The sequence below is a fragment of the Neltuma alba genome, unplaced genomic scaffold, assembly GCF_004799145.2.
Source record: "Neltuma alba isolate B1F8T4 unplaced genomic scaffold, ASM479914v2 tig00002863_pilon, whole genome shotgun sequence".
Taxonomy (NCBI): Eukaryota; Viridiplantae; Streptophyta; class Magnoliopsida; order Fabales; family Fabaceae; genus Neltuma; species Neltuma alba.
Genome location: NW_021633048.1, coordinates 10727 through 147430, shown reverse-complemented (window position 1 = coordinate 147430; position 136704 = coordinate 10727). Strand labels below are relative to the sequence as shown.

Here is a 136704-nt window from a genome sequence, read left to right as displayed (position 1 = left end):
ACAGTTTAAAGTTTTTCTTGATCTATATTAAATATGCTGGAAGTGCTTTATAAATAAGATTAAAGGAGTAGAATGTTAATTACTAGGGTAATTAAGTCTGTGGGAGGACTGACATGATCATGAAATTAATTATGATTCGTGGAAAATGCTAAGGTTCAATTTTGCTAGACGTATGATATACACTGTGCCTTGCTCATCGTTCTTTTCTTTTTTCTTTTTTTAATTTCAAACTTTAAGTTCCTTGACTTTGTTCCATCCTTTCCTAATTTGCAGAAGATCAATCCTTGACTTTTTTTTTTGTTTTTAATCTTCTACGTTGTTTGCTTCCTTCTGTACGTAAATACATATGCTCACGCATTTGAATTTTTGTATGCATTATTTTTTTTATGAATTTTGTTGTATTTGGTCAGGGCCTGTTATTATTTTTTTCACAAAAAAGAGTATACAATACGTCGTGGTCTAAAACAGTAGTCAATTAATTATTTTTCTACAATATTGTTCCAGCTAGATGAAAGCAAAGTAGCATACAAATTCATTTTTTGCAAATGCGATGAAATCAAATCACTGGCCGCCCTGAAGAAATGGTGAATTGTTTTAATGTCTGGGTAATGAAGAATGATTAACTTGGAACACGAAAATATTTAGATTATTATGACCATAGTTGCGTGTATTCTGCACTAACCTCCCCCTTTATTAAATTCTCTACATGTCTTATTCATAATGACTATAACGATTGTTATATACGATAAGGGTATGATATGATCATCTTATACGTCATATAAAATGATGATGATATACTAATCTGTCATAAATGAGGGGGATTTTAAATATAGCAAACGTACACATTCACAATCACACTGAAGTTCAAAACGAAGACTTTATATTAAACTAGAACAATAACTAGATAAGTAATGTATTATTACTCATCAAGTTCAGGCCTTAGGCCTGAATCCTGAAGGTTATTTATTGGGTTAATGTCCAATTTTGTTAAGAAATTTTTCACATAAAAGTTAGGGGCATGCTAAAGATTTTGGTAGATCAATATTGCTTAATTAGAAAGTGTAAGAAAAGAGCAGTATTGTTTCTATTTGCTAAAAATATTAAAGATTAGCATTAGTTTTTAAATGGTTAGGACGATTTTACTTCTTCGTTTTTGGAATATTTTTAAAATGATACTGATTCAACAAAAACTCATAACTATACTCGGTTTCAAAAACTCTGGGGGTAAAATTAAACCTTAGCCTTCATTTATTTGGTTATCAGAAATTTCCACGAAGAGTTCTGATTTGGGACGTTCATAGACGGATCCATATGCTTTAGTTTCCGTGAGGCCCAGTCATGAACAGGACATAGTTAAAGCTTGAGCATACTTCCAAAGCAAAATGGACCGCCCAAATTTTGTAAAAGTTCCCTCTTAATCCCTATCTCATGGCCACACATTTTTTCGGTTAAAGAATGAGAAACTCACTATCAGGGTTTAGTAGAAGAGGTTAGTTTCTCCCAATATAACAAACCCAGGTTTGAATCTTCATTAGGAGAAGTACCCACGTTTAATGCCTGATAGTATCTTGAATAGAATTATCTCTAATATAAAAATACTTATATTTTAACGAAAACGTTTTTAGGAATAGATTTGATAAATACTGAACTCTCTGATAGAGTATTAAAACTTGAACTCACAATATAAAATTAATTCTAATAAATCGGGCTTAACTTCTTATAAACAATCTCGTTCAGTTAAATTGAGTCAGCTCAGTCACTTAAAATACTTACATTGTTCCATTCAAATAAATAATATTGTACGAATGAAAATGTATAAAAGAGGTCAAGCTGATGTCGTCCTAAAACCAGTGTGTAAGGACAGTTTTCTTCACACTTGGATGCACTGCGGAGATATTGACAATCCATCGTGGCAGTCTAGTTGGCCTCTCGAAGCAATTCTAATCACAAATTCTTGAAAATGAGATATGGGGATGATAAGTGGGACCCTAACTACCACAGATCCATGCCCACCACCTCACAAATCTCAATCTCTTCCCACTCTTAACATCTCCACAAACAAAATCAACACACTAACTCAGTACCAGACCAAGCTCAAAAATCTTCACAAAAAAAGGAAAAAGAAGAATCCCGAAGAAGAAGAAGAGAAGAAGCCATAACAATGGTTGCCGTAGCAGCAGCGACAGCATACTCACACTTGGTTTTCTCAAAATCCGCTTCTTCTTCTTCTTCTTCTTCTTTGTCCTCCTCTGTTTCTCCCACTCGTCTCTGCCCCTTGCAGTTATGCGTCTTCGACCCAAAATCAGATCTTTCTGCTTCAAATCACAGCAGCGGCAGGAAGAATCAAGTGGGTAGTGGCGGATTCAGATGTACGGCGGTGAGTCCGGTCCGGCGGCGGAGGCGACGGCGGGGACGAAGAAGAAGAGCGGGTATGAGATTGAGACGCTGACGGGGTGGCTGCTGAAGCAAGAGGTGGCAGGGGTGATTGACGCAGAGCTGACGATAGTGTTGTCGAGCATATCAATGGCATGCAAGCAAATAGCGTCTCTGGTTCAGAGAGCCAACATATCGAACCTCACAGGGATTCAGGGCGCCACAAATGTGCAAGGAGAAGATCAGAAGAAATTGGACGTCGTCTCCAACGAGGTTTGTGCTTTCGCCCTTCTGCAAAACAATCATATTCTTAAACATATATGTATATTCCGTTCGGGGAATCCAACGATGGTTCTCAGTTTTGGCCAACCCCGGCCATTAATCACTTAAATTTTTTTTCTTTATATTCTAATGAGTTCAATTGTTATTATTTATTTGTACTCATTTTTTCTCTATGATAGTGCAAACCAAATGAATAATCTGGCATTCTCATGTATAGATTCTTTTTGAAAGATAAACTTTAAAATTTTCTTATGTGTTTAACAAGACTGTTTTATCAATCACCAAAATATTGAACTGAGTAATGCAGAACGGGAAATTAGTGTGCTCATCATTAATTATCTTTGAGAATAAAGTCATAGGAACATAACAATTCAAGGATCGAATTCTCAGTTCACATGATACCATATTATACAATATAGATTAATTTAGGTTCTTTGAATATGTTAATGTTGATAATGATCAAAATTTCAGGTATTCTCGAATTGCCTGAGATCAAGTGGGAGGACAGGGATAATAGCATCAGAGGAAGAGGACGTGCCAGTGGCAGTGGAAGAGAGCTATTCAGGAAACTACATTGTCGTCTTCGATCCTCTCGATGGTTCTTCCAACATTGATGCTGCCGTCTCCACGGGCTCCATCTTCGGCATCTACAGCCCCAACGACGAGTGCCTCGCCGACATCGACGAAGACTCCACCGTTAGTTTCTTCCTTCCCAAGAAACCCAAAAACTCATCCATGCCTCAAATATTCTAAGTCTTTGATTTGCGTTTGATTTTTTGCAGCTGGGCACAGCAGAACAAAGATGCGTAGTGAACGTGTGCCAACCAGGTAGCAACCTGTTAGCAGCAGGATACTGCATGTACTCAAGCTCCATCATCTTCGTCCTCACACTGGGACAAGGAGTGTTTGGTTTTACGTTGGATCCCATGTACGGCGAATTTGTTCTAACACAAGAGAACATTCAGATCCCAAAAGCTGGCAAAATCTATGCCTTCAATGAAGGGAACTACCAGCTGTGGGATGACAAGTTGAAGAAGTACATAGACGATTTGAAGGACCCTGGTCCTTCAGGGAAACCCTATTCGGCAAGGTACATTGGCAGCTTGGTAGGAGACTTCCATAGGACTTTGCTATATGGAGGCATTTATGGGTATCCAAGAGACAAGAAGAGCAAGAATGGGAAGCTGAGGTTGCTCTATGAGTGTGCTCCTATGAGCTTCATTGTAGAGCAGGCTGGTGGCAAAGGTTCTGATGGCCACAAGAGAATACTTGACATTGAACCTCAGGAAGTAAGTTCCTTCTCGGGAGAATTACCTTACAGTTTCATTTAAGTAATTTAATCACTACAAAGTTTTAAAACAAGTAAGCAGTATGTAATAACAAGATCTAGTGTAGAAAATAACAAGTGTTCATGGCATACCCATAACTAAAAAAGACCTTTTAGTAATTAAGTTGGTTATGTGGGACTACATAGTAAACTTCCTTCCTTATTTTCTTTTGTTTCACTTTCACTTATTTTGGACGATTTTGCTGTTTTCTAGTAGGTAAACATAATGCAAGGATGTTCGTATTTACTTTTATTTTCCTTTTCTTGGAACAGGTCCATCAGCGCGTTCCGCTGTACATCGGGAGCAAAGAAGAGGTGGAGAAGGTGGAGAAGTATTTAGCTTAATTCATATATGTCTTGTTTATCATCATTATATGCTGAACCCAAACCTTGTAAAGCAATGTTCACTCAAAAAGTGTTTTTGAAGGATGAATTTACGTGTCTACCTTATTTCATTCTTTAATTGGTCCCCAGAAGGTCCAAGCTCGTCGTTTGTCTGATAAAATGATTCCAGATCTTTTATTTATTATTCCAGGCACAACTGTACATAAATTTCATCAGAACCATACAAATGGAATATCCAAAAAGCATCCCACCATAGAGTATCCATCATACATTTGTGCCTAGGGGGGTACTATAGTATACGAATCAAGTTGAATGTCACTGTCAACTGAAAAACTTTCATATGTTGTAATCAACTTTTTTTTGGTTTCAGAATAATGTAGGATTCATCCAAAAAATTGTGCGGTTATAATGGTACTCCTCCGGTTCTTAATATAAGACCCATTTAATTAATTTGATTAGATTAAAAAAGTTAGATAAGTTGGTTAATTATAAGAAAAGTGACACATTTTTCCTAAAACACCATAATCATCTTTCTTAATACCTCATCTCCCTCTTCTATTTGATTATGGTTGATGGAGTATCTATAAAGGTAGTTTAGAGAAAATTGATAAATATGAGAAATGGGTCTTATATTTAGGACCAAACCTAAAACATTGGGTCCTATATTAAGGACCGGAGGAGTATCATTTTTATTTTAAAAAAAGAAAGAAAAGAAAACTGAATCAATATATTTCTAACTCAAAAGTCTATGTACGTAGCAGTGAAACAGAAAGATTAACCCCCTCTCATTTATAATATTACCTTTATTCTCAATATAAGATCTTGTTTGACTTTTATTTTGGTTTTAAATATAATATCTCAATCTATTTTTTCTATTATATTTATGTATTTTTTTTCAAGGTAGTCTTTCTAATAATAATAATCCTAATTAATACACTTGATTAGCAATGATATTTTAGGAACGACCACACCTATTTATTACAAATAACTGACTTAACTTATTTTTTAATCTTCTCAACTTAACCAATTAGTTCTTGTAATTAAGACTGGAGGTAGTGCATTCTAATCTAATCAAATCAAACGAAAGAGTATTAGACTCGGACCTCTCAAAAACAAGAAAGTATCATTTTGAGGGCAACACCACCAATCGAAAAGTAATAAAAAGATGAAATGAGAAAAATTTTCAAAGAAATAGATGTGCTTATAGTCGCAGATTGTCTGGTAAATTATTAATATGATGTTTATTATAAAAGCAGAAAGGCTCTCTGTTTTTTTCCCCCTTTTAATGGAAACCAAACCAAGCATAAAAGTACATCACTTTCAAGAAATAATTTCGTACATCTATAAATACATCCACAAACCAAATAGACCCCACCGTAAACTGTTCTTTATAAGCTGAACTCATAGATTCTCTAACCGGATTTTGTCACAACTTCCAAGTATTCAAGCCTCAAAAAAATTGGAAATTCTAATTTATTTCATGATGTAATCACTCATGAATAAAATCTACAACTACAAATAATAGCTAGAAAAGAATGTTCTCAGAAGAATTTGGCTCATTTCACAAAAAATGTGAATCTTTTTTAAACGAGTTTAAAATCGTGAAATATACCTTAATCTTGAAGTATAACGCACGTCAACTTTTTAATTGTTAAAAATATATGAATAATAATGAATTTGCCTTTCATTATCAAGGGAGGCCTGATTGTCTTGATTCAGCCTGGAAGCAGATTCCTTTCACGGTTCAGCATTTCCTGGAGAATGCAAGGGAAAAACCAAACCAACATTTTGAATGAAGTTAAGGACTCCGCTGCTAAAACTTTTGAATATATAATACCAGAGTGTATATCAAATGCACTTCTTGTTTTTCTCATGATCCCTTCTTAACACACTGTATACAATAATTTATCAATTTCGGATAATCTAAACATACTGGTTGGCTAAGCATGGTTACCATCAAAATATAATTAATCTAAATTAGGCTAATCTCCTAAGCTGAGGTGGAAATGAATGAGTTGTCATGAACAAGAGCAACTGCAGGAAGCCATCCTTCGGAACAATGAACAAAAGAATATCCTGCAGCAAGCACAGGTGCCAAGTCAGTCTGAGTTATTCTTTACATCTTCAGTCTCTAGCAGGGTCCTCTTGATCCAGAAGCCGCTGGCGGTCTTTCACTGTAGGCAAAATGTAATGAGTTAATAATGTAATATGTAATAATGCAATATTGCAAATTTAACATAGAAAAATTAGAATATTCCAAAATTAGAAGTCATTCAAAAGTCACAGGACTTTTGAAGAAAGAAGTTACCAGGGCTTAATATTGTTATGCATTTTGTGACAGATTTCATTGCAGTCAAACAATCAGGACCTGCAGAAATGGAAGGTTGAGTAAACTCTAGCTCATATAAAAATCATTAAGACACAAATGAGTTTCATTTATTAGTACCTTGTGCGCTCATTTCCTTCTCTGATAGAACTGCCGCACTTGGAGATAATTCGGACGTGACTTGGTTAGTTTGATCACCTTCATTAGATGGCCTGTTTATATAATGAGAAAACATCAGATAGAAAACTTTGATCAACAATAAAAGAGAATCATAAATTCGAACAGAACAATACCCTGAAGCATTATCCTCGGACAGGTTTGATGTTGGGTCGCAAGAAAAGTCAATGCCTTCACAATGAAAGTCTAGTTCACCTAACATTTCAGTAAACGAGAAATCCATTCCCAATGCATCTAAGTTAGGAAAATCAATGTCAAACATGTCTATTTCTTTGTCAGACTCAGAAGTAGACATGTCATTAGATAATGGCTTGTCCAAACTCTCTGGCATATCAGAGCCATCAAAGTCCAACCTGCTCCTTACATGCTCCCTTTTACTCGTCTTCTCTGATTCCGGTTTAAGAGGAGAAATGCAATGGCGTCTTTCTATGTACGCCATCTGTTTTGCAGGACTGACCATTACTCTTTTGGTCGAAATTACAGTGCAACGTGTGGGTGTAATCTCCCGAGAAGCATGGCTTTTGTTGCGATTTGCAACTGAAGAAATCTCAGGCGGAGATACGTGTGTGTCGCTGTGAGAGGAATTTGCTCTGGGAGGCGTCTTTAGAATTGGCGAATTGGTGGGAATCGCATGTGAAGGCTCATTGAATAAGCATTTAGCAACAGTAGATCCTTGAACCTGTGTCCCATTCGGCATGCAATTGTCAGGTGATGACTGACCAGCACAAGAGGGCTGAGCAACTACTTGATCATTCGCAGCATTATCGGATTGGGGTAATGTGTTTGGACCTGAAAATGAAGTTAAAGCAGAAATGTATGAGTAAATTGAGATACTAGCATGTAGTAATATAATTCTTACATTCCGAGTCACGAGAAAGCTATACCTAGGCTTGGAATTTTCCGGACAGAAGATCTACCACGTGTTTTCTTTGCAGCTGAAGGGGCATCCACGGCTTTAGTATCCTTTCTCTTTCTGTCAGACGGATTCATCATATGTGTTGCCTCTGCTTGAGTGATGGTAGACTGAGGCCGGGTTTGTATATTCATTGTGCTTTGCATAGGAGTAGGAATACCTATTTAACAAGCAAAGAGGATCATAACTTAGCGAAATTTACACATCGCTGAACAAACAAAAGTATAAAACAATAAAGGAGCTGACATCCTTCAATTGCAACTGAATGTAAACGCTCTAGTAAACAAAATATATAGACTACAGCACAACCAAATCAGCAGGAGTTTCCCAGCAACCACTCCCCGCCTTTTTCCCCAAACAAGCTGTAGTTATATACAAAGTTTCCAACTCCTTGAAGAACCAAAATCTAGGTAACACAAGCACATGCTAATGAGTTGCCGTTAACTGTCATTAACGAAGTATGTCTAAAGAAAACACCAACTTTAGCGTACCCAACACTTCAGAAATGCAGTTCAACTGAAGAACTTGAGTCATAAACTGAGATTTCATTAATAATATCAACCATGTCTTCTAACACAAATAAAAAACATCAAATTTCCACCCGTAATTGAATATTGACCAGCCAGGAAATGTATATACATTAATTAACGAAAATGTCTGAATCATAGAACTTCTAAACAATCTCTATAATTATCGGTCGCAATAAATATCAATTACTAGGCATAGAATGGTACCGGAGGGAGATTTGTTAGTAATCTGAGGTTGAGGAGCCATAGATTTTGCGGCAGGTGCTGGGAGGTTTGGTGCTGGACCAGGAAGGTTCCCACTTGCATTATAAGCGGTCATCACATTCTGCATACCTTGCAATAACATCTGAACTCTGTATTTTTCTTGATCCATACGGACCCTTTCCTGGTCCAGTATGACTTTCTGCTCCTTCAAGCAGATATACTCGTCTAACATCTCTCCCAAACTCAACAGCGTCTTGGGTGCCTGGTACCACCAAAAAAAAAGAAAAGAAAAGAATCTCAATCAAGACCGGCTCCTCATGAAATTCCGATAACAACACGGGTATAGGGCACAAGAATATATAAATAACGCGCACGAGAACGCACATGAGATACAGATCTAAGAGAGAAGAAAACAGAAAAATTGGCAGAAGAAGCAAATGAGCCAACGTACCTCCTGCATTGGAGAATTGGCAATGAGAGATGAAGCTTCGTTTCTGAAAATGGAGCGAGTTTCAGAGTAATTGTTGTCGCATAAGTACCTGTCGACAATGAACGCGATCTGGATAGGAGTGACCTTCCCTTTTCCGAAGGCCTCGGGCTTTCTGGGTTTGGATTGCTTCCCCATTCTCGAGAGAATTGAGGCAGCAGCTGAGAAGAAAGTGGTGGTCAAAGAAGATAGAGATCGGAGAAAGAGGGAAAAGGGAAGGTATCAGGACTGTATTATGCATCTGGGCTGAGAATGGAACAAAATGTATTAGATGAGATTGAGAAGAAACGCGGGAGGTTTTTGAAATTTTTGGAACGAATGTGCGAAAGCTGAATTCTGTGTGTTTTGGGCGTTTTGGCGGCAAACAACTAAACGGACCGCAATTGTGAATTTACAATGCGCACTTTGCTAAGGTCAAAAATGTAATTTGGAAAACAAAGCGGGAGAAGCTTGCGCATAATTTTTTTTTCTTGGTCAGCTGTTATTTTCGCTTAGCAAGTCTCGTTTTTCCCTCCGCAAGAAAGTCAAGTTTTTTCGGATAAAATTTATACTTATATGATATTTAATATAATATCTAATTATTAAGTTAATTTTTATTTTATATAATATTTATTTTTCATATTTATATTTATCAGTTTTTTTTAAATTGTCTCGTGAATATTTTTCAATTACAATCAAATAAGTGAGGGATGAAAAATATTAAAGAAGATAATTATGTATTTTAAAAAAAACATGTCATATTTCTTATAATTAACTAACTTACCTAATTTTTTTAATCTAATCAAATTAGTTAAACAGATCCTATATTAAGAACTGGAAGGGTATTTTAGTTACTTAGTTTAAAATAGAGTTTTTAGCACTCACGTTTATTTAACTTATTAATAAGTAAAAATTTTTGTAGTTGACTATTAAATAACAAATTATTTATCTTATTTTAATTACTACATGGAGAAAAAGATTAAAATTTTTATCTATAAATAACATGTTATTTGCATCCTCAAATTAATCCTCCCACCCAAAATTTTTTTCCCATGTTGTCAATAGACAATGATGTAATTCATAAATGTAGGCCAGTCAAATAAGATTAAAAATATGGAAAATTAAAACAGCTCATTAATCCTTATCAATCCACCCACTGCGCTTGTTGTCTGCAGAAGATGAAGCAGGGGCTTCTGCTATGGAATCCTTGCTTCCATTCTCTTTCACCACCTTCTCTCCCTTCTCTCTCTTTCAACTTTCCTCAAGCCAGAAGCTTTTGCCTATCTATTTCCGCTTCGCTTGATTCTACCGATACTCAAGAGCTCACGGCTAGAGAGAGAAGGCGTCTTAGAAATGAGAGAAGAGAGAGCAAAACCACTACGAATTGGAGAGAAGAGGTGGAAGAGAGGCTCATCAAGAAGCCCAAGAAGAAGAAAACTTCTTGGACCGAGGAACTTAACCTCGATAACCTCGCTAAATTGGGTCCCCAATGGTGGGTTATTCGGGGATCTCGGGTCAGGGGTCAGGACACTGCCCAACTTCTAGCTCGCTCGTTGGCTCGGAACTTCCCTGATGTAGAGTTCAAGGTAACTTAGTGTCATACTTTGAAATGGATATGTTGTAGGCTACTTCCATCTCATGACCATTGCTTTTACTCTATTTTTGGCATGGATGAATTATAAAAATAAACATGTTTAGATTTTTGAATTGTTCAACTGAGAAATGTTATGGAACTGATCATATTAAGTGCTATAAATTCAAATTGTTGTTCTGGGTTTTTGGTTAAACCTGATTCCTCGTCTTCCATCCTAAATGAAGTATTTACTAAGAGCTGTGAAGCTGGTCCTTTTGTCGTCAGCTACCTCAAATTTAAGATCATATTATTCACTCTATTTGCTTATCTAAATGAATCACGAAGATTTAAAGGCCTTTTTTTTTTTTGTTGAATTGACAATACCAAACACCCTGCTAACGTGATGAGAAAATGAAATATACTGGACAATAATAATGAAGAGATGTTTCCTTTCTTTCCAGAATTCTGATACTGATACACATTTTGGGTTCGCTATTACTTCAGCATTCTTCTTCCGCTTAAGATGGATAAATTGAGATGCGAAATGGATAAATTGTAGGCTAGTTGAATTCCATCACCAATGCTTTTACACTTTTGCTCTGAATGAGTTATAAAGAACAGAAATTCCTAGCTTGTTGATTTCTAATTTAAGTGAGAACACTAACATTCCTTCCAGCTCATGGCAAAATGTATTAGCAGTAATGATTAAGAAATGCTGCTTCCTCTTTCTTCACAAAAACTTTGAAAGTTTTCCTTTTTTATTTTTTTATCTTTTTGGTTCTCGAGTAATCTTAAATTTTCTTCATAGGCTTTTAATGGATTAATTTGAGATGTGAATTGAGTAACTCCTAAGCTTGTTCAATTTTATGGTTGAGTGTATGATCCATGCTTTTAATCTATCGGGTTGCATGAGTAAGTGATAGAGAATTACAATTTATAGCTTATTGTTTTTCTGTTAAAGTAACTTATTTCAGATCAATATAGCCCTACCAGATAATGAGATGAAAACGGAAAATATACTGAGAAATAATAGCAAAGAACCGTTGCTTCGTCAAAAGAAAAAAGAAGAAAGGTTGACAAAGTTCATTTCTTGGGTTCTCAATTAACCTTTAGTTTTTTTCCTCCTTTTCTAGTTGAGTTGGTTTAAGATCTAAAGTAGGTATCTTGTACGTTAGTTTGATTATATGAATGAATTCAATGAATCATGAAATTATAGCAGAAAGGTTACCAAACACCTCTTCTAGCTGGTGAGATGTGAAAACAAAATATATGAGAAATATGACGTCAAGAAATGTTGTGTTGTTTTCTTTTTTTAATCTATTTTAATTTTTTTGAATTTTATGTTTGTTTTCAGCTCTATACTCCAGCTGTCCAAGTGAAAAGGAGATTAAAGAATGGTTCATACTCGGTTACACCAAAGCCCCTATTCCCAGGTTGTATCTTTTTGAGATGTGTTCTGAACAAAGAGCTGCACGACTTCATAAGAGAGTATGATGGTATCGGAGGCTTTCTTGGTTCTAAGGTTGGGAGCATGTAAGTATATGGTGTTTGTATTAAACTTATTGCTAAAAGTAATATTAAGGCAAATGAAATGGTTAATATCTTGTGCCTTTTATATTTTTGTTGCATAGTTAGATTAAAAGCTCTCATGCAAAAGAAGAGGCCAAGAAATAGCTTCAGATATACAAGTGTTTAACACTGGCTTTAATTTAAAATTGATAAGGGCTATCACAATCTAGAAAGTTATTGCCTAAAGTAATGAGTGGTGTCTCTATCTGTCCATCTGGTTTCACCTTAACAGGTTAAGATTTTTTGCTCCTTTTTGCCGAATTTTCTTATGGGTGACCCTTGATTGCCAGTTTAAGACGCCTTGTATCAAATGTCTGTTTGGTCCCACCACCACCACCGCCATGCTTATTCTAATAATATCTGCTTCCCTAACTGAGTCTAATTGAAAGCAATATTATTATTCACTTTGCAGAAAGAGGCAGATTAACAAGCCTAAGCCAGTATCTGCTGATGATATGGAAGCAGTCTATAGGCAGGCAAAAGAAGAGCAAGAAAAAGCTGACCGAGCATTTGAGGAAGGAGAGAAAAATGCAGTCCTGAAATCTGAGGTTCTCAAAACAGAATTAGAACGAGACAGTGATTTAAAATCGGACGCTGATTCTAAGCCAAAAAGGAAGTCAAGCAAAACTTCTGCTATGACCACTGAAAAATCATCTACTCCTAAGCGCGGTTCAACTGTTCGTGTTCTTTCTGGAACATTTGCAGGGTTCACAGGCACTCTTAAGAAGCTGAATCGCAAAAGCAAAATAGTGAGTTACCTTAACAAAATTGACCAAAAATAGATCGATATAATGAAAATGACGGACCAATATATAATTCTGAATAGCTGTAAAGGTTGTCCTACCGTGTAAATTATTTTTTGGGGGCGCGGGGTAAATTAGTGTGGGAAAGGCTCCCAATTATGTGAAATTTTAATTTCATGCCTTCATTTTTCTTCTATAAGCATGCAAACTAAAGCATCATTTTCTTGCAGGCAACTGTGGCTTTTACTCTATTTGGTAAGGAGAATAGTGTCGACATAGAAGCCAGTGAAATTGCTCCTGAGATAACCTGATGTTTGTAGGTTCTCTCAAATGGTATGCTTCACAATTTTGTATTTTCTTAGTGTCTAATATGACTCTTCTAAACCTTCATTTTACTTATAATTTAATGTCTAGATAGTAATGCAGCCATGATTCTTAGGCTAAGTAAAGATAGCAGCATTTCAATGAGGCAACAGATATTCAGTGAATAATTTTGCATGTAATTTTAAAAAAAAATGCTGACATCCAGCACTTGCTTTCAGCAGTTGTGAATGGCGTTTTAGTTTTAGATTTTTATTTTTGAATTGAAATTATTCTTGAGTGCTGAAGTGTGAATTATGACTCATATAAAAGTTAGGGAATTCACAGTCCGTTAAAAAGCTTAATTGTACACGGATGCAAGCAGTGGTTTATATCTTATCTAAGGTTTGGTGCTTCATAAGAAAAATTGAATGTTCCATGCTTAATTTCAATTTTATAACTCGACAGTGATATATAGAAATTCTATATGCCAGAGGCCCGAAGTTCATGGTGTTAGTTGAACTTTCCCGTTCATTCTACTGATATAAGCAATTTCATATAAAATAAACCCCCGAAAAAAGTGAAGTCGAAAAAGCTGATGGGTGGAAAAGTGAATTTTCTTGTGTAATGCAGTTCTCTACGTTAGCGTCTCATGGTTCCACATTATCGCCATTGGCTTTCCGTTCTTAAAAGGACGATGGTTTGTTGGTATTTTTCTTACAGACTCATCTGTAAGAGCCTTATTGAATAATCAATTGTTTGAAAGCCTTTCCCAATGATTAGAGTTCCTTAATATTAGTTTGAAAGGAAGTTTAAGGTAATAGTTGGAATGTGCTGCTGGGTGACTGATCTCTGGGTTGAAAAGGCTGTAATTCTCATTACAGAAGATGATAAATTGGTCATAGCTTGCGCTTACTCACACTCTACTCAAGCTGGCGAGCTGTCTTACACTCTTTGCTATGGGTTCTCCAAGGTGCAAAAGCCTAGCTCAAGGGCTTGTTTCTCAGCTTAAGAGTTAAGAGTGATAATTTCGCTTTTATGTGTAGGAGTTAGTTGAAGGTTTTGTTTTAGTCTTAAATATAATATGTTGATTTATTTTGTTCTTTAAATTTATATGTTTTTCCCAAAACTATTCCTGTTGATTATGTATATATGAGTAGTTTTTTAAAAATGATTTTATAAAATTTGATATAAATTTCGACTTGCACAAAATATTTTTTTTAAATGCTTTTAAATATAACTAAACACTTTCTAAATGAGGTTTTTATTTAGAAGTATGATTTTCAATACAAATAATTAAATGAGTTATTTAAGGAAAACTAACATTTTTTTCAAATAAATAACTAAATTTTTTTAATATTTTGTAAATTAGTTATTTCACTTCTACATTTGGGACAATAGGGAATATTCTCATTAGAATGCCAACTTAGCAGGGCCTCCACAGCCAAAGAAATTTCTCTGGAGTCTAATCCACTCAGCTATTTAAGTGTAGTAGTTCTCATGAGAAAGAATTAAAGAAAATGTTATCTGAATAGGGCTTTAGATTTTTCCCCTTTCCATTATGTTATCTGAATAGGGGATGCTCTGCCGTAGGTTGAGGAAGCTTCACATTTCCATTAAAAAGAAAAAAGGAACCCAAGATTCAAAAGCTGGTTCTATTATTGTTGTTATCATATCTTGGTGTACCTTTTTATCTTCTTGGGTTTAATGGGAGTAAAGTTGAATCAAGTTGTATTGGAGTCGTCACCCAAAAAGAAGAAAAAAGTTGAATATTATGGAAACTTTAAAGCATTAGCCTTCCCACTAAAATACAGCTGCCTCAGTAAGCAGTAGGGGTCCAATGCTTTTAAAATGCTAAGAGCTTCGGCTTTTGGGCAAAATTTCTTGTTCTTCTTTTCTACCCAAAAGAAATTCCTGTTTTGTGCTCCAACGCCTGTGTTACAGCCGACGCAAAAGATGAAGGAAAAGGTCCACAAGCCACCGCGGAAAGCGAAATAACCACGGTAAAAGCAATACGGTGAGGCCAGCCTTCTTTGAAATTACTTGTATGGCCAACTGGCCATGGTCTCCATGTTCTTCCTTTTTCTGGGTACTTCTATTTTGTCTACAGTGTAGTTTTTCATTGATAATAAATAATATTACTCTTCCGGTCCTTAATATAGGACCCAATTCTTGAGTTGGTTTTGGTCCTAAATATAATACCCATTTCTCATATTTATCAATTTTCTCTAAATTACCCCTATAGATACTCCCTCAATCATAATCAAGTAGAAGAGGGAGAGGAGGTATTAAGAAAGATGATTATAGTGTTTTAGGAAAAATGTGTCACTTTTCTTATAATTAACTAACTTACCTAATTTTCTTAATCTAATCAAATTAGTTAAATGGGTCTTATATTAAAGACTGGAAGAGTATTAATGAGGGTTCATAGGTGTACACAGACTATATTGCTCATTCATGTCCTATAATTAATTTATAGATATTAAAAAAATTAGTTATTTATAAAAAAAAATGTGTTGGTTTTTCTAAAATATCACATTTATTATTTGAATTAAAAGTTATCTCATAAATAAAACCCTTTTTAATATATATACACAACATGGTATTATGAACTCAAGTCCAAAACATTGAGGTTCAGAACATTGCAAGTCTCTTGACTTATAAATCATCTTGTAGGGCTTTCTTCTTGAGGATTCATAACATTAGAATAGTTTTGAAAAAAAAAAATTTGTAAGGCTCTTGACTTACAATTTACAGATGTAAATGTACTGGGTAACAAAAACGAAAGCAATGTTGGTCCCATGCTTGGCTGAAAAATAAAACCAAATGCTAGTACAGCGGATTTTTATAAATGATAAAACGTTCAGCTTGAGGGATGATAGGCTTTGACTGAGGTGGAAGTAGACAATGGACAAAATAGTTGCCTGTTGGAGGAGTTCACGAGAAAGGTAGAAAAAGATTAGTAGACAATATGGATAATGGGATTAGGATATTGAAGGTGAAGCATTGGATGGACATCCTCTTTCACGTGAAGCTTTGGCTATTACTCTGTCACTATCTTCAGTGGTCCATCTCTCATAAATTTTTATGGTTTTTGTGTTTGGGAACATTCATGTGCCCTCCACTTTGCATTCAATTCGATCACCAACTTCCTCCCAATATATGAAAAATACTCTCGCGGTCTTTAATATAAGACTTTTTTAACTAATTTGATTAGATTAAGAAAGTTAGGTAAATTAGTTAATTATAAGAAATATTATATGTTTTTCCTAAAACATCATAATCATCTTTCTTAATATCATTCCTCTTTCATTTACTTGATTATGATTAAGGGAGTATCCATAGAGGTAATTTAAAAAAAATTGATAAATATAATAAATATATCTTATATTTAAAATTAAAATTAACTTGATAATTAGGTTATATATTAAAGATTAGAAGAATATATAATATCTAACTTGAGAGGCACGTCATTCAGAATTTCTTGGGACTCTGCCCTCCCCCCCCCGGGGCCCCATCCACTGCTGCTTCTCGCACCTCTCTAAACATAATCCACAAACCAAAATGACTTTGAGATTCTCCATGTCCCAAAGGTTCTTTATATTGCAGAGATTTGTGCGAGTTCCACTTCCACGCCTTTTATGCCCCCTTTTTTTTTTCACTCTCTTTTCTGTGCAAAACTCCTCTTGCTATTTTTCATCAAGTCATATGACATCAATGTAAGAGCCTTTTTTAATTAAGTAGTTAAAAATTTAATATTTACTTCTTATGCGTGAAGCAAACCTAATAGGAATGCTTTATTTAGTCTCTATAATAAAAACAAGCATTAATAACAGATGTTGGTCTAAGTGGAAGGGACTTGAATACCTTAAATATCATGTCTTGGGTTCGATTCCTGGAACGGTGTATATGAAAAAAATATTATTGGGAGGAGCCCCCACTACAGTGCCTGACAGTGTGATTGGGTTCTACTCTACTGTGTGATTGTACTATATTAATAACTCAATGTGAATAAATTGTTAAATAAAAAGTCACGCTTAATAATTTTATCTAATTTATCCTTTCTATTAGGATCTCTAATCACCTTCTTTGTATATTTTTAACCCACTTCAAACTTCGTTTATTCTCTTTGGTATCTCAAAGAATATTAATCTCTACTATAGCCGAAGAATATTCCTTTTAATATCTCATCAAAAGTCTTTCTCTCTGTTTTTTTTTTTTTTGATAAAATACAAGAGCCTCCTAGACACAAGAATCTTGGCTCCAAAACCATAGAACTTTAAGCTGACTTTTGTTGGGGAGTGCTCCATTGCACCTGAATAAAATTGATTATGAGGGGAATCTTATAAACATTATAAAAATATATCTTCTTTAAAAAATTGCCGCCCATAATTCTAAATATATAGGTATATTTAATCAGCTTAAATTCTTCTTTTGACCAGGGAGCTTAAATTCTTTTCGAAATTTGTTTCAAGACTTTTGTAGGGTTTGATATCAATAATTAGTGAATTATAGAAGGTACAAAATCTCATTAATTGGCAATATTTACTGAGGCAGGGTGGTTGATGGTTTGATTAGCTTTTATGCAAATCTGGCTGATCTTACCAAGAAAACAAATTAAATGCTTGTTCTTCATACTAGCATTAATTCATTCTATATAGGTGCTTTAATTTCTATGATAAAAAGGACAATGTTCAATAGAGTATGACCCACAAGTTCTTAAAATCGAGATTTTAGTGGTATTTCTAACATTACCATTGCATCCTTTGTGCGCCACTTATTATAAGATTTAAATAATTAAATTATATAGTTTGAAAAATGTTAAAATTAATTAAAAATGATAAATATGTAAGAAATGTATTGTTTGAATATGTCATTATTTATAAGTGAATAAATGAGAGTAGTAATAATAAGAAAAATGATAAAAAAAATGTATGAAAAAAATTAATTAAATAAAATTGATAAAAATATATTTAATGTTTAAACAACGAGTTAAAAATAAATCTTAAAAAACCGATAAAAGGATTTAAAAATTTAAATATTGTAAGAAGGAAAGTAGCAATTAAAGTGCCTCAGTTTCCTATCAATTTTGTCGAGGGGAAAAATCTTTTTGGCGCCATGCTATGATTGATTTTATTATTCTCACATCACATGCTTGTTGCCAATTTTAGAATCAACCATAGATGTCTAGATTTATTTTAATATTTTACTGAATAAAGTTATAGAAATTCACTAATTCTTAATACCGCATTACTCACCAAGCCATTGATTTAATTTTGAGACAATAAAAAAAAACTGAAAATTTATAAATATCAAATAAATAATATCAATAAAAATTTGTTATTATTTGTAAATTCAGACTTGTTAACATCAAATAAAGTTGTGTTACCAAACCTGATTTGAGATTTGTAATTTTCAATTTTTTTCTGTTATTCTCTCTTTAATTTTTAATCCTAGATTAGCATCCAATATTTTTTTAAAAAAAAAGTGTAATTAAACTAAAATATTATTATTAATCTCAAATGGGATCGCACGGCAAAGAGGTCAAACCAGATTCTTGAAAAAGTCGAGCTTTTTATGGAGACTAGCCCCTCACATGTTCCTGCGTCGTCAGCTACCACTGAGCAAAAGTGAACCACGCCGTTGCAGAAAAGGGCACAAGTAAGTCATTCAATACAACGTCTTTCAATTTTCACCATTTCTTCTCCTTCTTCTTTCTTCACCTCACAATCCCAAAATAACCCCTTCTCACCTTTAATGCAAAATTGGAACCACCCATTTCATTTCAGCTCAATCTGAAACTGAAACCCACTATGGCCGCAATTTCCCCTTCCCTTCGCTTCACGGCACTTGCTTTTTCCCTTGTCTTCTTCCACCAAACCCTAGCTTCCCACCCAGTCTCTTCGTTTTCGTTTACGGATTTTCAACAGGACCCGGAATTCAAGTCTACTGTGGCCCTTTTTGGCAATGCGAAGATCGTGAAGGATCATGATGGCTCTGCGATTCAACTTTCTGGCACCGGACGAGTCATGTACGAGAAACCCATCGAGCTTTTGCAAGGTAAATCAAGAAAATTAGTTTCTTTCTCAACTTACTTTGCACTTTCCATGGCTGTGGAGGGAGAGAATGGTCTGGCTTTTGTTATAGCTTTCGGTGATGATAGCTTATCTGGGTTTTCTTCTGGATTGACAAATAGAAGCTTTCTGGGTAATACTCTTGAAGTAAGCATTTTAAGGGATGGTCACGATAGAAATGGTAGTTCAGTTATAGCCAAGATTAATGACACTGCTTCAACTGTGAAAATGGGTCTGAAAAGTGAGAGGAAACTTTATGTTTGGATTGATTATAGAGCAACTTCTTCCCGCTTAGAAGTCAGGTTGAGTCAATATGACAATTCAAGGCCATCTCATCCATTTCTCTGGCACAAAATCAACTTGTCAACCATCAAAGAGAAGAAGGAAATGTTTGTCGGCTTTAGCACAGTGAAGGAGAACTCGTCTGAAACCTGTTTTCTCCATTCATGGAACTTCACGTCAAGGCTATTCCCACATTGGATACACTCAGAGCCTCTGGATCCAAATGCTCTTGATAAGAAGAGTGAAGATCTGAGAGGAGAACCAAAGTGTGATTGCTTTTTCAGAGTTGTTTCTGCGATGCTGATTGGGGCTGGATTTGGAGGATTGATCGGTTTCATTGTGCTATTTTGGAACAGGATTAGGGATAAAAGACCAGTGGTGCCAGAGGAGTGTGTGGATAAGGAATTTGGATACAAGAAAGTGAACATAGTTGCAGACAAAAGTGCCATCAATGTTGGTGTGAAGAAGTAGGTGATCCTGTCTTTTCAAGTTGGATTCATTTGTCTACGTAAATTAGTCCTATAAACATTGGTGTATCTAAACTCTATGCTTAAGCTTTTCGGTGTAGTTACAAATGCAGAAGGACTAATTTATATAGAGGAATGTATTAAAAAAATTGATCCGTCTGCCACTTCTAAAACCAACTTGAACATCTGCTTTTGCTATATTTTAAGCTAATCTTTCGTGTTCCATCGCTTTGCTCTTCAATGTTGGAAAATAGGGAAACAGATCTCTATGTTCCTGTGCAGTTTTTCCCCTTTAATCCTATAAATTTAATTTTAATAGCTATTTTTCGTTATTTTGTCAGAGTTAATATCTTTTATTTTTTATTTATATATATGCTTTATGTGCAAATTTCATATAATATTTTGCAAAAAAAAAAGGAAAAAAAATCGAATAATAATTATTTAATGGAGTAATGTTGAGTAGTGTTTTTTTAATAGTTATTAAGCAATGGAGGATAATGGTTCAAAGGAATATTGGGAGTTCAGAATCCAAACTTAAAAGAATACAAACTAAAATAATTCTTGTGTGCCGGCCGTTTTTTTTTTTTTTTTTTTGATACACTGTGTGCCGGCCGGTTACCGTAGATGAAAAATTACAAAAGAGAACTTCATTCATTGCCCCTGGCCCAGCTCATTTAAGATTATGTCATAACCCAAAATATCTCTGAAATCGAATTCCCTAAAATTGACAACCTTACAAATCACGATATCCTAATATACATATCATGATTGCCACTTACTAGTGAGGGAAAAGAAAAGCAGATATTTTTCGAAGCGATGGTTACGGTTCCTTAAATAAAACGTGAACAAGCGGCACAATCGGGCATAATATCAATTAGTGCATTCCTCCATATCTTGTGACTATTTTTGACTGGGTATTGAAACGCACTCAGAACTGGAAATGTCTCTTTTCACAAGGAATCTATCCCAAATATCAATTAGTGCCCAAGAGAATTCGAACAATATAATGATTGCATTTGTTTAAACCATACTGGTCTTTCATACGCCTACTAAGTAGTGAATACTAACCAACAGCTACACAAGAACGGAGAGCAGATTAAAAGCAGAAACAAGTTTTTGAATATCATATGTAAGTAAAGCCACGAGCCAACCAGCCGGAACTATCAATGAACCGGCAACAGGAAGTTGCAGCAGCAGCACATAGACACCTTTAATCTTCCTTTTCTTGGCTTCATTCGTACTCTGCGAGTTCCTCCTCCTCCTCGTATTCCTCATCATCAGCAGTTGCATCCTGGTACTGCTGATACTCAGAAACAAGATCATTCATGTTACTCTCAGCCTCAGTAAACTCCATCTCGTCCATGCCTTCCCCAGTGTACCAATGCAAGAAAGCCTTTCTCCTGAACATGGCTGTGAACTGCTCGCTCACCCTTCTGAACATCTCCTGAATTGATGTCGAATTACCAATGAAGGTGGATGCCATCTTCAACCCAGTTGGGGGAATGTCACAGACGGTTGATTTCACGTTGTGTGGAATCCATTCCACAAAGTAGGAGGAGTTCTTGTTCTGGACATTGATCATTTGTTCATCAACCTCCTTTGTGCTCATCTTCCCTCTGAACATGGCTGAGGCAGTGAGGTAGCGTCCATGCCTTGGGTCAGCAGCACACATCATGTTCTTTGCATCCCACATTTGCTGGGTTAGCTCAGGAACACTAAGAGCTCTGTATTGCTGAGAACCTCTGGAGGTCAGAGGTGCGAAACCAACCATGAAGAAGTGAAGGCGAGGGAAGGGGATAAGGTTGACGGCCAACTTCCGGAGATCAGAGTTTAATTGACCAGGGAACCTTAAACAGCATGTCACTCCAGACATGGTTGCCGAAATCAAATGGTTCAGATCACCAACTGCTCAATAGAAAATTGCACGATTCAGTTCTGTATGATCATTAAATTAAATTTAACTAGGTAAGAATAAAAAACTGCAGAGAAAACTGTTAGTTATCATCTTCATTGTTGGAATAAAATATGTACTTAAGAGTTGTTGCATGGAGAAAATCTTACAGCTTGGTGTGGTGAGCTTCAGGGTGCGGAAGCAAATGTCATAAAGAGCTTCGTTGTCAAGTACCATGCACTCATCTGCGTTCTCAACTAGTTGGTGGACGGAGAGCGTAGCATTATAGGGCTCTACCACAGTGTCAGAGACCTTGGGAGAAGGGAAGACTGAGAAAGTAAGCATCATTCTGTCTGGGTATTCTTCTCTGATTTTTGAGATCAAGAGAGTACCCATTCCAGATCCAGTTCCTCCACCGAGTGAATGGCATACTTGGAATCCTGCAAACCGCATCAAATTCGAAGTTAACGTCAACGGATGAAAGGGTAAGGAAAATAGAACAGTAAATCAATTTCAAAGAGAAGATCGTCTCCGAAAACAGCTAGCAAATGGGGGATGATGACGGGTAAAAGTACGTTTGTAGCATCTCTTCGGCAAAAAAGAAAAACGACATATTCTGTAAGCAGTTTCGGTCAAACAGGGAAAACTATATATTCTATAAGCAGTTGCAGTTAATTTGCCATGGCTTCATTCCACAAAACATGGCATGAGATCTGGAAAAAAGAAGTTACAGTGACCATAAAACCACCAAAAAATCACAATTTGTTTGTTTAGAGAGGAACACTTAATTTTTTTAGCCATAGAACAGATCAAACATCTCTGACAGATCCACTGGAAGTTTTCACATTCTCTAAAGCAGAAAACATGCATACTAGCCATTTACAGTTCATTTATCAAGAAAGTAACGAACACTTATTCGTAAAACAGAAAGATGATCCATAAACTCCGAAAAGTCACGGTTTTAATTTTAAGTCAAGCGATAGATAGATACCAAAAAAAAACAAGGGGAGAAAAATCATGAAAAAAAAAATGAAATGTTGTACTCAAAACATACCCTGCAAACAGTCACAGTTCTCGGCTTCTTTTCGTACAACATCAAGAACGGCATCGATGAGTTCCGCGCCTTCAGTGTAGTGACCTTTTGCCCAGTTGTTTCCGGCACCAGACTGTCCAAAAACGAAGTTGTCGGGCCTGAAAATCTGTCCGTACGGTCCAGATCGGATACTATCCATAGTTCCTGGTTCGAGATCCATAAGCACACCTCTCGGCACGTACCTCCCGCAACTGGCCTCGTTGTAGTAGACATTAATCCTCTCGAGCTGCAGATCCGAGTCTCCATGGTACCTCCCGGTGGGATCGATGCCGTGCTCGGCACAGACGACTTCCCAGAACTTGGCACCGATTTGGTTACCACATTGACCACCTTGAATGTGAAGGATCTCACGCATCTTGTATCTGAAAGAGAAGGAAACGAGACGAAGTAGGGTTCAAGGTGTTTGCAGAAATGCCAAAAGACAGTGAGGGAGAGAGAGAGAGAGAGATTGAAGGGTTTGTGAGCGTGGGGACGAATGAAGATTCTTTTTTATAGAAAAGTGGTTGGCGTTGTGGTTGGAGCAACGGACCAACGGTTAGATCTTGAATGAGAAAGCATATGATTTGGCTTCGAGCGAGGTCTGAGCTGTAGAATTCTTGGTATTGGATATTTAGGGTTGTGATTGAGTAGCGCAACGGGCGGATTGAATGGACGGACGAGATTGCGTTATTTTGAAATTTGAATTTGAAATTTGAAAACACCTCCGTTGTTCTTCCTATTTTTGAATTTTGAGGCTGCTCATTTCCGGGGAAACCAAAAAAAAAAAAGAGGAGAATTCTCTTTCAATGAGCTGGTGGCGTTACTATCTAGACAATATTGCTGGATTTCAGAACATTTTTAACTTTTCCCTTACATGGAGATTTGTGAATGAAATCTTACTAATGGAAAATAAGTTATATATGCTATTTTTAATTTTTCCTTTTAGTTCAAAAATAGTTCTTTCTGTCATAGTACTATTTTATTTTATTGAAAAGCTCCAAATAAAAGTTAACTCAATTTGCTTATTTTTTTCCCTTGCTATTTGTTGAGTATGTAAGATATTTCAAAATTAGAAGAGAATTGTCATCTGTTTCTTTTCCATCGTTGTCGGTATGCATGCTTAAACATTTTAAAATTATCTGGCCATAAAAAAACTGTTTCAAAATTAGAAGAAAATTTTTATTATCTGCAGTGGATAATATCTTATGTGAGAATAAAATATTTACTTATTTAAGACAATTTTATGATGTTTTGATTATTTTCTTTTTTGCCAGCTATGTTTTAATATGGATATTGCAGTTGTTCTGCAAACCTCACACTTAAAAGGGAAATTGATATCATAACCATAAGAAATTAACGTTGCGTAATGATTCATTACAAAGCAATTAACGTTGTCGTTAGCATTGCCTATTATATTAGCAAGAAAATATATTTAAATACAAAACTTTCTAAATTGTGGTGGATCTTATGAATTTAATAAGTTGAATGGATTTTTTTTTCCCAAAGAACTGAATTTAAATTGATTGACTGGACCCCACATTTGTTTACCATCTCTAAAAAATGTGAAAGAAAGAGCATCAATCATAATTACTGAACAGAAACTTGCCCCAAGTTTAGGGCAACAATATTCATCGCGTCTAAATTCAATTAAAATTATCGATATCAATCTCACTTCGCTGTCCAAAAGAATATCTCGATTCATAAAAGGGGTTTCAAACCCTGCCGAGTCTAACACAAAAACAAGATATCTATAATTAATTTTAATGGCAATAACAATATCAAAATCTCTCAAAAATTCTCTTTGATAGGCAAATAAACCGCATTCCGTAATATTTTATGTACTTTTTAATAAAAATACATATACTTTTTTCGTATTAAAGACTGTATTACAGAATTATAAAATATCCAAAGAAATATGATTGTCTTCATACCAATAAAGTATCTGTATTCTGGTCCACATATATACCCATTCACACAATTCTCTCTCCTTTCCGCGGTTTCCATCAAAATTATTTTCTATGACCTTTATGGTTTGTTCAAGCCACTAGGGTAATTTTATTTACTCTAGGGTTGTTTGAGATCACAATTAAAATTATTTATAAACATATTTTACATAAATCGAAATAAAACTCTTTTTATATTTATCCCATATTTCGTAAATTACAATTGCTAAACAAACATTTATTGTCGAGGGATTGAATTTATCAATGAAGGAGGGTTTCAATCTTAGATGACAGAATCTCTATTCTTTTTTTGGGATCTTTAACCCTTCGAGAGATGTTTAGACCAAAAATATAACATCGATAGAAATGATGAATTTGGAAAATATACATACACGCATATGGAAGGCATTTTATGGCCTCAGGTGACAAAGAACAAATTCCAAGACCACTCACAATCCTATCAATGTGCAATATGATTAAATATAATAATAGACTATGCTTTCATAACTAAATATCCCACATCTCAAAGAGCCTTATGCTCCATTTGGTGCAATTGGATTAAGGCCGGGGGATTAGAAGTGAAAGTGGAACTATAAAATTGGACTGTTTGGTGTGTTGAAATCCATTTCTTCATGGAACTCATTTCTAACAAAACTCTTCCACATACTTACCTCGTATTTCGTAAATCATAATTGCTAAACAAACTTTTATTATTGAGTGATTGAATTTACCAATGAAGGAGGGTTTTGATCTTAGATGATAGAATCTCTTTTTTTTTTTGGGATCTTTAACCGTTCAAGAGATGTTTAGGCCAAGGACATGACCACAATAGAAATGATGAATTTGTAAAATATATATGTGTGTATATATATATACCCACACATACATACACGAGGCTTTTTATTGCCTCAAGTGATAAAGAACAAATTCCAATACCACTCTCGACCACTCAGAATCCTATCAGTGTGCAACATGATTAAATATAACAACAGACTATGATCTCATCACCAAATATCCCACATTTCAAGGGAGCCTTATGCTCCATTTGGTGCAATGGAATTGGGGCTAGGGAATTGGAAGTGGAAGTAGAACTATGAAATTAGGTTGTTCAGTGTGTTGAAGTCTACTTCCTTCTAGAACTCACTTCCAGGAAAAATGATGGACGTGGATTCCTTGGGTGTACCCAAAAACTGAGATAAGTTCCATGGAAGTGAAACTATATGACCATAATACCCTCATATATTTTATTAATTCACAGTTTTTCCCTCCTGCCCTACTTTATCTCTCCAATTTTGAGTCTCGACAGCCTGTATTTCTCTCTCTTCCTGCAATGGCCAAGTGCAGTAGTGGTAACAACAACGATGATGAAGTATTGTAACAGCAAGCTCTGTCACCCTATCCCATCTTATTCTGCCTCCATCGTTCCCTCCCTCTTTCCTCGTCCACATCTATCGCAAGCTTTGATCTGGACATCTGACAATAAAGAAGCTTGTAGATCTGAGTAGCTAACAAGGTGGAAGCCTTGATATGACAATGGAGAAGCTTTGATCGTGTTAAGCTTCGATTTCTCTAGATCATGTGTCAAAACTCCAAACTTTTGTCTTCTTCTCCTACTCCAAATCTTTAACCGAATGGTGGGCACTATAGTTAGAATCCCATAATTCGCGATTCGAATCATGCAATTCGAGACAAAAGAGACAATAAAAGATTCAAATCTCCCATTGTATCTTTTTGTGGCCTAAATTATACAATTCACACCAAAATCATGCACTTGAGGTAGTGTTGAATTGCACTGGATCTGATTCAACCCATTAAAAAAACCTTTTTTATGTATACTTTTTCTGATTATTTTGTTATTTATAGGAGGCAATTTGCTGTACAAATACTCTCTAACGTACTTATCCCTTCCAACTCATCAAATATCAATCAAAACCCTAATTATTTATTCCCTAATTGATTTTGGGGGCTCCGTCATTGAAATTTGATATGTAGTTGCTTTTTTTTTTTTTTAATTTCTTATGAGCTGTATTAAAACCTAATATCTACGAACTTTTGATATTCTCTTCTATAAAATTACTTATATGTCATTTTTAATAATTGTTTAAGAGTTTTACAATCCACTATACATTTCAATTCAAGATCCAAAAAATTTGCTTTCCGATTCACAATTCATACTTTGATTTGATAACCTTTTCTAAAAAAGACACAATACACTGCACAATCCCGACCCAAAATGGCATTCTCAAACAGTGTGGTGATTTCTTGTTCCTAGTTTGATTTCTTTTCTGAAAGAGAACATAACAGCAAGAGAGCTATTTGAAGAAGGATATGACAAGTCAACAGATTGTACAGCAAATTAGCACTCTCAAAACACCCTCCTCCGAGAGACTGCCATCCTTGTTCTTGGATGAAAGAGATTTTGTTCTTTTGAGATCTTGTTCTTTTTTCAGATTGTAGTTTTGAATTGATATGTGATTTTTCAGCTTTCTATTTTTCAGATTGTGATATGTTGATGCTTTTGGATGGATTCTTCGATTTTGGTTTGCTGCGTTCTTTTCCATTCACTGTGATTCAAGTTGATTATTTTGTACTCTTCCTTATATTGCCAATTCGATCTTGCCAATAAAGGATTACCCGATAGTAGTTTGGGTAGACTAGCCGTGGATGCCAGGGAGGGCGGAGAGTTTTTTTTTTTTTTTTTGGTAAAAGGTATTTTAGTAACTTCATATTAAAAATACATATTTGATTAAAAATTATATCCCACCTCCATCATCTTACCAAAAGTGTTTTAAAACCCACTTCCCTTCCCATTTCCACTTCTACTTGCACTTCTATTTCCACTTCCACTTCCATAAAAAACTCTTCCATCACACCAAACGTGGCATTAAAGAAAATATAATGATGATGAAATGGTTATGCCTCATTTGGTATCATGAAAGCTTTTAATGGAAGTGGAAGTGAAATTGGAATTAGATGTGGAAGTGGAATTAGAAGTGGGTCTTAAAATGTGTTTGGTATGACAATAGAAGTGGAGTATTATTCTAATTTAATACTTGTATTTATAATATAAAAAGACTAATATGCCCTTATCAAAAAATAAAATACCAACCCTAACCCAGATATCAAACCCATTGTTCAGTCACCAGAAGCCATGGCAACCATCCAAAAAGGCAACCATCGTCGAAAAATTAGAAAACACAATCAAATACAATGTATTCTAGTTTAGAAATAACCAATCTCAATAATGATCAAACCCAAAACAAAAGATTTAAAAAGAATCATACAAACCCAACCTATTTATCAAAGATGCAAAGATGGAAGATGAGAGAAGCAAAAACAAAAGACAAGAGTAGGAGGGTCTGTGGATCATGAGCGAAGGCAAAAGAGGGAGGGTTGACCGATCGAGACTCGGGGTTGGAATCATGAACGACAAAGAGAAGGGGGGATCACCACTGCCACACAAGAGGCTGAGGGTCATCGCTGTCGCACAAGAGGCAGAAGGTCACTAGTCAAGCACCATGCTTTCCAAGCTTGCTAAAAATGGTGAAATTTGTCAGAACGATGAAGCACAAACCTAATGAAGATAAGTGTGGAATCACACTTGGTGAATGTTATCGGCCGTTGGTGATGGTTGTGGTGGTCAAGTGCTACCACCGGTCCAATACTGTCGTTGTCGGTGAGTCCCTAATGAGTGCCATTGCCAATAGCCGTGGTTGGGCCAACGAAAGCCGGAGGGAGGCTTGAAGGTTAGGGATGAGATATGACCTTAATTCCAAGGAAGTGGTTTGAGTTCTATAAAGGGGGCGATAGAAGTGAGTTCCAACAATTTTGTTGGAAGTGACTTCCATGGAGAACCGGATTCCTACTACCAAATGCACCAAAGACAGTTCCAATTCCAATTCCAATTCCTTGAAGGGTAAGTTTGAGTTCTGCAGGGGAGCAATGGAAATGAGTTCCAATGATTTTGTTGGAAATGCCTTCCATGGAGAACTAGATTCCTACCACCAAACGCACCAAAAACACAGTTCCAATTCCAATTCCACTTCCCCAGCCTTAGTTCCATTGTACAAAACGTGGCAATAGAGTTCATGCTCTGAAGGGTAAGACAGGGCTCATGGGTTCCAAACCTCAACTTGAAGTTTCTATCTCTTTACACTTACCCAGCAACCAATGTCAACTACAGTGATGATATTCATCACTGAAGGAGCAAGTCTATACATAGTTTTGCATCTGTTTTACGATTCATATTTTACTTTTCTTTAATTTCTTATATCTATACATGGTTTCCAAAGGATTGAGAAATTAAATTCCTCCACATTTATAGCAACCCTAAAGGAAAACAAACATGCAGGTAGGAGTAGAAAATGATAAGATGCGACTGATAATGATAAAGCCTTATAATAAGTTCAGCTCATTTTACCACTGAAATGCAACTCGATTTTTGCATGATACACACAAAAGAGCATAGACTTTCGGTCTGGCTCTTCAATTCATCCAGTGAACAACTTCACAATTATGGTGATAATATTCAATAGTATAAGGGGAAGTCTCAGGAACTGACAGGCATGTATAAGCCCTATAATCTGCCCTTTGAGGGTACTTCTCCTGGCTCCTGTTAGTTCTGCTATTGTCCATCCTCTGGGAGCAAGAAAACGTTCTTCATTCAGTATTGCCAATGCATTTGCAAAGAGTAGAAACCCTTCTAACAAGGTCCAAAAACCCATTTTCTGCCAAAATATGAACCATCAAAGGATTCTTTATGCACAAAATAGATACAGCCTTTACCAACAACTAAATATAGATTTTGAAGTGGCAAACACATGCTTAATCAAGGCAAAACAAAGGATTAGGAGAGAGAGAGAGAGAGAGAGAGAGAGAGAGAGAATTTGAATATTTGATCATGGAGCTACCACCAATCATCGGTGGGGTCATTAAGGATGGATACTAAGAATCTGCCAGGTCTAAGATCCATCAATGTTTAGTGCCAAGGCTCAATGAACAGAGACCTCTAAAACAAAGTTGAATTAAAGAAGTTTTTATTGATCGCTCATGTAATCTCCATATGGTTGTGGCAGGATTACTGAGTGGGTTTTTCTTTTTCCAATCCTTTCTTCTTGCTTTTCTTTTTAGGCATGGAAGGGAGGTGAAAAGAAGGTAGTGAGTAGATTCTGTTTCTCAACGATCTTTCAAGCCCCTCAGAGATTACATATTACTTGTCTATATATCGGCGCGCTGAGTTACATTGTGAGTAGTAGCCATGGCAATATATGCCAGCAAAGAAGCAACAATGCTGACAAAGATATCACATGACATGACCATAAGGTATAGAGGGTCAAATGTAGTTTGAAGTATTGTGTCATATTTGGTGGGGGTAATGGATGCTCCGAAGTTTTTGATCCAGAATTTCTCCAACGTTGCCTTTGAAAGAAAAAGAGAATATTTTATGTTTTACCAAAAAAAAAAAAAAACCATAAAATGGTTTTATGTTTTACAAAAAACAATATCATAAAATGGTGAAAGTATAAAAGGGGAAACTTTATAGAAATTCAGAGGTCTCAACTTCAACTTCAGAGGATTCATTCGCTTTGATAGGAGGTTCTGATACGATGGGTGCTTCACAGCAGGGAAGGCGTGAAGCTTAGGTATCCAAAAGGAAATCTAGAAGCTTCAACAGGGAATCCTAATTCAAAATCGATTTCTCCAGTTTGAACAATTTAGTTCATTTCTTGCCCCGGCTCATGGTAGGCAAAAATCACAGATTTTTTTTGTTTTTAATCGGATGCAATTTGCAGTCAGTTTTGTCAGCAAGAACAACTTGGAAATCTTCTCATCCGAAACAAATCAATTATTGAAGCTATTAACACCAGGAGCACAAATTTATACAAATTTACCCTAAACAACAAAGCCACATATTCAATCTCGCATCAAGAAAAGTCAATCGAAAAAATAAACCACGTAATTACAAATTTTGCGGGCCCAATGACAAGATCGCCAAAGGATGGCTCAAAGCAGGTTCAAAGGAACAGAACAAGAGAAGACTTCAGTTCTTACCGGAGAAAACGAAACAGTTCAGAAACGGCAAGCTCCAGTTCAGAACGAAAGACCCCGTCGCGAAGTTTAGAAATTTCGAGAAGATCTTTGGAATTGCAAGTCCTCCTTTACTCGACTGCACCAGGATCAGACGGTACAGAATGACTTTACCAACGCATCTGTTAGGTAATATCCTTTGGATGTTATGCCCGCGTGGCACTCCTTCGGTCATTTTCAGCATGTTTAAAACTTTAAAAGGAAAATTGTAACAAAGTGCGACGTAAGAAAATTAAATACAAAACAGTCTCTTAAAATTATTAAATTATTCTGAAATCTTAAAAGATATCGTTGCAAGAAAATTTATTTATTTAATTACTAAATTGTCTTTTTTTTTAGTTTACATTAACAACTGAAAGAGTAGTGGTTGACAATTAAAAGTGTCTGTGTGGCGCAGTGGCATGGTAGCCATCTGATGGTGGCCTTTAACAGGGTTCGATTCCTGTCCACGAGCTTTGCTTGCGTACTCCAAAAAAAAAACAACAATCTAGTAATTAAACAAAAATTTTTTTACAATAAGGTCTCTAAGGACTTCAAAATAATTTGGTAATTTTAAAGGACCTTTTCGTATTTAATTCCCTTAGGTGGGATCTTATTGCAATTTTTCTAACTTGAAATTGCATATATATGGACGGTAAGCAATCTCATATAAGAAAAGGAATATAATTTTGAATTTTAAGAAACATATTTATTTGAAAGATTTTAATCTTAACGTTCCCTATCCAACAAAAATTACTCTCAAAATAATTTGAGAATACTCTGAATTATATTAAAAAAAATGCATATTATCTCAAATAAAAACTTTAAACTGTAATAATTCTGTATTAAAATACACTAAATTTTTAATTTTCTTTTTATTTAATATATATTTTTTAAAAAAATTAACAATCCATACTATAATAAATGACAAAATAGTATATCCATGTTAAAAGTTTGATAATGTAACTTTCAAATGAGATTAAAAAATTAAAAAAATATTTCTAAAATTTTAAAATCCTAAATTAAGAAAACTGTAAAAATACATCATCATTTATTTTTTAAATATTGTCAATTATTATTAAAATATACCAATGAGACTAATTTATAATTTTAAAATTTATAAGTATTTTTTGGGGAGGAACTCCCTTAAAAAATCCCCCTTCCCTATGATAAATAGTTCTAGAGCAATATTATCAAGAGTTTTCTAAATTGACTAATTAAGGCGTTTGCTATGTGTGTATATATTTGATACCGCAGGAAGTAAAAGCAAAGCCAAGCTACTCAATGGTCCCATTTGATACAAAACATTGAAAATAAAAGATAAAAACTAGGATTATGATTAAAAAAATTTATTAAAAAAATATTTAATATGAGCAATTATTTATTATATAAGATTAGGTAAATCCATGGAGGTAAGATTAAAAAATACCACTTCCCCTCATAGTATTCTTCACTCTCGTATATGTGCTTGTATAATTCTGTATAACAAGCAATATTTCATTTTAAATACTCTTCTAATAATTTTTCTCAACATCAGTTCCAATCCAGGTATCTTGACCGGGAGACAACGTAAAAGCAGCAGCATCAGTACGAGTGAGATGAAGGCCAGCAGGCAAACTCAAGGCCCTCTTCGCTGGCGCATCAGCATCTTGGCTTCTGTCTCTGTCAACATATCTCAACCCCACCTCCCATTCTCGTCGGAGCAAGGCGTTCCCTTCGGCGATCAGGTCCCTGTGACTATGCAGATCATTGGCTCCTTCGCAAATCAGTCGTAGAGCTTCTCTGAAGTCGCCCCACAGGAAAACTTAGCGGTCGCCACTCTCCCAAGCTCGGCGCATACCCATTATACAAGCCCAGAGTTGTGCAACCAGGGGACTACCACCTGGGAAATGTTCAACATGAAGGCTTCAATGGGGGCACAACTAGTATCTTTAATCACCCCGCCGCATCCTGAGATGGCACTTCCATGAGCATACGCTCCGTCGACATAAACCTCCACTCCACCAGCAGGCAAGTTCGTGCATTCATCCCCTCTCCACGGAGGGTGACTCCAGTGAGTTTCGCAGCAGCCGAACGAAAGCTAGCTACAGCCGCCCTCGCCTTGGGAAGGATAGGTTATATTCTTTTCCATATAAAGACAAATAACTGTTTTTGTCACAATTTTTATTGCCTTTTAAATTTTGTATTCCAAAAGTAGGGGAGAAGCCTCCTAGAAATTTAACAATGGTAGAAGAGGTTGGAAGATGAGGTGAGTTGGGTCAAAGTGAGGCAGCTTGACTGGTTTGTATGCATGTATTGCTTCCGACACTTGATATAAAAATTAGTTGAATAATTTAAATAGATTAAAAAATTAATTAAATTAATTATTTATAATAAATAAGTGTTTTTATATCTAAAATATCCTTGTTAATTATGTGTATTAGTTTGAATTATCATTTCATGAAACATTTATGGGACTATCTTAAAAAAATCGATAAATATCAAATATGAGAGAATTAAAATGATATCTTATATTTAGAACTAAAATAAATGTTAAACAAACTCTTATATTAACAACCGAGATAACATAGCATAGACATATTTTATCCCCACCGAAGCATATTAAGAGCAAAAGAACTTGGCCCGAAAAAACGTGTCAAGAACTATAATTGATTTCACTCGAAAGAAAAACATGTTATTATAAATTTGAGAGTGTGATGTTTTAATGATATTTCCCTATATTGTGCTAAATATTAAAAAACCACTCATAGTTTCAGAACTTGTAAATGTCCGAGAATGACAATTGAAAATCATATTAAAACAAATCTATAAATCCCATTTCATTATATATGTTGATATGTTGATTACATACGAGTATATTGATATATTCAATTTACACTATGAGAAAGTTGGCTTGTTATAGCCAACATATACCTACGTATAACTTTAAAAAGTTAAATGATTTTGACCCATGACTAAAATTGTCTGAAAATTACAGTGTTAAAAATCTCATGGTACTTATAGTGCGAATAATTTTTCAAGGAGCCTTTTATTTGCTTTGACAATTAAGTAAAGCCATCCCTAAACTTTCAATTTTTTAAAATCACAACTTTTTCAATGCACGAAGGAATAATAATGGTACACAGGCATCACCATCTAACAAAGAATATACTATTAACAATATATCTGTGGAAACGTGTGAAGCTAAACTTCTACTCTGGACTGGTATCAAATGTTACATTCAAATATCAAATGATGCTCCATGTGGCAGCTTATGATCAAAGAAAGAATCAATGAATGAATGAATCAGTGGTATAACTCTCAGATCAATTGGCGTATATTCTGTCCAATCTCAATCAATCTCCCAGTATAAACTAACTCGACTGGCCTTTAAATATAGACAACCTTCTATTCCCTCCTGCATTGCTTGGCCCCCTTTTGACCTTCTCAAGGTACTTGCCTAAACAAAAGCTTCTCTTTTAGTGGCATGAGAACCCCAAAAGCTCCATCGTCATTCACAGCAGTTATCATCAACCAGGCTGTGAAATGAAGCATGTTTCCCACCACAACCCAAATGAGCTACCTCTTAGGCAGTGACATCATAAATTCATAATTCATAATCTACCACGAACACAGGCGTATGGGATGGTCATACCGGCAAAGATACTATCTTTGTGACTCAGCAGCAAGATTTACTCTGTGGTCAAGTTTCAGGCTTGTGATGAATTCCCGAGACTTGTTACAGATACAACCAGGAAAGGGGTTGGCATAAAAATTTTCCTCCATCCTAGGTGAGTCTCCTGCCTGCCGAAGGTAAGGTGCACCAAGCCGATTGGAATGCAAACTTTTAACCTTGGAAGAAAATTCTTCCCAAGACATGGCACCCTCATCAAGTTGATCAATCAATCTAACAAAATTCACTCTGAAATAGATTTAAAGAAACAAAATTAAAACAACAAAAGAAATCAGTGCATCACATTTACACCATGCCAGCCAAAACTTAGAAAGAAAAAGAAATGATAGATTACGGTTTGTCGGGCATGGTTTGGGTCAAGATAAGTATGTCCCCCTATCATGTGAATCTTGAAATGATAAACAATGTAAGTGCAACACTTTCCTTCATCTGAATATTAACGCGATTACTTTGATTTAATGTAATACTGGATCGAAGCACCTGGTGCTCAAATCATGCGTGGGCAATATGATTTTGGACCAAACCATTGAACACTAAACCGTATACCCAAATCATGACGATAATCTGATTTCATATCTAACCTGTCAGGATTAATTGTTTTCCTGAATCCTTCAAACATCCTATGGCCTTGCACTGCCTTGGCCATATTTCCATCGTAAGTGTAAACGAAGACATCACTCTCCAGGGCCACAATGTAGTCCAAGGCAGCAAGGCGATTCTGATATGGCTTGAAGGGTTTTAACTCTTCTTCAGTTGCAAGGGTGGAGTGAGTGAACACATTAGGATACTCTGCACTTAAGTCAGACAAGCTATTGCGACCATATATAGGCCCTGCAACTATGTAGATCGTTGTGGTGGAAGGGTAACCCATGGCCTTGAGAAAGATAGCTGCCTCTCTAGGGGACATAGGGCAACCCCCTTCTAGTCTTCGTTGAACACTATCAATATCTTTTTCCTTCCAATGCTGAACTTCATACCTCATTACTCTAAGTTCCTCATCCTCCTCAGCAGTGAGGTTGTGACTGCAGCCGGTAAAAGATAGCATATCTTTCTCATATCTATTTTGAATAACAAAAAAGAAGGAAAGAAAACGTTAGTTAATGTATTACACAGGTGTAATAACTAACAAATAACAAGAAAAAAAAAAGATTACTATAATATAATACCTTAAATGAAGGGCAATATATGGTTCATCGTAGATTTTTAGCCTATCAATCAAAGTCCTCCCAAGCTCCTCAATCTCTGGCGCGTACCTAAGGGCTTCATAGTTGGCACGGCATCTAAGCTTTTGAAGAGAGGAAGCAAGGCCATTGTTGACTATTCGGGAATCTGTGTGGGTAAAATGAATGACCTTGTGTCGCTTTAATAGTGGGAGAATCTCACCTCTGTAGTAACTAGCCTGCAAATTAAACACATATGATCAAGGACGCTACTCCACTAAGACGATTGTTTGAATCTAGTTATGCATTCAAATTATATTTCACACCTTTGACCAAGAAATAGGAGCCTTCACAACAGGTTTTATAGTTGCATGCTTGACTGGCAGATACTCAACTATCTCAACGTCAGGTTTTAAAACTTGGATAAAGTGCTTCCAGTCAAAAATATCTTTAAAGCCACTGAAAAATATTAGGCGCGTTACATTTTTGGAGAAAATGATGATACCCGAAGTTTACTTGCAAGCACCACATTATCAAATAGGCTACTGACCTCGGATCAGTCCAAAAGGAATTATGATCAAGAGATGGAAGGACAAGGGTGGCATTCAAAATCTTTGCCACTGCAACCATATCGCAAATCTGTAAAGCCGATGAAGCTTCTAAGAATTAGACGAGAAAATATCATTGAGGAAAAAAATCATCCAAAGGAATGGGAAGATTACTCCTGTTCTCATTTGATTCAATCCGCCATTGGCATGAAGGACAAGAAAGCCATTTGTTTCTGTGTCTGAAGAGCACAAAAGTGGAAATAGAAGTCAGCCGAATTTTCATTTAGGATTTAGCGCAATCACGCTTGAGAAAAATCAAGAGTATTTATACAAACCAGTCCTATTCTTGGATCGAGAAATGCATTTATAATAGTTGTCGCTGTTGGGCTTCATCCATATCTCTGGAGTCTATTAAAAATAACAACAACAAAAAAAAAAGGTAAAGGAAAGAATCATGCCATGAGTCCAAATCAATCTAAAAATTGGTCAAGTGGATTAAGTGGACCCAACTTAGGGACACCCTGTAACATTTTTATATCCCTCCGTCATATTCTAGCAGGAGCAGGTTGTTAATTACCAAGAACGACATTAAAAGTCAAGAAATTAAAGAACGTCCAAATATTATCAATCAAATCAACACGCATGGGCTGGCATGTGAGAGAATGGAAGAAGTAACAGGAAGCAGCCTCAACACGTTACTGTATGGTCAGAGCCATCTTGCGAGAGCCTGATATTCAAGGGGCATTTTTTCCGCCATTCTTTCAGTCAACGAATTGAAAAGGCAAAACTCAATACCGATTTTGCTCAGAACGTTACAGCGAAGCATAACCAGCGTTTATGATCCAAACTCACACTCCAAAAAGCAGAAATTACCGATGAATCCAAAGTCTGACCCCACCCCTCCAAAAAAAAGTAAATCCAAAGAAAGCTAGACAGCTAATCAAACCTCGAATTAAAAACGAAAAAGAAAAAGAAGCAATTTGAAAAGTTGAGCTCCATCACTAAAATTTAGCTTTTTAGTCTCCCCTTAATTGCACAGGGTCACCCCAAAGCAACAAAACAACAACCAAAAAAAAAGAATGAAAAAAAAAAAAAAGAGGTTGGTCCTCCTGTTTCCGATAGTTATTTAGCCCTTCAAAGTGACAAAATCAAGCATCTCACTTCTTTTCATCAAGTGACTCTTTAAAAGGACTATTCATGATGAGCTGATTATTTTTAAAGATTCAGTTTTCAATAAACTACAAAAAACCAAAGTTAAATACCTAAAATTTAGAGCCTGGATTCTGAGTTTTATCAGGACATGAAAGATCCATATGGAACTTTCTTTCTTTTCGGAGGAAAGCGATAGATTCCTAGTAACAACGCACTGATTGAAACGACAAGGAAAATTCACTTACAGACACCCTCTCAAGAACTCGCTTGGGCATGGAGGGCTCCGTTCGGGCCTCGGTGAGAACTCTCTGCGCCGATGCCCAATCCTCTTTGAATCTCTGCAAGATCAAATGGCCATGCCCTATACTCCTCCCTTTAACCTCCATTAGACCACCAATTAACAACACCTTCACAATAAGAGGCATAACTACCATGAAAATAAAAATCCCCAGAATCTTACGACCCCTGTTCCTTATGGATCTCATCGACTGAACCACCGAGGCAACCCAGAGGAAAAAGCGCTCAATGCGAATGACGAAGGAATCGGAAATGAAGAAGAGTATCCGCATGCGCAGCAGGAGAAAGCGAATCACGGGGTGAAGCTGGTTGTTATGATGGTGGTGGGACCCAGACGAAGAAGCAGGAACAGAAGCATTAGAGCCGTTGGTGTCGTCTTGCTCGACCTCGCCCAAATCTGAAAAGGCAGTTTGTTTCTCAGCGTCCATATTGTCTGCGACTCGTCGTCTGGTGGTGGTGGGCCCCGACATCCTTGGGCTGGTGTTGCAGGAGCCAGTGAGGCCGCCAGACGACATCGCCGGTGCCGGAAAGTTATCAATAGACAGCAATCAAATTCTAAATGAAAACTTTAGAAAAGATCGAAAATTCCGCGAAAGAAAAAGTCCCAAGAATTTTCTTCAATTTTGGCCGTGGAAGAGAGAAAATGAAGGGATTGGAGAGACGTCGTTGAAGGTTGGAGGGAGGGCTCGTCTGTGCAAATGGGTGTGTTGGTTTGAGAAGGTGAGAAGGAGAGACTCCGAAATCGAAGGCGAGCAACGGAGTGTGCTATGCGCCATTCTTCGATCTCGGATTGCTCGTATTCTTATGTATGCCTTTGCGCCACCTTCTCTCATCGGAACATGATTTTCTTCGTAATGACGTATTTGTCCCTGTTTAATTTCTTGGCCTCCAGTTTAATTGCTTGATCAAAAATATTCTCGCCGATTTAAAATATAAAATAAATTTTATTTATTTATATTTATTAAGAAATTAGTTAAAATCAATTTAAAATAATAAATATATAAGACGTGTATTCTTTTAAATATACCTTTATTAATAAAGAAAATAAGTAAAAGAAGCAATAAATGAATTAAAGATGAAACATAATATATGAAGGTAAAATTAAAAAAAAAATTCATTAAATATTTCGACAAAAGTAAATATTATGTTATAAAAAATCAAGTTCTTCTAAAAATGTTTAGCTTATATTTTGAATCAAAAGGAGCAAGTAGGTAGTGATGCGTGTGTATATATTCTCATATAGGGCTTCAAAAATAAAGTACATTATTTATGACTAATTTTTTAACAGGGTATAAATTTCACATATAAAGGAGGTTGCTTGATGGGAAAATTTACCTTTTTTGGTTTTCATTCATCACAAAACTTAAACTCAAAACTACAAATTTATCCCCGGGGCAATGTACTGAGTGGTAATTTAAGGGGTAAAAGCATGTTAAAGGACCTATTTCAAGCCTGACTCGGAATATTTAGTAAAGAAGCCAGACTAGATCTAAGACTTATTTTTAAGCCTGTTTAGATAAATATGCTGGTTATTTTCACAAAGTCTGGCCTATAACCAGATAGGTCAGCCTGTTTAGAAATATATACATATATTGATAATAAACATTTACCATTTGTGAATCATTCTTTAACATATTTAATCATATGATACTTACTCTAAAAAAAAGCTTGTGTTTTAATATTTTTTTAATATTTTGAAGCTATTGTTTTCTGTTAAAAAAATGCTTGATATGGACACCCTTCCAGCCGTCTTCCTTGCACTCCAAAAAGTAACGATATTGTTAGTTAAGCCTCAAGGTATTCACTGTTACAGTTTTTGCTGTGAGCACATAATTGGACTTGCCCCTTTGAGTAATGAATAGGTTATTATCCTTGAAATTACTTGAAAGACAAGATAATTAATTAGTGCCTAATCAATCAACCCAACTTCATAAGCCAAGTTCAATGACATGGTTAATATTTTTAACCGGATTAGATGGTTTTTGTTTGTCCAATTGGAATTAGGGCTTGTTTGACGTGACAATTGGAATATTTAAAAGTAACTTTTTAATCGGGATTTACTAAATATGAAATAAGTTTATAAGAAAAGTTTTGTATACATAAAAAAACTTATAAATGCTTGTAACAGTTCCAACCAAGCACTTAGGACTCATTTGAAATTGCCATAGGATCGGTTAAAAACAACTGTTCAATTATGATTTACAAAATACAAAATAAGTATGTGAGGAGAGTCTTGTCTCAACTCACGTAAAAATAATTATAAGCACTTATCACATGTAGATCCGACAGACCTTTAATGTTGTTTGGAAAAGAAAACAAAAGGAAAAAAAAGTCATACAAGACCATGTGATATTTTTAAGCGCTACTTAGATAGTCGATGTTTAGTTTAAGTTATCTAAATTGCTTTTGTTTGATAGAGTTTCTAGACCATTCAAATCAAAATTTAAATATCTATAACAGCGATTGTTTTTGTCCAATGTTTTTTTTTTCCCCTCCGGTGATGTAACTTTGTATATCTTTTAAAAGGATATCGTCATAAACTATCAATCAAATTGTGTTAATGAAAAACCGTGTTATTTTATGAACTAAAACTAGTTTAGTCAAATATGATTTGAGGGTAGAAAACTGAATCCCGTGAAAGACAAAACCTAAAACCACGTTGCTCAAAGTAAAAGAGATGACTTTAATTAGTACGATCAGCCTATTGCTGAAACTCCCTAAATATTGCTTGTAGCTAGAAGTTAACTAGATTCATTGAAATATGTTTACTTTATACCAGTCGAAAAGATTACATTAAAAAAAAAATCATACAAATGCTTTGACGTATAATTTCATTTCCGAAAAATAAAAATAAAAATTACTCGGTGTATATGTAGCTTCTTTGCATGTGAGCTAGCCTTAGTTCAGGTCCTGTTTGCCATCACGATTGAAATCACTTATAAGTACGTTTTATGTAAGTAGAGACAAAACTCTTCTTATATGATTATCTCGTATTCCGTAAATTACAATTAAAAAACTATTTATAAGCTATTCTAAATAAGCTCTCAGACTATCGTCTTGGGCAAAATAAAAATAAATCAATGTTTTATATTAAGAGCGTGTGAGTGGAAGTCACGCATAAAAATATTCAGTTAGGCTTAATTGTCATTTATCGATCTAATAGCTTAACATATCTGTTGACCCCAGTATTGACCTTAACATTTGGGGAAATATTATAAAATTATGTGATGGAAAAACAAAAGGAATGATACAATACGGTTGTCTAAAGTTCAAATAAACCATGAGCTCAAAACACTGTGAGGTTGATTATATTTCTAAGAAGATGACCGCTATATATAGTAAGAAACCTGAATATCTAATTAAGGCTTTTTTATTTTATGATACAGTTATACAATAATACTAGTAAGTTTATATGTTGATTAATTGGTCATTTGATTGTCAAAATGCCACTTCATCCACAAAATCTATTCGATGATCAGTATTGCATTTAAGATTAAGTATGAAAAAAGGCATTGAACATTCGGCTATCTACGTAATTATGGGAATTAGGGAATAAGGAGATGTGGGAAAAGTATATGAAGTGTGTTTAATTAGGAAAAACTACTCATGGATTCTATGTTTAAAAAAATTAGATATAAAAAGTTAAATTTACATATAACAGATCCTTAAAAAAAATTATATTCATTAGTTTAATTTACATATTTATAAGTAAAATTTAACAATTTATATTTACAAGTCAAACGTGTATATTTAAAAGTCCAGTTGCGTCATTTACAAGTTAAACTTGTAAAGATTAAATTATTTGAAACTTTGTTGTATTTAATTTTTTTATTTGGGGCCAATGGATAATTTTTTGTCTGATATATATTATATTGGACTTCTTGAATAGTATCTACTAATTAACATGAAGAAAGGTCGTAGGTTTATTTGATTACAAATAAAAATTGTACTCAATATTCGTGTTCAATATATAGTTTTGATTTGATTAAAAATAGAAGTTCTGCTTAATACTATCTCCTAGTGAATCTCATCGGAGGTACTAATTAATATTGAGTGATTATTACAAGGGAAGGTGTGAATAGACCTTGCAAATTCAAATACCAAGCCTAATAAGAGAAGGAAGAACAAAAACTAAGGATCAATGGCTGATACTGCTCTGTTCCTATTTATGAGACAAAGTGAGAAGATATTTTTTGGTCCTATTTATAGGCTAATGAGAGAAATTTTTTATATGGATATACAATTTTACCCTTCATTTATTATTATGTTGATTTTGTTTGAATAAGGAATAGTATATACTACCTCGTCCCTTATTATGAGATCGTTTTAACTAAATTGCGCCATTTAAGAAAATAGTTAAAATTAGTTAAAAGCAATTAATACGTAACAAATTCAGTTTTTTTCCAAATATACCCCTATATATAAATGGATAAATGTGAGAGAGTAATAGTAAGATAAATGAAGAAAGAGAATGTTTTAAATACATTAAATTAGGGATAAAACAGGTAATACTACATTAAATGCTCAGACAAATTCAAAGAGGATATTATAAAAAGGGACAAATCCATTCAAAAAATTGGATCTTATAATAAGGGATGGAGGGAGTATTAAACAAGGATAAAATTGAAAAGTTATTAAATTTTAAATAAGAGTTAATAAAATTTTAAATTTTTTTGATCTGTATGAAATATGTTAGAAGTAACTTATAAATAAGACTAGAAGAGTAATTAACTTCAAGCAATTAGAATTTGTCCCTCAAATTTAATAAGAAAAAAGAAGAAGGAAGAATTGCATATAGGGACAGCAATGGAATTTCATGCAAAACCGTGGCTGTGAATACAAGGGATGATAACATGGGGCATTACATGAGCGTAAGAGAAGAGGACAATGCAATCTTCGTTGTCTGACTCTCCTTTTTATGGTGACTTTCTGACTAACATTCCAAACATGACAACCGAGTGAGGACACGTGTCATTTTCTAGGGAACAGCTTTCGAATCTCCGTACGAGTTCGCCGTCTTTTCCCTCTGTCGGTTTCCCGGCCCCATCCGGCCTATTTTTCTACCCGACCGTTGTGGTTCATCATGATCCTTTGGTGATTCTTGAGCCGTTGGATTCAGTACCTGGGGGATTAAAGCAACGGACAAGATGTGAGAGAGCATGAGAACCCATATGTGAGGGAGGTAGTGTAATTTTGTTAAATGGGTGAGGTGGCAAAAGGAGGAGGAGGTAGGGGCTGCTGACAAGCAACGATGAAGAGGAAAATCGGGCTATGATGATTATTAGCACGTTCTGTGTTCCGCGGCTTCTCTTCCGTGTTAAGGATAACAAATATACTGCGCCTCCCCTCTCATTAATGTAAAATATAATTTAAAATATTTTATATGTTTATTAATTTTTTAAAAATTAATTCCATTAATATTCTGTCAACAATAATTAAGAAGAGATGGATGGAGGAAATTAAAAAAAATATTTTAAAAAGAAGACATCACATTAACTAATTTAACTAATATTCTTAATTTACTCAAATTAGTTAATTATGCCTTACATTAAGGACCAGGAAAGTATTAGCTTCATACTAAATTTAAAAAAATTAAAGATTAAATTTGATGCTAAATATAAAATTTTAATTCACTTAACTAATTTTTTTAATATTTATAAATTAGTTATCTAGAGATAATAATACTAAACAAGAAATCATGCAAGGAAAAAAACCATTTACCATTCTAGTAATTTACAATTGGTCAAGGAGTTATTTACAAATGAAATACCCAAACTTACAACTAAGATAACATGATTAACAAGAGAAATATAACCATTTTCAATTAGAGCAAATACAATAATGTCTTTTCATTCATCAATGTTAATTTCGTTTCATTTTTTGGGATTGATATTTCTTAATTTCTTTAGGGGCTAATTGAAATTTTTAGGACAGCACATAGATTCTTTTCTGTACCATGGACTCCAACCTAGCGCGCGCATGTATAGGATTTTTTTTTTTTAAAGCATATATGGCTAAATATATCTTCAATTAAAGAGCAAATACCTGCAAAATATAAGTTTTAGTTAGCTAACTTCATAAGAACCTGAAATGGAGTTAAATGTAGGTTAATTAGTTAAAATTATAAAAAAAAATTACAACATTTTTAGAATTAGTAGATAGCAGAACTACAAAATGTTAATAGATTTTATAAATCACGGTTAATTAAATCTATGAAAAAACCATAGGCAATTCTATCTTTTAAAATAAGGCCAACATGATCCCGTGTTTTTGGTGTTCCAGTAGTTTTGATTAAATGTGTTGGGGGGATCTGGGACAAAACAAAGTGGATTTGTCAATTAAGAGATCCCAATTATTGATTACGCCATAATTAAAGTTCGTGAGCTTTCCTTCCATGAATTTCAGAATTTGCAATACGTACGCGGCATATCCCCCCTTTGATTTTTAATTAAATTATTTAAATCTTATTCTCTCAAAATACCCCTCCCTGCTAGATCATCACTCCCTCCTAAAACTCATACAAAAAGACTTGATACAAAATATAAGTTATTTATAAGGAATTAATATTTATTTATTAATTTTGTTCCTATAATTAATGTTTAAATATTACTCTTTGTATTTTTTTTCTCTTTATGACCTCATTTAATACAGGTAAAGTTGAAAAAAAAATTTCAATTTAAAATGCAATTAATGAATTAACTGCTATATTTTTGATATTGATAAACTGGTTATAATGACTTATACTACCTCTAGTCTTTAATACAAGATCCTGTTTGACTTTTATTTTGATCTTAAATATAAGACTCCAATCCACTGTCTCTCATATTTATAGATTTTTTTCCCAAAGTAACCCTTCTAATAATGATAGCTCTAGTCAATACACTTGATTAGTAAGGATATTTTAGGAAAACAACACCTATTTAGGACAAATAACTAACTCAACTTACTTCTTTAATCTCCTCAAATTAGTTAACTAGCTTTTATAATTAGGACCGGAGGTAGTATTGTGGATTAGAGGGAGTACTTAACTTTGTACCTATTTTTGAATAATAAAATAAATGTTAAGTTAATAAATAAGAAAATACAATCTGCTTGTTGAATCATATAAGACGAGGGTTGCCAGCAAAACCAGAGCATTATAGCAACCTTCCATCATAATGCTCAGCCTCTCCCTAACCGTGTGCCTGTTTAGGATTCATCATTAAGATTCTCCCTGCCGCTCCATAATTCTACGCGGCGCTTTATTAAAAGCAAACTAATAAAATAAATCCAAATTTCGCCTTTTTAATAATTATCAATCTCTTTTTTGAAGGCACAACACTTAAATGAGCTCTCATTGTCAAACTGTAAAATTGACTAAATCAAAATTTAAACGTTACAAATTCGTTAAATTGTAATTATGCTTCTAATCACAATAGAGGATCCTCTCCCCCATTCACGAGGCGTAATTTGGGCCAAAACTGAAACTACGAGAAGTTCAAATGAAATAAAATACTCCTCCGGTCCTAAATGTAAGACCCTTATTATAAGGGTCTATAAGGGTCTTACATTTAGGACCAGAGGAGTATAAATTATTTTAACACTACGGAGTTGAGTTTCACTTGGTGTCGTGCTCCATCTACAAACCTTGAACCGAGAAATTTGTTCCTGTATTGTTAAGAACAATCAGAAAAGAAACACACTCAAATCTGGAGAAAGCAAAAACATAGGCCAAAATGCTTATGGGATGAGGATTTTCCAGATCACAACTTCAGCCACTCCAAGCAAGGACATAAACCCCAACAAAATCTAGCAGGGTAATCGTCCTTCATGTACACCTCCCTGGTCTGCCCTATGATATAGAAGCTGAAAGATCTCCGCCCGTGAGCCATGGTGACCCTAGTCACCGGGACAACCGAGATGGTGTGCCTCTCACAGATGACCCTTGCAGTAACAGGTACAGCAGCTCTTTCTGCAATGACTTCGGAGGAGAACTTGTTGAGGAAGAAAGAATCAGCAAAGAAGGCTGGAGTGCATTGCTGTGCCTGAGTATTGCACAACTGAACCCCTTTGGATCTGTGGAAAACCTCCTCTGGAACTGATGCTGCCCCACTGTTTGCATTTACTTTTCGAGTTGATAGTGTTTTCCTGAAACATATAAATGTGCTCTCAATTTGAATTGTCACAAAAAAGAAGGGCATCACATGAGGACGGTAATTGTAGAAACAAAAATTGCACATTACTGAACAGGGAAGCTTGTGAACTTTCCAAAGCTTGATCTTGAATTACCATATTTCTCATCACATATTTCATTCATATATAAAAGGTTAGAACTGTCAATACTCATACAAAAAACCACGATGCAGGAATCAGTTCCAAATTATTTAAACTCAACCCGTCAAATTAAGAAACTTATTTTACCGTTCATGTGGTTCATACTTCCAAAAATAAGCCTCTGAAAAAAATATCCCAGTACTTAATAGAGCAACTCTTCCAGATGACGAATTAGAATTCAGAGTAAATTATACATAGTTCCTTTGATTTTTGTTAGAATTACACAGACTCCATTTCTCCTGAAGAAAATAATTCATGGTGTTGAGCCTTGTTCATCATGAAGCAGAGGTTCATGACTCGATGATGGTCTGGTTTGAAAAATTTCAGAATTAGGCAAGCATGATTGCACATAGGCAAAGTGACTTACCATTTAACAACTGCCACACTGCGTGCCAGGAGAGAGCCACTTCCTTTGCAAGTCACACATCTGATTAGTCCACGAGATCCGCAAGTTGAGCAGGGAATCTTTCCCTTACCATTGCATTTAACACATCTGCATGAAAACTTAAATGTACGTGAATCACATATATAAACAGATGCCTTGATAGAAACTAGTGCATCCTTGAAATCTAAGCTTGAATTAAAAATGAAAATTCTCAATCTTGTGCCTTGTTAAGTTCTTGCCACAGCATATGTGAGCAAACTACAGTTTTACTAGACTATCCATGCTATGAATAACAAGCTGGACTTCAAGCATCAATCATCAAAGAAAAAGAACGGTATTATGGCTTCAATTAATAACTAATCTACACTTGAGCAATTGAACCACTCACACTGTATCAGATCCATCTTTATGAGCAATCAAACCCCTTCCATGACAAGCAAGGCAGTCGGTCATCTGATTTTCTTTATAATATCCAGGTTCTTGGTCTGCATTACATACAGAGCAGACAATACTACCCCGTCCTTCACAAGCTGCAAGTATTTTCCACGATTTTGTAAAAACAGACAAAAAGAAAATGTTAGAAACTAAATACGCTTTCAATTGTGAAAACTGAAGAGCAAATCCAGAATCCTAACCAGTGCATTTCTCAATAACTTCAGAATGAGGAATCTTTTCCCGCACTTCTTTGTATGCCACAAACAGAACAGGAAACTGAGACCTTAAATCCAATTCCCATACACCAAGTTCAGGCCCACTATGCTTTCCATCTATGCTGCCACCAGTGTATAGCTCAGTCTCTTTTATGGTCTCTCTTTCCTCAGTAAAAGTATCTAAAGTGCCCACATAAACATTGCAGTCTTCCACAGAATGAATTTTCCATGTTCGAGCAGGACGGCTACCCCAACAATAGCGGTGACCAACATAATCAATAAGCAATCCTCGGATCTCTACTTCATCCAAGACTCCCCTAAAATTAGATAATTTATTTTAACAAGATTGCGTGTCAACAATGAAATGTTATGCTAAAACAGACATAGATATTATGATGATTTACCAATATATATTTATATACAGCTTTGATAACAAAAACATTCTAGTAATCCAATGATCCCAAGACATGATTAAACAGTGAAATCCACTAATGTCTTTCTCACATAAGTCAAACCCATGTGATATTTCATATAAACAATGGCCCCATTTATAAGTTGCCTCAACCTCTAAAATTAGATTATTTTTACACAATTTACTAAACCTAAGCAGATTAGTTCCTCCACGCTGCATACATGACAAATTATCACTTGCTCGTGATTCTATGGGTAGTGCATAATATGAAAGTACGTACAGCCAAACCAAAATCATTGATTTCACAATTTCAAGCAGCCAAGATAATTCGGTTCTTTGGAGACCAGCATCTAACTGAATCAATCAAACCAAGTGTCAGTCTACCCCTTATTTCCTGATATCAATCTAGCCACCTTATCCAGATATCACTGAGTTTATTATGGAACTCATTTAACCCTTTTATGATTTTATCAAAATTCAAAAACACAAAACCCTATCTATACTTCTTTTAGCCTTGAGTTAAACCACTCAAAAACACAAAACCCGATCAAATCTTGGTCTACAGTATAGATTCTGCAACGCGCAATAACAGCAATACTTTTTCCCTTTTTTTCTTAAATAAATGAACTCTGCAGTGTTTGGCCATCTTTCTGCGTCACTATTGGAAACAATGATCACAAAGAATATTCCTTGACAATGCATTCCATTTACTGAGATGATGTTGATTGGATTTCCTATGGCATGTCGAACTTCAGAACGAATTGTAATTACCACTGAAAAATCAACATCCGAACTATACTGCTTCAAGAGTTAAACCATTAGTGCGTTTCATCAACAATTTGTAAATAAGCATTTTATTGATCCATGGTTTACATCATATTTTTATCATATGATTTTAATTTCAGCAGTTATAGAGAGAAATCAAGAATACAATCATGACTTCAATTCTTTTTTGGGAGCAAATGCACAAAATTATAAAGCTTGATATACAAACTAATCTTAACAGGAACACTCATAGAGGTGGGGATATGTTTACAGTTCCCACATCAGTCATACCTCTGGTATTCCGCCCTGCTTCCACCGTAATCTCCTGCATATCCTCCTTGGGGAACAATAGCTTGCTCTGCAACGTAGCGTTGTATTTAACATCCAGGCAATCCTTAAATAAACTTAAAGCAAGAAAACTTAAAAAGTTGTAGTCCATCTTTGCCTTATAATTACAGCAGATGTTGGGCAAGAAAAATAAACGTTCACATGTTTCTACAAGGATTGTTAATTTGAAACCGATAATTGCTCCTATCTTCACCCTATTTAAGGGGAAAAAAACCGTGACCCAGGACATCCATGAAAATCAGAAGAATTGACACCAGACACCCGTATCTGACATGAATGTTGTGAAACTTCAAATTAACAGGATCTTGTTGTGTCAATATGTGGTACTTTGGACCTTAAATTCATAAAACTAAACGCAATTCAAATGAATATTGGAAGTAACAAGACCACCCACCTGGAGGATAGGGCTCAGGCGAGCTAACCAAAGCGCCATGAATGGAGGGCGGATAGTAATTGGAAGAAGCAGCGGCAGCAGAGCGAATTTCATCGACACTCACCTCAGTGCCGGCCAATGATGAAGCAGTAGGAATCACAGAACCCGTTCTTCCCGCATACTGATACGCGCTCCACTTTCCGCTCTCTCTGTCGGACGATTGACTTCTTGTTTCTGTCAAATCCGATCACAACCAAAAGAACCCAAAATGAAGAACACGAGAAACATTGAAAATCATCAATTAAAATTGAAACTTGCCGGCATTAATTTTATACCCGATAACAGAGGCTGCTCCATATTGATAATGATCAGCTCTGCGAGAAATTAGACACAGCGATTATTGGGTACGAAACATTTTTATCTAAGGTATTTGCCTTTGCCACTAAGGAAGTTGAATTGCCGATAAGTCAAATAGAGATATATAATCTGCCCTGTCTCCTGCAACCGAACGGTCTAAACCAAACCAAATATTAACATGTAAGGAGGAGTGGGGTCCGCGATATTAAAAACGCGGGTTCTTGTCCTTAGCTAAAACGAAGAAACCGAAAACCGCACAAAGCTGGAGAACCGCTGAAGAACTATAGGTTGCAAGAGGGACCTGTTGATCAGAACCTGAAAGTGTATGACCTCATAGTTGAGAGAGGAGAATGGAACCTGCAATCATTGGAAGGAAAAATTCCAGGGGAAATAATTGACAGAATTAGACAGCTACAAGCCCCCACAGAGGAGGATGGCAAAAATATTGTAAGATGGAAATGGACTAAAGATGGAGACCATACCACTACCTCTGCATATAAGTGGCTACAGCAAAGCGATGGAAGTCAGTATTAGAAGTTGCGGCAGAAAATGTGGAAATTACAAGTACCTGAAAGAGTCAAGCTTTTCATGTGGCAGACAAAACACAAGAGACTTCCAACTCGATGGGATGGAGGACAAGGTTACTGTACTGTTTGTAATCTGGAGGGAGAATCTCATATACATGTGTTGCGAGATTGTCGAGTTGCTAAGAATCTGCGGAAAAGACTAGTGGCTGAGACAAGGAGAATTTTTTGCCTGTGGATCGGACGATTGATTGGATCAGAATCTGACTAGGACCGCGAAAAAGCAGGAAGAGATAAATTGGCAGGAGTTATTTGCGACTGGCTGGTGGCATCTCTGGAAATGGTGATGTAGATTGGAGAATGCCGTGGAATCCACCAGAAGTAGGGAAACAATATTTGGAAAACTTCAGGAAAAAAATGGACGCCAGAGCAACTAAGGGAGCAGGAAAGAGGTTATCTTTGCAGGAAGGAAACCTCCCCATGGGGAATGGTGCAAATTAAACACTGACGGATCGAAAGAAGGGGGAGGAAGAGCTAATTAGAGGTAATTGTGGTGAACGGTTGTGTGGTTATGCTTGGAAGCTGAATGTCAAAGATGTGGAAAGCACTGAAGTATGGGGCATCATAGAAGGCGCAAGATTATGCTGGAACATTGGTTTACGTAAAATTGAAGTGGAATGTGACGCAAAGCCAGTGGTGGATGATATTACCAGTGGAGGATTAATTCAGGGGAATCAATTACAGTCCAGATTGCAGGTGCTGTTTACTCATATCTACAGAGAGAGTAATAGATGTGCTGATAAGCTAGTTTCAATGAGTAGACAAATGAATATGTGGATTTATAACAAATTTGTGCAGATTTGAAGGAGAGCTTTAAACACCTCTAGATAATCTTCGAAGGTCAAATAAATATTCGAGCAAAGGTATTGGTTGAGAAAACTTAAGAGAGTGGAGTGGGAGAGGATTAGAGGAGATTTCAAATTCTGACTACCATTTACAGACATTTAATGTATCTTCCAACGAACATTTATTTTCTAATATCAAACTTCCCACTTTCCTCTGCCGCTTGCTTAGCTCCAAGCTTCCAACATACTAGTAATGATATTCGGATCAAACCATCTTAGTCATAAGGCAAGAAGAAGGAAAACATATTTGCAACATTTTTCCTGGTGACAAAGATAGGTTAGTTTGGTTTCGGGCAAAGGGAGTAGAAGCTATTAGTGGTAAAAATTTCAGAACTTCTAGAGGGGAGAGAGAAAGATTTCTATGTGCATCTATTGGTTAAAATGATATTCTGGCTCTATTTATAAATCACTTCTAACATGTTTCACACAAACTAAAAAAAATTTTAAATTTTATTAATTTTTATTTAGAATTCAATAACTTTTCAACTTTAACCCTATCTAATATATATTATATCTCATGTAAACAAAGTCAATACAATAATAAATAGAGGATAAAATTATATATTTATAAAAAAAATTTCTCTCAGTGCTTTATAAATAGGATAAAAAAATATTTTATTTCTCTATTCTATAAATAAGACCAAAAGAATAACTTCCTATGATCATGTGTAGGTCTTTCAATTTTTCAATGCCCAGAAGCTCGTTGTGTTCGAATGCTTGACCAATATAAATGCATACATACTGGAATGTTGCGTTGGCGAAAGAGCTCTAAGAACATATCAGATTTAGATGAATGATTGACGTCACGTAATATATGCAGGATTACTTTCCCATGCATGCGTAGTATGCATTGCTGGAAGCTTGAGAAATGACTGCGACTCAATAAATGAAAATATTTTAGTGTCTACTATTAAATCTATTTTATGTTTGGCCATATTATATACTACTTCCAATTTTAATTATAAGACCTCGTTTATAGTCTACAAACAAGATTTTAGGATTAGGACAGGAGGCAATAGTATTTTATTATTTCTCACTCAAGCTACTATCAGTTAGTCATATTAACTCTTTTGGCCAAATGGAGACTCATGTAACTATTCACTTTCTTGGAATGTGACCAATTTAACATCAGCTGTTCTACTGAGACTAATATTTTTTCACTCATCAAGTTCATAATAACTGGCACAGATTTTAAATATTCAAAATACATTACAAACGCCCTAGAATGCCCCTTATACAGAGACAAAAATGTTCAGGCCGTGGCTTCTTCCTTCGGCTTCTTCAGGAGGTGGAAAAGCCCATTTGTCAATGCAGCTTTGGATGTCAAAGATGCTCCCAACAGATTCAGAGCCTAAACCAAGTGAAATAATTCAAGTCACAGTTACATCTTCAAGAGTTAATGGAAGTGAAATTGATAAGTTTTGCTTTATCTCTGTACATGTTCTTCTAAGATTACTCAATAAACAATCATTTTTTCCAGAGATCAGTTAAGGGGTAGATTTTTACCTCATTCGGACCAATTTTCACCTCATGCTGCTCCAAATCATTCAGAGGGGTATTCAATTTTTGCAGAAACGAAATGCTTGAAGCACAAGTCAATGGCGTGACTTGAAGATCATCCGTTACAGCAAAAAGTGCTGGTCTCTTCACAAATCCCACAGTAAGTCCTGTCCTTTCATCCGCACATCTAGGGTCAACCATAGATATTTCAGATGCGTCCGCTATCTGGTGGCGCTCCTTTGAAATTACCCCATTTTTGTTCGCATAACACATCATATTTCGGATCACACCAGTACCATACCAGTAAGTAGGAGTTTTTTCTTCCTGGAGCATTAATGGCTGCCTTATACAACCATATTGAGGAGCCACCTTCAGATCCAGTAAAGGAGTGTATGGAGAGCTATAATTGTTACTCCAACTTGTGTACCATGTGCTCAGACCCTTGACACTATTGTAAAGATTATGCATAGATCCCAGTTTAAAATCATTGCCTCCTAAAATCTTGAGAATAGCCCCAAGAGGCATGGCGAGGAAGCTGAATAGAAAATCAGCGAAATCTCCCTCTGCTTCAGCATAGAGGATTTTGTTCCTCGACTTGCTCGACGTTACCTTCAGCATTAATGAGGAATCATTCCCATGCACACCGAAAAAGGACATGGTGGGGTTAGATGCCCGTCCGAACTGTGATGGAGCTAGTATCGGTCTGAAAGAGGACACAGGGTCAGATCCACCATCTTCCCAAGTCAAGAATACGTCACTGAGAGGAGATTTCGAGATCAAGGCCCGCTTCATCAAGTCCATAATCTAAAACATACACTTGTATGTATTAATCATCAAATTCAATCAAGTTACTTTGAAGCCTGGTTAGAAACTTTACATACCTGGTTTAAGCCAACGTTTGGGGCGACTTCGGTGAGCTTAGTGAGGTCTGTATGGCCACGTTGGACAAGATAATGAACAGTGTTTCCTGGAAAGTTCTCAAGAACCCTTAAATCATCAAAGATCAAATACATAGTGTCCCCTCTAACAAAAACACCATCTTCTCCTTTGGAATTATTTTCCTCCCCCTCCAACTTCATCTCCTTGTCCATCAGTTTCCCACATGAGCAGCTTACTCCCGCAAAAGTACTCAGCAGTGTCCGGTTACCCCCTCCACAGGAGCCACACATCATATACTTGGTGGGCTCTGTGTCATCCACGTTAAATTTTAGTTTCTGGCAAAGCTTTTCGCACGGGTTACGCGGCCACAACAACATTTTCTTGCAGGTTCCATTCCAAAAAACCTGTTCACGCACAAATTTCGATTCATTCATAGAATTTTGTTCTCTTAAAAAATGGGACATTCAATCGCAATATTTTACGCACCTGAGTGTCGAAATTTTGGACACTTTGGTAGAGGTTGTTAATGCAGCCCACCTCTATTGGTTGTTGCTTTTGCTTGTTGGAAAGAAGCCGAATGATGGTTCCCAAAGGAAGGGTTAAGAAACTGAGGAGAGCGTTCACGAAATCTCCACTTGCTTCGGCCACAACCACTCTGTTTCTTTCTCTGTCCACGAGAAGTCTCAAAGGAGATGATGGGTCTTGCATGGAAGCCATAGTTCAGTGACAAGCGTGAAATCAGATATAGGAAGTTCTGATTTCTCACAAAGGATTTTGCTTTGACGATGCAATTAGCTAGCTGTACCCAAAGGCATTGTGATTAATAGTGCTGGGAAAATGTCAAGAGAAAAAGGAAATGACGAAGCAGCTTCGTGGAGACAAGTTTTTCTGGCGTTTTGCCATGGGGGAGATAAGTTAAAAGACTCAGGTCTGGTACGAATTTGTGAAACAGTGAGCTTCATCAGCTTCATGCTTGTGAGAAGTGACATGAAGGCGCGCGGGATGATCCTTCATTTCTAAGGAACTTGGTTTTTGTCCTTTTCTTACGCATCATCTGCCCAAAACATGGCCGAAAAATGCTTGCAAAATTACAAATTATTCTTTCTTTTTACCTTCATTCATCCCTCGGCAGACAAAAAAATGTTGGGTACGAAATTTATTTTCTATTAATTATATTTTCTCTATATCTTTTAAGTATATTGCATATTTCCCCATTCGTAGAAAAACAGACGCTATTTACCTATGCATTTGTGAAATTTGTAAAATAAAAATGAGTTTTCTGACTAATTTTTGTTTGTATAATATATTCTTCAACCTTGTAGTACACTCAAGTAAAAACTTCATATCGAAAAATCATTATACCATTTTAAATAATCAGACTAGTTTCAGTGCTCATCATCTTAATGAGCACCCTAAACTCATCAGGTCTAGATCGTCTATAGTTAATTTGAAAGATTCAAATTTAAAATCTTTAATTATTTATTTTTAAATAGAAAATAATATTTAAAAAAAATGATAGTTAAGAGATTATTTCTATTTTAAATTCTATACATATTAAAATAATTAGTTTAGACAAATAAAAAATAAAAAAAAATCAAATCTTGACCATCCAAATGAGATATAAACAATTCAAATCTGATAAGTTTAGGGTGTTTATCAAAAAGTGACGAGCAACAAAACTAGTTTCTTTAAAATCAATTAAAAGAAAAAGAAATAAAGAGATTCAAATATTCAATGGAGCCCCAAAGTTTCCTGATCTTTCATCTTTTTGTTTTCTGTACACCACTATGTTTTGTAAAGAGTGTCAGAAAGTATAATATTTCACATAGAATTTCAGAAACAGTCACAACTTCAAAGAATCCAAGTTCATATACTCAAAAATAATAATTGAACCGACTGATTTTGTTCTTGCATTTCAAACTCTCTGCTTCTTGCCTTTATTTCTCACACACAAACACATGAGCACACACGCACACACACACATATATGCATAGTTCTGGCCAAAAAAGAAAAAATGCGTGTATAATTTTGTGAAGCAAGCTGTAATAAGTAACAAATTTTCTTGAGGTCAGGTTGTTTCTACCAGAACAAGATTCTAGGAAATATCTGTTAGAAATTAAATTCCTAGCAGAACAATGTTTTTTTACCTCTTAAGAAAAATAAATACTTGTATCAACTTCTCGTCATAAAAACAGGGCATTTCTATCCGGTTATTCAAGCCCCTGTAGCCAAGGCTGGAGTGATTTTTTGTGAAGTGAACCTTTTTGGTAAAGCGAATTTTGGATTATAAATTGCTTAGCCGATAATGTTTCTTACCAAATTTTTTTCAACCATTTAAGTTTACAAAAACTGGAACGGATTTAAACACAAACATATCATATGTTTCAGAATTTCTAGTATGTCCCTTCTCTTAGCTTTAACCAGACACAAGATGTTCAGGTTGTGGCTTCTTCCTTCTGTTTCTTCACCAGGTAAAAAAGCCCATTCGTCAATGCAGCTTTGGATGTCAATGATGCTCCCAACAGATTCAGTGCCTGAGTCATGTCAAATATCACAGTCATGAACCAGTCTTTAATTCACCTAATAAACCAGTCTTTCAATAAATCATAAATCAGTCAAGAGTGGATACCTCAGTCTTGTGAATTGTCACCTTATGCTCTTCCAAATCGTTCAGAGGGACCTTCAATTTCTGCAGAAACGAAATGCTTGAAGTAGACGTCAATGGCGTGACTTGAAGATCATCCATCACGGCTAAAAGTGTTGGTCTGCTCACAAATCCCACAGCTTCTTTCCTTCCATCAGCAGATCTTGGGTCAAAAAGTTCCACTCTTGATGCGCAGTGTATCTTTTCCCTGTGATTCGAAATCAGTCCATTTCTGTTTCCATGATATATGTTATTTCGAACAATACCTGTGCCATAATAGTAACAAGGGCTTTCTTCTTCATGGACGTCCAATCTCTGCTTTTTACAGCCATATTGAGAAGCCACCTTCAGATCCAGTAATGGAGAGAATGGAGAGTGCGGAGAGCGATAACGTCCAAACCATGAAGGATTCAGACCCTTGACACTTTTATACAGATTATGCATAGATCCCAGATTGACATTGCCATCTAAAAGTTTGAGAGTAGATCCAAGAGGCATGGTGAGGAAGCTGAATAGAAAATCAGCGAAATCTTCCTCAGCCTCCGCAAACAGGATCTTGTTCTTTGACTTGCTCACTGTTATCTTCAGATTACATGAAGACTGAGTCTTCTTCACATTTTCTGAAGCTAGTCTAGGCGTGAAAGAGGACACTAGCTTGGATCCAGCAGCTTTCAAGAATACGTCAGTAAGAGGAGATGTGGAGACCAAGGCATGCTTCAACAACTCCATAATCTAAAACACACACAGGTTTATCTATAAGTACATCGATCATCAAGTTCACAGTTCAGCTAGAGATAGGAATAAAGACTGGTCTAGCCCTACAAGGCCGTCTTGTAGGGCTAACGGGCTTAAAAAGACTGGCTTTATAGGACTAAAATTTTAAAAATATCCCAATTTGTTAGGTCAGGCCCTTAAGCTAACGGCTTTAAGGCCAGCCTGAGAGCTTTCGGCCTGTTTAAGAAAAAAATACTATTTTTCATATTCCTCACATTTTTTATCAAAAAAATAAAAATAAACCAATTAAATTATTAATAAAAGACATGAATATGAATAAAATTAAGTCACAAATACAAAATATCATCATATATAAATATTCATCAACATCGAAGAACATCTAAAACATTTATTAACAAGATAACAATATCTAAAAGTTTCATCTATAGTGTAAATATGTAATAAACAAATACTATCATTAATCTTTTAAAACTTCATCATCACTATAATCAATTACCCTTCTTTATAAGTATACTTTTCTTTCATAACAAAAATATCCAGGTTTTCTTCTTTATAGAAATTTCACTTTTAAATTTTATAGTCTAACTATTATTTTACTTTAGTTTGAGAAATATTGTTGTTGAAACTCATAAATTTCTAATTCAAATTATAGAATCACAAGTTATATAAGTATAAAAATACTCTCTTATCAAGTATATAATTTAAAAATATCAACACATATAATATAAATCAAATCATTATTAAAATCCAAATCAACCCATTTTTTAAAAATTTAATTGGACAAATTATTAGCTAAAACTAAATAAATCAAACAATTCTATGAAATTTAATTTTAAAATGATAATAATAACTAAATATTTAAAATATCATTAATAATATAAAAATTAATAATATTAATTACACAAAACACTTTTTAAAAAAAATAAAAAAAATTATAAAAAGGCTTAAATAGGGTAACCCTTGGCCCTGCAGGGCCGGCCCTTTTAAGCCCTCGGCTCTACAGGATTTTCCATTTTAAGAAAAAATTTTCAAACCCGACCCTTATAATTTTCGGGTCTAAACATCGAGCTGGCCTATTTTTCCGGCTCTAAGTTCAACCAAGTTATTTTATCTATCTATATTTATACACAAACAATTCAATTACATAATTAAAATTTTATCTCTATTTTGATGTCAAACCAATCAGTATCAAAGTCACATTGAATGTGGGTTGAGCACGGCAGGACCACGTTGAGCAGTAACACTTTGCTACCGAGCATCTAACCCAACTGCGCAGCTATGCGTGTTCCTTAAATAAGAGTAATAATTTAATCTCTTCATTAATACAAACACAGTGAAGGCGACATAGTTACCTGGCTTAAGCCGACGCTTGGAGAGATTTCAGTGAGCTTGGTGAAGTCACTGTAGCCGAGTTGGACAAGTTGGTGAATAGTGTTACATGCAGAATTCTGAAGAACCGTTAGATCATCAAAGATCAAATACATCCTCTCGCCTCTAACAAAAACACCTCCTTTGGGATTATTATCTTCCTCCTCCACCACTTTCATCTCTTGGTCCATCAGTTTCCCACATGAGCAACTCGCTCCTGCAAAAGTACTTAGCCATTTATCACTAAGCTCTCTACAGGAACCACACATCAAATACTTGGTGGGATCTGTGTCGTCCACATTGAATCGTAGTTTCTGGCAAAGCTTCTCGCACGGATTACGTGGACATAGCAACATTTTCTTGCAGATTCCATTCCAAAAAACCTATTCATACACAAATCTTGCTTCATTCATTAAATTTGTATTCTTTTATAAAATCGGACATTCAATCGTAATGTTGTTACTGCACGTACCTCTGTGTTGAAATTTTGGACACTTTGGTAGAGGTTGTTGATGCAACCAACCTCTGCTGATGATCGATGGGTTTGCTTGTTGGACAGAAGGCGAATGATGGTTCCCAACGGAAGGGTTAAGAAACTGAGGAGAGCGTCAATGAAATCTCCACTTGCTTCGGCCACAACCACTTTGTTTATTTGTCTGTCTACGAAAAGTCTCAAATGAGATGATGACGGACCTTGCACGGAAGCCATAGTTCAGTCGCAAGCGAGAAATCTGATATGGGAAATTCTGATCTCACAAATGGAACTAATGAGCTCAGTCCAAAGGCGGTTGTGATTAATATTTAATAGCGCTGGGAAAATGGAAAAAAGAGAAACGAAAGGAAGAAGCAGCTTCCTGGGGACTAGCTTTTCTGTTGCTTTTTTCCATGGGGGAAAACAATTAAAAGGTGCCAGTCTTGTACGAACGGTTTGAAACAGTTTGCTTTAGGGTGTGTTTGGGTGACACCCCAAACCATGGTTTGGGGACCCAAACCATGGTTTGGGAAATAAATCACCCAAACACCCCCTTCAAAAACCAAAACCATGGTTTTGACTCCAAAACCATGGTTTTGGAAAAAGCAAAATTTTTTTGCTTTTGGAGAAAAAAGGGAGAGTGTGAGGGCCTATATGATATGTATCTTGTTATTTTTTTTATAAACATATTTTTTATAAATATATTTAATCTTATATTTTATAAATATATACACATTAATTATTTATTAATTATATTATCTTATGTATTATTAATTATGTTGGTAAAAAACATATTATTAACAATTTTATTTCTTCAAATTAAAATATATCATAAAATCTATTTTTTCTGTAATTATCATATTAACTTATGTCTTTTTTTTAGTAATTTGTATATATAAAAAGTGCTTCTGATAACAACTATCCAAACACTCTCACTTCTCAGAATCACTTTTTTACAGAATCTATTCTTTACAGAATCTATTTTCTCCAGAATCTATTCTCCAGAATCACTTTTCCAAACCACGGTTTGGTTTCATCCAAACACACCTCTATTTTTCACAGAATCTATTCTCCCCAGAATCTATTTTCCAGAATCACTTTTTCAAACCACGGTTTAGTTTCATCCAAGCTTGCTTTCCGATCGCTTTCGATGGTAAATGCGCAGTGACATGGAGCTTGCAATAACTGCGTTTGATTTACGCATTGACTTGACTTCAAAATTCTCCCGCAAAGTCATCCCGCGGGATGATCCTTCGCTTGCAAGGAACACCAGTTTACCATTTGTGCATCCATGCATACCCAAAAAAAAAAAAAACCTGTGTGCGAAATTTGTTTCATTAAAAAATATATTTTATTTTTTTTTTTTGCCAGAAAAAAATATATTTTCTTGCTACTTTTTAAATTGCTTAAATATGAAATTCCAAATTTATAATTTTTCTTTCAAAATATCCTTATTGATTGTAAAGAGTTTCTATCAAGACTAATTCCAATACATATAATTAAAAAAGACAATTTAAGAAAATCAAATATATTTTGTTACAAATAACCAACTCACTTTATTTTATTAATGTTTTTAAATTAATTATCTAGCTCACCTTATACTTATCCTATTTTTGGGGGGCCTTGCAGCAGTCTTAATGATGTTTGCCTTGGAATGTCTTTTTATCCTTACTTTTGGTGTGATCGGATGAAACATGCATGGTTCACTGATATTTTTATACATGACTCTTATAAATCTGAACAACAATGACTGTAATCAAGCTTTAGTTAGCTGCTTTACCGTGTTGGCATGTTTGAAAGATAAGCGGCAATACAATGTTTGAACACGGTACAAGTATACTTCCTGATGCCCACAAAGGTTACTCCCGTCACTAAAGAATTGCTGAGTTGATTTATAGCCTATAAGATTGTGAGTTCAAATCCCGTTATTAATGTAAAGATTTTATTGATAAGTGATCTGTAAGTACTTTTATAGTGCTCCAGCCTAGTGAGTCCTCGAAATCTAAGTCATATAAACTTTCATTGTACCACTTGGTTTTTATTTATAAGTCACTTATAGGAAAAAAGTTTGCTCATAAATATAAATCACTTGTAGGGTAATTAATGAGCTCTTCTTAAATTTATCTTTGTTGACTTAATAAATGCAAAAAGAGATAAAGTAAATAGGTGAGAAAAATATAAAACATATTTTTAATATCCTTTCTTTAATAAAGGCAACTATAGAAAAAAATTATTAATTTAATGTATTTTTTAGTTTATGAACTTGAGATATAAGTGACTTACAAATACTAACATAGTGGTATAAGAGAAAACAAAAAAAAGTACAATTCCTGATGTTTTCTCTTGGGTGATCACTGCAGCTAACTAGCAAGTGGCAACAGTCTCTCTGATTTTTGGATTCTTAAGCAGAAAATGCTTTGAAGCTAAACGTGGATGGGTGTTTTGATGCTGTTTCAGATAAAGGTGGATCTGGATTTGTTTCAACAAAGCACCAGGCTCTGTGGTGTACCTGTCTTGGGCAGGACTATATGTCCAGCTTGGGCTGCTAATGTTTTTTTTCTTTTGGGCCAAAGCTTTTAATGGTTTGGGAGCTCATTCGTTTGTGTTAAAATTTATCAACTTTTTGTAGAAAACAATTTATTAACTTTTTTTCACCAAAAAAATTATTAACTTTTCACTTTTATTCATATTTAATTAACATTTTTTAAGAAAATAACAGTTTACAAAAATAATAAAGTAGAAAGGAAACTGTACATTCATATAATGAATTTAATAAGATAAAATAGGGGAAAAAACTCTCTCTGCATTTTATACTGATCTCAGTTCACATTTTGGATATTTGATGGGTCGGTGAGAAGCATTAATGCTAACCCACTGGTAAAAGCAAAATGAGTGAACTTCTCCTTAAAAGGCCGTTTACTCTTAAAAGTCAGATTGTAAAAACGATATTCCAAATGCATTCCAAATCCAAAAAGCTCCTTATGTTATTTGGGAAGTTAGTTTGGGCCTCCAAACTTGATCTCAAATACACCCTTAATAGTTCATCTGTCATAAAAATAGACATTTCTATCCGATTATTCATGCCCCTGTAGCCAATTTTGGTAAAGCAAATTGTGGGTCATAAGTTGCTTAGCTGATCATGTTAACTTTCAAATTCTTTTTCACTCATTAAGTATTACAAAAACTGGCACAGATTTAAACTTCTACAGATGTTTCAGAATTTCTAGTATGCCCCTTCTCCGAGGGTGTGTTTGGTATGAGGGGTTTGAAGGGAAAGGATTTTAATCATTTTCCCTTGTTTGGCAACACACAAATTTTAGGAGGGGTTTAAAATTTTCCCTCCCCTCCCCTCCTCAACCCCCCCTCCAAAATTAGGAGGATTTGGATGGAAAAGGATAATATTTTGTCATGTTGTGACCATTATGCCCATATTTTATCATGTGATGACTATTATGCCCATATATTAAATAAAATAAGGATGAAATTGTCCATATTAAAATATTTTTTCCTCCCCTCTCCTCATGAATCAAACAAGGTAATATTAAAACTCCTCCCCTCCCCTCTTTTTTAATAAATCCAAACAAGGTAATATTAAAATCTTTTCGCTCTCCTCCCCTCCCCTTTCCTCTATTAAAATTTTTCCCCTTCCTTTCCTTTCATTGAGCCAAACAAACCCTTAGCTTTAAGCAGACATAAGATGCTCCGGTTGTGGCTTCTTCCTTCGGCTTCTTCAACATGTAGAAAAGCCCATTCGTCAATGATGCTCTGTAATTGGATCTAAGAATAATATGGTTTGGGATCTTGAGATAGCATAGAATGGGCCAGAAGAAGTGACTATTGGGCATGAGTTAACGGGCTTATTGATTTGGGCTTAGATGAAAGGAGTGGAGACGTGGCAAGGTGGGGTTTGGAGTAGAGTTGGTAATACGGGCTGGACCGCGGGCTCGGGTGGCATTTTGCCAACCTGCCAAGGTGCAGGCTATTCCAGCCCGCACCGGCGGGCTAGCCCGCTTTTTTTTTATATTTTTTTTTTTTTTTATTTTATATAATTTCTAATATATTATACAATATAATTGGAGGATTTTAACCCCCAAATTTTATATTTACATCTTTTCATTCAGTAATTGCATATGTAATATATACATAAAAGATCTACTTAATTAATTTGGATAAAAAAATAGTCAAATTAATTATTTAGAAAAAAATATGTGTTAGTTTTTCTAAAATATCTTCTCAAATTATAAATTAATCCTCACATTATTTATTACAACTCATTACTCAAGTTTAAAATTCCAAATCCAATTTTAATATTTAAACTAAGCTCAAACCTATACAAATAATAATATTTTTTTTTAAAAAAAGTTAGGCGGGCCAGCCAAAGTGCAGGCTACTTCAGCCTGCACCGTTTTTGGCCCGCACCGCTACGGGCTGGCCCGTATCTGCACCGCCAGCCTGCATTCCCAGCTCTAGTTTGGAGGGTGTGAAGATTATTGTAGTGATTCTTCTTTGTCGTTCTCCTCTCTTCCCTCTGGCCATTGTCCTTGTGACTATGGAGTTTCTCTTGTTCTACTCCCTTCATGTAGCTTTTGCAGCGGAACCAATTTCAATGCTCATTATTTTGATGAGTACTATAAGCTCATCAAATTTGGATCGTTTATTTATTCAAAACAGTTATTTTAATATGTATATAATCTAAAATAGTGATAATATTTTAACTATCATTCTTTCAAAAAATAATTTTTTCTATTTAAAAATAATTAATTAAAGAAGTTAAATTTGGACCATCTAAATAAGATATAGATGGCTTAAATTTGATGAGCTTATGATGCTCATCAAAGTGATGAGTACCGAAACTAGTTCCGTAACGGAACTTTTCATCTTATCTGTAATGCATCTGGTTCTTCTTCATCTTTTTGTATTATAATTGCAAGACTGGTTATAAATATACGTGAGTGGTCATATCACGCTCCCAACAGATTCAGTGCCTGAGTCATTTCAAATAATTCATGTCGCAGTCATGAAAATTCTTATACTTCTCCATTTTCTTTATCTGCCCAATAAATCAAGTCTTTTCAGAAATAGGTCAAGAATGGACTTTTACCTCAGTTTCGTGAATTGTCACCTTATGCTCTTCCATATCATCAGAGAAACCTTCAATTTCTGCAGAAACAAGTTTCACGCTAGTCGAAATCACTCCATTAATGTTTAAATAGCCATAACAGTAGTAGTAACAAGGGCTTTCATTTTCACAGACATCTAATACATGGTGGGCTCTGTGTCATATATCCACGTTGAATCTCAGTTTCTTGCAACGCTTCTCGCACGAATTACGTGGACATAGCAACATTTTCTTGCCGATTCCATACCAAAAAACCTATTCATACGCAAATCTTGCTTCGTTCATTAAATTGGAATTCTTCTATAAAATCGGACATTCAATCGTAATGTTATTATTGCACGTGCCTCTGTGTTGAAATTTTGGACACTTCGGTAGAGGTTGTTGATGCAACCAAGCTCTGCGGATCGATGGGTTTGCTTGTTGGAAAGAAGGCGAATGGTTGTTCCCAAAGGAAGGGTTAAGAAATAGAGGGCAGCGCCAATGAAATCTCCACTTGCTTCGCCCACTGCCACTTTGTTTCTTTCTCCACGAAAAGTCTGAAAGGGGAAGCCATAGTTCAGTCACAAGCTACCTGATCTCACAATAATGGAAGTAATGATGAACTGAGTCCAAAAGGGGTTGTGATTAGTAGTGCAGGGAAAAATGGGAAAAGAGAAAGGAAACGAATAAGCACCTTCCTGAATCAATTAGTTAGACAACTTTCCTCTTTCTTTCCACATTCATGAATCTACCTAATGATATCATATTCATTAAACGGATAATTGTAAAGAATATCAAAAGGTACATTGGTTTTTAATTCAAATATATAATCTTGAACAAATGTGCAATTAGTTAATAATTAATAACGGTTGTAATTATCTGATGGCTCTTCATATTTTTTTGATATTTTTATGTAAGATTATGATATGATTATATTGTTCGTTCCATCTTCCCCAAGCAATGCTCAAGACATGCTATTCATCGTCAAGTAGAGCCTTCAGGTTTACAAGAACCTTCACCAAAACAGTTGGCGTCGTTCACCTCACAAAATCCTGCAGCAGAATCTGTTATTCCAACAGGAGATATTGGGTTAAGAAGTTTCGTATCCATGTATGTCGTTCTTTGAAATAGAAACAAAAATGTATTATGATATCCAATATATATCATATGCAAGCATAGTTCTAGCCAAAAGAATATATGTGCATAGTCAAAATTTTGAAAAATGTTGCCGTTAAGTTTAATCAATCCAACCATTAAGAAATGCGCGGTATGATGGTTTCCCTTTCCTAGTTTTGTGGAGCAAGCAGTAATAAGTAACAATTCTCTTGAAGTCAGGTCGTTTCTACCCAGAAAAAGATTCTTGCAATTTTCTGTTAGAAATTAAGGTCCTAGCAGAACAATGGTTTGTAATCGTCAGAAGAAAAATAAATAGTATCAACTTCGCATGTCATAAAAACAGGGCATTTCTATCCGGTTATTCAAGCCCCTGTTACCAAGGTTGGAGTGAATTTTTGCGAAGTAAACCTTTTGATAAAGCGAATTTTGGGTTATAAATTGCTTAGTTGATAATGTTACCTCTAAGGGTCCGCTTGGATCAGTGATTAAAAAAGTAGTTTATTGTCAATTTAGCTTGTAGAGAAGTGAAGTTGGATAAAGACCAAATTAGATAAGCTGAATTGTATTTAGATTAGAGTTCAGAAAAGTTAATTTGTAAAAGTGAGATTGATAAAAAATTGTTTGAATTATGGTTGAGTAAAAGTAAGTTTAGTTGTAAAATGACCAAAATGGGTATGGGTTTTAATAAACAATGAAACATGATTAAAACAAATCTATTCACATAATACAATAAAATTAAAATAATTTAATATAAAGAAGTCAAATTTAATGAGTTATAAAAAATATTTTAAATATAAAGTGAAACATCATAAAAAAATAAATTTACATAATAAAATGACTTTAAGTGATTTTAATACGAAGAAATAAATTTAGCGGCTGAAATATTTTTAAAATATCAGAGATATCATAAAAAATTATTGGGATTATAAAATGAAACATGATTTTAATGGATAAAATATTTTAAATTTAAATTCATGATAGAAAGAGAATAAAAATAATACTACTCCAGTTCTAAATATAAAATCCTTTTTGTAGTGTAAATTACACTAGAAAAGGGGTCCTATATATTTAGGACCAAAAGAGTAATAAAATATTAGATGGAGGAGAGGAGATGAGAGCCTTTCGAATCTGAATCTTGAGAGCATGAGAAAAAGAGAATAAAAATAATGCAAGGGAGAGAGAGAGAAAAATTGAGAGTTTCTGACATGGTTATTTGAGGGCACAGGAGAAGCACGGTGAGGGCAGAGGAAAAACTACCTATGTTGGCTTATACAAATCGTGGGATTGAGGGCAACTTTTGGGCATAACTAAGATAGCCCAATAACTTAAACAAACATACTCTTAATTTTTAATCAGGCTTATGGTAGGCTATAAGTTACTTATTGGCTTTTGAACGCCCAGCCAAACAGACAGTAACCAAATTCTTTTCACTTATTTAAGTTTACAAACACTGGCACGGATTTAAACATGAACATATCATATATTTCAGAATTTCTAGTATGCCTCTTCTCTTAGCTTTAACCAACTACAAAGCGTTCAGATTGTGGGTTCTTCCTTCTGCTTCTTCACCAGGTAGAAAAGCCCATTCGTCAATGCAGCTTTGGATGTCAATGATGCTCCCAACAGATTCAGTGCCTGAGTCATGTCAAATATCACAGTCATGAACCAGTGTTTAATTTACCAAATAAACCAGTCTTTCAATAAATCGGTCAAAGAGCAAATACCTCAGTCTTGTGAATTGTCACCTCATGCTGTTCCAAATCGTTCAGAGGGACCTTCAATTTCTGCAGAAAGGAAATGCTTGAAGTAGACGCCAATGACTTGAGCTGAAGATCATCCGTCACGGCTAAAAGTGCTGGTCTCCTCACAAATCCCACAGCTTCTTTCCTTCCATCAGCACATCTTGGGTCAAAAAGTTCCACTTTTGATGCATTCTTTATCTTTCCCCGGTCATTTGAAATCACTTCATTATGGCTTCCATAGGTTGCGTTATTTCGACCAATACCTATGCCATAATAGTAACAAGGGCTTTCTTCTTCATGGACATCTAATCTCTGCTTTTTACAGCCATATTGAGAAGCCACCTTCAGATCCAATAATGGAGAGAACGGATCCAGATCCTTGACACTTTTATACAGATTATGCATAGATCCCAGATTGACATTGCCGTCTAAAAGTTTGAGAGTAGATCCAAGAGGCATGGTGAGGAAGCTGAATAGAAAATCAGCGAAAACTTCCTCAGCCTCAGCAAACAGGATCTTGTTCTTTGACTTGCTCACCATTATCTTCAGATTACATGAAGACCGAGTCTTCTTCACATTTTGTGAAGCTGGTCTAGGCGTGAAAGAGGACACTGGTTTGGATCCACCAGCTTCTTTAGCCACGAATACGTCAGTAAGAGGAGATGTGGAGACCAAGGCACGCTTCAACAACTTCATAATCTAAAACACACAGGTTTATCTATTAGTACATCAATCATCAAGTTCAACCAAGTTATTTTATCCATCTATATCTATCCACAGACAAACACACACATTTATAAGATTTATTTATTACGTTTGTATACTATATGTAGAGTTTTTCAATTACATAATTAAAATTTTATCTCTATTTTGATGTCAAACCAATCAGTATCGAAGTCACATTGGATTTGAGTTGAGCAGGGCAGGACCACGTTGAGCAGTAACACTTTACTGTCGAGCATTTAACCCAACTGCGCAGCTATGCGTGTTCCTTAAATAAGAGTAACAATTTAATCCATTCATTAATACAAACACACTGAAGGCGACATAGTTACCTGCTTTAAGCAGATTTCTGGCGAGATTTCAGTGAGCTTGGTGAGGTCAGTGTAGCCGAGTTTGCGAAGTTGGTGAATAGCGTTACATGCAGAATTCTGAAGAACCGTTAGATCATCAAAGATTAAATACATACTCTCGCCTCTAACAAAAACACCTCCTTTGGGATTATTATCTTCCTCCCCCACCACTTTCGTCTCTTGCTCCATCAGTTTCCCACATGAGCACCTCGCTCCTGAAAAAGTACTTAGCCATTTATCACTACCCTGTCTACAGGAACCACACATCAAATACTTAGTGGGCTCCGTATCGTCCACATTGAATCTTAGTTTCTGGCAAAGCTTCTCGCACGGATTACGTGGACATAGCAACATTTTCTTGCAGATTCCATTCCAAAAAACCTATTCATACACAAATCTTGCTTCATTCATTAAATTTGTTTTCTCTTATAAAATCGGACATTCAATCGTAATGTTATTATTGCACGTACCTCTGTGTCGAAATTTTGGACACTTTGGTAGAGGTTGTTGATGCAACCAACCTCTGCTGATGATCGACGGGTTTGCTTGTTGGACAGAAGGCGAATGATGGTTCCCAGTGGAAGCGTTAAGAAACTGAGGAGAGCGTCAATGAAGTCTGCACTTGCTTCGGCCACAACCACTTTGTTTTTCTTTTTGTCTACGAAAAGTCTCAAACGAGATGATGATGGGGCTTGCACGGGAGCCATAGTTCAGTCACGAGCGAGCAATCTGATCGGGGAAATTCTGACCTCACAAATGGAACTAATGAGCTCAGTCCGAAGGCTGTCGTATTTAATAATGCTGGCAAAAAGGAAAAAGAGAAACGAAAGGAAGAAGCAGCTTCCTGGCGGCCAAGGGTCTGTCCATTTCCTATAGGGTCCATTTCGCTCCACTTCCCTCAAACGACGTCGTTCTCTTGACGTCCGCACTTGGCGAAAAAACACCGTCCTTCTCTCTGACTGTAAACACGCAACCGTCTCACAGAAACACACAAGCATTCAGCCACTGAAGTGCAAATAGAAACTTTTTCCAAACAACTCAAAAGAAAAAGCAAAACAGCCCGGTTCTCACTGCAAGCTGAGACAAGAAGAGGAATTTCCTCAGATCCCCTCCATCGTAGTCTATATATAGCATGGAGGGTTGGGTGATTTTAATGTTTAATCCTACAAAGACAAGAGAGAAGGTAGATTGTGGTGTACATTGGACATCAAGTATATTGTGGTGTACATTGGACAAGAGAGAAGGTAGATTGTGGTGTACATTGAAGACTTGAGATGTGCTTTCTTGTGGATTTTAAGTCAAGTCAAGATAGAACATCCCAAGTACATCAAATTCAGTTGGAGTCCCTAACTGGTTCCCTGCTGATATTCTGCAGAATCGGACACCATGCCCAACTGTTTTTGTTTTTTTATTTGTTCTCTGTCTGCATTTGCGTGGCGGGGAGGAAGGAGGGGAGAGAGAGGGACTGTGTTTAGAGTGAGGAGGATGCTGTGTTATTTTTCCCAAGTGCAGGCTGTAAGTGACAAGCAAAGAACGATGTCGTTTGAGGGAAGTGGAGCGAAATGGACGCTATGGGAAATGGAGAGACCCTTTGCCGCCTTCCTGGGGACTAGCTTTTCTGTTGCTTATGAAATTTTTTTTTTAAATAGATTTGTTTTTTTTTATAAGATTTTTTTTTGAGTTTATCTGAGTATTTAATATATTATTATCTATTTTACTCCTAATTTAATGTATTTAATACATTTTTTTCTTCATTTATCTTATTATTACTCTATTATATTTATCTATTTTTATATAAGAGTATATTTGGGAAAAAAATAACATTTACTACATATTAATTACTTTTAACTAATTTTAACTGTTTTCTTAAACCATGTAATTTAGTCAAAAGAATCTTATAATAAGGAACGGAAGGAGTAGTCTACAAACGAGATCTTATAATTAGGATCGGAGGTAATATATATTATTCCTCGTGTAAATAAAGTTAACATAATAATAAATAAAATGTAAAATTATACATTCATAAAAAAAAATTTCTCTTAGTGCTTCATAAATAGGATCAAAAAATATTTTTTCTTTCTATCTTATAAATAAAACTAAAAGAATAATAATTATTTTATTTAAATATTCTTACTAAATTATGTGTATTTGATACAATGGATGGTAACATCTTTGTGCGAATAAAATAGTTAATGCATCAAGTAATCAATCAAACTCTCACGCCATCAAGTATGGTGCGTATATTTCGAATTTTTATTGGGAGAAGTGCCTATATTTAGTACCTGATAGTACCTCGAATATAATTACCTTACAAAAATGCGGCCAGGCTGTCACACTCACGTGAAGGGTATGACTTACAAGGTTCAGAAATGAGAATGTTAGGTGAGCCTGAAGCAACCCACTAGTCCACTTCCTGTGTTTTTAAAATGAAAAAATTACACTCAGGTCTTATAGAAGATAAGTATGCCTCTTCTCTTAGGTTTAACCAGCTACAAAGCGTTCAGATGGTGGCTTCTTCCTTCTGCTTCTTCACCAGGTAGAAAAGCCCATTCGTCAATGCAGCTTTGGATGTCAATGATGCTCCCAACAGATTCAGTGCCTGAGTCATGTCAAATATCACAGTCATGAACCAGTTTTTGATTTACCAAATAAACCAGTCTTCCAATAAATCGGTCAAAGAGTGCATACCTCAGTCTTGTGAATTGTCACCTTGTGCTCTTCCAAATCGTTTAGAGTGACCTTCAATTTCTGCAGAAACGAAATGCTCGAAGTAGACGTCAATGCCGTGACTTGAAGATCATCCATCACGGCTAAAAAGTGCTGGCCTCCTCACAAATCCCACAGCTTCTTTCCTTCCATCAGCACATCTTGGGTCAAAAAGTTCCATTCTTGATGCAGGGTGTATCTTTTCCCTGTGTTTCGAAATCACTCGATTGTTTACATAATCCATGTTTTCTAGATCAATACCATAATAGTAACAAGGGCTTTCTTCTTCATGGACGTCCAATATCTGCTTTTTAAAGCCATATTGAGAAGCCACCTTCAGATCCAATAATGGAGAGAGCGGAGAGTGTGGATAGCGATAACGTCCAAACCATGAAGGATTCAGACCCTTGACACTTTTATACAGATTATGCATAGATCCCAGATCGACATTGCCATCTAAAAGTTTGAGAGTAGATCCAAGAGGCATGGTGAGGAAGCTGAATAGAAAATCAGCGAAATCTTCCTCAGCCTCAGCAAACATGATCTTGTTCTTTGACTTGCTCACTGTTATCTTGAGATTATATTAAGACTGAGTGTTGTTCACATTTTCTGAAGCTAGTCTAGGCGTGAAAGAGGAGATGTGGAGACCAAGGCACGCTTCAACAACTCCATAATCTAAAACACACACAGGTTTATAAGTACATCGATCATCAAGTTCAACCAAGTTATTTTATCTCTCTATATCTATACACAAACAAACACACGTACACATTTATAAGATTTATTTATTACGTTTGTTTACTAAACGTAGAGTCTTTCAATTACATATTAAAATTTTATCTCTATTTGATGTCAAACCAATCAGTATCAAAGTCACATTGAATTTGAGTTGAGCAAGGCAGGCCCACGTTGAGCAGTAACACTTTGCTAACGAGCATTTAACCCAACTGCGCAGCTATGCGTGTTCCTTAAATAAGAGTAATAATATAATCTCTTCATTAATATAAACACAGTGAAGGCGACATAGTTACCTGGTTTAAGCCGACGTTTGGAGAGATTTCAGTGAGCTTGGTGAAGTCATTTATTAAATTTGTATTCTTTTATAAAGTCGGACATTCAATCGTAATGTTATTGTTGCACGTACATCTGTGCTGAAATTTTGGACACTTTGGTAGAGGTTGTTGATGCAGCCAACCTCTGCTGATGATCGATGGGATTGCTTGTTGGACAGAAGGCGAATGATGGTTCCCAATGGAAGCGTTAAGAAACTGAGGAGAGCGTCAATGAAATCTCCACTTGCTTCGGCCACAACCACTTTGTTTCTTTGTCTGTCTACGAAAAGTCTCAAATGAGATGATGATGATGGGCCTTGCACGGAAGCCATAGTTCAGTCACAAGCGAGAAATCTGATACGGGAAATTCTGATCTCACAAATGGAACTAATGAGCTCAGTCCAAAGGCGGTCGTATTTAATAGTGCTGGCAAAATAGGAAAAGAGAAAGGAAACGAATAAGCTCCTTCCTGAATCAATTAGTTAGACAACTTTCCTCTTTCTTTCCACATTCATGAATCTATCTAATGATATCATATTCATTAAACGGATAATTGTAAAGAATATCAAAAGGTACATTGGTTTTTAATTCAAATATATAATCTTGAACAAATGTGCAATTAGTTAATAATGAATAATGGTTGTAATTATTTGATGGCTCTTCATATTTTTTTTGATATTTTATGTAAGATTATGACATGATTATATTGTTCGTTCCATCTTCCCCAAGCAATGCTCAAGACATGCTATTCATCGTCAAGTAGAACCTTCAGGTTTACAAGAACCTTCACCAAAACAGTTGGTGTCGTTCACCTCACAAAATCCTGCAGCAGAATCTGTTATTCCAACAGGAGATATTGGGTTAAGAAGTTTCGTATCCACGTATGTCGTTCTTTGAAATAGAAACAAAAATATACTATGATATTCAAATATATCATATGCAAGCAAAGTTCTAGCCAAAAGAATATATGTGCATAATTAAAATTTTGAAAAATGTTGCAGGCAAGTTTAATCAATCCAACCATTAAGAAATGCGCGGTATGATGGTTTCCCTTTCCTAGTTTTGCGGAGCAAGCTGTAATAAGTAACAATTCTCTTGAAGTCAGGTCGTTTCTACCCAGAACAAGATTCTTGCAATTTTCTGTTAGAAATTAAGGTCCTAGCAGAACAATGGTTTGTAATCGTCAGAAGAAAAATAAGTACTCGTATCAACTTCGCATGTCATGAGAACAGGGCATTTCTATCCGGTTATTCAAGCCTCTGTTGCCAAGGTTCGAGTGAATTTTTGCAGAGTAAACCTTTTGGTAAAGCGAATTTTGGGTTATAAATTGCTTAACGGATGATGTTACCTTTGAAGATTCGCTTGGATAAGCGATTGGAAAAGTAACTTATTGTCAATTTGACTTATGAAAAAGTGAAGTTGGGTAAAAACTAAATTGGATAAGCTAAATTGTATTTGAATTAGAGTTCATAAAAGTTAGTTTGCAAAAGTGAGATTGGTAAAAGATTGTTTGGATTATAGTTGAGTAAAAATAAGTTTAGTTATAAAATGACCAAAATGGATATGAGTTTTAATAAACAATAAAATATGATTAAAAAAATCTATTCACATAATACAATAAAATTAAAATAATTTAATATGAAGAAGTCAAATTCAATGAGTTATAAAAAATATTTTAAATAAAAAGTGAAACATCATAAAAAAAAATTACATAATATAATGAATTTAAGTTATTTTAATATGAAGAAATAAAATTTAGTAACTGAAATATATTTTAAAATATTAGAGATATCATAAAAAATTATTGGGATTATAAAGTGAAACATAATTTTAATGGATAAAATATTTTTAAATTTAAATTCATGATAGGAAGAGAATAAAAATAACACTACCCCTTTTGTAGTGTAATTCACACTACAAAAAAGATCTTATATTTAAGGCCGGATGAGTAATATAATATTAGGTGCGGAGGAGAGTAGATGAGAGCCTTTCGAATCTGAATCTTGAGAGCATGAGAAAAAGAGAATAAAAATAATGCAAGGGAGAGAGAGAGAAAAATTGAGAGTTTCTGGCATGGTTATTTGAGGGCACAGGAGAAGCACGGTGAGGGCAGAGGAAAAACTACCTATGTTGGCTTATACAAATCGTGGGATTGAGGGCAACTTTTGGGCATAACTAAGATAGCCCAATACCTTAAACAAACATACTCTTAATTTTTAATCAGGCTTATGGTAGGCAATAAGTTACTTATTGGCTTTTGAACGCCCAGCCAAACAGACAGTAACCAAATTCTTTTCACTTATTTAAGTTTACAAACACTGGCACGGATTTAAACATGAACATATAATATATTTCAGAATTTCTAGTATGCCTCTTCTCTTAGCTTTAACCAGCTACAAAGCGTTCAGATTGTGGGTTCTTCCTTCTGCTTCTTCACCAGGTAGAAAAGCCCATTCGTCAATGCAGCTTTGGATGTCAATGATGCTCCCAACAGATTCAGTGCCTGAGTCATGTCAAATATCACAGTCATGAACCAGTGTTTAATTTACCAAATAAACCAGTCTTTCAATAAATCGGTCAAAGAGTGCATACCTCAGTCTTGTGAATTGTCACCTTGTGCTCTTCCAAATCGTTTAGAGGGACCTTCAATTTCTGCAGAAACGAAATGCTCGAAGTAGACGTCAATGCCGTGACTTGAAGATCATCCATCACGGCTAAAAGTGCTGGCCTCCTCACAAATCCCACCGCTTCTTTCCTTCCATCAGCACATCTTGGGTCAAAAAGTTCCATTCTTGATGCAGGTTGTATCTTTTCCTTGTGTTTCGAAATCACTCGATTGTTTACATAATAGTAACAAGGGCTTTCTTCATGGACGTCCAATATCTGCTTTTTAAAGCCATATTGAGAAGCCACCTTCAGATCCAATAATGGAGAGAACGGAGAGTGTGGATAGCGATAACGTCCAAACCATGAAGGATTCAGAGCCTTGACACTTTTATATAGACCATGCATAGATCCCAAATTGACATTGCCATCTAAAAGTTTGAGAGTAGATCCAAGAGGCATGGTGAGGAAGCCGAATAGAAAATCAGCGAAATCTTCGTCAGCCTCAGCAAACAGGATCTTGTTCTTTGACTTGCTCACTGTTATCTTGAGATTACATGAAGACTGAGTCTTCTTCACATTTTGTGAAGCTGGTCTAGGCGTGAAAGAGGACATAGGCTTGGATCTAGCAGCTTCTGGAGTCAAGAATACGTCAGTAAGAGGTGATGTGGAGACCAAGGCACGCCTCAACAACTCAATAATCTAAAATACACACAAGTTTATGTATAAGTACATCGATCATCAAGTTCAACCAAGTCATTTTATCTATCTATATCTATACCCAAACAAACACACACATTTATAAGATTTATTTGTTACGTTTGTTTACTAGATGCAGAGTATTTCGATTACATAATTAAAATTTTATCTCTATTTTGATGTCAAACCAATCAGTATCAAAGTCACATTAAATTTGAGTTGAGCAGGGCAGGACCACGTTGAGCAGTAACACTTTGCTAACGAGCATTTAACCCAACTGCACAGTTATGCGTGTTCCTTAAATAAGAGTAATAATGTAATCTCTTCATTAATACAAACACAGTGATTGCGACATAGTTACCTGGTTTAAGCCGACGGTTGGGGAGATTTCAGTGAGCTTGGTGAAGTCACTGTAGCCGAGTTGGACAAGTTGGTGAATAGTGTTACATGCAGAATTCTGAAGAACCGTTAGATCATCAAAGATCAAATACATACTCTCGCCTCTAACAAAAACACCTCCTTTGGGATTATTATCTTCCTCCTCCACCACTTTCGTCCCTTGGTCCATCAGTTTCCCACATGAGCAACCCACTCCTGAAAAAGTACTTAGCCATTTATCACTACCCTGTCTACAGGAACCACACATCAAATACTTAGTGGGCTCCGTATCGTCCACATTGAATCTTAGTTTCTGGCAAAGCTTCTCGCACGGATTACGTGGACATAGCAACATTTTCTTGCAGATTCCATTCCAAAAAACCTGTTCATACACAAATCTTGCTTCATTCATTAAATTTGTATTCTTCTATAAAATCGGACATTCAACCGTAGTGTTATTATTGCACGTACCTCCGTGTCGAAATTTTGGACACTTTGGTAGAGGTTGTTGATGCAGCCAACATATGCTGATGATCGATGGGTTTGCTTGTTGGACAGAAGGCGAATGATGGTTCCCAATGGAAGCGTTAAGAAACTGAGGAGAGCGTCAATGAAATCTCCACTTGCTTCGGCCACAACCACTTTGTTGCTTTGTCTATCTACGAAAAGTCTCAAATGAGATGATGATGGGCCTTGCACGGAAGCCATAGTTCAGTCACAAGCGAGAAATCTGATATGGGAAATTCTGATCTCACAAATGGAACTAATGAACTCAGTCCAAAGGCGGTTGTGATTAATAGTGCTGGGAAAATGGAAAAAGAGAAAGGAAAGGAAGAAGCAGCTTCCTAGGGACTAGCTTTTCTGTTGTTTTTTCCATGGGGGAAAACAATTAAAAGGTCCCAGTCTTGTACGAACGGTTTGAAACAGTTTGCTTTAGCTTGCTTTCCGACTCGCTTTCGGTGGAAAATGCGCAGTGACATGGAGCTTGCAATAAGTGCGTTTGATCTATCCATTGACTTGACTTCAAATTTCTTCTGCAAGTCATCCCGCGGGATGATCCTTCGCCTGCAAGGAACACCAGTTTACCATTTGTGCATCCGTGCATGCCCCAACCGGGAAAAAAAAAAAAAAACACTGTCTACGAAATTTGTTTCATTAAAAAATATATTTTCTTTTTTTATTTTTCCAGCCAAAAAAAATATTTTCTTGCTACTTTTTAAATTGTTTAAATATGAAATTCCAAATTTATAATTTTTCTTTCAAAATATCATTATTGATTGTAAGGAGTTTCTATCAAGAATAATTCTAATGCATATGATTAAGGAAAGTAATTTAGGAAAATCAAACGTATATTTGTTACAACTAACTAACTTAACTTATTTTATTGATATTTTTAAATTAATTATCTAGCTCACCTTATACTTATCCTATTTTTTGGGGGCCTTGCAACAGTCTTAATGATGTTTGCCTTGGAATGTTTTGTTATCCTTACTTTTGGTGTGATCGGATGAGACATGCATGGTTCACTGATATTTTTATACATGACTCTTTAAATCTAAACAACAATGACTGTAATCAAGCTTTAGTTAGTTGCTTTACCTTGTTGGCATGTTTGAAAGATAAGCGGCAATAAAATGTTTGAACACAGTATAAGTATAATTCCTGATGCCCAGCCACAAAGGTTACCCCCGCCATCAAATAATTGCTGAGTTAATTTATAACCTATAAGATTGTGAGTTCAAATCCCGTTATTAATGTGAAGATTTTATTAGTAGGTGATCTATAAGTACCTTTATAGTGTTCCGGCTTAGTGAGTCATCGAGACCCAAGTTATATAAACTTTCATTGTACCACTTGGTTTTTATTTATAAGTCACTTACAGGAAAAAATTTGCTTCTAAATATAAGTCATTTGTAGTGTAATTAATGAGCTCTTCTTAAATTTATCCTTGTTAACTTAATAAATGCGAAAAAAGATAAAGTAAATAGGTGAGAATATATAAAACATATTTTTAATATCCTTTCTTTAATAAAGGCAAGTGTGGAAAAAATTATCAATTTAATGCATTTTTTAGTTTATGAGCTTGAGATATAAGTAACTTATAAATAGTAACATAGTGGTATAAGAGAAAACGAAAAAAAAAAAAAAGTACAATTCCTGATGTTTTCTCTTGGGTGATCACTGCAGCTAACTAGCAAGTGGCAACAGTCTCTGATTTTTGGATTCTTAAGCTGAAAATGCTTTCAAGCTAAACGTGGATGGGTGTTTTGATGCTGTTTCAGATAAAGGTTGATTTGGATTTATTTTAATAAAGCACCAGGCTCTATGGTGTCCGTGTCTTGGGAAGGACTATTTGTCCAGATTGGGCTGCTAATGTCTTTTTTCATTTGGGCCAAGCTTTTAATGGTTTGGGAGCTGATTCGTTTGTGTTAAAATTTATTAACTTTTAACTAACGGCGACTGGGTCTAGCAGAAAGAATTAATCATCACAATGTGATGAATCAAGATTCGAATCTCTGTTAGGAGAAGTGTCCACATTTAGTGCTCGACAGTATCTATGCTCTAGCAAAATAAAATAAAATTTATTAACTTTTTTTCACAAAAAAATTATTAACTTTTCTATTTTATTCATATTTAATTAAATTTTTTAAAGAAAATAACAGTTTACAAAAATGAAGAAGTAGAAAAGAAATTGTACATTCATACATGAATTTAATAAGATAAAATAGGGGGAAAAACACGCTCTCTGCCTTGTATACTAATATCAGTTTACATTTTGTTTTCATGTAATAATATTTTCAATCCTTAATATAAGAGTTAGTTGACTAATTTGAGTAGATTAAAAAATTAGTTATACTAGTTATTTGTAATAAATAAATATTTTTTTATTAAAATATTCTTACTAATTAAGTGTATTTGTTAGAACTATTATTATTACAAAGACTATTTTGAAAGAAAAATAAATAAATATGAGAGACAAAATGGATTGTGACTTTATATTTAGAATTAAAATAAAAGCTAAACGAACTCTTATATTAAGAATAGAAGGTATTATAACATAACTAGATCTTTGCTGCTTTAAATTCTCATCTGATGCTTGCTTTTTTATGCCTCGATTATCATTCTGTTGAGGAGCAAGTTGTAATAAGTAAAAACTCCCTTGAAAGCTTGTATTTCACAATTCGCATCAAATTCTGAACGGGTTTGCATGATTTTCACCAGCTTCCAATTGCAAGGACCTAAGTCTTTCTTACACTCGAGCTTGTCCATGAACATCCTCAACTATTGAAAATTTTGATTCTTAAAAGCTTACAGGAAACTGCTTTTGTATGTTTTTCTTGTTAAAATAAAACATTATTTTGACGTATGTGTTTTTCTTGTCATTTAGATATGACTATATATTCATACAATGCATGATGATTTCCATGAATGAAATCACTTACCTAAAGGAAACTACATATAAAAGATTTAATTCATGGCCATCATCATGCATTGTATGAATCGTCACATATAATAGCAAGAAAAAAAACATATGCGTCAAAATAATGTTTTATTCTAATGCAGGAATAAGTCAGGGAGAATAATAATTAGCCTATGGTTGTTTGATGGATACAATTCATTGTACTCTCCCTCCTAAAACACATGAATTAAGAAAAAATAATTTGATAGCTAAAGATTTCAATTGTTTTTTTTATTTTAACTTTCTTTAATATTCTTTCAGTCTTAATATAAGACCTATTTAACTAATTTGATTAGATTAAGAAAGTTAGGTAAGTTAGTTAATTGTAAAAAATATAACATGTTTTTTCTAAAACACCATAATCATCTTCCTTAATATGCACTTTCTCTCTTCTATTTGATTATGGCTGTGAGAGTATTTATAACGGTAATTTAGAAAAAACTAATAAATATGAGAAATAGGTCTTATATTTAGGACCAAAATTAACTCAACAATTAGGTCTTATATTAAAGAACGAAGAAGTATTATGAACTATTAATTATTTGTTAGGTCAGAGGTAAGTAATTTTGATATGTGTTAGGACTGTTCGGTTCAACTGATATCAAGCACCTGTCTTGACTTAAATAACATGTTACTAGTTCAATCTTTTGTGAATATAATAAATGCATGAGTTCATTTTCATGAGTGAAAGATAACATAAAAAGAAAATAATTTTGAGATACTTTTAGAAATATTTCAGGTAAAAAATATTAGTTACATGTACAATTGTATAAAATATTTGATATATTGAAAGATAGGATTTTATAAACAGTGCCTAATATTTAAAACAGAGGGAATATGTATCATATCTGTTATGATTTTAAATGTATATGAGTCAATTGATTCACATAATTAAGAAAGTCAATTAAGTTAGTTAATTGTGATTAATTTATCAATTTTTTATGATAAATTTTTTCTTAAATATCCCTCCCATTAATTCAGTCTAGTATTTTACAGCTAAAAAATTGCATAATAAATAAGGATGTTTTAAAATAAATTAGTTAAAAAGGAAGATAAAAAAGACTGGCATCTTATAGATAAGATCCAAATAAATTTCACTACTAACCTACAAGAGTATATAATTTTGTTTCTGGTGAATGGACAAAGGAAAAGCAGCTTTGGGTAGGCTGCCGGCAGCCAAATGCAAAGGGTTAAGAGTCGTCCCTTGTGATCATGCCCAGGCCGGCCATTCCTTTGTCTACCTTCTATGTCGGACACATCTGATTAGCCTCCCTCTTTATCCTTTCCTCTTGCTTAACCGTAACACTGCCAAGTTAACTTAACTGTACTATTTCAACGTGAGTTCTAGGATTGGCCCTTTTCTTGCTTGGAACCCAAGCCACAAATATACATAGCCTCAACTCTCAATAACTTGGTGCTGACTTAAAGATTTCAATAATTTTTTAGCTGAAATCCTTTCTACTCCTCTCAAATCTTTTGAGTGTCCTATTGGCTGAAACCTTTTCTACTCCTCTCAAATCTTTCCATTGATTAAGCAACACTACACAAGTTAATGGAAATGTATTTCTAGGTTGGACCTTTTTCAATGTACACAATCTCAACTCTCAAGTAGTTAAGATATCAATAATTTTTATCTAAGAACTTATATATCTATTCGGCCGTTCCTCTGAGATCTTGAGTTTGCTACTGGCCGATTCATGAATATTAAAATAGCATATTTTAATTGTCAATTTTGTCACCTTGAAGAAATGCACATGATACATTAAAAACACCGTATACTTCAGTTTTCCGTGCCCACTATGTTCGTATCAGCTTGATAAATGATAACGTCTCAACAGAGAATTTTGCTGTCACGTTATAAAAACCTGCGACATTTTCTATCTCTCTTCCCCCCTTCTCCGCTCCTCTCGAGAAACTATATGATAACTACATCCCCATGTCTGAAAATAATCCTCGCTAGCTCAAAAACGTGCATCGAATAAATGCTTGTTTTGCATCCAATTCCGATCTCTGAAATTATGGCTGACCCACAAATTTTCACATCTCTGTGACCGATTTCCTCCTCTTCTTTCCATTCATTTGCAATCACTCGCTCTCAGCCATAACTTCTCACCATTACTTTGCTTTTACACCTTCTTCTTCCTCTTCTTCTCTCCTCTGAGGAATTCCCAGTAAGGGGAAAAAAATAAGATAGCTTCTTCTCTGTCCTCAGTTCTAACCATTAATTGCGTTGTCACATTCAATTTCGAAACTTCAAATATATTTTTGTACCTCATCTGAGGAACTCCCATATTAGAAAGATAGAAACTTGAAATGACCCAGATGGAGATGTCCAGCGAGATTCCATGGCCAACGATTGGGGCAGTGATATCTTGGTACGGTTCAAACATTGGCGTCCTTCTTTTGAACAAATACTTGCTCAGCAATTACGGGTTCGCGTACCCTGTTTTCCTCACTCTGTGCCACATGACGGCGTGCTCGTTCTTCAGCTATGTTGCTGTTTACGTGATTAACGTTGTCCCGTTTCAGAGCATAAAATCGACGAACCAGATGGTGAAAATTTGTGGGCTGAGTGTCGTTTTCTGCTTCTCCGTCGTCTGCGGAAACATCTCGCTCAAGTACATCCCGGTGTCGTTTAATCAGGCTATTGGAGCAACCACTCCCTTTTTCACAGCTGTTTTTGCTTATCTGGTGGACAGGAAAAGGGAAGCTTGGGTTACTTACGCCACTCTCGTGCCTGTCGTTGCAGGGGTCGTCATAGCCACTGGGGTAATAAAATTTTCATCCTTCTTTTGGATTTTGAATCATTCCATTACAAGTCATATTGAGTTTTGTCAAATCCTTCTCACTTTGCTGTAGGGAGAACCAAGTTTTCATCTTTTTGGATTTCTGATATGTGTTTCGGCAACTTCTGCAAGAGCATTTAAATCAGTGCTTCAAGGCGTTTTGTTATCTTCAGAGGGGTAGGCATCTTCCCTTTGATCTCCTCTGTTTTGTTCGAGAAACTGAAGCAGTACCAGAAATATATTATATAAGGTCTTGTTCTGATAAATTCAGGGAAAAGCTGAATTCCATGAATCTGCTGATGTACATGGCACCAGTGGCAATGCTGGTTTTGCTTCCAGCAGCACTATTAATGGAGCAAGATGTGATTTGGATCACAATGAATTTGGCTAGAAACGACATCAGAATCGTGTGGCTTCTGCTCTTCAGTTCTTCCCTCGCTTATTTTGTCAACTTGACCAATTTCTTGGTCACCAAATATACCAGTGCTCTGACTCTTCAGGTGTGTGTGTCACCAATCATTCAAATCTCAAGAACTAAAAAAAATTATGGGAAATTTTGATCATTCAGCAGAATTTTCCCAAAAATTACTGTTATATCTTGTCCCTGTGAGTGTAATCTTGTTTGATATGTTATTGGCAGGTTTTAGGAAATGCAAAGGGGGCGGTGGCCGTGGTGGTATCAATATTAGTATTTAAGAATCCAATTTCAATTGTAGGAATGATGGGCTATGCTCTCACTGTGATTGGCGTGGTTCTTTACAGTGAAACCAAGAAGAGGTATAGCTGAAACTTGCACCATCACAAACACAGTTGTTGATTCACTCCAAAAATCCAAACTACCCTCCAGTTTTGTTGTATCAGCTTAGAGCAGCCTTGTTATACATATTATCTTTAGGTTAAACCATCTTATAATTCTGATCGTTTTATCCCATTTTCAATTTTTTTTTTTTGGTATACTAAAGTTTTAGGTAAGTTGGGTCCTAGGAATTTATCAGGGTCAGAGTATGCCTCTAGGCTCAGAGAGCGTTTACAGAGGTATTTACATATTACCTACCAACAAGGTCCTCACATCCCATTTTCAATTTTATTATTATATAAGTGTGCATTTGGAAAAGTGTTGAAAACCCAGAGGAACTAAGGTGGGAAATCACAGTTTGGACGACCAATTTGCCTTGTGTAATGTTTGGGTTCACATGAATGTCGATCAATAAATATTTCATCAACCTTGATACCACCATAAAACCAATTTGCCTTGGTGCCATGACAACTTTTTTTTTTTTGGGGTGAGAAATATAATATATTAATTATATGTAATTTTTTTACACAGTTATATGCGATCATAATGTTGAATAAATATGATTCATGCCAATCCATCTAAAATTGGTTACCAAGGCGCGTGAAAGACTAAAACAATATTGTAGTTTTTTTACACTTTCAAATAAAATTTGAATTTGGTATTTATCTGGATATAGATGGATGAAGTGATGTGCTTATCTATGCAAAACATACAGCTTGGTTAGATAATCATATGGTCCTTACTATAAAACCTAATTGTTAAGTAAATTTTGATCTTAAATATAACGCCTATTTCTCATAGTTATTAATTTTTTTCAAATTACTCCTATTGATACTGCGTAAATCATAATCAAGTAAGTGAAAGAGAAAAAATATCAAGAAAAATGATTATGATATTTTAGAAAAAATATGTCATATTTTTTATAATTAACTAACCTACTTAACTTTTTTAATCTAATCAAATTAGTTAAATAGGTTTTATATTAAAAAGCGGATGATTACTTCAAAATTTCAATTTCTTGTTAAAATCATTATACTTAAATTCACTATTAAAATATCATTCTTAAGTATTGGAGATATTAAAGATAAATATTACAAAATAAAAACAAATGAGTATTGAAGAAAAACAACTTCTATTTTTTAAATTCCAACCAAAGACCTTGATCTTTTTCTGAAAATTACAAAACTTATAATCCTTAAATATAATTAATATTTTGATAAGGTTCTTAAATGGTTTTAATTGTAATTAATGTCATTTGCCTCCCCCACACCCCCCCCCAAAAAAAGTACAAAGGAAGACAAAACTCAAAAGCCTCACGATTAAACATTTGAATTTATAAGGCTATTAGACAAGTCAAGTCTTATTAAAATCCTGCATTCTAATGATGGCTCTAACATATTGTGTCATGTTGTATCTGTTGAAAAGCTACTAGAATAAAATTCCTGAGCTATAAAGCCTGATCATAAGACCATGAAAGAACTACATGAGACTTCACATGTTAATGCCTTGGCAAGTGAACTTAATTAAGCTACTTGAGAAAATAAACCTGAAAATAATACTGCAAATGCTAAGCTGAATCTTACTTAAAAAGTAAAAGCAAAAACTGAAAGTAACAACATGAGTAGCCTCAATTTGGGAGAGACAACTATTTCACTACCTATTACTTGGTTGTCTCTTAAACAAAGTGCTAATCTTCAGATATTTGCGTGTTTTGGATAGAAGCCTCACAAAACCCTTGTTGAATATCACTAACCCACATTCCCTACGTAATTTCATCATCTAAAGAATATGCAGTGTGTTTTCTATGATCCGCTTCTCAAGGTTGTTCTGTTGCTGAAGGAAGTTGCCTATAAGTCTCTAATTCTCCATGGTTATTGTGCCACTCAGCTCCTTTAGCATGCCAATCATCAAAAACCATCTTCATTTGTTTAAATAGGCCTTGGACTTGCTTGGAGTTGTGGACTATAAGCACCTTTAAGCATGTTCGTGTAAGTCAAAACAATTCTTTTCACATACTTATCTCATGTTTCGTAAATTACAATAATTTTTTTTTGCATAAACTATTTTAAATAAACCATTTGTTATTTTAAAATAATACTGTTGACCCACCACAAGCCATCATTATTTGAAGCCGCGGATTAGAGGATATGAACTTTAACTAATGCTTTCGAGCCTTAATATAAGAGCTAAATAATTAATTTGTGAATATTTAGAAAATTAGTTAAGTTAGTTATTTATAACAAATGTGTCTTGATTTCTCTAAATTATTCTATTTAATCATATGCATTGCAATTATTTCTTGTTTGGAAGACTCCTCAACATGTATAATAGACATGTTTTGAGCAAAATATTATAAATTTAAGAGGTAAAATGAATTGAGGTCTAAAGTTAATACTTTTTTAGTTCTTAATATAGGGCCTAATTGTTAAGTTAAGTTTGGTTTTAAATATAAGACTTGTTTCTCATATTTATCAATTTTTCCTAAATTACCCTTATGAGTATTCTCTCAACTATAATCAAGTAAGGAAGAGAGGATATTAGGAAAGATGATTATGGTATTTTAGAAAAACTATGTCATATTTTTTTTAATTAATCAACTTACCTAACTTTCTTAATCTAATCAAATTAGTTAAATAAGTCTTCTATTAAGGACCAGAGGAGTATAATTTTTGGTTTATTAAATTTGTCTTCATTTTAGTTTTGGTCCTTCTTATATCATATATTTTAGTTTCTCAAAATTTTTTTTCATTCAAAATATTTATCTCTATAATTTAATAAAAATTTGTATTATTTTATTTTTTGAGGGATCAAAATAAATCTCTTGCCTGACTTTTTTTTTGACCAGCAATCTCTTGCCTGACTTTTATACCTAGCATTGAAGGTAAATCACAAGCCTCTCAGCATTGATGAGTGATTTAATTTGCACCTTTAAATTGTTGACACGTAAGACGCCAAGTCATTTCTCTAATGACCAGGTTTGCTTTCAAAGGACTCAAGGAAGTGGACGCAAGGGAAAATGCGTTCCTACTTCTCACCATCCCTTTTTCTTCGCGCTCCTTTCAAGGGGGCTTCTCAATTCCAAATCCTTTTGTCCCATCACCTTTTTTTTTCCTAATCACTCAAAAAAAAAAAAAAAGAGCTAATGGGGCAGCTGAAATGGTATAATTTTAAAAAATATTTAATTTCCCATAAATATTATCTAACCATTATCATTATTAAGTATAACTTATATGTTGTATGAAGTAAATATGATAAACAAATTAGGTTCGACTTACTGAAAAGTATTTTTTTTAATATTTATTCTGATCTCTATCAAAAATAAAATCCGTTATTAATGCCCCCTAATATAATTATGATAGGCCCACCGTCTCACTGACTACTCAGACGGTGAAATGCCAAATTCATACGCAGGCCACGAGCTTCATATATTTAAAAATGGGCCAGGCCGCCAGAGGGAGGGACCCCCATTGCGCAGCCTTCGGTTTTGACTCAAATCATTTCGCGAGAGATGCCAATTTGCGCCAAAACCCCCTTTGTTTTTTCGTCATCATGTTAATTGCCTTCTTAGTCTGAAGTCATTTTTCTTTCGTCTTGTGCTCTCTCTCAATAATGTCTATGGAGAATATGTTCCATTCTTCCTCTTGGTTTTGATTCCTTCTTTGTTTTTCTCGCCACTTTAGTACTCATCGCCCTGTAACCTTATCAGTTCTCAACTCTGAGAAGCCATGGTGGCTGATGGCAAGTCCAAATCAAATATCTCCTTCGCCGGCACCTTCGTCAGCAGTGCTTTCGCAGCATGTTTCGCCGAGGTAGTTCAATTTTTCATGGCTATTGCTCTTTCTTGAGTATCTGCTGCCTGGACGCTCCTTTTTCTGGGAAGCTTCGTGATGATCGCCTGCTAAATCCATCGCTTCTTTTTATTTGTTTATTTTTTGTAGCAATTGTGTGAATGATAAGTGTATGGTTCTAAATGCTAATGCCACTCCCTTCTTGTTTGCTCCGTAAATTTCCAGTTGCTCAGTGATCCAACTTTTGTGTGTTACTTTTTCCTACACTGTCTCATAAAATTCATTCACATTTTCAGCTATTTCAAATTCATAATTCATCCAAATATGGAAAGGTCCAACCATGTTCAGTACTTCAACAGATTTGGATTTTCCAAAGTTATAAGCTCTTCTGCTGTGAGAGAGAGAAAGAAAAGAGAGATTGGGTGAAATATACGAAGTGAATCTCATAAACATTCTCGCTCTTTTGTATCATCGTCTATTCCACTTCAAAGACACTTTGATCTTAGAAGATTCGAATTAGAAATGCTACAATATAAACTCGTACTCAACTTCCTGTGGCTGTTTGTTTGTCAAGGCTAAATGAAACAGTTATTTCCTCTTGCATAGTATTACAAAGGTCTATGCAGCACTTTCCTTGATAAAATATGCGGAAATTGTCCATAGTGCTTTTCTGTGGAGATTGATGTTGCTCTCATTTGTACTTCTGTTGTTCATTCAGAATCCTGTTGCTCAAATTTATTAAGGTATTTTATAAAATTTAAAATAGGCATGCACTATCCCTTTAGACACCGCCAAAGTTAGGCTCCAGCTTCAAAAACAAGCTATAGCTGGTGACGCAGTGACCTTACCTAAATATAAGGGCTTGCTTGGGACAGTTGCGACCATTGCAAGGGAAGAAGGTGCTTCAGCACTGTGGAAGGGCATTGTGCCAGGACTACATCGTCAGTGTTTGTTTGGAGGGTTAAGAATTGGGTTATATGAGCCTGTGAGTTCTGAATTTCTGGTGCTAAAATGAATTATTGTTCATGTTTGTTTATGGCATCTGATTGTCCACGAGGGATTTTTTTTTTTTTTTTAAAGGTTAAGAATTTCTACGTGGGAAGTGACTTTGTTGGAGATGTTCCATTATCAAAGAAAATTCTTGCTGCCCTTACAACTGGTAAGGCCCAATTCTAGGTTCTATGGGAATATAAACGAATTTGTTTGCTTATCTTTGAATTGCTGGCATTCTCTTGTCAAGAATACGCATGCTCGTCATTTTTTCTTTTCCTTTCTTTCTTGGCAAGGAATTGTAAGTATTCTGAGAGGGTCATCTTCAATGGAAAAAATTACATCAAACAAAATGCTCTGTTTATGTAGTAATTTGGATAGATAATAGAGTGAGCTTCGTACAGTATTATCTAATATTTTATTAGCAAATGAGTTTCATTTTGTTTGATTTGAACTCTTTTTATTGAAGTGAAAACGAATGGTGTTGCATTTTAAGAGTATACAAGAATTTCTCTTCTGTTGGCAGGAATGGACATTTTTATCGTGCCAATAACCCTAATTGAGTTCTCTTTCCCTTTTCATTTGCCACATGAACAGGTGCTGTGGGAATTACCATAGCTAATCCAACTGATCTTGTGAAAGTTCGACTTCAGGCTGAAGGAAAATTACCTCCTGGTGTACCAAGGCGCTACTCTGGATCACTGAATGCGTATTCTACGATTGTGAGACAGGTGTGTGGTTATAACTTGATATCACTGATGATTCCTTTGTAGTTCATAAACCGATATACAACACACAGGAAGGAGTTGGAGCTCTTTGGACAGGGATTGGCCCCAATATAGCAAGAAATGCTATCATCAACGCTGCTGAACTAGCCAGCTATGATCAAGTGAAACAGGTGATGAAAAAGATAGTTGAATCATTTTGCTTTTTTGGATCAAACTCTTCTTTTTATGTTTCATCCCTTCTTATTTTTAACATATTTCTATATCTGATTAGACTGACTTTGCTGCAGAGCATTTTGAAAATCCCAGGTTTTACCGACAATGTTGTAACTCATCTCCTTGCTGGTCTAGGGGCAGGGTTTTTCGCTGTCTGTATTGGCTCTCCAGTTGATGTGGTAATTTATCATTTCCACCCATGAATATTTATTGCTGATTTGTTAACTCTAATTATAAATTTTAGCTATTTTTGGAGCTTAATAAGTATTGCTTGTCTCTGGGTGATATTTCTGATGTCTATTTTAGGATTTGGGTTCAACAAGAGGCAATAAGAGTCTCTGTATTTTGAGTTTTAATTGCATATTTATTAAAAATATTTATTAAGTAAATCTTTTATGATTAGATAAAAATGGCTGCAAAATTTAGAGAAAGAAAAATTAGCTAGATATCACTTAGAAACCTTCTGGACATGCAACAAACAAAATAAAGGAATGGACATCTAAGGTGAACTGACTTTCAAATAGTTGGATAAAATGGATTTTTACCATCTCCCATTGAATCCAAATTCTCATTTTGCGGACTTGCCACAAAGTTTCCCTTTTTCATTCTTTCCTCATTTGGTTGATAAAAATTCAAGAGCCTTGTGCTTGTGGAACCCTATTAGTCCAGTAATTCATATTCCTTTTGGTGCATATGCAGGTTAAATCCAGGATGATGGGAGATTCTACTTACAAGAGCACTCTTGATTGTTTCGTGAAAACTTTGAAGAACGACGTATGACTTGCCTTTTACAGATACAACGTTCCTCTTTTTTTGAGCACCGTGAAGTTGGTCCCGCTTTGCTTTTGTGATAAACACCTTCTATATGTCAATCCATAAGACAATGCCTGACAGCATTTAGCCATATGCACAAGCTTTGTATTTCGTTACTCAAGGACCAGCCTTGTTATTGTGTATTTGGATATCATTAATCTGATCTGATATAGGTTATGGAATCTATTGTTGTGCAGGGACCTTTTGCCTTCTATAAGGGGTTCATCCCAAATTTTGGACGGCTGGGATCCTGGAATGTGATCATGTTTCTAACCTTAGAACAGGTAGGGCGCATACTTAGCCTATTAAGAGGAAAGGACACACGATATGATGATGTTTTTCAATTGATTAATAAATTTCACTTCGGTTATCATTCTAACTGTGGTGTTGATGGACTTATTTCAACTAGTTATTCAATATTGCTGTCGGGTAATCTTAGTTCTGGTTATGGAATTATTTAGCATTATATTTTACATGCTTGCATGCTGACTCATACGCTCCTCTCATGACAGGCTAAAAAGGTCGTCAGAAGTATAGAGTCATCCTGAGTTCATGCAAATACCAGTAGGACGATTACTGGGCATTGTCTGCAAATGCAATGCAATCTGTTGAGAAAATAATATATCCTCTTCCCCTCATTTTCTGAAATAGGGGATATCGTTGAACAAAAACAACAGTATTGATAGGCTGTTCAATATGGCTATACAGCTCCCAGTCAGATTTATTGCTTGTTGAAGCTTGCTTCATCTTGCCCCACGTTTTACGTCTGAGAGGTTGTCAGCTGCGTTTTAGTGATGATTTTAATTAGACTTAAGAATATACAAATATAATAATGAATGATACATAGTTGTACGAAGAAAAGATTATATTGTTATACTTTGAAGAACAACGTTTAAAAAGGTTGTAGAGCCCCCCAAAAAAAAAACTTTTTTAAAAAATTTACAATAAAATTATATGAACAATACACTTAATCTTATTACATTTATGTACATTTTTATATTTTTATTATTATATTTTTCAGTTAGCATGATAAATGATTGTTATCAAGAAATATATTAATTTTTTTTGGCAAATAAACACAAAAGAATCATTTTAGCAACAGAGAACACTTGTGTATTTAATCTTATATATTTAATATACATTTATTCAATTACTTCAGCAACAATTAATATTTATTCTGATAGTAGAGTTTCTACGAGTATTTAGTTTGTGTTGATGCTTTTGTTATATAAAAAAAAACCCAATTAACCACTGGCCTCTTGCCCAAGTGGTGTGATGTGTGTTGGGTGTGTGTATGTGGATTCGAGCCTGCTCTCTTGTATCTTTAACAAAAAAACCCAATTAAATCAAAATAAGTGGATTTTAAAATTTTAATGATATTACTAACAGAAATTTATTATAAAATAAATAATATATAAAAATATTCACATATCTTGATTTAATTAGAAAGAAACACTTTAAGTATATACGTTTTTTTTAGCAATTATATTCCCTGATTTATTTTCTCTTCAAAATTTATAAACACATTATAATTTTATTGCAATAAACAAAATATAACATATATTTTTTTAAATGAAAATATAATAAATTCAGTTAAAAATATAACAACGAGAACATATGAAATCACCGGACTTCGGCGGGCATTCGCAGGCGGAAAGCTTTGCCCCACGGTGACCGAATGGCTTTGCAATGAAAAAGCTGAGACTTCAAGCTCGTGGGTGAAGCCGCTGTGCCTCTCACTGTGCTCCTAGTTAGTTTCTTCAACTCTTACCGTCCAATCTGCAATTCTGAAAATTTATCGCTCCCCTTTTATGCTAGGGCTTCAACTCTTATTCTTCAATCTGCAATCCGAAAAATTAACGCTTCATCGGCTTGTTTTCTAGTTCTCATGACCTAAAATTTTAAATTTTTACAGTTAAGAGTTGTTCTCGTTCATCTTCGGTTTTATTCTGGAGTGGTGCTCAAATGCATCTGCGTTATGATTTCCTATACGTCTCTGACGTTGATATTTCATTGCTTTGCTTTTATTGATTTGCTCTCTGTTTAATTTGGGTTTCGAGGGAAACTCTTTGGGTGGATGATGAGGACCAAAATAAATTCCTCAGGTCCTATATTTAGGACCGGAGGAAGTATATTTGGTCCTTAATAGTGTAATCCTTCTGTAAGTTTTTGTTAAATTGATTCTTAAATAGTGATTAAGTTGTTATCGTTATTTTTAACATTAGAAGAATTTGTCTTGGACAGAGCACATGTAGCCAACCGCACTTGGTGGGATAAGGCTTTTGTTCTTCTTGTTGTTGTTTGATTAATGATTAGTGCCTGAGCATAAATGGTCACTCATTTTCTTGTCTCCATTACTTATTTTTATTCTGTGTTTCCTTCTGCTTTATTTATAGTAGGGAGCATCTGTTGCCGTGGTCATAAATACAATTTGAAGTACTGAATTGCTGATTGTTTGATTTAAAGGAGTTTGAGAGTTCAGGGAAGTTTTTGGTCCACCATGCTTCAGATTCGGCTTAGCAAGGTTCCCGCTTCTGAAGGTTTAGCAGGGGTGAAACCCTCGCCTGTCGAGACTGTTACAGTTACTTGTCCCGATCATCTTGTTCTTGCTGATCTTCCTGTAGCGAAGGGCATAGGTTCAGCAACTGCTACTTCACTGGTGAAGACTCTTGGACGTAGATCTCGCCGCCAATGTGGTGATTGTGTCCACTTCTGTGTTCGTTGTGACTTCCCAATTGCAATCTATGGACGGCTGGTAACCATTGAAATATTTCGTCCTCTTCCAATGTTTTTATTGGGCTTCTGTCTTTCTCTTTGTCAGACTTCTTTATGTTTCCCTGAACAATTCATTCTTACTTGTGCCCAATTTACCCTTAAAAATATCTGAAAAAGGCATATCAGAAATGGACCAGTCATTTGAGTGATCCATAAACTCTATGGAAAATTGCTATTTTAAATATAAATCTCCTTCATTAGTAATCTGAATGGAAAACTTGTATAAAATACTTCAATTCTGTGTTTTGAGTTGTAGCTTGGTTCTCATTCATGTGCTTATTTTGTTGTAATCCTACAACGGAAAATTTCATGCAAAACTATTTAACTGTATTCTCTTCTGTACTTACCTGTTTATGGAATATACAAGCTTAATATCATTGAAACAACATATTCCTGTTCCAAACCTTGGTATTTATTTTGTTGAGTTTTTTAAGATAACTCTTTGACGATTTCTACTTTTGCAATGAAATTTGGTTGATATGGCACGAATTGATATGACTTGTTTTTCTTAAATCATTTTGTCACTTGATGTGGGTTTTATGTAAACTAACGGGCTTGTGGTTTTGCAGAGCCCTTGTGAGCATGCCTTCTGTCTTGATTGTGCTAGGAGCGATTCAATATGCTACCTGTAAGGATCTTTCTTATCTTCTGTTCTTCCTAGAGTAAAGCAGTGAGCATCTGCCAATTCTGCCCTTTTTGTTTCTTTTTTGACCCCTTCTTTGGATTGATATTGGATTTTGCTCTGGTGTCTTATGTATGGTAAGTTGCTAATTTAGGTGGCCTGATGTCTTATTTTCCGACCTAACTGATTCCCTTTCAAGCTTGAAATTGACACATTATGCCAACTTGAAGTTTTGCTCAGCTTGAGAGATGTTCTGTTTTAAAGGGGGTTACACTGAGCAGGAGGGAAGAAAGGATTTTGGATGTCTGACAAAGAATTTTATTCAGTCTTGGACAAAAACCGATGTGATGTCTAATATATTATAAATTATTATTTCAGACAGCATGATCAAAACTTATTACCTTCACTAGTTGCAAAAATAGAGACTAGAAATATTAAAATGTGCATATTCTAGTGGTGATTTGTTTCTTCGTTCGTTTTACTATTTACTATTTTACTTTTCCATAGCTTCTATTGTAATTCTGTAGATAGAAGTTGACGGGATGTAATCGGTGGATTACTTTCATCTTCCTTGGAACACAGGTGTGATGAACGAATCCAGAAAATTCAGACAATCAAAATGTTAGAAGGAATATTCATCTGTGCAGCTCCTCACTGTTTCAAGTCTTTCTTGAAGAAGTCAGAATTTGAAATGCATATCCAAGATGTACATGCTGACCTTCTCCGGCCCAATGTAGATAAAGAAGATGGAAATGAGTCAGAGACAAATAGTGTTCGGCAATCTGCAATGTCAGATGCTTCTGCTCGAGCTCCCCAAAGGCCTGTTTTCTCTCCTGGTTCAAATTCCCAGCTACCTGATCGAGAAGACAAGGCGGGTCAACAACCACCAAGAGATCAACCACCTTCAAGGCCGACTCTGCAGCCAAAGCCACCATCTTTTGGTCAAGTTCAAAATCACTCTGCAGATCTCCAGTCTGGCTCTAATGGAGGTATTCCCCAGGGCTTCTATCAACAAAGTTCTGATATGCAGCGACCTCTGCAAGAACCTTCCCAGTTTCCAGACAGGCATCGAGGAGTCACACCGGAGACACCACTCCCTGATTATCCACCCATGCATTCGTCCCAGACACCCAATTTCGCAGTGCCAGTTAATGCTAACCCAATGTTGAATCCTCCAGTGCCATTTGGTTATCCTCCTTACCCGCCACATGAGGGAGCTCCGCCATTTTATGTGAACCCGTATGATATGCGCCGGCAGGACTCAGCTTCTGAAGGAGGTGGAGACCAGAGTTCCTTACTTGGTTTTCCGCCGGGTGCTGCAGCTGGCACTAATTTTCCAGCAAATTATCCCCAGCCCTTGAATGCAGGAGCTGGGGGCCTACCTTTTGAACAAGGGCACAGTGGTATGGCTATGGATCCACGAGACGCTAAAGGAATGTTGGCACCACATTCCATGCCCCTCCCACCTCCTCCTCCACCACCATTGCCGCCCATGTCCCATCTGAACCAGAAATATTATTCTGGTGAGTTCGGGCATAATGGACATGGTTATGGTTGGCAGCATGACAATCGTGAAACCTTTGGTGGTCAGGACTAGTGGGCTCCGGGTCACGAGTCCTAGCCCACGAGTCCTTCGTTCTTATTGGTGTTATCTAGTAATCGTTCATGCGCCCATTGGTAATGAATTTTGTGTTCAAGACTGAAAAACGAAATATGCAATATATAATTATTTAGTTTATGCAATATTTTATTCATTTTTAAATCTGCAAGTTTTATTTTATGCATAATCAATAGTAATTATTATCTACTGGCCGCGAAATGATTCATTTATATTTGAATCTCGTGTTTGTAAGTTCTGTCCTGAGATATCTCCAGTAAAAATTAGTACAAATATCTCCTCAGATCCTGTGACTTTTCACCCCCTCAAGCTCGTCTGGTGATGTTGAGCATGAGGGGAGTTTTGTGAAATGAAATATGCGGCCTTTTTGGTTTAGCATAGTAATGGTCGATGCGAGGAATGGTATTATTATACCTGGGGGTGTTTGGTTGGGGTAAAATCATTTTTAAAAAGTGGTCTCATATAAGTAATATTATTATACTTAGGGGTGTTTGGTTGGGGTTAAAAAGTATTTTTGAAAAGTGTTTTTATGCAAGTTGAGGTAGAACTCTTTTCACGTTAATACTTCATATATTGTAAAATTATTTTTAAAATTATAATTTGATTTTTATCCAAACATTCTTCTAAAACTATGAAGCACGTAGCAACCAAATAGTCTAGTTTCTTTTAGTGGGGTGGACGAATTATAGTGAATTAAAACAATCATTGTATTAATGATCTAAATAACACAATTTCTCCTGTTATCATAATAAATTTATAATTTTACTTTGATACTAATATTTCCAAAAAAATAAAGAAAAAAAACTGCTTTTAAAATTTTAAAATCTCAAATTAGGAATGACCACAATATGTCATCATTTAATTTTCAAATATTATCAATTGTTATTAAAATGTAGTAAATAAGGCTGATATGGAATTTTGAAATCTAAAGATTTTTTGAGATTTTCTCAAAAATAAATCTAACAAGTTGGAAAACTTGATTTTAATGCTTATCACAATGACAAGTATCATGATCTAGATTGCTAAATGATTCAAATTTAAAATTTTTAATTTATAAATTTTAAATAATATAATCATTTTTTAAAAAAATTATAGAAGATTATCTTTATTTTGTACTTTGTCATTAAAACTACAAATGATAAAAAATATAAAAATTAAGAAATATTGAATTTGAACCGTCTGATTTTAGTTTGTCCTACCTAGGTTTGGTCTTAGTGTCCAAAGCAACGAGCAGTGAGATCGTTTTCAAGTTGGCAAAAGAAGATGCCATCTCTATTTGCCAAGCAAAAAAAATCATACAACATTACGATTGCCATCAACCCTACAAACAACTTCATGGAGAAAATTAAGGTTCAGTTGTGAATGAGGCAAATATATTACAAGAATAAATCTATACCTGCAATTACAAACAACACATTGCCAGAACTGTTTGTGGGTAGTCCCAAGCTCTCTCACCTATATCTTTTCTCGGTAAAACCTATCAGATGGAAAATTCAAAAATCACTTCTCTACAACTAGGTGCTGGGTAGTCACCATCATGCTCCACACTGCAATTACGCTCTCACCATAGGAAAAGAATGGAATGAAGCTGCCAAAATGGCAAGAAAAATCAGCTCAGCTTTTTCTTCTCCAAAACCCAGTTTTGCACTTTGCTGATATATTCATTTAGTTTCACATACAATTGGACTGATTTCCGATAGCCCATCAAGATATATTTGTCAATGAAATTTTCATATCTTTCATAAAATGCTGGCACAGTGAGGATAATAAAGAGACCTGCCACATAACAAAAACACAAAAGATTCATTTTCATAGCCTTGATGAGAGAGATTTTAATAGACTCGTCAGATTGATTTGATACACATATCTTTAATAAACAGGCCATACTCAAGAGTTTTCCCAAAAAACAACACTTAAGTAAAAAGTGCTCTAGATATCAGTAATTAAACCCTCCAGTAAAACATTATTAGTTGATGGAAAATATCTAAAGTCTGCACCCAAGATTTTTTTCATTCTCCTGGTTGGGAACTTCGTTTCTAAGAACTGGTGACTGACTAAACCGAGTCTAGCTTGTCAAATGACACTTGGAGACTTACTAGCGTATGTGAGGGTGAGAAAATCAGTGAGGCCCCCAACCACAGAAATAACCCAGAGGCATGCAGCTACTTTCAAGAACAATCTTGAATCCTTGCCCAGGGCAATATCCTGGGAAACTGAAAGCACGTAATTTGCATTAGTTCGGATGAAAGTTGCAACTTCATTTACCATTTCCTCTGATAGATGCAGCTGTGGTAGAGGTGGAGCTGGTCTGTCAAAAGAAAAAAACAAAGTAAACTGCTTTCATAAATTTGGTGATAGACGGAAAAATATTAAGATTTAATGTCTTGTCTGGTATCAGGTAGAGAGAAAGAATGGGAGAGGAAGGGGGAAAAATTATGCAGTGCTTATTCTACTCTCTTTATCGTCGCTCAACATTCCTTATCTCTTTTTCATTACTTATTTTGAAATAAGCACATTAGTATTATTTCACATCACAACTACTTACCGTTTTTCACTCCTATTTCATTCTATTCCTTCCCTTTGTGCTAAATGTGGCCTAAGACCAAAGAAAAAACAAAAATCTTTTGGGAAGCAGAACTTCATTTTAACCGAAATGAGAAAAACCAGCAACAAGCAAAACAGACAGAGACATCAAAGCAGCAAAATCAACCACTATATATGAACAAATATAGTGGCTGCCAAAGAGAATGGGGGAGATTTTAGACCCAACCATAGGAAAACATTGTCAGAGACGAAGTTTTAGCAACTCTGTTAGCAGCTTTGTTTTTGTCCATGGAACGAACGAAGAAGAAGCATTATGAATCCAAGCTACAGGGCAAGGCAGGATTAGGAACCATACAAGCTAAGTATTATAAAGTGTCAAAACTACATACTACCTTTGATATTTAATATAAGAACTAGATAACTAATTTGAATAGATTAAGAAAATTAATTAAATTAGTTATTTGTAATAAATATGTATTGTCTTCCCTAAACTACCATTTGATAAAACCTTCAACATGTGTAACTACTATAAGGACTACCTTGAAAAAAATAGATAAATATGAGAGACGAAGTACATTGGGATCTTATATTAAGAACCAAATTGAATGTCAAACTAGCTCTTATATTAAAGATCGGAGGTAGTAGTTATCAAGTGAAAAAGCATATTCCACCAAGCTAACTAGCCCCAGGGAACAATGTATTATGACTGGACAACTATAGTTTTAGGACTTTTGGTTTTTAGACTTAAACAAGGTATCTATCATTCTTTACAATACCAGGATGAACTGTAAATAAATAATAAGGCAAGACCAAAACATTTCATCTTCTACCCTACTGAATGACAATCATCCTGAAGACAATGCTAAATTTCCCCACTATATTAGGTGATAACTTGAAGATTCACCCATAAATACCCAGCAATACATTTAAAATTCTGGTACCCAAGTCTCTTACAAGGCTAAAATGTGTAGCTGGAACAATATATCACACTTCATTAATCAACTAAGAAAATCACAAGACGGCTCTGAAGACCCACACCAGATTATACGGTTAACAGGAATAATAAGCAAATAAATCTCAATGTACATGAAGATCAGGCATACATGACCATTGTGCAAAAAGCATTAAGGCTTCTAGCAATTCTTCACAATACTGCCATAACTAATAATGTACAATTAAGCAAGTACATTTACAAATTATGATTTACATGCTACTCAAACTTCAACTGCAAAAATTATACCAGCATTGTTCTTTAAAAGGAGTAGCTCAATAGCCGTATAAGTCCCCCAAAAAAAGCCCAGAATGAGTAGGAACGACTGTAGTTCATAAAAAAATGAACTAAGAGTGATGAACCAATAGTTTGTAAAGATTTGAACATTCCAATACCACTACCTTGTTATGTCTAATAATTGTACACTTCAAGGTTAAAAGAGAACACAAGGTAAGATAGATCCAAGTATATCATTCAAAGAAATAAGTACGGAGAGTATTACCTATTGAGAATTGCCGCTGACCTTGCCCAAAGATAAAGAATGACTATAAGGAGGAGGAGAACATTAGAAACAAGCGACAAAAGAGTATAACCAGATCTTTCAAAGACGATCCAAGCAGCTAGTGCAACCAACAATATCCCCACAGTTAGATTCTTTCGCCTCCACAGTATCATATCTGCAACTGTATTGATGAATGACGATGGTTCAAGAACAGGGGTGAGGTCAATGATTTATTTATTCACTCAAATCCTTTCTATCATCATTTCCTCCAATGAGTATTGGTGAAATAAAATGATGGAATGAAATGAGTAAACATGAATATCATTGAGACGAAGAGAGCAAGTTTTTATATAGGATGAAAGAAACCATAGACTAAAAGTTGAAAAAATCAGCAAGAAAGCTGAGAAATCAAAGAAAAACTAAGGGATTGGACTTACCCAGACCACCTCCGAGGATTTCATGAAGAGCTCTCTGCCTGTTGAACAATCGATCAGTGTCAGATGAACCCATTTGGGGAAGAAACTCTTGAATCCAGTAAGGGATCTCTTTCACCAAAAAGCAGGCAGCTTTGAGATGATCCACAGTGAAAAGAAAAGTTGTGAAGTATGGCGAGAGGCTTTTATAGTTGTATTCAGCTTCCCTTGTTTCCCTTTGTTGAACTTGTGGCCCCTGAATACAGTGAATAATAAATTACAAGAATGACGATGAAAAAGCTGCAGTTGTTGGTCTCCGTTTCCAGCCTAAAAGTGCATACTGCTGCTCTTGCTTTTCATTCTCTTCTGACCACCCCAAAATAATGATAAAAGCTACGCATAGCCACATGGGAAGAAATGTTCAGTTTTAATGGTTTCCTCATTCAAGTTAAATTTGTTGTTAATCAATTTCCTTTGAAAATATATGTTTCTGTGATGTTTAAATTACATTCGCAAGACCTTTTTATTTTTTTGGTGAACAAGACCTTGTTATTTTGAATTACGGAAACTTATAAAAGATTTTTTTTCCCAAGAGAGTGGTTCAAAATTTAGGATGGAAGAGAATTAAATGGATCCTAATTGATGTTTAAACTATAATGTTTAACTTAACATATAATGTCATTGTTCAAAGAATTTATTGAAAATCTTCTACTGATGGCAACTTTTGACCTAAAAACTTCCCGTAAACCACAAGGCGTTACTCACCATGGCAGAGCAGGTCCATGGTCAATTTTCAGGAACCAATTTGCAGAATATCTTCCATCTCTTAGCCCATAGCCCCATATAGAACCTAACCTGGCCTGATTTGATTAATAAAGTTGTTTAATTATGTGTCTACGTATCTATGAAGATGAGATAAAGACGACGGAAAAGCAAGAGCTTTGAATTTGAGAGGAGGAAAAAAAAATGGTATTATTCGCCACGCCGGCGCCGGCCTAAACCGACTTGCCGAAAGGGTATTATGCCTAGACATTCAGTCAAAAAATTAACTGTGGATGATATTTTATTTTGTTTTATTTTTCTAAAAATGCGACATTTTATTCTAAGAATAACAGTGATGAAAATAATTACTAATTATTAATTTAAAATAATGATTTTAATTGTACCTAGCATATGAAATTGAAATAATTTGAGAGAGATTCTGGCCAAAAAATAATAATATTATAATAGTACAATAGCATGGTCCGTTCTTGCTGTTCCTGTCCCGGCTCTTGGCATTTCTTAGGCACAAATACAATACCACGATTTTTTTTTTTTGAAAAAAAACCATTAGGTATTAATAGACGTTACAAATTATAAATAAGGTCGACTCGTGATCTTCTGCTAACAAAACACTTTCATACCGCTATACTACAAAACGCTATTAGCCGGCACCACGAATCTTAAGCTAACAAGACTACGTTTAGTACATTAAAAAGGAAGAAAGAAATCAAGGAAAGAGAGAGATGGAGAAAAATATTTATATCTGGAAGAACTTCCGCTATTTGTCCTAGCTGAGAAGTACACGCCTCACTTTTTTTTTTTCTTTTTTAAAAATAATGCAAAAGTCCACACCTTTTGTGCAGTAAGAATATCGCATATACATATTAATACTGTCAAAACCTGGCAACTACTATAATAAGATGGAAATGCTTCAAGGTTTTCCTTTCAGTTCAAGCAACAAGCACTTTAAATTAAGGGCATAGCACCATGACTTTAACCCAATGATGCATGTTTCCATCACCTAAACTGGCATAAATTATTGTCTTCAATGGTGAAGACAAATTTGGAGAAGAGCACATTCTCACAGAGTTTTTTGGTTTTCACCTCCAGAAGTATCTCCTGGCGCGGAAGCAACTTGATTATTTTGATCCTTTAGTTGCGCACCAGCTACAGTTTCTGCCGCTTGTTCGTTGCCTTGATCCTTTAGGGGGGCAGAAGCTTCAGCAGTCACTGCAGCTTTTTTGTCGCCTCGATCATCTGAAGGGGTGCTAGATCCAGTATTTACCACTTGTTGACTACTTTGATTATCATTCGAAGGAGTACTGGCTTCGGCAGATGTCACTGCTGAGGAAGAATCCACCAGGCTAGCTGCTATTGCAGCCCTTAGATCCTCGTCCTCCATGTCTGAAAGCACTTCTGCATCATCATATGAAAGAAACTGATCAGAATGTTGTTGGCCATCGTTAATTTTCTGGTTCGGAGGTGGAGCCTGCATCAAGTTGCAGGATTTAGTTATCCTCTCAGCATCTTCAGGTGACAACCACTGCCCAAAACCATTAGAAGCTTCTGATGAGGATATGGGGAACTCTTTTGGGAAGTTTCCTCTCACCAGGAATATGCTCCATCCAAAGCCTTTCAATGAGTCAAGATAGGCTGAAAGGTAAAACTTAGATAGGTGTTGTGGGGCTGCATAGAGACTATCAAAATTATACCACTCCCCATTCACTTTACGTATACAAAACCAATGGTCTTGCAGATGACAAATAAAAGCATTTTCCATTTCAGGATCAATCTGGGCAGGCTCAGCGATTGGAGAGTCAAGAGGGATCACCTGCAGATCCCACACTTCCAAGGCCTTCTGTAAAACCTACAAGAAAGGGATTGTACAATTAGACAAATCTTGAACTGCGTAGAAAGGAGTGATGAAGATTTGGAGTAGAATCAGTATTTTACCAACTAAAGATAATCATATTTCCCAATGTTGCAGAAAGACACTGCAGTTGGTAGCATAAGACAAAGATAGTGGTTTTACTCCAACAATGAATAGACAATAGCAAGAAAAAAGTCAATAACTAGATGAATCCTCTAATATAACATATGAATCATACCACAGAAAGAGAGGGTGATGACTAGCTTTGGAAAGCAATATCTACTGATCCATATAAACAGTAAACATGTTTATTCTTGGAAATGAATCATAAACCTTGAGAATCCTTTTCAACAATCTCTAAAAAGGTTATGCTTTAATAAATGTTTTAATTATTCTATCTGGGAAATATGTTTAAAAATGAATAACATAATGGGTAAGGCCAAAAAAGGGAAGGCCAGATGGAAGGGCAGTGTGGAGAGGGAGTAGAGGAATCAGGTTTAGGTACAATTCTACATAGATAGAGAAACTTTAAAATACAAAAGCACAGTGCAAGGCAGAAGATCAGAGGTCAATTTTCAATAACTCCCCTCATTTTCAGCATCAACAATATTCGATTATAATTTCACTGATCATGCTAATATATGACTGGGGCAAGCACAAAAACCAACTAGAAACTGTCCCAAAGAAACATCACAGAGGACCCTTCTGAATATAAAGCACATGCTTTTTCTTACTCAATCAGGTCGAAAAGAAAGCCTTTTTTTTTTTTTTTTAAATATTGGCATGAGATTAATCATTGATTAATCATGGATGATATTGGGCTATCTACTGAAATCCAGTTGACAGAACATGGCACGGGCACAGTCTGAAATTCAATTACGATGAAACGAGAGATGAAGTAATTGACTTATTGGGGTAACAAATAACAAATATATGCACACAATGATAATTCATGATAAACCATGTCACCGAACCATCCTACTGCTATTAATTGACTAGAACAAGCAATTACACATGAAGACGTAGTTATCTTCAAGTCGCGGTCCGATAATAATAAGTCCAGTGAAATATTCAATCAGCAGACTACAATTCATCAACACTGTGAAAGCTCATCCATGCCGAACAGGGTGCACGAAAAATGATTTCTCAAAAGGATTTGTCTACAATGGCTGAACTGCAATCTTAAGGTCATCAGAACTGAAGAGAGTTTGGGAATTTCACAAGAGACATTTCATTCGAATAACGCATATAGAAATGACCATTTTTGCATGCAATTCGAGAATAAATAAATTAAACCCGAAAATGTTTTTTCGATATTTAAAGTTATGTCCCGTGAAAGGGGGAAAGGAATGAAGGAAAATCCGTTTTCAAACTAATAATTAAAAAGAAAGAAAAAGAAATCGAACCAACCTGGATACTGAAATCACCAACCAAGGACACATTATGAGACTCCTCGGAGAGGAAGTCGCCCGAAGAGACACCACCTTCAACCATCACCTGACGCTCCTTGTGATCTAGATCGGATGCCAAAGCCGCCAAATCGAATTCTGAGAAGAAAGGCCCCTGGAGCACGGTGTTCACACAATGCACCGCACAGAGCTTCGACTCTTGCACCTCATGGTACAACATACCTCCATTGCTGGCTCCTTCCATATTCAATTAAACTCTCAAGTACCACGTCTCTCGCACGCGGACAGAAATTGACGTCAGAAAAACGAAATGAAACCCTAGAATCTATCACAAATTCGTTCGAGGAAGTAGAGAAAGAGTGAAAAGGAAGAACGCGAAATAGTATCGTTTTTTCCTCCCTATCATTATTTAGGTGTTTGTTTATTGCCTGTTTTTGGGACGTTAACGTTATGATGTGAGTCAACGCCTGCGGGTGCCACGTGTTTTTTTTTGGCTGTCCACCCAGTTCACCGGCGCCTTGCTCCGACTACATTTGGATCCAACTCATGTTGTGCACATGGCTGTGGTGGGTAAATCTTCCAACGAGGATTTTTACATACATTGAGGCTCGAACTCGAGACCTCGCTTAAACGGTACCAAACCGCTTACTACTTGAACCAACTCGTGCACGTGCTTTCTTTTTTGTGCGCAGCCGGGAAGGGCGGTTGCAAGTCACAGGCCCAACACTTCGGGCCAACTGGAGGCCCAATAAAGAGGTTGCCACAGCCCTTGTCAAATTGGAGTCCGTCCCACATTCGGAATTAAGAAATTTACTATAATAATGCCTTGTTTTTAATTAATTTCTAGACTCCACTCACTTAAATTTTATGGATGGCAAAATTATTATTATTAAAATTTAATTATCGCATTGGATTTGACTTTGAGGATTTCACACTCAAACCAGTTACTACATTTTTTTGGGCCAAAAAACCAGTTACTACATATATATATATCTAACTTTTTATAGCTTTTTATATTTTTTATATATATTAATATTGACAATGATCCGATTTTTATATTTAAAATTCTAAATTTTTACATAAATCCAAATGGCCCAATTACTTTTTTCTGGGCCTACGCATATATTTTAGATTTTGTAATTTGTGGAGGGCTCTGTAAAAGTAAGGGCATTCTATATTTGTCTAATAAATTATTATTGAAAAGTTATTTATATGAGTATGATTTTAAATATGCCCTCAACGAGCACTCTTTTAGTCTTAACGCGAACGAATTTATTTCGTCCATACTGATAAATTTTAATATAAATTTGAGCGGTTTCCTGAAGTTATGCTTATTTTGCTTGTAGAGGCTGCATCCTATTTTGCCCCGGGCGCACGTAGGGTTTCTCTGTCTCCCTAGACTAGTTCGCTCAGAATTTGCGCTAATGGCGAGATACCGAAGCCGGAGCAGAAGCTACAGCCCTCGTCGGCGAAGCAGAACCCCGCCACGTGGACGCAAGCGGTACGACGATGAACCTCGTGATCGCTACCGTGAAAGCAGGTCCTACAGGGACCGCCGCTCTCCTGCTCCTTCAGGCTTGCTTGTCCGTAATCTTCCGCTCGATGCTGTGTCAGTTCTTCTTCTTATCTCCCTTATATTTACTCGTATATTGGATTTTATTCTGTTTTCCTGTTGATGATGCTGCCACTTTGTTCCTCGTAAATGATCCCTTTTCTAATACTTGGCACATTTTTGTGGGGAGCATTCATTTTGAACCTCTATAAACGTTTGAAATGCCCATGTGAGAGACAATACCAGTGTGTAGACGGTACTTACCAACTCCGAGCCCTCTGACAAGTCACTCACTCTCGTTTCTTCCGTTGCTATAAGCATATTTTCGCTAAGGGTTGGAATAAGTGGATAGTTTCCTTCCGTATATCTGAACAAAATCCTAAATAACTTTTTTTATTCTACTATGCAGGCCTGAAGATCTTAGAGGCCCCTTTGAGCGCTATGGCCCTGTGAAAGATGTATATCTTCCTAAGAATTACTACACTGGGTATGTCTGTTCTCCGTTTATTAAATGCTTTACTATGTTCTTATCTTTGCACTGTAACGCATGCTGTATTTGTAAACCAGTGGTTTAGTTATAAGGCACACAAAAAGCATCTTGACTGTGTGAGAATCCCTGAGAAATAGTGCCATTTTTTAAAATTATTATAACAAATCTCGATCACTAATCTGTCTTCTCTGTATAACAAAATCATTCAATATTTATATTTTTTGGTTTTTGCTTTGCATGAATTCTGCTGTTGTGAGGCTATTTGCTGGTCATTTTTTATTTTATGTTATGTTGCTATTGCACATTTTAACTTATTACAGGTTAAGTATTATTGCCAATAGCTGTAGTCTATCTTCAGTTTTGTGTCGCTTGAAAATTTAGAAGTCCATGCCGGTTGTGAAATAGTTACTGCAGCTTGTGCGTGTTTGTCAGAAATGTGAATTACTTGTACCTCCGAAATAAACAATAGCGAAAGCTTATCGCCTATGTGTGTTCATACTCACTTTCTCTGATTGCATGTGTATGCTCTTAAAACACTGAATAATTTTGTTTAATTTGTATTGTAGTGAGCCCCGGGGCTTTGGCTTTGTAAAGTTCCGGTATGCTGAAGATGCTGCTGAGGCAAAGCAACAACTTAATCATACTGTTATTGGTGGACGTGAGATCAGAATTGTGTATGCTGAGGAAAATAGGAAAACTCCTCAAGAAATGCGTTCGAATGTTCGCATAAGGTATGTTGACTGTCTGTTCTATGAAGCGTTTCACATTTTTGGTATTTTACTTGTACTCTTTACTGGATCTCTAATTCTTATTGACTTATGTTTTCTTTTTCAACTTATAGTGGTCGATATGGAGGAAATGGTAGAAGGAGAACTCCCACAAGATCCCGCCGATATCGTTGTTAGTTTAAACCCCTTATCCTAGGGTCTAAATTAGTTTCTTAATGCAACACATTTAACTTATTGAGGTTTAAGCTTGCTATGAGAAATAAACATAAGAAGTATTGCTTGTAACCTTAATACTTTCTTCTTCCTTAAAAAGGAGTTTGTTATGAGAACCAATTATCTATATTTATATATATTATAGAATTTATAGGAGGTCGCATTATTCATAAGTTATACATAGTGCAATTCACTTAGGATTCTATGCAAAGCACGTGAACTACATTCTAGTTTTTGGCAATTTTATCAAACTTATCCATTTTTAAGCTAGCAATGGAAATTAATGATTTCTTGCAATATCTCATCTTGGTTGCAGCCTACTCAAGGTCTCTATCGCCAGCTGGGGATCACCCAAGGTTTGAGTTTTATCCATTATAATTATATATTACTTTCCCCATGTATATATCTTATCATGTTTTCCCCGTCAATATATTTTCTGAATGAATTTTCTAATGTTTAGCCAATTAATTCAATTAACATTGGCAAAAGCTACAATTAGTCCTATGTTTATGAATGTGGTTTGCATGTAAATGTTGATGTTGTGTTACCTCCTTCCAAGCTTGAGCCGTTTATCTTGTTCAACTTGACCAAACTCTTTATTAATCTGAATAACCCAAAATACAGCTACTTTTATATACATAGTTGTTTCGTTTTATAGTTTTCAATCCTTGGGAAAAATTTATCTCTTGTTTGAGTTGACTATCAACCTTTGCTTCCTATTGTGATGCTAGTGTTTTGATGATGCATTCATAGTAGTAGAGGTTTTTTTTAGGAGGCTGGGTTCCATAATAAATTTGTCAGTAATGATTATACGTTCTCCTTGCTGGTTCAGAGTGATAGTTTGCAGCTTTGCTGCTTACTTTTTATGAGAAGTTGGGATCGTATCCAATCCTTTGATCATGATGACTTCCCTGCAATGCGTTCCAATGACTTAAATGATAGCTGCCATTGTCTTCTTTATGCAGATATTAAAGTTGAACTAGAAGACTTTAAAGACTTCTGGATTAATAAAGATTAACGAGTAAAGAGGCTTAAAGTGATGTGCTACTTGCTTGCATTTCTATCAGACTCCTCATAGGAAATTCCCATATGTTTGACTGTTCCACCAGTTGCATGGATTTTCCCAACATTGTGGTATTTGGTTTGTAAGGCTTGCTTATTGAGCGTGCTAGTGAAGGTTAATCATGGCATGAGGAATGGTTCGATTATGTAGAGTAATTCTTTTCCTCTTGTATAAATTTATTTTAAAGTAGGCTTTATTAAGTTTAATACCTTGTTTTGCATATACCATCCAGTTTATAAAGAATATAAAGCTTATACTTGGCCAAAGAAAATCATCCTCAAAGAAAGGAAGCCAAAGTTTATACTGGTAGAGAAATGATGACATTGTGCAAGAAAGATAATTGTGATTTTATAAAGTTGGGGCAAAGAGACCTATGAAGTTACAGATGCTGATCTTGCAGTACATCATTATAACTCTGTTTCGATCCAAGTATCTGTATTTGTCGAAGAAATATGGGAAGGTGCAGGTAAAGGTCATATTTTTAGTTAAATTTTGAAGAGGAAGTAAGTATTAGTCCATCTATATGTGAAAAATGCTCAGAGTTCGGTTTGAAAGACCGCATGAATGACTTATTGCTAGTTTGTTGCTGCTATTACTATTGCTACTACTGCATATATTTGGATATTTTACTGATTTATGAGACGCTTCTGGTTTGTTTTATTCTTATGTGTCTTGTATTTGTAATTTTTTATTCACCAATATCTTGTCCACTTTGTCTTTCTGCTGCTGATACAGGGATCATAGGGATAAGGACGATTATTATTCCCCTGAGCGATCAAGATCTTATTCCAGGTCTCCTTCGCCTCGTGGAAGGAAGGATTACAGGAGGTCCCCAACTCCAAGGGAGAATGGTCGGAGTCCTGATGACAGGAGGGATCATACACGTAGTAGATCAGAGAGTCCCAGGGGTAATGGTCGCAGTCCCTCAAGGTCTCGTTCACGGTCATACAGGTATTCTGCAGGTGTACGAACTGAAGTAAACAGTGGTCAATCATTGTTTGTCAAATTTTTGCCCATTCCAAGTGTGATCCATAATGATCATGTTTAGCCGGTTAAATCCTAGAATTATAATAAGATTGGGTTAAAGAAATCCATTTATGTTCCCACATTGAGGCTAAATACCCAATGTTTAACACATCGTTAATTTCAAATTCACGCAGCCCCATGGAAACAAAATATCTGCATTGCCACAAATTTTAATTCCTTTGCCCTGGGAATTGAACTAATATTGGGATATTTGCGCAATGACTGATTAGTTATTTTTCTTGGTTGTGCTTGTGCAGTCCCCGTTGATTGGCCATAAAGCGTATGATTTCGGGCTGGCGCTATGTCTAGTCTTTTCCTGAAGGGCGGTAGATGTGACGAATCATTGTACTTGGCCTTGATATTTGGAGGGGCAGGAATGTTAATATCTTAGTCTTTGGCTGTGACTATTTTGGGTTTTGTTGTGAGAAAGCTGCTTTACTATATGAACAGTTGCTTACATCCTTGGCCCCGATTTCATTACCAATCTATATGGAAGCCGCTCCACGAGTTATCTAGGCTTTGGATAAATTTTTCCCTCAAGTGTTCGCGATCTAATGTTTTATGATCGTGAGAAGTTAATGTCTTATACTCAGACTTAATTAACTAATTTGAGTAAATTGAAGATGTTAATTAAATTAGCGAATAAGATATGTTTTTTCCATCGTACTTAGTTCCCTGCTTCTGAAAATATTAGTAGAATTAATTTGGGAAAAAATTGATAAACATGTGGAATAAACCTTGTATATAGGATCAATGTTAATTTTAGGTCTACATATATAAATACAAAATGTATAGTGAGATGTATTATTCATGGGATTCACGTTCTAATTTGGTATTACATAATTCACCTTCGCAGAATTGGTTCTAGCATGTTGTGTATTCATTGGGGAGTCTGTAATTTATTGGAGTTGTGGTGGGAAATGCAGAAAATTGTAGTCAATGACCCTTCGTATAATTGGTGTTATTGCGGGGATGGTCGAAATCAAAGAACAAAACAAGTATTCTCTCTACCTATTATTACATATATTTGGATTCTCGTCTCAAGAACATCATTAAAACTTGAGTGTCTAAACGACCATCAAGTTGATGCATGAACGGGTTCAACAGAACCAGACCCGAATTCAGGTCCCTTTTATCACATTCATCTTTTGCTTCCTCCTTGTTCCTCAAAATCCCGACTTTCTTCCCTGTCTTTAGCTTCAACACTTTCTTTGGGTCAATCCAACCCACCGCCGCCACACTGTTTTCTACTTTCAATTAGCAGAACCAAACTACTAAAATTCAATAATGCGATGATTCCATCAATGGAATTTAACTAATTAAACAGTGATAGAATTGAGAAGGCACTAGATGGCTTTATCAACATGTCTCTCACATGCATCGCAGTGCATTAAGACTGAATTCTACGACTATCACTTGACTCCACAGTGTGTCAGGAAAATAAGGGAAAAGAGCAGAGAATAAAATCAAATCCATATGGGGCTATTTAAAATTAGCAAAATTTAGTTTAAAGGAGGTTTTACTTTGGTTTGGTCATTTTTTGGGACTTGACCATTGAAACAGTCCTCAATTGTCTCATCGGAGAAGACGAAAGCAATGCATTAGGGGCTATCAGTGATTTCGAGGAGATTAACTAGTTGTGGCAGTCATTACTCGAATTTCACTACCTAAACAAGCGAAACTTTCGATCGCTTTTCTTTTCTGAGGAGAAGAAATGAAGGGCGTGGATGTATCATCATCGTTCGCCATGGAGGATAGTGCAGAACTGCAGATTCAGAAGCAGACTCCGGCTTCTTTAGTCTCTATCCCAGCACAGCCACTATTGCTGGTCATAATGAGGATGACGCTGAATCTTATAACAATGACACAGATGGTCTGTATGGTCTATCTGAGGTTGGTGATGGTCGTGAGGATGATCAGGATTCTAGTGAATTGAATTGTCATGTAGATATCGATGAATTGGATTCTTAGAGCTCCATGATATGGCAGTCAGACGCAATGTCAGAATGTTTTTCTCCTTTGCCTGTGGAACATGAACAAGAAGAAATGAAGATTGAAGTTGATTGGAAAAAAAAACCAGTGAAGATCGGTGGGGTTAATTTCCGTGGACTGGAAGGTAGACAATTTTGGGAGACTTCCATGGCAGTGGCCAGTGGGTACCCGTGAAACTTGAATTTTAGATCCTGGGTAATAATCCGTCTTGTTATTCATTTGCCGGCGCTTGCTCTTCAAGAACGAGGAATGTAATTAAACCTGTGTTTATGAGCCTGCAGATATGCGTATAAAGTCCTTCATCTGTTTGATTTTCAAGCAGTTCATCACCCAAAGTATAATTCATTTGCCGGCGCTTGCTCTTCAAGAACGAGGAATGTAATTAAACCTGTGTTTATGAGCCTGCAGATATGCGTATAAAGTCCTTCATCTGTTTGATTTTCAAGCAGTTCATCACCCAAAGTATAATCTGTTTGTTTTCGCAGGAAGTCAAGGTTGCCGTTCAGCAGCCAATTTCGAAAAGCTAAAGTTGGTCTGAGCATTCCAATTAACCATTGCAAATAACATATCAGTAACACAGTAATACACCATTTGATTTGAAAACCAACCATTTGAAGGCTGTGATTCATCCAAAGGCTGCCCAGAATCAATCAGCTCGGGAATAGCCAGTACAATACCGTAGTTTTAACATAATTGCTAGTTCTTATGCTATTAGTTTACTCTACAGATGCTTTGCTTTTGTTCTTGTTTCCTTCTTCCCCTGCATATTCTTGCAGCTACATCATCATGAAAATCTGTAAAGAGGAAAAAATGATTCGTCCTCGAGTCAGGATTTTTTCGTTCTTTCAGCATCAATATGTTTCCAAGGATTGAGTGCTTCTCTGACTGCCTGAGCTTCTGGAGAATTCTCCCATGCGCGCTTCTCTGACTCCAAAACAGTTACTTTGTCATCTGCATGATACCACCCAGTCAAGATTCTTGGAGGGGCCATATTTTGTTATATCTCGATAAGCCAGTTCCCAATATGCTATTAGTATGCGAGATGTTGCTAACTGGTCATGAAACATTTAATTTCCACCAATAGGCGTGCCACGGGTCTAGTCATACATTAATTGAAAGAGAGGCATAGGATTAGAAAAAATGGAGGTTTCTCACACAGAAGCCAGTTTTGATCATGAACAACTCCATAGAAGCTCCGACCAAGGCTGACACAACCCCAATCTTCAAATACCAGTCCAGAAACTTCATTAAAGCTGCATTAAGGGCAATAATTATGGTTGCTTATAATGATAATAGAGTGAAGAGAATTCCTTCTAATAAGGAAAGGCAATGGCATAATAAATAGAAGAAGACCACTACAAGCTGCACAACAAAGAGATTTTATCATCTAGACAGCTGTAATACTTGAAAGCCTTTAGTAACTTAAAACAGCCATTCATATGAATGTTAAACACGAATAAAAGAGTATCTAAGGAAAGAACCAACTCCGCTCTAGCGCATGCCAAAGGTTTCACTTTAGAAAGGTGCAGAAGGGAATTAAAACGTGAAACAATTCTCTTGATGCCAAACAATTCACAGGGCATGAGGGACAATTTCTGCACACAGTATCTTTATTCCACAGTCATGCGAGCGAAACGTATTATAACGGTTAACGGAGGTCACAAGGACGCAACTACTGTTACCATAGTTTGATTCTCAGATTTCATCGCAAATCACTACGGAGCTTCGTCATCAATTTAGTTTTAGGAAGACAACAAACGATGTACAAAAGGCTCCATTTTTGTCCAAGATCAGAACTAATAAATGCCACAAGCTTGAAGACGATGAAGAAATGATAAACAGAAATTACACGACGAAACGATGAAGAGCAATTTACCTCACGGAAAACCAGCGGCGACCTCCGTTCGTGGGCGACAGCAGCAGTGGCGAAGACAATAGCAGCCGCGGCAAAGAGAATGGGCAGGCGACGTGATTATCAACAGGGACTAATTTATCAATTTTATATTAATTAATTAAAATTAATATTGATATTGATGATTATATAATTAAAATGTAAATAAAAAAGGAGGCATCGGGCGTGAGCACATGTGGTTCGCTTCGAGGGTTCGCTTGGCGGAGGGAACAAAGCCAGGCTGCGTCTTTCTTTAACGACCAAACGGAATAGTGAAGGCCCATCGTAAGCACAGTGCGGAAGCCCGCACAGGAGAATTTGCTCCTCTCCTTCCTCCACGTTCACAGTTCACACTCACATTGTAAGTATCGCCACCCAAGCTAACTCACCTACAAACACCACTTCCCTTCCTCTTTCACTGACGATCTCCACAAAGATAGCTCTCTCTCTCTCTCTCTCTCTCTCTCTCTCTCTCAATTCTTATTATTTCATAAGATTTCTCCCTTTCTTTCTATCGCCGGCCAATCTCCTATCTAATTGGAGATCGCTTTCTTTCCCCTTCCTTTCCAGGGATCTCCCACTTGGCTATCTCGTTCCGGTAATTTCTCTCGAAACCCCGCCATTTCTTCCATCGTTATCTTGAGAAAATGTGGTTCTCTTTCTTCTTTTCTCATGTTTCCCTCTCTCTGCATGTGGAATCTGCTTTACTTGCCAGTACGAGTAACTTTCTTTCTTTGTCCCCCCCCTCTTTATTAAATCTCTTGATGCAAGATTCTAGAATTGATTCTCGATTGCTTTCTTTATGTTTCGAGAAATGTTAGGCTGAATAGAAGTTGAACTCGTGTACAATTATGCTTTCAATTTTTGAACGTGAAGCTTAGCTAAGTTGATGTATTCACCGGAAGGATTTTAATAGAGATGGGACGCTGACCACTTGTTATCCTGTGCCGTCATCATTTAGTTATTGTTCTTTTTAGCATTTTGGGTCTGGGTAAATTTGTGTCCTGCTCGAAAAATATGCTTTTCAGTTCATTTTGGTTTTTCAATTTTTTTCACTTTTAATTGGACAGTTTGCGAAGAAATTGACTGAGTCGTAGCACGACGGGCTGCAGAGAATGGCTTCTGCATCTCATGGGGCTGTTGCGTTTGCTGGGACTTCAGCTTCGGATCTTCTCCGAAGCTCAACAAACGGTGTTTCTGGTGTCTCTTTAAAAACTTTAGGACGCCTGCCTCTTAAACTGAAGAGAAGGGATTTTACAGTTTCTGCGAAGATAAAGAAGGGGAAGAAGCACGAATATCCTTGGCCCGATAACCCCGACCCTGATGTGAAAGGGGGAGTGCTAACTCATCTTTCTCATTTCAAGCCACTCAAAGAGAAGCAAAAGCCAGTCACTCTGGATTTTGAAAGACCACTTGTCGAACTGGAAAAGAAGATCAACGATGTAATTTGAAATTTGCTGGTTTCTTTTTTCTTTTCCCCTTTGTAAGTGAGATTTACATGTAAGAGCGTTCCTCATCGAGATTATGCTATTCTGCTACCAAACAGGTGCGGAAGATGGCAAAAGACACCGGCCTAGACTTCAGTGACCAGATCATCTTATTAGAGACCAAGTACCAACAGGTTTGATTGTCATAAACGTTACTCTTGAGAAATCTGGATATTTATTATACTGATGGTTGACCAAGAAGAGACTATCGTATTCAATTTGCTCATAGTACTCAAAAAAAAAAAAAAAAAATTGGTCGATTGTATTGCTCTCGAATTACCCCCCAACCCACCTTTCATTTCTCTTTAATAAATATTGCTTTGTGGTAGGTACTTGCAAATGGGGCTGTAGCATATATTCCGTTTATTTATACTCTAGATGAATTCCCTGAGCTTAACTATTATTCATTTTTGAAATTCATTTGTTGCAAATCCCATGATCCCCTTCTTGGCAAGTTAAGCTGCTTCACACTTGTTTCTATAAAACATTGATTGGACTGTTTAGATTCATATTCTACTTTATCCAGTGGTATAATATATGTTGACGGTGCTTTGTTTTTTCTTTATATTTGAGTCACAATCGTTTAATCTCAAATGTTTCCTCTTTATTTCTCTGACATATGACATTGGTATTTCAGGCTTTAAAAGATTTATATGCACGTCTGACACCTATTCAGCGGGTTGGCATTGCTCGGCATCCTAACAGACCTACTTTCCTTGATCATATCTTTAACATAACTGATAAGGTCCACTACATATCATCATACTTTTATAGTAATTTTGCATACACTTTTGAACATCATTAGTTTGTTTGTTTTCAAACAAACCTGGAGTAGTAGTCTCACATTTCCTAATGTTGCAGTTTGTTGAACTCCACGGTGATCGGGCAGGTTATGATGATCCGGCTATTGTTACTGGTATAGGGACTATAGATGGTAGAAGATACATGTTCATAGGCCAGCAAAAGGGTAGAAATACTAAAGAAAATATTCAGCGTAATTTTGGAATGCCGACTCCCCATGGGTATGTTGGGCACTAGAAATTCTTTTCCCGTTATTGAGAAATTAACTAGATTCAATATAGTGCTCCATCTGGCATACTTGATTAAGTTGAGGCATTATCAAATTACTCTATATCTGATTCTGATAATGTTATTTTCAATTCATACAGTTACAGGAAGGCTCTTCGCATGATGTATTATGCAGATCACCATGGGTTTCCCATAATCACTTTCATAGATACACCTGGAGCATATGCTGACCTTAAATCAGAGGAACTAGGCCAAGTATTCGGCTGATTAAATTATGCATTATAAATTTATAATTGTACCTTGGTTCTGTCTAAGCAGCAGGTTAACATATTTAACTGCTTTGCATGCATGCAGGGTGAAGCCATTGCTCACAATTTGAGGACCATGTTTGGACTGAAGGTGCCAATTGTGTCTATAGTTATTGGGGAAGGCGGTTCTGGCGGTGCCCTTGCCATTGGCTGTGCTAATAAATTGCTTATGCTTGAAAATGCAGTTTTTTACGTAGCCAGGTGATTTGGATTTTATGTCACTCTCTAAATTCCGTTATATTGCATTTGTACCATTCATGTCTCTCTCCATTTGTCGCTTATATAAATGCTTCTCATTATATGGCGATGTGCTTGTGGGCTCATTATTGTGGTTAATTTATGTTTGCTTTAAGTGATCAGATTCGTTCAACATACATTTGAAATGAATTTGGTTTTGCATTTGCATAGATTTTCCTTAATTTTTGGAATATTTCTGTTTGTGAACAAATCTCTGGTCTAACTTGTTCTGCTGGTTTCTGTCCATTTTTACCATGATTTAGTCCAGAGGCGTGTGCAGCAATCTTGTGGAAGACTTCTAAAGCTTCTCCTCAGGTTCATAAATCTTTATAGCACATGGCCATATCTTGGATATTTGGGGAAAAAGAAATATGTGGGGTAATTAAATAGAGACCACCCTTCATATTATTGAAATTAAACTAACCCTTCTTGAAACACCAAGAAAGGGGGGTTTAATTTGAATGAAAAATTTAAAATAAGGGGTCCAAAACATTGAAGTCCTTGAACTTTTTGTAAGTACAATTCACTCTATAGTAATGTTTAGCTGTCTAAAATTATGTTATTCTTTATTGCCCTTTGCAGGCTGCTGAGAAATTGAGAATAACAGCCAAAGAATTGTGCAAATTGCAAGTTGCAGATGGTGTTATTCCTGTAATAATCCTATCAATCATACCTTCTTGTCTTCAATTTCCCCCCTTTTTTTCTCAAGCGCCCTTTTATCGATGCAATTCACTTTGGCCATAAGGAGTATCCAATCATAAATTATTTTTTAGAAAAGGCCAATGAAACCCATCTTACTCTAGAGGCAATTTGATAATTCCCCTTGCTTCTATTTGCTCCCCCCCCCCCCAACCCGGGGGCAATCTTTTGTGTGCGAGATAGGACATTCATTCTATAGGGCATCTAAGTGGAATTTCATTTTTCTTATTTAATAGGAGCCACTGGGTGGCGCACATGCAGATCCATCTTGGACATCTCAACAGATAAAATTTGCAATCAACGAAACCATGGATGTAAGCTTAAAGTCAACGTCTTTTCCAGTGAAATTAAATACACTGAAGTGTCTCTCAATTTGAATCTGTCTTCTCTAATGTATAGGAGCTCACTAAGATGGAAACCGAAGACCTACTAAAGCATCGTATGCTCAAGTACCGAAAAATTGGTGGTGTCCAGGAAGGAGTTGCTATTGATCCTAAGTGGAAAGTCAACATGAAGAAGAAGGAACAACCAGATACTAAGAGAATTCCTGATGCTGAATTAGAGGGTGAGGTTGAGAAACTGAAGGAGCAAATTTTGAAAGCCAAAACATCCACCACCAAGCCTCCAGAGTCAGATGTGGAAGCGATAATACAGCAAGTAAAAGATGAGGTTGATCAAGAATACTCAGAGGCAGTAAAAGCCATGGGCTTGATGGACAAGTTGGTGAAGCTACGGGAGGAAGTTTCAAAAGCAAATGCAGAAGACCAACTTATTCATCCAGTTCTGAAGGATAAGATTGAAAAGCTAAAGGAGGAGTTCAATCAGCGATTATCAGCAGCTCCCAATTATGAGAGACTTCAGAACAAGCTTGGCATTTTGAAAAAATTATCTCAAGTAAAATTTCTGGCGGATCGAAATAAGAAGGCTGTCACATTGAAGCAAGATTTCTCGGCTAAATTAGAAGATATTATAAACAGCCCCAGTATAAAGGAAAAATACGAGACGTTGAAGGCCGAAGTTGAAGGTTCTGGTGTATCCTCACCAAGGGATTTGGATGATAAGTTGAAAAAGAAAATCATTGAGTTTAAGAAAGAGGTTGAGTTGCAGCTTGTTGATGCTTTGAAGTCAAAGGGCTTAGAGGTTGAGATTGTTAAAGCAAAGGCACAGGACAATATTGGGGAGTCATCGCTGTCATTGATAGAAGAACTAAACAAAGACGTCTACAAGGGAATTGAAAATGCCCTAAACTCACCAGGTCTTAAGAGCAAGATAGAGCTACTGAAAATGGAGGTTGCCAAGGCAGGAAACAATCTTGATTTGACCTTGAAAAATAGAATTGTTGCTTTGGAACAACAAATAAAGCAAAGCCTTGCAGAGACCATGTCTACTTCTAGCTTAAAAGAGAAGTTTGACAGTATAACATCTAAGACTTCCAGCATGAATGAATTTTCTGGAGAATCCGACGAAGATCCAGCAGGAGACGGTCTTACCCATGATGAGTTGAGAGAGAAAGTTGGTGCAAACCGCACCTATTCTTAATGTGAGTTCATCAGCTCTAACTACGCAAAGATGTTGTTTCGTCTATCTTTATAGTTTTACTAGAATATTGGTCTTTCCTGTTACCTTCATCAGGGAGATGCGATTTCAATTTTCCTTTGGGTCAATCATAATTTTCCCCATGTGGTTTGGCTGTGTTGAAGCGCCTCATTCAACTTTGTGATTTGTTTTGTTATCGCTTAACCGCTAGTGGCAATTTTTCGTCTACTTCTCAGAATTAATCTCCTGGTTGTTAACATGAGCAAGTTCATTGTAATTTAAAAAAAAAGAAAGGAAATTGCGTAGATCACTTGTCTGGTTATCCCCAAGGCTCCTATCCGCATTATAGCAACTTCTAAGCTGGTTTGATGTGATTTTGAATTAAGTAGTATTGAACAGTATAAAATGACACTAGCTTCGTACTTAGTTTGATTATACGTAAACTTATTTCGTGCAGTATATATGATGTATCTCTCTGTCAGGCTCTGGTGAATATGTTGCAGTCTTGAGATAAGTACATGAATGGAGCTGTGATGGGCCTGTGCCTTCCTTATGCAAAACTAGGTACCATAATTCATAACCATCTTTGTTGGATGCGAGTTCTGGGATTCAAGGGAACACCGTGGAGATTCCATGAGAATGTGACTGATATGTTTCTGTCATTTCTCAGAGGAAGACCAGTAGGATGAGCAAAGCAAAAACCATTTTGTTTGTACTTGGATTTGAGTAAAGGAGGTTTCCGTTATCTTTAGTGATTAATTTATCAGCATCTTGTTTACATTTCTTTTTTTGTTTTCTTTCTATTCAGATTTTTTTAATGGTCGATTTTCTCCCTTAATAGACTTGAATGAACAGTGTATAGATTTCTCGAGTCTCAGGGCCCTAATAATATGAATATGTGGTATTTCAGACTGCTTATTCGCTACTATTGTTGTCTTCTACTTCTTGTTCCCCCGGTAAATCGTTGTCTAATTTTTTTCGCTGCCAGTATATTGTATAATTTATGCGGCTTCTTGGATAGGGCATCTATGTGGTGTGTTAATAATATAAAAGACAAGTGTCACTATTTTTTTTTTTTTTGGTCACTTAACCTTAGACATCAGCTTAATCCCTTAGTTCTAAAAAAATATTTTATGGTGATTTGAATATTAGCCTAAAATGATTTTTTTTTGTAGTTTATTTTAAAATTTTAATTTAATTTACCAGTACTTAAAAATGTTTTATCAATATTTAAAATTTCAATGTCAACAATGTTTTATTAATATCTTTTGGGTTAAAAGACTTGAAAAATATTTTATAAAATTAAGATATCAAAATAAATTCTGTTTTGATTTTTTTTTTAAATGTGCATTTTTGCCTTCATAAAATGAAGTGATACTAATATGGGTTTAAAACTCCGAAGCCCGAACTTATTATTAGGCTTAAATTGGTATCAGCTTAGTTTGATTTAAGTCACTGCAGTTTGGGTAAAGTTAAGTCGAAGCTTTTGAGTAAAAAATTGCAGATGCTGATAAACTGCATTTTAATTTTAAGTTCTATTTTTCTTCGAAAATCGTTTTTCTTGAAAAAACACCAAAAAAATTATTCATATGCAAAATAGCACCGTAACTTCAAGCTTATGACATACGCATGTCATTTTCAAAATATCACACATTTACTCTTCAAAATATGTTCAAAATAATGCAATCATTGTCGATATATTCACATCTTAAAATATGTTAATTGGTTTTGGCTAAATATGGAGGATATAAAGATTTATTTAAGCAGTTTGGTTCGGTTCAAATTGACTAAACATTAAGATAAACCAAAAATCAAACTGAACCAATTAATTTTAGCATTATGAAAAATAAACTATATCTCAATTTTAAATGGCCTTATTTATTTCATTTTTAACTTATTTTGTTCCGGTTCAGTTTAGTCAGTTTCTACTGAGATGATTATTAGTGACCCTATTAAAACTTGTCTGGGTGATAGTTGCAGACTAGATATTGGTACTACTCTTCGTTAATTAAGGAGTTGGTTTAGCATCTCCTATTAGCACTATGAAATATAAACTACTAGCATTGTTTCATCCTTCTTAACCCCCCAGTAACCAGAGAATAGAATCAATCACTATCTCACGATAGAGTGGTGAAGCAAAGCCACTGGGCCGCCTCTATTCAACTGTAACAACTAACATCCTCGTTAACAAATCGGAGGCTATGTGGACTGCGACGGTTCGGCGGTTAATTTATCAAAAAAGCCAAACTAGGTTAGCATGAGAATAAACATGCACAAATTGGCGGTTAAAGCAGTTGATCATTGGTGTTGTCCATGGGAAACTTACCAGGCCTCTGATGAGGAGTTTCTTCCCTCACAAGATACCCTGGGATGTGAATAAGACTGGCCATCGTTGTTGCCAGTATCATTTCATTGAACAATTAATACAAGAAGGGAATAACAGCTTTCCTATTCTTAGGATAATCCTCTCCAAATTTATCCAGATACCACTGATGATTTGCTCTTGCCCTAGGCACCAAATTCGCGTAAGTGTAAAGGAAGAACCCTAATCCAGCCCATGACCAAGTCATCACTGCCCATCCAAGCCACTCCACGATCTCCCCAAAGTAATTTGGACAGCTCACGAGCTCAAACATCCCTCCTCTGGGCACTACATACCCCTTCCCTTGTCGCTTCAGCCTCAGCAATTCCCTATCAGACCACACGTTAATCCAAATCCCACACACAAACACCACAGCACCACCGCAAAATCGCCACCAGAACCACCCATCGCCGTCGTCGTAATCCTTGTAGTGAGAAACCCATCTAGCCTGCACGTACGAGTTCAACAAGTTGAAGAAGAATGCCATAGATGCAATGCTCAGAGGGAAACCACTGGCGGTTTTCAATGAAGGCGATTTCAGAAGACGAAGGGGGTAGAGGATGGTGCGATTGAAATAGTGGAGAAGAAAAGGGGAGATGAGGGTTAGGGATCTAGGATTTGAAGAGTGACGGCCGTGAGGAAAGAGGAGGAGGGTGAGCCAGATCGTTGGGCTCTCCATGAGAAACCATGCCAATGGAGGAGACAGATTGGGACCCCATCCGGAACGGTGGTGTTTGCCGTATGGAGCTTGGAGGAATCGCAGGCCGATGAAGGTTGGGGGAGCGATGGCGAAGAGGGTGAAGAGGGCGTTGCGAAAGAGACTCTCGTCTTCGACCATGCCTGATTTCCTCCAGAGCGTCCTTCTCGATATCGGAGGCAAGGAGGTGAGGAGCCAGTGAGGAGTAAGGAGAAGCGAGAACTATCCGGTCACCCCAATAAAAAAAAAAGGACAAAACGAGAGAGAGAGAATGGAGAACTGTAACACTCTAATAATAATATTTTTAATCAATATATTTAATTATTAATTAGTAAAGATATTTTTAAAAAAATAATATATATTTATTATAAATAAATAATTTAATTTATTTTTTTAATCTATTCAAATTAGTCAACTAACTCTTATATTTAGGATCAGAGGTAGTATTACTTACAATTCTGAATATAAGAATTAGTTTGATATTTAATTTAATTCTAAATATAAGATTCCAATTCATTTTGTCTATCATATTTATTATTTTTCTTAAGATAATCCTTATAGTAATTGCACGTATTAAATATTCTATTAAATGATAGTGTAGGCTAAAACACATATTAGCCAGAGTATTCTAATAAAGACAATACTTATTTATTACAAATAACTAATTTACCTAATTTTCTTAATTTATTCAAATTAATCAAGTTAGTTTTTATATTAAGGACCGGAGGTAATATTAAGAATGAGAATAGTACTATATAAGCAAATTATTGGACAATTTTTTCTCGTTATTTCATCATATTAAAAATAATTTAGGAGTTATATGTGAAAAAGGATTAAAAAAAATTCTATAATTAGCCAGGTGCAAGAGTATGAAACTCCCTCTTGTATTGCTTTTTTTTTTTTTCTATAATTAATGCATTTTAATTGTTTTTATAAAAAAAATTCTTGTTAATTTGACACCCTAAATGTAATTTTGGAGACATTAAAATTATTCCTCACTAATTTCTCAATTTTAATGAGGAATGTGATGCCTGTCGCTGACCTTTCTCGTTAGGATTATGCTTGGAATGAAATACTACCTCCGGTCCTTAATATAAGACTTTGTTTGATTTTTATTTTGGTCCTAAATATAAGATCCCAATCCACTTTGTTTATCATATTTACTCAATTTTTTCCAAGATAATCCTTCTAATAATTATAGTTCTAGTTAATACACTTGATTAATAAGAATATTTTAGGAAAGACAACACTTATTTAGGACACATAACTAACTCAACTTACTTCCTTAATCTCCTCAAATTAGTCAACTGACTCTTATAATTAGGACCGGAGGTAGTAGCAATTAATCATTAAATTTCTCACTGATTTGATCTTTTAAGAAAAATAAATTATCAACAAAAGTTGGTTCTAGGAAAAAAAAGGTTTAGCCTCTTAAGCTTTAAGCCTCTGGTTTAAGCTCATATGAATGAAAAACAAATATTTTTAGAAAAATTACCTCTAATTGAATCCAACAATATTCGAATTAAAAAAAACACACATGTGGACATCGATATATTCTGCTCAAGTTGATTTGATGCTATTTTATTACCTAGGTGAAGGGACAAATGTAAATTCAAAGATAGAGGTATAGATTTGAAAATTGAAAACTTGTAAAACATTTGAGTCTCATAACTCGTCTTGTGTGGCATTGATATGATAATGTTAATATTTTGTTTATTTGGCATCCTCAGCAAAAATATGGCTTCTCTTCTCTTTCTCCTCTTCTTTTGCCATAACGTTCCCTTTCATCTTCCTCTGCTTCCTTGCCTTTTTCTGGCAGAAACCAATTCCTTCCTGCTTCGAAAGTTTCTCATCTCTCCGCAGGCAAAGAAGCAGAGGAAGAGAAAACAGAATATTATGGTAAAAGAAGAAGAGGGAGAAATGAGAAGCCAATTTTTGTGAATACAGCTGACAATGATATCAAATGAATAAGATTTTAACATTGTTAGATAGGAAAGTTATTAGAGACTCAAATGTTGAATGAAAAATGTTAATATAATTTTTAGTTTTTGAAATTTGAGTTCATTTGAGTTTTGATCTCTCAAATTTCAAATCCGTAGTTTTAGTCACTAAAATGTAGTTTGTCTCAAAACGTTAGTCCCTAACGATACAATGATGTTAAAATATACTAAAGTGTCAGAATTAACATAAAAAATAGTGATGTGAGCTCACCATAACACTTAACTAGATCTCGAGTGGATAACAGAATGCATTGCAGTGAACAGCTCATTCAAAAGAACAGAGTGAGAGGGGAAAAAATAAAAAAAGACGCTAAAGAGTTGCATTTTGACAACTTGTTCTTCTTTTTCTTTTCTATTATTCATATAAGACCTAGCTAGGTTATACCACCACTATGACATTGTTTATAACATTTTAGTAAATTTTAATATTTTTACATTTTTAAGACTAATATTTTAAGACAAACCAAATTTGAGGGTCTAAAATCATGAGTTTGAAATTTGAAGGATCAAAAACAAAATAGACTCAAATTTTAAGGACAAAAAATTATATTAACCCTTATAAAAATTAGGAAATTTTAAAATTGGAAGTGAGTTTTTTTCTTTCTTTTGCCAATAAGTTGCAATGAGTTAAATTATAAGGATTAAGTTGCAAACTTGATAAAATTATATGGATTGAATAATGAGTTTTCTCTTTTAAAAATTACATGGTCATTTTTTCCGGTGCTACAAAAGACTGATAGCTAATCACCAGAAATTATGCAATTAAGGCGAGCAAGCATATAGTTAAAATTATGTCTTTAAAAATTAATTTCTGAAATCTATCAGCTGCCTAGGAATCGCGTACTTTTTTCCCTCGTCTACCTATGCCTGCATCCGTTGTTCTCATCCTCTCTTCTTCGCAATCACATGGCTTGATTGATTCATGCATTGATAGAACAGAGCAACAACCTTTACTCCTCTCAAATCCAACCTTGTCGTCCCCACCTTTTTCTGTTTCTCTTGGGTGTTCGATGTGAACTGTCAGTGATGAAGAACGAGCTCTGCTCACCACAATTGTAGGGTTTTTCATGATTTTCCTTTCTTTATTGAAACTTGATTACATTAACTCCCAGTCACTGTGATCAAGCGACCCTCATTTTTCGATCCGATACGAGGGATTTACTCGTACTCTGCGAGCGAGGAGGGTCGTCATTTCACGGGGGAATTGGCCATCCATTTCGTGTGTCTAGCGAGGTTTGCCACTCTTCTACGCTTTTCCTTCTCTGCTGTCCAAGTGTGTTATATTTCGGGCGCGAGCTTTGCTACCTAGTGGTTGAATATTTTGCGCTGATTCTGCTAATGTATCATTCCTTGGAGATGGGGGTGCAAGAAACAGAAATGCGGAAGATTTTTATTGAATTTGCGTGATTCTGTCGTTTGGATTGCGAAGAGAACACTGATTTCAATGGGGACTGTTCTCGGTTGGTAGGAGGACCAAACAAATTGATTTTTCTACTCTGTTTCATATTGTTGTAAAAAACATGGAAATTTTGGTTACTTCGTCGAACTGATGTTTGCACAATAAGCCGGTGTATTATGTTGGTAACATTTAGTCTCGCTGGACATGCGGGTGTGATTGTTGGCTATTTAAATGATGCAGGCAAAAGGATTATAATTTCTGACATACTGAAGTCGTTGTGGGCTGTAAGTATTCTACTGCAGCGAATGTTGCTTGGCGCTTAATGATTGTGGCTATGGACTTGAATGCCTCACCGGTGCCCGAGGAAGATGAGGATATTTTTGAGAGACATATAGAAGAGTATATCCAACCAGAAGAACGCATAGAAACTGCAGTTGATATAGCGCGCCGGGTACAATTTCTTCTACTCTTTTCTATTTTAGCCCTTCCCCCCTCCCTTCCCCCCTCCTATCACAGTTTCTAGGGAGGTTCTCATGCTTGATTCCCTGAAAATAATAATTACTGCGATGAAGCTATAACAAGAATTTTGTCCTATTTAGTTGAAACCTGTATTATTTATTTATTTAAATGGAGGCAATGTTAGTGCCTGCATCTTCTATATCCCTGTTACGGGAAGAAACGCTTTTTTCTTGCAAAGCTGGTCTTCTTTCGTTTCCAAATATTAGATAGAGGCATACATATTACATAATATTGTACACTTGCAGTTATCAGTAGCTGGCCTGGAAAAATGTCAAGGATTGATGTTGTAATTTTGTAACAGCTAATAGAAATTGAATTAATTAATTTGATCTATATTCCCCCTCAAGTGGAAACTGCAGTAATCAATAATTATAGTATAATGCAACAGTAATAGTGAATGGATCTAATGAACAGCCTTTTCTTAAACTTGCATGTATCTATGCAATTCCATGTACTTGAAGTAACTTTTGCTGGAATCCATTTTGATACTTGCCTTGAGATGTTCTTAGACATTAAGCATGTGTCTGGTTTGCTGTATTGACAGAGCGTAATAAAAACACTTCAAATTGTCTTGTCATTGTGAAAGAACATGAATTTGATGCGCCCAAAATTCTAGTGCTGAATTTTAACTGATGTTTAGTATCTGAGTTAATAAATTATGAATTTCACTAGCTCAGAATGGATGACACTCCAACACTGAAGGAGACTGAAGTATGGCTACTTTTGAAAAAGAAGAGAAAATAACGGGAAAAATGAAATCCCAAAAATTTGGCTTCTAGTATTTCTCATTTACATTAAATAAAAACTGATAGTAGTCCTGATGAATCTGATGAAACAATGGGCCAAGTCTATGTTAGGAAATGTGTTCAAGGCTTGTCCTTAAGCAAATGGGTTCATGTGTACATCAGGAAGAAGCCCCCTAGGGCCTCACAGCATCGGGTCAGTGAAGAAAAGAAACCTCAGAGCACCTAATTGGCTAATTGTCATTTATTGATGTCAGAATGTGTGGGCAGGAAGTATATTTTTATGGGCTTGTGCCAGTTGGTTGAGGTAGAGGCAGACAAAAAATGACATTCAAGGAAGTTATGAATCAAGATTTAATGGTGAATAACATATATATATGTATATATATTGGAAGATTTGTTTGCAAATAGAGCACAATGGTATCAGGTAATCAATAAAGCTTGTTGCTGTTGTGCCAGTAGGTTGAGGTAGGAAATTGCTTGTTTTGGTGTGGAGAGGACCTGGCCTCTTGAAAGTCAGGTTTACAAGTCTTTCTGTGTTCATTTGTTTTATTCTTGCTATCATCAGCTATAGTTGAGTTATTTCGTTTCTTTTGTGATTTCTCTTTCCATTCCATGGTACAGAGGTGAAACTGATTCCCTAGTTAAATAAAGTATCAATATTGTCCAAATTCCCAAAATCTTGAACAAGAATTCTTTGGGCATCTAATCATATCTGATGCCTTTTATTTTTGCATAACATATGTGAATAAGCATTCACGCAATGACTATTCATAAGCATTCAAATTTCAAATGTCTTTTCTCTGTCCATGTGTTGTGTTTTCTATCAGTGTGTAATAGCTTTTTTCCTGCCTCTTTTTAGGAGCGTGAAGAAAGGAAAAGGCGGTTGAAAAGAGAACGGACAGATGATAGACCTGCCCATGTATCACAGTCAACGACTGGTTATGATCAGACCTTTCATGCAAAGTCTTTTAAGTCATATGATAAGAGTAGGCTTCCTCCAGGTAAATTGCTGCCCTGGTAGTGGTAATTAGTAATTTGACTGCAGTCAGATTCTCCTAAAATCAAGATCATTACTTTGTCAAGTTTACTACCTGATTAAGTACTATATGAATTGATAGATTGCACTGTTCTTTTGTCTTGACTCTTGAGTTTTCAAATGTAATATGCAAGTCATGTAACTTTTAATGTGTGTCATTATCGTGTGAAATATAAATTGTAAATTTTACACTCCAGTCTGGCACTTTGAAGTGGCCAGGTCAATATGCCTTCTTGAATTACTGCTTTCTGTCATAAATTAAGTATATTAATTTGCTAGAGATGTTTACAGGAGTCGTTTTTCTTTTGTTGAGCTTTTATTTAGGGAGGGCCCATGTAATCTGTTATGTACTTTTTTATCTTTGCTGTTTATTATCTTTTCTTTTGGGGAAGGGGGGAGGGGTTGATAGAAGTGAATATATATTTTTATATGACCGTTATTCATCTGCTGCAGAAGGATGGGTAGTTGGTGCTTTGCTTTAGTGTTATTGGAGATTACTGGAATGTGTCTTATGTGACAGATTACAGTTGTATGTGTAAATTGATAAGTGATCCTGAATTATCATTTTTTGTTCACCTCCAGGGTGGTTGGATTGCCCTTCATTTGGTCAGGAAATATATTGCTTGATACCTTCCAAGGTTCCACTTGGTGAATCATTCAATGACTGTATTGCTCCTGGTCGAAGATACTCTTTTAAACAAGTGATACATCAACAAAGAGTTCTAGGGAGAAAAGTAAGTAGAAAACATAAATTGTGTGATTTACTTGAACTGTTTCTTCATTGTTGGTCCCGCACATCTTCTCTTGTAGGGCATAATTGGATTTTTAATGCAATTTTTACTAGTTAGTAAGAGTGTGAAAAGGGGGAGCAGGGGCAAAAAGGATCCCTGGATGGGCTTGTTTATGGAGTTGCTATTGTAGGGTGACATGTTTTGCTAACTTCCTGATTGCTCTTTTCCATTGTCTTATGATTTGCAGCTTGGTTTGGTTATTGATCTGACGAATACTACACGTTACTATCCAGTTTCAGATCTGAAGAAAGAGGGTATCAAGCATATTAAGGTTTCTAGCAGGCGATTTTTCTTTACTGGCTTGATTTTTTTTATTATGTCTCAAAAAGTATGGTGCCTTTTTCTGGTCCTGATATTTTAAATTCATTTTTATGGTTTAGATTCAATGTAAGGGGCGTGATTCTGTGCCTGACAATTTGTCTGTGAATCAATTTGTCCATGAGGTTTGTTTCGTTCTCATATTCTGTCTCCCTGAGCTATTTTGGAGAATGTGAAATTTTTTATTATTTCTATGGCAGAGATGTCACTCATTGTTTGTAGAAGCATATTTCTTATTACTTCATAATGCACTCTGAAAGTGGGGGTCCCTAGTAGTTTCAAGATATTTGTTTAATGGTTGATGTGTTGAAGCTATATTTTCTTTTGCAAAAAAATCTTGTGTAAGCATTTTTTTTTTTTCCGGATTAATTCCTGTTAGAGGATAAATGTAAACAACAATTGATTCTCTTGTAGATGCGGGAAAAATTAACAGGCACAAACTCCTTTCCTTTTATATCTTCACTGTTTTTAAAATATAATTTATTTATCCATCCACGTAGAATTGTGATGCCATTTATATATATTTTTAGTTGTAGTTATGCTTGCATTTGATTGTGTGGAAGTCGTAGAGTAGAAAAATCAGATTTCTTTTTTGTTCATGGCCAAGAAGAAAAATCAAATTCGATTGCTTTGTTTGGCTTTGAGGAAAACATACGTTGCTGACTTTGTTTACAAATATTTAATCATGTGATTGTCTACAATTTTAGGTTACTCAGTTTCTATCACGTCAAAAACAAGCAAAGAAGTATATACTTGTCCATTGTACGCATGGACATAATCGTACTGGGTACATGATTGTTCATTATCTTATGCGCTCTCTGTCTATGTCTGTCACCCAGGTTTGTATTTGGCTCTCTCGCTCTCTGACACACGCATGCACATGCACACACGTACACAGATGTTTGAATTTCTGTTTTCATTTTGTTAATTTGACTCTTCTGCAGGCAATTAAAATATTTTCTGAAGCACGCCCCCCAGGAATTTATAAACCTGATTATATTGATGCTCTGTACACTTTTTATCATGAAAAAAGGCCTGAAATGGTAGTTTGTCCTCCTACACCAGAGTGGAAGAGATCCTCTGAATTTGATCTCAACGGTGAAGCAATGCCAGATGATGATGATGATGATGGAGTGCCAGGTCCTCCTCAAGTATGGATGGCTTACAAAGTTAATTTATTATATTTTGCCTTATTCTATTATCTGCTACCTTTTAGTGCAGCTCTAAACTGTGCAGATCAAATTTTAACGATTTAAATTTATATTTATCTTTTAATATTATAGTGATAATTTTATAACATATTAAATCTTAGCTGTTGTATATCAAATCTCAAGCCAAGTCATAGCAAGTAAAGGGTCATCTAAGATAACTGTTGTACTTTTTTATGATTGCTGAACATATTCTGAATCTGAAGTCCATTGTCAGCCTATAATATTAGTGAAGCACATGAGGCCCTTATGGGCTACTTAGAATTTTTGTGAAATCTAGGAATCTGAACAAATAATCATAACTGAAATAATTACTCCTACATATCTTAACAGAATAATCGAAAACTGGTAACAACAGGGGGAAAATAAAAGTCTAATGGGCAAGAGCCCAATAATCCAGAACTTGTGGGTCTCCAAAAAATATGTTATCTTGCTTCATTATTTTTCTGTACATGGTTGTCAACTATTTTTGTGCTTAAGATGCTTGTTCATCTGATGGAAACTTTCACAGAAGGGTTAGTATATGGCTTTGTTTTAATAATGCTGACCTTAGTTTCAATGATCTCAGGAGAACCATGAGAAAGATACAATAATGACAAATGACGATGTTTTGGGAGATGAAATACCTATTGATCAACAAGATGGATTTCGACAGTTCTGTTATCAATCTCTGAAATTGAATACCGGGGTAAGCCTTTTAAAGTGCTGGTTTCCATGTGAGGTATTGTTCACAATCATTCTGTGCTGAGAACGTATATGGAGATAGTACAATGTTAATTACTTGATTACTTAATTGTTGATTATTTTACTGTATGTATCCATTTTTATTTGACTATATTGTGATAGATTGATTGATAGCATGTATAATGCTAGTGCTTGTTCCAGCACGATTGATATTTTCTTATTTGGTCCTGTGTTATTATATCACATTGCAGGCCTGTTTGTTTTGTTATGCTAAGTGCTTGTACATCTTCTTATTGGCTTGTAAGATGTTATGTGTCCTTCTACATTCGTCTTGTGTTTCAGGAATTTTACTCCTTCATGTCAAACAAAGTGTTTATTTTAAGACGATGACATTGCTGATTTGTTGGTAGTATCTTCTCGTGCATTTAGCTGTTCATGCTATGATGTGTGTATTTGATGGAGATTTGTTGGTGTGCAATTTTGATATGAGGACCAATACTCAGGAAGACATTTTTTGTTTGAATAATTTGTGCAATTTTGGTGTCAGAAGCCTCCTGTGTTTCATGAATCTTTCTCTTGGAATGGCCGATGTTTCCTTTCTGAGATGGCTTTGTTTGATTTTTCATAATCACGATCATGATGAACTAATCAGATATTTTTATTTTTATTGAATACAATGTGTTATGTTTATTAAAATAATAATGAGGGTTTCATTCTTTGATCAAGTCTAGGGTGAGTCATACTGTATGAACAGTGTGACTTTTCGTGGATTTAATATTATATATAGAAGTATATAGATTCAAGTTGCAGACACCATCTAATTTTTGGAAGATGGTAGCCAGCATCTTTCTTTTTCCCCCCACCTGTAAACCCGTTATTTTTTATGACTTTCTTGTGCTGATTAAGCTAAGTATGAACCACTTTTACTAATTCTCTGTGTGCAGGCTAGAGGACACGCACATTTTCCAGGTTCACACCCAGTTTCTCTTAATAGGTCTGTAGGCAATTTACATTTTGGTTATTTCACTTGTTTTATATTTTATGACAAAATTTATGCGTTCAAAGTCCAACTTATTGAACTCAAGTAGCATATTATGCGTTGATATATACTTCTTTTAATCGTTTAAATTTAATAGAAGAATTTGCTATGGAAAAAAATACGATGGAGCATGAAGATTTTTCCAAACTTTGATGGAATAAAAACTACACAAACATTAGCAATATAAACTAAACCAAAAAGTTAGCATAAAAGAGCTTTCTAATCCCTTTGTAAATCTATAAGAGACATACCCACTCTCCCTTTTCTCTTGAAAAAGCCATTGACTGCAAACTGCGGCGAAGTACAAAAAAATAATTCTCTACCACAGATGTAGTACACAAGATTTCTGGCTTAAGACTCATGCTGTTCTCGCCACATACAATCCTGCAGAAAAGGAAGACTGCTAAGGACTTAATGGTGCTCTTTATTCTCAAAACCATCGAACTTGATAGTTAAAATTTGCTCTAGAACAGCCGGACAAACCCAGCAATCATTAAAGATGCTGAACAGCCTACCTCCAATCTCTGATGCTGCTTCAACTTGCAGAAAGATTATCTTTTGTTCCTAAACCGTGGTAACAAATCAATCAAACACGTGATGAAATAGCCTTATTTGATCTTTGAGTTTAACTTACTCGGTAAATTTATTGAGTGCTCCAGTCCAAATAATAGCCTTTACCTTGGAGCCTTGATCATCCCAAAGCGCTTAAAGAGACGTTTTGGGCAAATGGGTTTTTAATTAGAAGATGATCATGAAATGACAGTTGTGCCTGAATAATCTGGATTCGTTTCGAATCTAAGCAGAAAAGTGGAAATGATTCCAACAACAGAATGAGAAATAATAATTCCAGGGGAATTCTATATGTTGCAAATTTAAGAAAATATTAGGTTCAGGCATGGCAGAGTTAACCGATAAGTCTACAAAAGAGTTTGAAAAGTGAAAATGATTGGTCCTTCCAAAAACTTCAATCAAGTATCATTCCAACTTATAAGAAAGCAGAGGAGAAGAGAAAATATATACCTGGGAGATGAACTTCCAAGGCAGTGTGTGAATAGCACCAATAACAGTTAGCATCCCAACTAATCTGTTGAATTCCATATTTTTTGCTTATTAACTTTTGCCATGAAGAATCAGGCTCCAATGCTACAGGAGAAGTTACTTTAGACACAATGTTACTGAGACCCAGAATCTTATCAAGACCTAAACGCCCATCCACCTTAGATTTATAGCATATCCCAATAAACCCTTTGGTCTTGTTTGAGTAAACAAGACCAAGGGGTTAACTGGGATGTGATATAAATCTAAGCCATCAGACCACAAGAAATCCTGTATAATTTTGTCCATCTATTAGTTGCTGCAGTAGGACTCTTGAAATTGGGGCTGCTAGCTCTTTGAATGCCGTACTTTAGTGCTTATTCTTGTCCCTTAACTCATCATTATCAAGGTGTTTAGCATTTGAATGCTCATGGGCATCTTCTTTTTTGTCTTTCCTTTGTCTTTAATATCTTATGATATTGATTAATACAAATTAAATTGAGTTGTGGGTGATGGCATGAAAAAAAGATTTTGTGAAGATATTTGAGAGGAAATTATTCCTTTTCTGAATCATGCCTTGTCATAATTGGCTTTTTACCATGCAGAATTCTCCCATCCTAAATTTTGTTTCTATTTTTTTATTCCAATTCCAATTGATCTAAGAATATTCTTGTTATGAGAATGGTGTGAGAGCAGTGAGCTTTAGTCCTTGTCTTTTATAGTTCTTGTTCCTTTTTGCTCAAGTCAAGAGGCGTGAGTTTGGAATCTTGATTCATCTACTTCTTTCTCTTGCAAATCCTATTTTTGGTTCCATACTCATTCTACAAGGAGGAAAAGGTTTGTAATTGATAAGAAAATTTTCAAATCTAAAGCTCCTCATAATATCAATTCCTTTGTTTAGACTGCAATAGTTAGAAGGATAAACGCTGTTGATAATGCTGCTTTGATGGCCCCATAAAACCATTTCTCTTGATTCGTGTCATGTGGAAATCTGATTTAGAAACTTTGCCCTTGTTTTTTCTTTATTGTCCATCGTTGAGTTACCCTTCAAACAGCCTCTTTGGTATTTTAGATATTGTCGGGTATGTCCTTGTGCCTTGGGCCAGTTCCAACAAATTCTTTGAGAGGGTTCTTAACAAGATTTTTTTTTTTTTTTTTGGGGTGTTGATTTTGTGGTAAGGCGCAGAATATGTGGTTTGTTGGTTTGAGAGGAATACCCACATCTTCAGAGGCATTTTTTCACCTTTGGATTTGTCATCTATCTCTATGCATCCATGGTTTTTACATTTTACTTGTGATAATCGTATTGGTTGTAGAAGTTATTTCCAATGCCTTGTCCCTTATCTTTTAACTAGATTTGATTATATTAAAATTTCAGGGAAAATTTACAATTGTTACGACAGCGATATTATTATGCAACATGGAAAGCCGATGGAACAAGATATATGATGCTAATAACTATGGATGGCTGTTACTTGATTGATAGAAGTTTCAATTTTCGAAGGGTGCAAATGAGGTTTCCTTGCAGAGGCTCAAATGATGTATGTGTGCAACTTTGTACTGGAAGTTCCTGGGAGTGGCTGTCAGAGATGTTTTAATTTATTGATGCCCAAATTGACACTTTGTTATGTTCGGTTTTAAGGGTTTGGCTGAGAAGACCCACCACTACACGTTACTTGATGGGGAGATGATCATTGATACGTTGCCTGATTCACAGAAACAGGAGAGGAGATATCTTATATATGATATGATAGCAATTAACCATGTACCAGTAATAGAGGTTTGCTTTATATCTCATCCCATTATAAGGCTGGATGCTCACCTTTTGCTTTTAACTAATATTGGTTCATACTTGTTGCGGAGGAAAAATTTTATGGTTCCCACTTGCTGTTATCTCTAATTATGTGATGCATTACTAAAACGTTCTAGATTTGCCATGCAACTAAACTCCTTAATTTCCTGGTTCATCCTTAATGGTGATGCTCATTGTCAACTGGTAAACTGTAGATGGATTCTTAATGATTCTCCTCTAGATTGTCTACCTCCCTTCTTATTAGTGCTGCTAGCAAAACAGCACCTTTTTCATGTTGCAGTCTAAATGTACCTATTGCATCTCCGGCAGTTTCAAGATCTATACGCTTTCTAATTTTTCTTGGGTGCGGGTTGGGGATGAAGAGAACTGTGTTTCCTTCATGCTTTGCTGTTGGCTCTGTAATAGATAGAAACTATGGATTGCTTCAATTAGAAGATTCAGGCGTGCGCTACTTATGTATAATTTTGGTGGGAATCATTGAGATGAGAATCCAATAATCCAATAGCATTTGTACCTATTTCTGGAGAAACAAAAGAGCTACTGAGCTGGCATGGATGGAAATAGTGGGTAGTGGCAGGCCAGGTCAACCTAGAAGTTGGAGAAGGCACAATTTGATGTGGGGCCACTATTCAAATTTTTAGGCAGCATGTAGTCGCGTTAATATAGGTCCTAGGAGTTTAGTTTATTTAATTGTGCGTTTTACATAATAAATAGATGCATGGAAGTAGCATTAGGCAGATTTGAATTGATTTGTTACTCTATTGGGGAGATTTCCCTCTGGTTTATTAGAGGTTTTGGTGTTCTGTGTACTTACTAATTTTCTCTAACACATTCCTATTTCCTTTCATATTATCTATGGTCTGATTCCATCAACTGGCCCCAGGCCTTTAGACATCTATTACTGCACAGGGGAATATGTCGTTGCATAAATTAGCAAACACTGATATACACATATTTCTCATTTTTGTCCAAGGTGCTACTGCCTCAAAATTGCTTTTATGTGTGGATATTCATCCTGCCTGACTGGAATTTCCTTTTCATCCTAAGCTTGTCTTTTATATTATTGTTTGTTTAATAATATGTAATATGTTTTCTTGTTTTGTTTATTGTTTGATTAAAAAAAAACTGCACCTAGCTCGTTGTAATTGTAAAGTTTTGAATTTTGGTCCAGCGACCGTTCTATGAACGGTGGAAGATGCTTGAGAAAGAGGTGATTGAACCTAGAAACCAGGAACGGCATAATACATACCAGAGTAGAAATCCTTATTATAGATATGACCTGGAACCATTCAGGGTATGCATCACTAACCCTAGACTGATCAGAGTTTAAGCTTCATGTCTTTTTCTTTTTTATATTAACTTGTCTGGTAATATATTTGTATTTTTTAATTAGGTGAGGAGGAAAGATTTTTGGTTGCTCTCTACTGTCACAAAGCTTTTAAATGAATTCATTAAGAAACTCTCACATGATGCAGATGGCCTCATATTTCAGGTGGGTTTTCGATCAGTGTCAATGTACTTAACATGAGAATTATTTTCCCCTCTTATCTGATAAGTTGATAAGTTGTTTCTGTCTCAATGCTAACCTTTTAGGGTATTTAGGAGGTGTTTGGATAATCCTAGAAACACTTTTCAGAAGCACTTTTCCGCAAATCGAGGCAAACTCCTTTATATATTTACTTCGTATACCATAAAAGCACTTTTGAAACCATAGTTTTGTTCTTATCCAAATACCCCCTTACTTCCTGAGGATGAAATTCTACTTTTCCTTTTTCATGCTTTTTAATTGAATTTAGGTCCTTACTGATGTTATTAATTTTCAGGGTTGGGATGATCCTTATGTACCCCGCACTCATGAAGGCCTCCTGAAGTGGAAATATCCTGAGATGAATTCAGTAGATTTTCTCTTTGAGGTGTATCATCAGCTTATAGCATATGATTTTGGGATATTGCGTTTAATTTCCCCTTCTTTTTTACGTATTCTTGGTCACTTCCAGTTTGTTACTTGTGATCTTCCTAATTTTTATCTTCTGTGAACAGATTGATGATGATCGTCAGTCACTGTTCCTTAATGAACGAGGAAAGAAGAGACTCATGGAAGGGAGTAGAGTTGCATTCAGAGGTTAGTCAGATGAGATCCTTTTCTGTTAAAAGAAAAGAAAATAAATGCCGACCACCTCTTTCAGTTTTGATTATGCAAGCTGCCTCTGCTTGGTGCCCTTGCAAGTCATATCTTTGGCTTTGTTATTGTTAATTTCTGTGTAGCACATGTTCGTATGCCACAAGCATTCAGTGGAAGCGCTTGCCATGAAATTGGTTAGGACAAGAAATGGTTGCTATCGCTATCAATGTCTTGGGATCATGTTTTAATAATACTATCCGCTATGATTTGTTTTGATGTGAAGGCTAATTTTAGCTCATGACTGATTCTTACTTTTTGACTGGTTTCATTGCTATTACTCACTGGATAGTCCTATCTGCAGATGGTTCAGATCCCTTGCTTTATTCGGGGAAGATTATAGAGTGTTCTTGGGATTTAAATGAACAGGAATGGGTATACATGCGAACCAGGACAGATAAATCAACTCCAAATGATGTTAATACTTACAAGAAGGTCCTACTCTGGCCCTTTAATCTTTAGCTATATTCCTCCGCTTGTCTTAAGCTGTACTTTAGCTCAGCTTTTCTTTTCTCTCTCTCTTTCTGATGTTTTTTCAATATACTACAGGTTATGCGGAGCATAAAAGACAACATCACACAGGATATCTTGTTGAATGAAATTTACGAGATAATTCGCCTTCCGATGTATGCTGACAGGATAAAAAATGACAGCAAAGCCCACCACCATTTTGGTGCAGCACGCCGGAGGTGATTGGTGAGACTGGCATTTGATGCCCATGACATCTTCTCTATCGGTAAGAATAAGATGCTAGAAGTGCATTCGATCTGGGAAAAACAAGATCAGCTGCATCTATTGATGCTTGTCTGTGGGATTAATTTCAATTTGTAATTGGATTTGACTATGATGTGGCCATCACACATATAGGCTGCCTGCTTCTATTCTGTAATTAGCTAGGCCCTTTGGTATTTGCTGTGCAGCTGAGTTGTATTGTCCAGTTTGCATAGTTCAAAATGAGGCCGGAATATTCAGATAAAGAGAATTAGGTTTAGGATCACAATGTAAAGTATCAATTTTCTTCTCATGTAGTGATTATAAGCCGTTCAAAAGGTAGCTGTTTCCTAGATTCTGCTTCCCTTATATCAGTCAGATTTTTCATTCTGTGAATATTAGTGCAAAAGACCCTTCCATTGTCTATCCTTTTCCCATGTCTTGGTTCCAACGCTCTTGTTCAGATGAAGTTCTCAGCGCCAAGAGAAATACCGATTGTATCTTTTGTTCTTCCATGAAAATGATGCTAGCAGCTCAATCCAAAATCCCTATTATGACTGGTTTTATCAAAGAAGAAAGTAAAAAAGTTGTCCGACCATTGGATTTTGTTCAACTATACAGTAAGAATAAACAGCCACAAAAATATCGTTGCATTCCAAAGGTGATTTTTTTTTTTTTATGAACCTTTGGGCCACTCAGTGTCTTGCGCCTTTTTTGGAATCATACTGTTAGGCATACGAACAACAGACTAATTCAGATTCAGTTTTCTTTTTCTAACAAGTTAGTATTAAAACTCAATTCACCTACTTTATGATCCAAGTGATCTGTTACTAGATCAAAAAGGTGTTTGGGTAAGATCAAAACTATGGTTTCAAAAGTGTTTTTACGGTATATGAAGTAAATATGTGAAAGAGTGTTTCGATTTGGAAAAAAGTGCTTCTGAAAAGTGATTATTGGGGTATCCAAACACCCTCCAAATGTTCTTAGGTAAAGTTGTTTTCAAACTAATTAGCAATCCGTACATATGCGTGTGCATGCACACACACATATATGATGTTCTCATATTTCAAAAAAAAAACGCAAAATCATTTTCTAATTGAGATGAATTATTTGAACTCGTCTAGCATATTTTGAAGGCGGGAAAAACTAAAAGGAAACAAAACTATAATATCATTCAACACTAACTAATAAGAAACCTTAAAGCCATCATTCTCTCTTTATTTTACCATAAACTATCATTCATTCTTTTTTTTCAACCTGTGCCTATCGTTAGAGATGAGGAAGCTGCAGTGTACGGCAGGCCGCAAGAATTTGAAGGTGAGAAAGCACTCCAGAAGCTTGGAGATACGCAACCACCTTAATTGATCGATATTACTAAGAGCGAGGCAAGTTACTATGGTATCATATCAAGCTATGTTCATCATCGTCACCCACTTGTCCCCCTTTTCCCTATATTGTTTATTGAGTATTAGTTTTTTTATTAACACTAGGAAGGGATTCAAGGGCCCCCTAAATTCCATCTCTTAAATAATTCAAATTCCAGCATTAAATACGGGATCAGAAAGAAGGAAATGAGGCGTCTCTAAATTGAAAGTTTCTACCTCGAATCTTGATAAATCCCCCCAAAAAAAACTTCCAGAACTTGTCTATTTAATATATTACCTGAGTAGTATGAACTCTAGTTATATAAGAATTATCTTCATATTACCTGAACCAAAAGGAAATAAAAGGTAGCATCAACAAAAAAGGAAGGGAAAGAAAGTGAGGGGAAAAAAGTCGAGTTTTAGCCTTTCGTATTACTTTGTACGTACTTGATTCTGTTCATTTTTCCACTAATAAGAGCTTGGATTTTGGATTTTATTAATTAATGGATTTTGTTAAGGAGTTTAATACACGTTTGGACATCCCTTCCATCTTTTACATGTGCATCATACAATTATTGTTCAAACGGGTTAATGTATTTTCCAGATGGGTGGGTTTCAACTTCC

The 136704-nt window shown here is 35.6% G+C and overlaps 22 protein-coding genes, 1 long non-coding RNA gene and 1 pseudogene across 32 annotated transcripts; 9 read left to right on the top strand and 15 right to left on the bottom strand.

Annotated features, from left to right (window-relative positions):
- The first annotated feature begins 2061 nt into the window (after positions 1-2061).
- On the top strand, positions 2062-4445 carry LOC114739540 (fructose-1,6-bisphosphatase, chloroplastic-like). The gene is given in 5 exon segments (XM_028927615.1): positions 2062-2378; positions 2381-2646; positions 3127-3351; positions 3438-3944; positions 4256-4445. Coding segments are annotated over 5 exon segments (1287 nt in total). The 5' UTR covers positions 2062-2161; the 3' UTR covers positions 4328-4445.
- Positions 4446-6451: 2006 nt separating this feature from the next.
- LOC114739583 (uncharacterized) lies at positions 6452-9191 on the bottom strand. The gene is made up of 7 exons (XM_028927666.1): positions 8926-9191; positions 8478-8736; positions 7715-7903; positions 6947-7619; positions 6774-6865; positions 6636-6695; positions 6452-6501 (listed from the first exon to the last, which is right to left on the bottom strand). Exons 1-7 carry the CDS (start codon positions 9097-9099, stop codon positions 6452-6454), a joined length of 1497 nt encoding a protein of 498 aa, XP_028783499.1. The 5' UTR covers positions 9100-9191.
- An 894-nt stretch (positions 9192-10085) lies between these two features.
- Positions 10086-13369, top strand: LOC114739637 (transcription termination/antitermination protein NusG). Its single transcript, XM_028927721.1, has 4 exons — positions 10086-10526; positions 11868-12046; positions 12495-12831; positions 13056-13369. The coding sequence occupies exons 1-4, from the start codon at positions 10119-10121 to the stop codon at positions 13134-13136; spliced, it is 1005 nt and encodes a 334-aa protein (XP_028783554.1). The 5' UTR covers positions 10086-10118; the 3' UTR covers positions 13137-13369.
- Positions 13370-18700: 5331 nt separating this feature from the next.
- On the top strand, positions 18701-20173 carry LOC114739636 (L-type lectin-domain containing receptor kinase I.7). Its single transcript, XM_028927720.1, has one exon. It carries the CDS (start codon positions 18939-18941, stop codon positions 19950-19952), a length of 1014 nt encoding a protein of 337 aa, XP_028783553.1. The 5' UTR covers positions 18701-18938; the 3' UTR covers positions 19953-20173.
- A 706-nt stretch (positions 20174-20879) lies between these two features.
- Positions 20880-23287, bottom strand: LOC114739544 (tubulin beta-2 chain-like). The gene is made up of 3 exons (XM_028927618.1): positions 22894-23287; positions 22010-22279; positions 20880-21853 (listed from the first exon to the last, which is right to left on the bottom strand). The coding sequence occupies exons 1-3, from the start codon at positions 23285-23287 to the stop codon at positions 21180-21182; spliced, it is 1338 nt and encodes a 445-aa protein (XP_028783451.1). The 3' UTR covers positions 20880-21179.
- Positions 23288-29137: 5850 nt separating this feature from the next.
- Positions 29138-48894, bottom strand: LOC114739549 (immediate early response 3-interacting protein 1-like). 3 transcript variants are annotated; one of them, XM_028927626.1, is made up of 4 exons: positions 48885-48894; positions 48626-48631; positions 30906-30933; positions 29138-29581 (listed from the first exon to the last, which is right to left on the bottom strand). In XM_028927626.1, the coding sequence occupies exon 4, from the start codon at positions 29576-29578 to the stop codon at positions 29345-29347; it is 234 nt and encodes a 77-aa protein (XP_028783459.1). In that variant the 5' UTR covers positions 29579-29581; positions 30906-30933; positions 48626-48631; positions 48885-48894; the 3' UTR covers positions 29138-29344. The 3 variants fall into 3 exon arrangements, with proteins under 3 accessions (XP_028783459.1, XP_028783458.1, XP_028783460.1); XM_028927625.1 differs by lacking the exons at positions 48626-48631; positions 48885-48894 and having other exon boundaries at positions 30906-31020; XM_028927627.1 differs by lacking the exons at positions 48626-48631; positions 48885-48894 and having other exon boundaries at positions 29138-29604; positions 30913-31020.
- On the bottom strand, positions 34033-38492 carry LOC114739547 (O-fucosyltransferase 19). Its single transcript, XM_028927623.1, has 8 exons — positions 37699-38492; positions 36637-36709; positions 36476-36540; positions 36304-36392; positions 36080-36212; positions 35760-35992; positions 35175-35651; positions 34033-34821 (listed from the first exon to the last, which is right to left on the bottom strand). Exons 1-8 carry the CDS (start codon positions 38263-38265, stop codon positions 34566-34568), a joined length of 1893 nt encoding a protein of 630 aa, XP_028783456.1. The 5' UTR covers positions 38266-38492; the 3' UTR covers positions 34033-34565.
- Positions 45322-49942, bottom strand: LOC114739548 (protein SSUH2 homolog). Its single transcript, XM_028927624.1, has 8 exons — positions 49922-49942; positions 49332-49710; positions 49018-49230; positions 48567-48633; positions 47084-47415; positions 46837-46978; positions 46431-46556; positions 45322-45877 (listed from the first exon to the last, which is right to left on the bottom strand). Exons 2-8 carry the CDS (start codon positions 49351-49353, stop codon positions 45493-45495), a joined length of 1287 nt encoding a protein of 428 aa, XP_028783457.1. The 5' UTR covers positions 49354-49710; positions 49922-49942; the 3' UTR covers positions 45322-45492.
- Positions 49943-51815: 1873 nt separating this feature from the next.
- On the bottom strand, positions 51816-53990 carry LOC114739616 (uncharacterized). The gene is made up of 4 exons (XM_028927694.1): positions 53648-53990; positions 53164-53565; positions 52289-53086; positions 51816-52133 (listed from the first exon to the last, which is right to left on the bottom strand). Exons 1-4 carry the CDS (start codon positions 53876-53878, stop codon positions 52035-52037), a joined length of 1530 nt encoding a protein of 509 aa, XP_028783527.1. The 5' UTR covers positions 53879-53990; the 3' UTR covers positions 51816-52034.
- A 1021-nt stretch (positions 53991-55011) lies between these two features.
- On the bottom strand, positions 55012-58636 carry LOC114739617 (uncharacterized). Its single transcript, XM_028927695.1, has 5 exons — positions 58381-58636; positions 57893-58291; positions 55791-56537; positions 55599-55695; positions 55012-55314 (listed from the first exon to the last, which is right to left on the bottom strand). The coding sequence occupies exons 1-5, from the start codon at positions 58615-58617 to the stop codon at positions 55286-55288; spliced, it is 1509 nt and encodes a 502-aa protein (XP_028783528.1). The 5' UTR covers positions 58618-58636; the 3' UTR covers positions 55012-55285.
- Positions 58637-65878: 7242 nt separating this feature from the next.
- LOC114739618 (uncharacterized) lies at positions 65879-75662 on the bottom strand. The gene is made up of 5 exons (XM_028927696.1): positions 75320-75662; positions 74832-75230; positions 74081-74473; positions 66319-66678; positions 65879-66229 (listed from the first exon to the last, which is right to left on the bottom strand). The coding sequence occupies exons 1-5, from the start codon at positions 75554-75556 to the stop codon at positions 66131-66133; spliced, it is 1488 nt and encodes a 495-aa protein (XP_028783529.1). The 5' UTR covers positions 75557-75662; the 3' UTR covers positions 65879-66130.
- Positions 67476-68194, bottom strand: LOC114739621 (uncharacterized). The gene is made up of 2 exons (XM_028927699.1): positions 67880-68194; positions 67476-67624 (listed from the first exon to the last, which is right to left on the bottom strand). The coding sequence occupies exons 1-2, from the start codon at positions 68114-68116 to the stop codon at positions 67598-67600; spliced, it is 264 nt and encodes an 87-aa protein (XP_028783532.1). The 5' UTR covers positions 68117-68194; the 3' UTR covers positions 67476-67597.
- On the bottom strand, positions 69688-70746 carry LOC114739620 (uncharacterized; annotated as a pseudogene).
- A 4959-nt stretch (positions 75663-80621) lies between the features above and the next one.
- Positions 80622-81897, top strand: LOC114739619 (probable sugar phosphate/phosphate translocator At5g05820). The gene is made up of 4 exons (XM_028927698.1): positions 80622-81077; positions 81168-81271; positions 81366-81594; positions 81735-81897. Exons 1-4 carry the CDS (start codon positions 80622-80624, stop codon positions 81879-81881), a joined length of 936 nt encoding a protein of 311 aa, XP_028783531.1. The 3' UTR covers positions 81882-81897.
- A 981-nt stretch (positions 81898-82878) lies between these two features.
- Positions 82879-103961, bottom strand: LOC114739666 (uncharacterized). The gene is made up of 3 exons (XR_003739622.1): positions 103883-103961; positions 90050-90053; positions 82879-82890 (listed from the first exon to the last, which is right to left on the bottom strand). It is a non-coding gene; the product is annotated as an uncharacterized LOC114739666 (long non-coding RNA).
- LOC114739662 (mitochondrial uncoupling protein 1) lies at positions 85610-89247 on the top strand. The gene is made up of 9 exons (XM_028927746.1): positions 85610-85699; positions 86445-86663; positions 86759-86837; positions 87266-87399; positions 87468-87566; positions 87684-87788; positions 88309-88383; positions 88620-88706; positions 88935-89247. Exons 1-9 carry the CDS (start codon positions 85616-85618, stop codon positions 88968-88970), a joined length of 918 nt encoding a protein of 305 aa, XP_028783579.1. The 5' UTR covers positions 85610-85615; the 3' UTR covers positions 88971-89247.
- LOC114739660 (E3 ubiquitin-protein ligase HAKAI homolog) lies at positions 90066-93581 on the top strand. Of its 3 annotated transcripts, none has more exons than XM_028927744.1 (4): positions 90066-90172; positions 90889-91177; positions 91767-91825; positions 92402-93581. In XM_028927744.1, the coding sequence occupies exons 2-4, from the start codon at positions 90923-90925 to the stop codon at positions 93414-93416; spliced, it is 1329 nt and encodes a 442-aa protein (XP_028783577.1). In that variant the 5' UTR covers positions 90066-90172; positions 90889-90922; the 3' UTR covers positions 93417-93581. The 3 variants fall into 3 exon arrangements, with proteins under 3 accessions (XP_028783577.1, XP_028783576.1, XP_028783575.1); XM_028927743.1 differs by having other exon boundaries at positions 90822-91177; XM_028927742.1 differs by having other exon boundaries at positions 90819-91177.
- LOC114739665 (reticulon-like protein B12) lies at positions 94677-98223 on the bottom strand. Its single transcript, XM_028927748.1, has 4 exons — positions 97912-98223; positions 97475-97655; positions 95534-95745; positions 94677-95213 (listed from the first exon to the last, which is right to left on the bottom strand). Exons 1-4 carry the CDS (start codon positions 97982-97984, stop codon positions 95047-95049), a joined length of 633 nt encoding a protein of 210 aa, XP_028783581.1. The 5' UTR covers positions 97985-98223; the 3' UTR covers positions 94677-95046.
- LOC114739661 (ataxin-3 homolog) lies at positions 99394-102315 on the bottom strand. The gene is made up of 2 exons (XM_028927745.1): positions 101930-102315; positions 99394-100516 (listed from the first exon to the last, which is right to left on the bottom strand). Exons 1-2 carry the CDS (start codon positions 102170-102172, stop codon positions 99731-99733), a joined length of 1029 nt encoding a protein of 342 aa, XP_028783578.1. The 5' UTR covers positions 102173-102315; the 3' UTR covers positions 99394-99730.
- Positions 103276-107638, top strand: LOC114739663 (serine/arginine-rich SC35-like splicing factor SCL28). The gene is made up of 7 exons (XM_028927747.1): positions 103276-103537; positions 103890-103967; positions 104537-104701; positions 104812-104870; positions 105228-105267; positions 106710-106925; positions 107258-107638. Exons 1-7 carry the CDS (start codon positions 103353-103355, stop codon positions 107265-107267), a joined length of 753 nt encoding a protein of 250 aa, XP_028783580.1. The 5' UTR covers positions 103276-103352; the 3' UTR covers positions 107268-107638.
- Positions 107639-109505: 1867 nt separating this feature from the next.
- LOC114739529 (uncharacterized) lies at positions 109506-111251 on the bottom strand. Of its 2 annotated transcripts, none has more exons than XM_028927599.1 (3): positions 110842-111251; positions 110150-110245; positions 109506-109943 (listed from the first exon to the last, which is right to left on the bottom strand). In XM_028927599.1, exons 2-3 carry the CDS (start codon positions 110238-110240, stop codon positions 109819-109821), a joined length of 216 nt encoding a protein of 71 aa, XP_028783432.1. In that variant the 5' UTR covers positions 110241-110245; positions 110842-111251; the 3' UTR covers positions 109506-109818. The 2 variants fall into 2 exon arrangements, with proteins under 2 accessions (XP_028783432.1, XP_028783433.1); XM_028927600.1 differs by having other exon boundaries at positions 110869-111251.
- A 37-nt stretch (positions 111252-111288) lies between these two features.
- On the top strand, positions 111289-117104 carry LOC114739528 (acetyl-coenzyme A carboxylase carboxyl transferase subunit alpha, chloroplastic). 4 transcript variants are annotated; one of them, XM_028927597.1, is made up of 12 exons: positions 111289-111481; positions 111996-112325; positions 112430-112504; positions 113008-113115; positions 113232-113392; positions 113540-113654; positions 113754-113908; positions 114208-114259; positions 114527-114595; positions 114880-114957; positions 115043-116183; positions 116637-117104. In XM_028927597.1, the coding sequence occupies exons 2-11, from the start codon at positions 111999-112001 to the stop codon at positions 116180-116182; spliced, it is 2280 nt and encodes a 759-aa protein (XP_028783430.1). In that variant the 5' UTR covers positions 111289-111481; positions 111996-111998; the 3' UTR covers position 116183; positions 116637-117104. The 4 variants fall into 4 exon arrangements, with proteins under 4 accessions (XP_028783430.1, XP_028783431.1, XP_028783428.1 ...); XM_028927598.1 differs by having other exon boundaries at positions 111954-112325; positions 116744-117104; XM_028927595.1 differs by having other exon boundaries at positions 111954-112325.
- A 1168-nt stretch (positions 117105-118272) lies between these two features.
- Positions 118273-119453, bottom strand: LOC114739639 (steroid 5-alpha-reductase DET2). The gene has a single exon (XM_028927723.1). It carries the CDS (start codon positions 119377-119379, stop codon positions 118600-118602), a length of 780 nt encoding a protein of 259 aa, XP_028783556.1. The 5' UTR covers positions 119380-119453; the 3' UTR covers positions 118273-118599.
- A 2615-nt stretch (positions 119454-122068) lies between these two features.
- On the top strand, positions 122069-135142 carry LOC114739627 (mRNA-capping enzyme-like). 2 transcript variants are annotated; one of them, XM_028927706.1, is made up of 18 exons: positions 122069-122471; positions 122878-123088; positions 124762-124903; positions 125521-125672; positions 125917-126000; positions 126110-126172; positions 126755-126886; positions 126992-127198; positions 127824-127943; positions 128884-128933; positions 131392-131554; positions 131656-131793; positions 132998-133120; positions 133220-133318; positions 133650-133739; positions 133867-133948; positions 134310-134440; positions 134555-135142. In XM_028927706.1, exons 2-18 carry the CDS (start codon positions 122960-122962, stop codon positions 134696-134698), a joined length of 2049 nt encoding a protein of 682 aa, XP_028783539.1. In that variant the 5' UTR covers positions 122069-122471; positions 122878-122959; the 3' UTR covers positions 134699-135142. The 2 variants fall into 2 exon arrangements, with proteins under 2 accessions (XP_028783539.1, XP_028783540.1); XM_028927707.1 differs by lacking the exon at positions 122069-122471 and adding an exon at positions 122568-122702.
- The last annotated feature ends 1562 nt before the right edge of the window (positions 135143-136704 follow it).

Coding starts and splice junctions, on each gene's coding strand:
- LOC114739617 (XM_028927695.1), bottom strand. CDS start 58,617: ATGGCTTCCGTGCAAGGTCCGTCATCATCTCATTTGAGACTTTTCGTA. Junction 58,292..58,380: donor TCCAAAATTTCAACACAGAG/GTACGTGCAGTA, acceptor GTGTATGAATAG/GTTTTTTGGAATGGAATCTG. Junction 55,315..55,598: donor GAAGGAAGAAGCCACAACCT/GAACATCTTGTG, acceptor ATTTATTTTTCT/TAAGAGGTAAAAAAACATTG.
- LOC114739636 (XM_028927720.1), top strand. CDS start 18,939: ATGGCCGCAATTTCCCCTTCCCTTCGCTTCACGGCACTTGCTTTTTCC.
- LOC114739616 (XM_028927694.1), bottom strand. CDS start 53,878: ATGGCTTCCATGCAAGACCCATCATCTCCTTTGAGACTTCTCGTGGAC. Junction 53,566..53,647: donor TCCAAAATTTCGACACTCAG/GTGCGTAAAATA, acceptor GTGCGTGAACAG/GTTTTTTGGAATGGAACCTG. Junction 52,134..52,288: donor TGAAAATTGGTCCGAATGAG/GTAAAAATCTAC, acceptor CACTTGGTTTAG/GCTCTGAATCTGTTGGGAGC.
- LOC114739549 (XM_028927626.1), bottom strand. CDS start 29,578: ATGGGTTTTTGGACCTTGTTAGAAGGGTTTCTACTCTTTGCAAATGCA.
- LOC114739660 (XM_028927744.1), top strand. CDS start 90,923: ATGCTTCAGATTCGGCTTAGCAAGGTTCCCGCTTCTGAAGGTTTAGCA. Junction 91,178..91,766: donor TTGCAATCTATGGACGGCTG/GTAACCATTGAA, acceptor GTGGTTTTGCAG/AGCCCTTGTGAGCATGCCTT. Junction 91,826..92,401: donor AGCGATTCAATATGCTACCT/GTAAGGATCTTT, acceptor CTTGGAACACAG/GTGTGATGAACGAATCCAGA.
- LOC114739627 (XM_028927706.1), top strand. CDS start 122,960: ATGATTGTGGCTATGGACTTGAATGCCTCACCGGTGCCCGAGGAAGAT. Junction 131,555..131,655: donor CTTGCAGAGGCTCAAATGAT/GTATGTGTGCAA, acceptor TTCGGTTTTAAG/GGTTTGGCTGAGAAGACCCA. Junction 133,319..133,649: donor CAGATGGCCTCATATTTCAG/GTGGGTTTTCGA, acceptor ATTAATTTTCAG/GGTTGGGATGATCCTTATGT.
- LOC114739663 (XM_028927747.1), top strand. CDS start 103,353: ATGGCGAGATACCGAAGCCGGAGCAGAAGCTACAGCCCTCGTCGGCGA. Junction 103,968..104,536: donor CCTAAGAATTACTACACTGG/GTATGTCTGTTC, acceptor TTTGTATTGTAG/TGAGCCCCGGGGCTTTGGCT. Junction 104,702..104,811: donor CGTTCGAATGTTCGCATAAG/GTATGTTGACTG, acceptor TTCAACTTATAG/TGGTCGATATGGAGGAAATG.
- LOC114739621 (XM_028927699.1), bottom strand. CDS start 68,116: ATGGCTCCCGTGCAAGCCCCATCATCATCTCGTTTGAGACTTTTCGTA. Junction 67,625..67,879: donor TCCAAAATTTCGACACAGAG/GTACGTGCAATA, acceptor GTACTTTTTCAG/GAGCGAGGTGCTCATGTGGG.
- LOC114739619 (XM_028927698.1), top strand. CDS start 80,622: ATGACCCAGATGGAGATGTCCAGCGAGATTCCATGGCCAACGATTGGG. Junction 81,078..81,167: donor GGGTCGTCATAGCCACTGGG/GTAATAAAATTT, acceptor ACTTTGCTGTAG/GGAGAACCAAGTTTTCATCT. Junction 81,272..81,365: donor GTTTTGTTATCTTCAGAGGG/GTAGGCATCTTC, acceptor TGATAAATTCAG/GGAAAAGCTGAATTCCATGA.
- LOC114739529 (XM_028927599.1), bottom strand. CDS start 110,240: ATGAAGTTTCTGGACTGGTATTTGAAGATTGGGGTTGTGTCAGCCTTG. Junction 109,944..110,149: donor CATGATCAAAACTGGCTTCT/GTGTGAGAAACC, acceptor GGTATCATGCAG/ATGACAAAGTAACTGTTTTG.
- LOC114739665 (XM_028927748.1), bottom strand. CDS start 97,984: ATGGGTTCATCTGACACTGATCGATTGTTCAACAGGCAGAGAGCTCTT. Junction 95,746..97,474: donor TCAGCGGCAATTCTCAATAG/GTAATACTCTCC, acceptor TTCTTTTGACAG/ACCAGCTCCACCTCTACCAC. Junction 95,214..95,533: donor TCTCACCCTCACATACGCTA/GTAAGTCTCCAA, acceptor GTTATGTGGCAG/GTCTCTTTATTATCCTCACT.
- LOC114739544 (XM_028927618.1), bottom strand. CDS start 23,287: ATGCGTGAGATCCTTCACATTCAAGGTGGTCAATGTGGTAACCAAATC. Junction 22,280..22,893: donor GAACTGTGACTGTTTGCAGG/GTATGTTTTGAG, acceptor TGCGGTTTGCAG/GATTCCAAGTATGCCATTCA. Junction 21,854..22,009: donor GAAGCTCACCACACCAAGCT/GTAAGATTTTCT, acceptor TCTATTGAGCAG/TTGGTGATCTGAACCATTTG.
- LOC114739661 (XM_028927745.1), bottom strand. CDS start 102,172: ATGGAAGGAGCCAGCAATGGAGGTATGTTGTACCATGAGGTGCAAGAG. Junction 100,517..101,929: donor TTGGTGATTTCAGTATCCAG/GTTGGTTCGATT, acceptor CCTTTCTTGTAG/GTTTTACAGAAGGCCTTGGA.
- LOC114739583 (XM_028927666.1), bottom strand. CDS start 9,099: ATGGGGAAGCAATCCAAACCCAGAAAGCCCGAGGCCTTCGGAAAAGGG. Junction 7,904..8,477: donor TACTAACAAATCTCCCTCCG/GTACCATTCTAT, acceptor CTTGTTAAATAG/GTATTCCTACTCCTATGCAA. Junction 7,620..7,714: donor CCGGAAAATTCCAAGCCTAG/GTATAGCTTTCT, acceptor CTTCATTTTCAG/GTCCAAACACATTACCCCAA.
- LOC114739637 (XM_028927721.1), top strand. CDS start 10,119: ATGAAGCAGGGGCTTCTGCTATGGAATCCTTGCTTCCATTCTCTTTCA. Junction 10,527..11,867: donor TCCCTGATGTAGAGTTCAAG/GTAACTTAGTGT, acceptor GTTTGTTTTCAG/CTCTATACTCCAGCTGTCCA. Junction 12,047..12,494: donor GGTTCTAAGGTTGGGAGCAT/GTAAGTATATGG, acceptor TTCACTTTGCAG/AAAGAGGCAGATTAACAAGC.
- LOC114739662 (XM_028927746.1), top strand. CDS start 85,616: ATGGTGGCTGATGGCAAGTCCAAATCAAATATCTCCTTCGCCGGCACC. Junction 86,664..86,758: donor GAATTGGGTTATATGAGCCT/GTGAGTTCTGAA, acceptor TTTTTTTTAAAG/GTTAAGAATTTCTACGTGGG. Junction 86,838..87,265: donor TCTTGCTGCCCTTACAACTG/GTAAGGCCCAAT, acceptor CCACATGAACAG/GTGCTGTGGGAATTACCATA.
- LOC114739547 (XM_028927623.1), bottom strand. CDS start 38,265: ATGTCGTCTGGCGGCCTCACTGGCTCCTGCAACACCAGCCCAAGGATG. Junction 36,541..36,636: donor TCGATCCAAGAATAGGACTG/GTTTGTATAAAT, acceptor TGTGCTCTTCAG/ACACAGAAACAAATGGCTTT. Junction 35,993..36,079: donor CTCCTATTTCTTGGTCAAAG/GTGTGAAATATA, acceptor TTTAATTTGCAG/GCTAGTTACTACAGAGGTGA.
- LOC114739618 (XM_028927696.1), bottom strand. CDS start 75,556: ATGGCTTCCGTGCAAGGCCCATCATCATCTCATTTGAGACTTTTCGTA. Junction 75,231..75,319: donor TCCAAAATTTCGACACGGAG/GTACGTGCAATA, acceptor GTGTATGAACAG/GTTTTTTGGAATGGAATCTG. Junction 66,230..66,318: donor TGACAATTCACAAGACTGAG/GTATTTGCTCTT, acceptor GACATGACTCAG/GCACTGAATCTGTTGGGAGC.
- LOC114739528 (XM_028927597.1), top strand. CDS start 111,999: ATGGCTTCTGCATCTCATGGGGCTGTTGCGTTTGCTGGGACTTCAGCT. Junction 113,655..113,753: donor AATCAGAGGAACTAGGCCAA/GTATTCGGCTGA, acceptor GCATGCATGCAG/GGTGAAGCCATTGCTCACAA. Junction 114,596..114,879: donor TTGCAGATGGTGTTATTCCT/GTAATAATCCTA, acceptor CTTATTTAATAG/GAGCCACTGGGTGGCGCACA.
- LOC114739548 (XM_028927624.1), bottom strand. CDS start 49,353: ATGGAGCAGCCTCTGTTATCGG. Junction 47,416..48,566: donor AGCAGGGCGGAATACCAGAG/GTATGACTGATG, acceptor ATCTAATTTTAG/GGGAGTCTTGGATGAAGTAG. Junction 46,557..46,836: donor AAAGATGGATCTGATACAGT/GTGAGTGGTTCA, acceptor GTTTTCATGCAG/ATGTGTTAAATGCAATGGTA.
- LOC114739639 (XM_028927723.1), bottom strand. CDS start 119,379: ATGGTCGAAGACGAGAGTCTCTTTCGCAACGCCCTCTTCACCCTCTTC.